At 39.4% G+C, this 144,179-nt stretch overlaps 1 protein-coding gene across 2 annotated transcripts; it reads right to left on the bottom strand.

Moving 5' to 3' along the window:
* Positions 1–36,144: 36,144 nt before the first annotated feature.
* On the bottom strand, positions 36,145–115,003 carry kdr (kinase insert domain receptor (a type III receptor tyrosine kinase)). Of its 2 annotated transcripts, none has more exons than XM_069924649.1 (30): positions 114,727–115,003; positions 109,012–109,093; positions 104,925–105,130; positions 101,304–101,425; positions 100,340–100,508; positions 96,403–96,542; positions 93,651–93,822; positions 93,055–93,172; positions 90,685–90,854; positions 89,391–89,547; positions 80,878–81,010; positions 80,492–80,600; positions 76,634–76,981; positions 75,993–76,139; positions 73,810–73,941; positions 71,530–71,636; positions 70,948–71,083; positions 70,239–70,343; positions 62,109–62,222; positions 56,466–56,554; positions 54,743–54,899; positions 54,373–54,464; positions 53,056–53,178; positions 50,527–50,638; positions 50,311–50,410; positions 49,270–49,375; positions 47,091–47,236; positions 44,275–44,368; positions 41,059–41,144; positions 36,145–38,587 (listed from the first exon to the last, which is right to left on the bottom strand). In XM_069924649.1, exons 1-30 carry the CDS (start codon positions 114,785–114,787, stop codon positions 38,401–38,403), a joined length of 4,020 nt encoding a protein of 1,339 aa, XP_069780750.1. In that variant the 5' UTR covers positions 114,788–115,003; the 3' UTR covers positions 36,145–38,400. The 2 variants fall into 2 exon arrangements, with proteins under 2 accessions (XP_069780750.1, XP_069780751.1); XM_069924650.1 differs by having other exon boundaries at positions 93,651–93,819.
* Positions 115,004–144,179: the final 29,176 nt, after the last annotated feature.

Genomic DNA, 144,179 nt, shown 5'->3' with positions numbered 1-144,179 from the left:
ACTTTAGGGTATTATACTGTTGGGTTCAGGTCTGTGAGAGTATAACTTTAGGGTATTATACTGTTGGGTTCAGGTCTGTGAGAGTATAACTTTAGGGTATTATACTAGTGGGTTCAGGTCTGTGAGAGTATAACTTTAGGGTATTATACTGTTGGGTTCAGGTCTGTGAGAGTATAACTTTAGGGTATTATACTAGTGGGTTCAGGTCTGTGAGAGTATAACTTTAGGGTATTATACTGTTGGGTTCAGGTCTGTGAGAGTATAACTTTAGGGTATTATACTGTTGGGTTCAGGTCTGTGAGAGTATAACTTTAGGGTATTATACTAGTGGGTTCAGGTCTGTGAGAGTATAACTTTAGGGTATTATACTAGTGGGTTCAGGTCTGTGAGAGTATAACTTTAGGGTATTATACTGTTGGGTTCAGGTCTGTGAGAGTATAACTTTAGGGTATTATACTGTTGGGTTCAGGTCTGTGAGAGTATAACTTTATGGTATTATACTAGTGGGTTCAGGTCTGTGAGAGTATAACTTTAGGGTATTATACTGTTGGGTTCAGGTCTGTGAGAGTATAACTTTAGGGTAATATACTAGTGGGTTCAGGTCTGTGAGAGTATAACTTTAGGGTATTATACTGTTGGGTTCAGGTCTGTGAGAGTATAACTTTAGGGTATTATACTGTTGGGTTATGGTCTGTGAGAGTATTATTTTAGGGTATTATACTGTTGGGTTCAGGTCTGTGAGAGTATAACTTTAGGGTATTATACTAGTGGGTTCAGGTCTGTGAGAGTATAACTTTAGGGTATTATACTAGTGGGTTCAGGTCTGTGAGAGTATAACTTTAGGGTATTATACTGTTGGGTTCAGGTCTGTGAGAGTATAACTTTAGGGTATTATACTGTTGGGTTCAGGTCTGTGAGAGTATAACTTTAGTGCATTATACTAGTGGGTTCAGGTCTGTGAGAGTATAACTTTAGGGTATTATACTAGTGGGTTCAGGTCTGTGAGAGTATAACTTTAGGGTATTATACTGTTGGGTTCAGGTCTGTGAGAGTATAACTTTAGGGTATTATACTGTTGGGTTCAGGTCTGTGAGAGTATAACTTTAGGGTATTATACTAGTGGGTTCAGGTCTGTGAGAGTATAACTTTAGGGTATTATACTGTTGGGTTCAGGTCTGTGAGAGTATAACTTTAGGGTATTATACTAGTGGGTTCAGGTCTGTGAGAGTATAACTTTAGGGTATTATACTGTTGGGTTCAGGTCTGTGAGAGTATAACTTTAGGGTATTATACTGTTGGGTTCAGGTCTGTGAGAGTATAACTTTAGGGTATTATACTGTTGGGTTCAGGTCTGTGAGAGTATAACTTTAGGGTATTATACTGTTGGGTTCAGGTCTGTGAGAGTATAACTTTAGGGTATTATACTAGTGGGTTCAGGTCTGTGAGAGTATAACTTTAGGGTATTATACTGTTGGGTTCAGGTCTGTGAGAGTATAACTTTAGGGTATTATACTGTTGGGTTCAGGTCTGTGAGAGTATAACTTTAGGGTATTATACTAGTGGGTTCAGGTCTGTGAGAGTATAACTTTAGGGTATTATACTAGTGGGTTCAGGTCTGTGAGAGTATAACTTTAGGGTATTATACTGTTGGGTTCAGGTCTGTGAGAGTATAACTTTAGGGTATTATACTAGTGGGTTCAGGTCTGTGAGAGTATAACTTTAGGGTATTATACTAGTGGGTTCAGGTCTGTGAGAGTATAACTTTAGGGTATTATACTGTTGGGTTCAGGTCTGTGAGAGTATAACTTTAGGGTATTATACTGTTGGGTTCAGGTCTGTGAGAGTATAACTTTAGGGTATTATACTGTTGGGTTCAGGTCTGTGAGAGTATAACTTTAGGGTATTATACTAGTGGGTTCAGGTCTGTGAGAGTATAACTTTAGGGTATTATACTGTTGGGTTCAGGTCTGTGAGAGTATAACTTTAGGGTATTATACTGTTGGGTTCAGGTCTGTGAGAGTATAACTTTAGGGTATTATACTGTTGGGTTCAGGTCTGTGAGAGTATAACTTTAGGGTATTATACTGTTGGGTTCAGGTCTGTGAGAGTATAACTTTAGGGTATTATACTAGTGGGTTCAGGTCTGTGAGAGTATAACTTTAGGGTATTATACTGTTGGGTTCAGGTCTGTGAGAGTATAACTTTAGGGTATTATACTAGTGGGTTCAGGTCTGTGAGAGTATAACTTTAGGGTATTATACTGTTGGGTTCAGGTCTGTGAGAGTATAACTTTAGGGTATTATACTGTTGGGTTCAGGTCTGTGAGAGTATAACTTTAGGGTATTATACTAGTGGGTTCAGGTCTGTGAGAGTATAACTTTAGGGTATTATACTGTTGGGTTCAGGTCTGTGAGAGTATAACTTTAGGGTATTATACTGTTGGGTTCAGGTCTGTGAGAGTATAACTTTAGGGTATTATACTGTTGGGTTCAGGTCTGTGAGAGTATAACTTTAGGGTATTATACTGTTGGGTTCAGGTCTGTGAGAGTATAACTTTAGGGTATTATACTGTTGGGTTCAGGTCTGTGAGAGTATAACTTTAGGGTATTATACTGTTGGGTTCAGGTCTGTGAGAGTATAACTTTAGGGTATTATACTGTTGGGTTCAGGTCTGTGAGAGTATAACTTTAGGGTATTATACTAGTGGGTTCAGGTCTGTGAGAGTATAACTTTAGGGTATTATACTGTTGGGTTCAGGTCTGTGAGAGTATAACTTTAGGGTATTATACTAGTGGGTTCAGGTCTCTGAGAGTATAACTTTAGGGTATTATACTAGTGGGTTCAGGTCTGTGAGAGTATAACTTTAGGGTATTATACTGTTGGGTTCAGGTCTGTGAGAGGATAACTTTAGGGTATTATACTGTTGGGTTCAGGTCTGTGAGAGTATAACTTTAGGGTATTATACTGTTGGGTTCAGGTCTGTGAGAGTATAACTTTAGGGTATTATACTAGTGGGTTCAGGTCTGTGAGAGTATAACTTTAGGGTATTATACTAGTGGGTTCAGGTCTGTGAGAGTATAACTTTAGGGTATTATACTGTTGGGTTCAGGTCTGTGAGAGTATAACTTTAGGGTATTATACTAGTGGGTTCAGGTCTGTGAGAGTATAACTTTAGGGTATTATACTGTTGGGTTCAGGTCTGTGAGAGTATAACTTTAGGGTATTATACTGTTGGGTTCAGGTCTGTGAGAGTATAACTTTAGGGTATTATACTGTTGGGTTCAGGTCTGTGAGAGTATAACTTTAGGGTATTATACTGTTGGGTTCAGGTCTGTGAGAGTATAACTTTTGGGTATTATACTAGTGGGTTCAGGTCTGTGAGAGTATAACTTTAGGGTATTATACTGTTGGGTTCAGGTCTGTGAGAGTATAACTTTAGGGTATTATACTAGTGGGTTCAGGTCTGTGAGAGTATAACTTTAGGGTATTATACTGTTGGGTTCAGGTCTGTGAGAGTATAACTTTAGGGTATTATACTGTTGGGTTCAGGTCTGTGAGAGTATAACTTTAGGGTATTATACTAGTGGGTTCAGGTCTGTGAGAGTATAACTTTAGGGTATTATACTAGTGGGTTCAGGTCTGTGAGAGTATAACTTTCGGGTATTATACTGTTGGGTTCAGGTCTGTGAGAGTATAACTTTAGGGTATTATACTGTTGGGTTCAGGTCTGTGAGAGTATAACTTTATGGTATTATACTAGTGGGTTCAGGTCTGTGAAAGTATAACTTTAGGGTATTATACTGTTGGGTTCAGGTCTGTGAGAGTATAACTTTAGGGTAATATACTAGTGGGTTCAGGTCTGTGAGAGTATAACTTTAGGGTATTATACTGTTGGGTTCAGGTCTGTGAGAGTATAACTTTAGGGTATTATACTGTTGGGTTATGGTCTGTGAGAGTATTATTTTAGGGTATTATACTGTTGGGTTCAGGTCTGTGAGAGTATAACTTTAGGGTATTATACTAGTGGGTTCAGGTCTGTGAGAGTATAACTTTAGGGTATTATACTAGTGGGTTCAGGTCTGTGAGAGTATAACTTTAGGGTATTATACTGTTGGGTTCAGGTCTGTGAGAGTATAACTTTAGGGTATTATACTGTTGGGTTCAGGTCTGTGAGAGTATAACTTTAGGGTATTATACTGTTGGGTTCAGGTCTGTGAGAGTATAACTTTAGGGTATTATACTGTTGGGTTCAGGTCTGTGAGAGTATAACTTTAGGGTATTATACTAGTGGGTTCAGGTCTGTGAGAGTATAACTTTAGGGTATTATACTGTTGGGTTCAGGTCTGTGAGAGTATAACTTTAGGGTATTATACTGTTGGGTTCAGGTCTGTGAGAGTATAACTTTAGGGTATTATACTAGTGGGTTCAGGTCTGTGAGAGTATAACTTTAGGGTATTATACTAGTGGGTTCAGGTCTGTGAGAGTATAACTTTAGGGTATTATACTGTTGGGTTCAGGTCTGTGAGAGTATAACTTTAGGGTATTATACTAGTGGGTTCAGGTCTGTGAGAGTATAACTTTAGGGTATTATACTAGTGGGTTCAGGTCTGTGAGAGTATAACTTTAGGGTATTATACTGTTGGGTTCAGGTCTGTGAGAGTATAACTTTAGGGTATTATACTGTTGGGTTCAGGTCTGTGAGAGTATAACTTTAGGGTATTATACTGTTGGGTTCAGGTCTGTGAGAGTATAACTTTAGGGTATTATACTAGTGGGTTCAGGTCTGTGAGAGTATAACTTTAGGGTATTATACTGTTGGGTTCAGGTCTGTGAGAGTATAACTTTAGGGTATTATACTGTTGGGTTCAGGTCTGTGAGAGTATAACTTTAGGGTATTATACTGTTGGGTTCAGGTCTGTGAGAGTATAACTTTAGGGTATTATACTAGTGGGTTCAGGTCTGTGAGAGTATAACTTTAGGGTATTATACTGTTGGGTTCAGGTCTGTGAGAGTATAACTTTAGGGTATTATACTAGTGGGTTCAGGTCTGTGAGAGTATAACTTTAGGGTATTATACTGTTGGGTTCAGGTCTGTGAGAGTATAACTTTAGGGTATTATACTGTTGGGTTCAGGTCTGTGAGAGTATAACTTTAGGGTATTATACTGTTGGGTTCAGGTCTGTGAGAGTATAACTTTAGGGTATTATACTAGTGGGTTCAGGTCTGTGAGAGTATAACTTTAGGGTATTATACTAGTGGGTTCAGGTCTGTGAGAGTATAACTTTAGTGTATTATACTGTTGGGTTCAGGTCTGTGAGAGTATAACTTTAGGGTATTATACTAGTGGGTTCAGGTCTGTGAGAGTATAACTTTAGGGTATTATACTGTTGGGTTCAGGTCTGTGAGAGTATAACTTTAGGGTATTATACTGTTGGGTTCAGGTCTGTGAGAGTATAACTTTAGGGTATTATACTAGTGGGTTCAGGTCTGTGAGAGTATAACTTTAGGGTATTATACTAGTGGGTTCAGGTCTGTGAGAGTATAACTTTAGGGTATTATACTGTTGGGTTCAGGTCTGTGAGAGTATAACTTTAGGGTATTATACTAGTGGGTTCAGGTCTGTGAGAGTATAACTTTAGGGTATTATACTAGTGGGTTCAGGTCTGTGAGAGTATAACTTTAGGGTATTATACTGTTGGGTTCAGGTCTGTGAGAGTATAACTTTAGGGTATTATACTGTTGGGTTCAGGTCTGTGAGAGTATAACTTTAGGGTATTATACTAGTGGGTTCAGGTCTGTGAGAGTATAACTTTAGGGTATTATACTAGTGGGTTCAGGTCTGTGAGAGTATAACTTTAGGGTATTATACTGTTGGGTTCAGGTCTGTGAGAGTATAACTTTAGGGTATTATACTGTTGGGTTCAGGTCTGTGAGAGTATAACTTTATGGTATTATACTAGTGGGTTCAGGTCTGTGAGAGTATAACTTTAGGGTATTATACTGTTGGGTTCAGGTCTGTGAGAGTATAACTTTAGGGTAATATACTAGTGGGTTCAGGTCTGTGAGAGTATAACTTTAGGGTATTATACTGTTGGGTTCAGGTCTGTGAGAGTATAACTTTAGGGTATTATACTGTTGGGTTATGGTCTGTGAGAGTATTATTTTAGGGTATTATACTGTTGGGTTCAGGTCTGTGAGAGTATAACTTTAGGGTATTATACTAGTGGGTTCAGGTCTGTGAGAGTATAACTTTAGGGTATTATACTAGTGGGTTCAGGTCTGTGAGAGTATAACTTTAGGGTATTATACTGTTGGGTTCAGGTCTGTGAGAGTATAACTTTAGGGTATTATACTGTTGGGTTCAGGTCTGTGAGAGTATAACTTTAGTGCATTATACTAGTGGGTTCAGGTCTGTGAGAGTATAACTTTAGGGTATTATACTAGTGGGTTCAGGTCTGTGAGAGTATAACTTTAGGGTATTATACTGTTGGGTTCAGGTCTGTGAGAGTATAACTTTAGGGTATTATACTGTTGGGTTCAGGTCTGTGAGAGTATAACTTTAGGGTATTATACTAGTGGGTTCAGGTCTGTGAGAGTATAACTTTAGGGTATTATACTGTTGGGTTCAGGTCTGTGAGAGTATAACTTTAGGGTATTATACTAGTGGGTTCAGGTCTGTGAGAGTATAACTTTAGGGTATTATACTGTTGGGTTCAGGTCTGTGAGAGTATAACTTTAGGGTATTATACTGTTGGGTTCAGGTCTGTGAGAGTATAACTTTAGGGTATTATACTGTTGGGTTCAGGTCTGTGAGAGTATAACTTTAGGGTATTATACTGTTGGGTTCAGGTCTGTGAGAGTATAACTTTAGGGTATTATACTAGTGGGTTCAGGTCTGTGAGAGTATAACTTTAGGGTATTATACTGTTGGGTTCAGGTCTGTGAGAGTATAACTTTAGGGTATTATACTGTTGGGTTCAGGTCTGTGAGAGTATAACTTTAGGGTATTATACTAGTGGGTTCAGGTCTGTGAGAGTATAACTTTAGGGTATTATACTAGTGGGTTCAGGTCTGTGAGAGTATAACTTTAGGGTATTATACTGTTGGGTTCAGGTCTGTGAGAGTATAACTTTAGGGTATTATACTAGTGGGTTCAGGTCTGTGAGAGTATAACTTTAGGGTATTATACTAGTGGGTTCAGGTCTGTGAGAGTATAACTTTAGGGTATTATACTGTTGGGTTCAGGTCTGTGAGAGTATAACTTTAGGGTATTATACTGTTGGGTTCAGGTCTGTGAGAGTATAACTTTAGGGTATTATACTGTTGGGTTCAGGTCTGTGAGAGTATAACTTTAGGGTATTATACTAGTGGGTTCAGGTCTGTGAGAGTATAACTTTAGGGTATTATACTGTTGGGTTCAGGTCTGTGAGAGTATAACTTTAGGGTATTATACTGTTGGGTTCAGGTCTGTGAGAGTATAACTTTAGGGTATTATACTGTTGGGTTCAGGTCTGTGAGAGTATAACTTTAGGGTATTATACTGTTGGGTTCAGGTCTGTGAGAGTATAACTTTAGGGTATTATACTAGTGGGTTCAGGTCTGTGAGAGTATAACTTTAGGGTATTATACTGTTGGGTTCAGGTCTGTGAGAGTATAACTTTAGGGTATTATACTAGTGGGTTCAGGTCTGTGAGAGTATAACTTTAGGGTATTATACTGTTGGGTTCAGGTCTGTGAGAGTATAACTTTAGGGTATTATACTGTTGGGTTCAGGTCTGTGAGAGTATAACTCTAGGGTATTATACTAGTGGGTTCAGGTCTGTGAGAGTATAACTTTAGGGTATTATACTGTTGGGTTCAGGTCTGTGAGAGTATAACTTTAGGGTATTATACTGTTGGGTTCAGGTCTGTGAGAGTATAACTTTAGGGTATTATACTGTTGGGTTCAGGTCTGTGAGAGTATAACTTTAGGGTATTATACTGTTGGGTTCAGGTCTGTGAGAGTATAACTTTAGGGTATTATACTGTTGGGTTCAGGTCTGTGAGAGTATAACTTTAGGGTATTATACTGTTGGGTTCAGGTCTGTGAGAGTATAACTTTAGGGTATTATACTGTTGGGTTCAGGTCTGTGAGAGTATAACTTTAGGGTATTATACTAGTGGGTTCAGGTCTGTGAGAGTATAACTTTAGGGTATTATACTGTTGGGTTCAGGTCTGTGAGAGTATAACTTTAGGGTATTATACTAGTGGGTTCAGGTCTCTGAGAGTATAACTTTAGGGTATTATACTAGTGGGTTCAGGTCTGTGAGAGTATAACTTTAGGGTATTATACTGTTGGGTTCAGGTCTGTGAGAGGATAACTTTAGGGTATTATACTGTTGGGTTCAGGTCTGTGAGAGTATAACTTTAGGGTATTATACTGTTGGGTTCAGGTCTGTGAGAGTATAACTTTAGGGTATTATACTAGTGGGTTCAGGTCTGTGAGAGTATAACTTTAGGGTATTATACTAGTGGGTTCAGGTCTGTGAGAGTATAACTTTAGGGTATTATACTGTTGGGTTCAGGTCTGTGAGAGTATAACTTTAGGGTATTATACTAGTGGGTTCAGGTCTGTGAGAGTATAACTTTAGGGTATTATACTGTTGGGTTCAGGTCTGTGAGAGTATAACTTTAGGGTATTATACTGTTGGGTTCAGGTCTGTGAGAGTATAACTTTAGGGTATTATACTGTTGGGTTCAGGTCTGTGAGAGTATAACTTTAGGGTATTATACTGTTGGGTTCAGGTCTGTGAGAGTATAACTTTAGGGTATTATACTAGTGGGTTCAGGTCTGTGAGAGTATAACTTTAGGGTATTATACTGTTGGGTTCAGGTCTGTGAGAGTATAACTTTAGGGTATTATACTAGTGGGTTCAGGTCTGTGAGAGTATAACTTTAGGGTATTATACTGTTGGGTTCAGGTCTGTGAGAGTATAACTTTAGGGTATTATACTGTTGGGTTCAGGTCTGTGAGAGTATAACTTTAGGGTATTATACTAGTGGGTTCAGGTCTGTGAGAGTATAACTTTAGGGTATTATACTAGTGGGTTCAGGTCTGTGAGAGTATAACTTTCGGGTATTATACTGTTGGGTTCAGGTCTGTGAGAGTATAACTTTAGGGTATTATACTGTTGGGTTCAGGTCTGTGAGAGTATAACTTTATGGTATTATACTAGTGGGTTCAGGTCTGTGAAAGTATAACTTTAGGGTATTATACTGTTGGGTTCAGGTCTGTGAGAGTATAACTTTATGGTAATATACTAGTGGGTTCAGGTCTGTGAGAGTATAACTTTAGGGTATTATACTGTTGGGTTCAGGTCTGTGAGAGTATAACTTTAGGTTATTATACTGTTGGGTTATGGTCTGTGAGAGTATTATTTTAGGGTATTATACTGTTGGGTTCAGGTCTGTGAGAGTATAACTTTAGGGTATTATACTAGTGGGTTCAGGTCTGTGAGAGTATAACTTTAGGGTATTATACTAGTGGGTTCAGGTCTGTGAGAGTATAACTTTAGGGTATTATACTGTTGGGTTCAGGTCTGTGAGAGTATAACTTTAGGGTATTATACTGTTGGGTTCAGGTCTGTGAGAGTATAACTTTAGGGTATTATACTGTTGGGTTCAGGTCTGTGAGAGTATAACTTTAGGGTATTATACTGTTGAGTTCAGGTCTGTGAGAGTATAACTTTAGGGTATTATACTAGTGGGTTCAGGTCTGTGAGAGTATAACTTTAGGGTATTATACTGTTGGGTTCAGGTCTGTGAGAGTATAACTTTAGGGTATTATACTGTTGGGTTCAGGTCTGTGAGAGTATAACTTTAGGGTATTATACTAGTGGGTTCAGGTCTGTGAGAGTATAACTTTAGGGTATTATACTAGTGGGTTCAGGTCTGTGAGAGTATAACTTTAGGGTATTATACTGTTGGGTTCAGGTCTGTGAGAGTATAACTTTAGGGTATTATACTAGTGGGTTCAGGTCTGTGAGAGTATAACTTTAGGGTATTATACTAGTGGGTTCAGGTCTGTGAGAGTATAACTTTAGGGTATTATACTGTTGGGTTCAGGTCTGTGAGAGTATAACTTTAGGGTATTATACTGTTGGGTTCAGGTCTGTGAGAGTATAACTTTAGGGTATTATACTGTTGGGTTCAGGTCTGTGAGAGTATAACTTTAGGGTATTATACTAGTGGGTTCAGGTCTGTGAGAGTATAACTTTAGGGTATTATACTGTTGGGTTCAGGTCTGTGAGAGTATAACTTTAGGGTATTATACTGTTGGGTTCAGGTCTGTGAGAGTATAACTTTAGGGTATTATACTGTTGGGTTCAGGTCTGTGAGAGTATAACTTTAGGGTATTATACTAGTGGGTTCAGGTCTGTGAGAGTATAACTTTAGGGTATTATACTGTTGGGTTCAGGTCTGTGAGAGTATAACTTTAGGGTATTATACTAGTGGGTTCAGGTCTGTGAGAGTATAACTTTAGGGTATTATACTGTTGGGTTCAGGTCTGTGAGAGTATAACTTTAGGGTATTATACTGTTGGGTTCAGGTCTGTGAGAGTATAACTTTAGGGTATTATACTGTTGGGTTCAGGTCTGTGAGAGTATAACTTTAGGGTATTATACTAGTGGGTTCAGGTCTGTGAGAGTATAACTTTAGGGTATTATACTAGTGGGTTCAGGTCTGTGAGAGTATAACTTTAGTGTATTATACTGTTGGGTTCAGGTCTGTGAGAGTATAACTTTAGGGTATTATACTAGTGGGTTCAGGTCTGTGAGAGTATAACTTTAGGGTATTATACTGTTGGGTTCAGGTCTGTGAGAGTATAACTTTAGGGTATTATACTGTTGGGTTCAGGTCTGTGAGAGTATAACTTTAGGGTATTATACTAGTGGGTTCAGGTCTGTGAGAGTATAACTTTAGGGTATTATACTAGTGGGTTCAGGTCTGTGAGAGTATAACTTTAGGGTATTATACTGTTGGGTTCAGGTCTGTGAGAGTATAACTTTAGGGTATTATACTAGTGGGTTCAGGTCTGTGAGAGTATAACTTTAGGGTATTATACTAGTGGGTTCAGGTCTGTGAGAGTATAACTTTAGGGTATTATACTGTTGGGTTCAGGTCTGTGAGAGTATAACTTTAGGGTATTATACTGTTGGGTTCAGGTCTGTGAGAGTATAACTTTAGGGTATTATACTAGTGGGTTCAGGTCTTTGAGAGTATAACTTTAGGGTATTATACTGTTGGGTTCAGGTCTGTGAGAGTATAACTTTAGGGTATTATACTGTTGGGTTCAGGTCTGTGAGAGTATAACTTTAGGGTATTATACTGTTGGGTTCAGGTCTGTGAGAATATAACTTTAGGGTATTATACTGTTGGGTTCAGGTCTGTGAGAGTATAACTTTAGGGTATTATACTGTTGGGTTCAGGTCTGTGAGAGTATAACTTTAGGGTATTATACTGTTGGGTTCAGGTCTGTGAGAGTATAACTTTAGGGTATTATACTGTTGGGTTCAGGTCTGTGAGAGTATAACTTTAGGGTATTATACTAGTGGGTTCAGGTCTGTGAGAGTATAACTTTAGGGTATTATACTGTTGGGTTCAGGTCTGTGAGAGTATAACTTTAGGGTATTATACTGTTGGGTTCAGGTCTGTGAGAGTATAACTTTAGGGTATTATACTAGTGGGTTCAGTTCTGTGAGAGTATAACTTTAGGGTATTATACTGTTGGGTTCAGGTCTGTGAGAGTATAACTTTAGGGTATTATACTGTTGGGTTCAGGTCTGTGAGAGTATAACTTTAGGGTATTATACTAGTGGGTTCAGGTCTGTGAGAGTATAACTTTAGGGTATTATACTGTTGGGTTCAGGTCTGTGAGAGTATAACTTTAGGGTATTATACTAGTGGGTACATAGCTGTAGCTATAGCATACAGTACAGTTGGGGATACAGATCTATGACTGTCATATTCTGTTACTCTATTGCTGTCCAAGTTAGTCAATGTTTAACACTGGGGTACAGTAGAGCTGGGTACAGGTCTGTCTTTGAACAACATTGAAGGACTGTACTAGTGCGCACAGGTCTTTTACTGTATAACACTGCGGTACAGTTTTAACAGGTAAAAGTCAGTCAAGGTACAGCAATTCATGTATAGGTTAAGCCCTCTGCTTCATATTCTTCTGGAAGAAATATCCTACAAGAACCATAGTTGCAATTTCAAATAGATGTCCAGTGTGATAATTTGAACATTCCTCTCCAACCAAATTCACAAAATACAAATAATCAGTGCTTCCATTTATTTGTGGTTAATGAGAACTTTCATTTATCTAAATAACATGCTATTGAGTAAAGAAAATCATCTTACTGTGGAGTGCTTCAGGAAAACATAAGAATGTGAAAGATGTCACATGAATGTTGTTGATTTTACTTATTTATTGTAATAAACAATTTTAAAACTGGAATAAATTTGAATTGTTGCACCTTAAAATTATCCTTATTTATCATTTATGGGGAGCAGCTTCTTCCCAAGGGCAGTGAGAATGCTGAATGACCAAAGGAATTGCTCACACGAACAATCCAAGACTCTCATTTATACAACATGATATTTACTTATTTATTTGCATAGATGAAATACTTATCCTGCATATGTATGTGTGTTATGTCAGTTTGTATTTCTGCATGGTTTGCACCGAGGACCAGAGAATGTTGTTTTGTCAGGTTATTCTTGTACAATTAGATGATAATAAACTTGACTTATTTTTAAATGTCAGTAACAGCTTTGTTATATTTCAGTGAGTTTAAACCAACACTAACCAAGGTTATTTATTTTTATTTTCAACACCTATCTTTAGTAGCCTCCGCTTTATGATTTGTTGACTGAAAGAACACATGGGGTTTTTATTGGGTTTGTCAGTGTCCGAGGGCAGCACGTTGCAGATCCTTTATGTACGCATTTTAAAATATCCCCTCATGAAAATGATAAGGTGTTTACACAACCCTATCTTAAACATGCCAAGAAGCACTTAGTGGCCTTTACAGCTCATTAACATTGTTCCCACTGAAAAGCTGAAGGAAAAACTTATACTCCTGCTCTGTGTCAAGTGCAATCAAATAAGTGGATTATTGTATATAGAAAAGTGTAAATAATTGCCAATTAGCCCTTTTGTTGCTCACACAGGTAATAACATTCTCAGCTTTAAACTCTCAATGTAGAAGACATCTGGAATGTGGTGTACGGTGTAGCTAAATATTGAATTTATTCAAATCCATTTCCCGAGCAAGTAAAAACATTTACTTCAATGTGGATTTTACAATATCTTGAATGGATAATACCACTGGACAAAACTTCCTTAGTAGACAGAGTCTCCTGGAGAGGAAATGTCAAATGTCAAATACTAGAGGGTATACTTTAAGGTGAGAGGGGAAGGTTTAAAGAGATTTGTAAGGAACTTATTTGCATAGAAAGTAGGCAGGGGATGGAGGATACAGACCATTTGCAGGGAGATAAAATTAGCTTATTTGGGCATCCTAAGGGGCACAGACATCATGGGCCAAAGGACCTGTTCCTGTTCTGTACGGTTATGTCTCTGTGTTCCAACTCAATGAGAGCCATTAATCAGAATATATGATCAGCTGGAAAATGGAGGAACAACTCTTGATTTTCCATCTGGGCACTCTTCAACCAAATGGTATTGACATCGACTTCTGCTAGCCTACTCTCCATTCTCCCTCCCTTCCCTTTCCCCTTGTCTTCTTTCCTTCAGCTCTCCACTCCTTCCCTCTTTATTCACAAGGCCATCCCTCCTCCCCCTACTTGCTGGTGTGCCCTCCACCTATTACCTCCAGTCTTTGGGACCTTGCTCCTTCCCTTACCCCTCTCCCCCAACCATTTTGATCAGACACCTGCCAACACTTTTTCAGACCTTGATGAAACGTTGGATATGTATCTTTATCCTTGCTGTACAAAGGGCACTGTTTGATCCGCTGAGTTTCTCCAGCACTGTGTTTTTACTTCAATCATGGTGTCCGCAGACTTCCATGTTTTACTATTGATCAAATATCCTGATTTTCATAAAACACATCCATAAACCACAGAGACCCACTGAAAGACTTTTATAATATATACATTTCCAATGTACAGAAAAACAAAAGCAGTTGACCATGTCCTGCCTCAATGACTACAGCCCCTTCACGCTCACATCCATCGTCATGAAGTACTTTGAGAGAGACTCATCATGGGGGACATCAAGCTCCTGCTGTCCCTGTCAATGGACTACCTGCAGTTCTCATACATATTCAACTGATCTATGGATGATGCCATCATCAACACCCTCCATCTAGCTCTCACCCACCTGGAAAATAAGGACTTGTATGTTCGATTGCTGTTTATCAACTTCAGTTTGGCATTCAACAGTCATACCTCAGTACTTGATATGGAAGTTGAGTCTGTTGGGTCTAAACATCACCCTCTGCAATTGGATTCTTGATTTCCTGTCAGGGAGACCTCAAGCAGTCTGGATCGGTAATAGCACTTCCAAGACCATCACACTGAACACGGGGGCCCCCCAGGGCTATGTGCTTAGTCCACTGCTGCTCACTCTGTTGACCCATGACTGTGCAGCTAAATATAACTTGAAACACATCAACAAGTTCACTGACAACACCACCATGATGGGCCTTATTAGAAAGAACGAGGAGTCAACATACAGAAATGAGGTGTAGTTGCAAAACTGGTGCAAAGCCAACAACATGTATCTGAACATTAATAAAACAAAAGAGATGGTTTTCAACTTCAGGAGGTCCCTGAAATTGGACCCATTGAGATGGCTTGACCATTGAGATTGTCAAGAGCATCAAGTTCCTTGGAGTGCACTTGGCAGAAAATCTCATCAGATCTATAGCCAAGAAAGCCAAGCTGAGCCTCTACTTCCTGCAAAGGCTAAGGAAGGCTGTGGTTTATGGATGTGTTCATCTCCCACATTCTATAGAAGATGTATTGAGAGCATCCTGTGCTACTGCATCAGTGCCTGGTTTGGAACCTGTATTAGCTCCGACTGCAATACCCTGCAGAGGGTAGGGAAGTCGGCGGAAAAGATCAATGGAGGCAGTCTTCCTACCATAAAGGACATCTACAACAATCAATGCAGACAAAAGGCAATAAACATTGTGAAGGACTCCACACACCCCTCACGTAAACTGTTCTCTCTTCTGTCATCTGGTACGAGGCACCGTAGCACTCGGGTCCTTACATCCAGATTGGGCAACAGTTTTTTTACCACAAGCCAAAAGACTCTTGAATTCCAAGAACATATATGGATAGAGGCTAGTACTATGTATTTTTATTGCATACATCTTAATATTTCAATATGTTTAACTTCTATTCTAATTTATATTTATGTAAATATGCTCCATGGTCCTGGAGAAATGCTATTTTGTCTTTTCTGTGTGACCATGATATGAACAATAAATAAAGGTGCCTTGACCTGACTTGACTTGAGAATATTCAGGGATGTCCCAGACAATACAAAGTAGGACCAAGAATAGGCTAGTTGTCCACTTGTCCCTGCTCTGCCATTCAGTCTTGGCCACACACCACTTTCCTGTTCTCTCCCCACATCCGTAGATTCCTTTGCATTTGAAATGTATGCCAGTCTCTGCTTTGAAGATCCTCAATGATCCTGCCTCCGAGCTCTCTGGGCTAAAGAATGCCAAAGATTAATGATGTGCTGTAAGATCTTCCTCTTCATCCCATCTACAATGAGTAGACCATACTTCTAGATACCTCAGGAATGGGACAATCCTCTCAGAGTGCATCTCAGAAACATATGTTTCCAAAAGATCAACTCCATTCCTTTTATACTTTGATGAATATAGGCTCAAACTGCTAAGCCTTTCTTCAGCACCAACTGCAATGCAAATACAGATGAAGCAATGAAGCAGACATTAAGGCCATCAAGTCTGCATCGACTATCAGTCACCAATTTATATTAATCATATTTTCTACTCTCTCAACATTCTTTTCAACTCCCATCAGATTCTACCACCCGGGGTCAATTTACTGTGTCCAGTTAGCCTATCGTCTCAGCTGAGATGTAAGACAAATCAGAGCACCCATGCTGCCACAGGGAGAGTGTGCAAACTACATATTGACAGCACTCAGGCTCAGGATTGAACCCCGCATTTGGATGTGTGAGGCAGTGGCTCCACTAAATGCATCACTCTGTTATCTTATTGAAATCAAATGCACACAATTACCCTACAACCGCAGATGTTTTGGAGGATGGGATGAAATCAGAGAAAGCCCACACAGGTCTCAGGGAGAATGTACAGACTCTTTACTGACAATGCCGGACTCAAACCCAAGTTCCTGGCGCTGTCATAGTGTTGCATTAACCGCTTCACTAAATGTGCAAGCTGATAGAATGCCAAATTATGTAAAAATATCTTGTGTGTTTTGCAGGAGTCCAGCAAAAATCAAACCACCTCAAAGCAAACAAACTGCTTCAAGGAAATAGTTTCTTGAGAAAAGCTATTTTTAATCAGACATTAATTCAAAACTTCCTCTGGCTTCTTCGTGACTGGATTGACTGTGTGAAAGATCATTCTATAGGAAGTCACAATCTGGAAAAGGAAGGTAAACTGGGGATGAAAAATACAGCACCTCTAGTTCAGAGTTATTTATATAAAATTTTTGCCTGTTCACACGGATATCTAATTAAATTGCTAATCTTGCCAATCCAAGAAAGCATAAGATCTACAATACTGGTTGAATCAATTCATGGAATGTGACTGAAATCGACGTGTTCCTATCGATTTATACATTATTTACTGCTCAGAATCAGTTTGCGTTGTTTTTCATGCTCAACATAATCTCTTTTTCACCTATGTACACCTCAAAAATATTATAACATTTCAATATATTCAAAATCTCAACCAGGACACAAATATAGATACATAGATAGTGGATGAGCTTTGCAGATATTTTATTTCTTTCTAAATTTAGACATACAACATGGTACCAGGGCTTACTGGCCCATGTGCCTGCACCTCTCAAATAGGCTTAGGTGACTAATTAATCTTTCAACTTCATATATCTTTGGAATGTAGGAAGAAACCAGAGCACCCAGAGGAAACCCATGTGAACACTATGAGAATGTACAGACTCCTTACAGACATTGCCAGGTTGTTGGCACTATTATAACATTGCGCTTACAACAACTACCTTCATCAATTTCACTGCCATGGCTCGTGCACAGCATACCGACCCATCTGATATTGCCAGATCAACTCTGGTCTCCTTCTTCAAGATGAGACCCTGGATGAATCGGGTGAAAAGTTAGCCTGCGATTTTTCCATAGGAAGGCATGAGATTTTTGAGTCTCTTCACAATCATTTGCATCCTAGTAGAAGAGCATCAATCAAACTAGCTACGGAACGTTTTACCTGGCCTCATGTTAAACAGCATGTTGGATTATGGACAAGGATCTGCTTGCCGTGTCAACTCTTTAAAGTCTTCAGACACGCAAAATCCAAGTTGGAGGATTTTGTTGTTCCAGATTCCCGTTTCCAGCATGTGCATCTAGAGTTGGTAGTCCCACTTCTGCCATCTCAGGGATATACTTATCTGCTCACATGTGAAGATCAGACTACCAGGTGGCAGGAGGCCATTCCTATCACTGACATCTCTGCAGAGATAGCCGCTAGAGCTTTCATGGACCATTAGATACCATCTTTCAGTGTTCCAGTCACTATTACAATGGATAGATGGTCTCAATTCGAGTTGGCTTTGTTCCAAGCTCTCACTGATCTTCTGGCCACTACCTGTGTTTGCACTACAGCTTGCTATCTGCTAGCCAATGGCCTCATTGAGGGTTTCCATCAACAATTGAAGGCAGCAGGTGGTGAAGCATCTATGTGGAGGGAACGTTTATCCATGGTTCTCCTTGGAGTGCATACTGCTGTTAAGACAGATCTTGGATGACACTAGTTAACCTTGCCAGGTGAGTTTGTAAATACAAGTCCAAGCACATGATCCAGCTAGTTATGTTGATCGTCTTCGGGAAAGCATGAGATTACTCCAACCTTCTCCTATGTGGTAGGCCTCACCTGTAGTGTATTTGCCGAATGATTTACAATGCTGTACTTGTGTTCCTTTGGCATGATACTGTTCACAAACCACTTCAGCCTGTTTACGACCGTCCTTCTCAAGTCTTACGATGCTACTCAAAGACTTTTGTGATCAGCAGGAATGGAAAAATGGTACAGTTTCAAGCAATTGGTTGAAGCCGGCATATATTGATGGTCCATGTTCTACGTCAGAGCCAGAATCAGAGGACCAGTCACATCCTTTCCAGTCGGACCCCACATACCTGTCTTACACGAGGTCAGGCCAAACTGTCAGCCCTCCAGACCATTAAGTAGTGGGATAGTTCCAATCAGTCACCACTTTGCATGACTCAGAGACTGGGGGGTGTGAGGGGGGGGCCTTTCACAGTCATATACTTACCTTCGCCGGGAGCTGTGCCATTGCGATGCGACGCGCGAGTAATAGCTCACATATGTGGGTGTGTTAAGCATCAGTATACGAGTGCTGGATCTCAGATGCAAGAGAAGGAGAGTGAAAGTGTCAGGGTCACCTGTGGCAGTGAGCCAATGAGAAGTTTAGAGGGATTTGACTGGGTGGTGTTTGGGGAATTGAAGAAAGCAATGTTGTGCCTCCGGAATAATAAAGAAAGTTGATTTCCTGGTATGCTGAAAGAAATGAGTGAGTGTATTCTTTATTTGTTTATAAACTGGGTTAAATCAGAGCTGTTACCATCATCACTTACCTAACTTTGGCCTCAGCCCCATTCTCCTGCCCAATATTTATGATTATTGATTGCCCAGTAGGCCAAAAATCTACTTCAAACTTGAATGATCTCACTCGTCTTGCTATCTTGTCTTTACTGTGTAATGTATGGTATGAACAACAAATAAAGGTGATTTAACTTGACTTGAATGACTGGGTATCTATAGGCCTCTGGAGGAGAGAATCCCAAAGATTTATAGTCCACTGAGAAAAGAAATTCTTTCTCATCTCAGCCAGAAATAATCAACAGCTTCATCTGAGATTACATAAACAGATGCCATGCTTAAGCTCAAGCAAGGGGCATACATTATTGGTAGAATTGTGATATATACTTTTATAAAAGGTCAATGAAGTGGGGTGGAATGCACCCTCAGGGTCCTCTATCTTTGCACCCTCATGGTTGTTGATATCAATCAGGTCCCAAGAAATCTTTGATTTGGCACGACTGCAGATTATAGGCTCATAAGCTTAGAGGGACTGATGAAAATATTAAATACAACAACAGTTGTTGAAATACCAGACTTGAAAAAAATTGCAGATCACTGATATTGACCACATGTTCAGTAAAATGTACAAGTTGAGAGCTTTATGATAACTTAGATTTTAAAAATCAAAGGTATTGACCATTGTACTCCAATTCAATTAGAAAATGGGTTTATATACAGATATTAGTCATTTTAAACAGTTTTAACTCAGATCATTCACAGATGGCACATGAACTATAATTTATAATTTACTATAATTTATAATTATTATTTACTATAATTTTGGTGTAAATTAACTTTCAGTTATTTTCATTGAACTTTAGTGACGATTGTAAATATTTCATGATGTTTATATAGCATTTTAAGTGTTATCACCAGAAGCACCAGACATTTGCAAAATTTCATGTAATATTTTGCTTTGGTGATATACAGATAAACTTAAAAAATGGAATTTTGTGGAAATTAAGGCAGGTTTAATTTTGGACACAATTTGCCACAATATTTTGAATTCCTGCCAAAATACCACTGACTAAGCACTTTGCTGGTGACAAATTTTATACTTTTCATGATGGAAAATGGTATATACATTTTAACTATATTATTTAAATGGAATGAAACATTAAAAAATGCATAAAGAAATTACTGAAGTCACAGTCTCCTGTTCAGCCTGGTACCACACAACTCATGTGGCCATTAAAAATATATGAAGAGTCTCTTCAATCATTGAGAAAATGGAGAGTCTGCTTAGCTGGCAAATGAGGAAGTGGCTCGGACTACCCAGATATCTCAGTAGAGTAGAGGTTTATGGAGATAGAATCCTCTAATTGCCATTGTCTAGCTTTGTGGAGGAATACAAAAGGCTAGAGATGACGCTCACAGAATCATGGGACCATAGTGCGCTATGTACAAGAAGGTAAAGGGGGCTTTGGCTTAGAAAAAAAACAACCCAGCTGGCAAACAGCAATTCCATCTGAACATTGGCAACTGGTGGTGGAGGAAGTGTGCCAACAGGAAGAAGCAGCCAGGTTGGGCAAAGCCACATCTCAACCAAAACAAGGTCAATTGACAAGATGGGAGTGCATTGAGGGGAGGAGACTAACCGGAAGGACCTGTGGAATAAGGAGTTAACTAGAACAAGCTTCATCATCAGGGCCACATATGATGTCCTGCCCTCTCCCACAAACCTAAATCTGTGGATGGGAGATGATCCAGCATGTCCCCTTTGTGTAGCTCCTGCTACCCTCAGGCATATTTTGGTTGGGTACAAATGTTACGAGCCCAGAGGACCTCAAAACCCAGAAGCAATAGATATTCACCAAGACAAATTGTTAATTAAACAAAAGTGGCTTTTAATTATCTTTAAACATGAAAATAAAATCAAACTTTAACATCACTATTAACTTACTTAACCTAACTTAACCCCTTTCTAATTCTAAGCACACATGTATTTAATGTGTGTGTAAGTTCAGAAAGGTTCTTTGGTTCACAGTCCAATCTCGCTTCTCATTTTTACAAGTTCACTGGTTGCAGGCAATTCTTATACTGTGGACAGAATTTAACATTTATAAAGTTCAGCAGGCTTTGGTGCTTGAAAAGTAAATGGTTACCACTCAGGAAGGTTCTTGTTGGTTTTCAGAGATTTGTTATTCCAGGACATCCACAACTGATGTACTTCCATCAGCCACTTCAGTGTCTTGCTGACGAAACTTGCCCCTTCAGGGTTCTCCAGATGATAACCTCTTTCTTTCAGGTCACCACATAGATCCTTTTTGTTTTGCTCATTCCAAGTGAAACATTAGGCAGCCAGTCCTCTCCTCTTGCATGAACCACAAGGGCTTTGACCAGGCCGTCTTCCAAAATGGGCCATTCTACGTTTCTTGCAATGGCTGTGGAGCCGATATGTCTAGCATGAGGCAGAGCTCCAGTATTTTCAATAAGATCTGTTTTAAAGTTTTTGTATGTAACTACTCTAACAAACCTTTCCTAATTTATCTCCCAAAAACATTTCTATATATTCTGTCACACAATGTCAGTCTAACCCCAGGTCTATATACCTGACGACACAATCAAGTGCTGAGATGCCTAGCAGCTGAACTTGAAGAAAAGAGAACATCAAATGTCCTTCCACCAAACACCCATGCCTATCACCTTTCATCCACAAAGGAACAAGCCACAGGGCCCACTCCTCCTCATTCCCAGATATAGGCTCACTGAACATGACCAAGGACAGGAAACTGCTTGTAAACCTTGCCCAGCAACTCATTTTTCTACTGAAAATTGTCAGCATCAATCTGAGACCAGATTTCATCTTCAGTTTATCCATCAAATTCGTGTTGTAATGCAAATCCATCACTGAGCTTACAGTCCCTTGGGAGGGTGCTATGGATGAGTCAGAAGAGCTCTAATCTTGCCACAGAAACAGAAGAGTGACTTTGGAAAGTGAGGGTGTGCCCGGCTGAAGTTGGATGTAGAGGATTTGTTGCCAACTCCATGACTTAGCATCTGAGGGAAGAAGGAATCACAGGGCAGGCCCTCAGAAAGGCAATAAAATCATTCTCTGACTAAGCCAAAATGAGCAGTCACTGGCTCTGATTGAACAGGAGGGATCCTATCTGGGCTCCAAAATGACAACAAAGAGAAATAGATATGGGATACACACTTATGCCTGATCAGTCTGAGGTGGGCCTCCCTTGGCAGAGGGTGCCTTGTGTTTAAAAGGACAAAACACCCAATGATGCTAGGGAATGCAACTGAGGAGGTGTCCCACTCAGGATAACATCTCCAAGAGCTCATACTCCATCATTGTAATTGTGACAACCAACTCTGCTACCTCTCTAAGAGAGGATCAATCTAAACAATACTGAAATGTCAGAGATTGTAACACCTGGTTCTACAAATCATCCTTAGGAGGACAAGGGAAAAGATTGCATTTTTTACCAACTGCAAGACAAAATCCATTAATGCCATGACTATTTAAATTATTTCTAATAAGTTACATTAAACTTACTGCTGTTCTATGACAAATCAATAACAATTAATGTACTAAATCCAGCAAATATAGATATTTATTGGACTAAATATGATATTTTAAAAACCAAGAGCTCACTACACATTATCTAAAATTTCCTGTTGATGACATAACTAAGACCAGGAATAATGGGATTTCTGTACCATTGTGTGCAATAAATGCTACAAACTTTGTGAATTTTAGTAGATAAGATATAGCTACTGTCACATTTGTGGCCCGAAATGTGAAGTTAATAAAACATCAAACACAAGTTTTATCAGGTAAACTTCTCCGAGTCTTTATTCTCGTTTCCTTTGTTCTCCTGCTTGTGCTTTTATCTCTCTCTCATACCACGTGACTTCCGGTCCATCTCATACATATTCATTATCATGACATCCCTCCTTTAATCAGAAATAAACTTTACCTTCACTTACCAATATCCCTCGGAAACATACAAACATCGTAACTAATGGTAATACTATAACTCAACTACATAAAATTTACTTCCTACAGCACTCATACATGCACTTTATGATATAAGATTAAATACTGTCCCAAAGTTCTTATTAAAACTATGGCACAAAGTCTTCGTATCGTTTGGGCACTTTCCGGTTTCGTTTCGGCCTGCCTGCGATATTGTCGTAGCTTCTCGGTTGTTCACTCTCAGCGTCGGAAATACTGCTCGCAACGGCTTCGGGTGTTTCTGGCGCTCTAGTCACTTCATCAGGAGTGCTGGTAACTGCCTCTGGAACATCATCAGGTCTCTCAGTTTCAGCATCTCGTATTGGCCTTTCAACCTCTTCGCTTGATGTATATCTGGACTGGTACCTTTTTACACCTGATACATTTCTCTTATACAGGACTCCAGTCGGAGACTTGACTGTCACCATACTGCCACTTCTGGATACGACAGTATAGGGTTGATGGTAATAAGGTGCGTCTAGCTTACCACCAGTTTCATGCCTCACTAGAACATTATCTCCTGGCATGATGTCTGAGTACTTGGCTCCACGTTTCGAATCTGTGTACAGCTTTGCTGCACCTTTCTTTTCAGCATCGTGGTCCGTCATCTCCTGGTCGTCTCGGATTTCCTTTATTTCTGGCATTTTTGTGCGGATTTTTCTCCCAAAAAATGCTTCTGCAGGACTTTTTCAGTGGTTGCATGAGGCGTTGCTCGATAGACAGCCACATAAGATAGCAATGCTTCTCGGCAATTTTGTCCTTCTGCATGTGCAATCCTCAATCGTTTTTCAATGGACTGATTTTGTCTCTCTACTTCTCCGTTGGCTTGCGGCCATTTCGGAGTTACTTTATGATGGTGGATACCTGTGGTCCTCATGTATTCTGCAAATGTATCTGAAATGAATTGTGGACAATTGTCAGAGTATAATGTAACAGGTAATCCATATCTTGCGAATATCTCTGCTAATGCTTGTATTGTTTTTTCAGTGGTTGTGGACTTCAACACCACGTACTCATAGTATCTGCTGTAGTAATCTATCACTACCATAATTGATTCACCCATCGGTAAAGGTCCAAGAAAATCAACAGCTACGTCGATCCATGGTCCTGTCGGGAGTTGCGTACTCCGGATCGGTTCTGGCGGATTACTCCTACTTGTGATTTGACATCCGTGACAAGTTTTAACAAATTTCTCTGCGTCTTTATCACAACCTGGCCACCATACCTTGGTCCTGAGGTTTTGCTTGGTACCAACAATACCTAGGTGTCCTTCATGCGCTAAGGATACGATCTTCGGTCTCAATCTTTGCGGTATCACCAATCTGCAACCTCTTAATACACACTGTCCGATGCAACAAAGTTAATCTCTAATGGGAATGTAAGCCTTGTGAGTACACTTGTCCCATTGTCCACTCTGTATGCATTCTCTTACTTCCATGAGTTCTGGATCATGTTCGGATTCTCTCTCGACTTCTTTCGTAGTCACAGCTTTTGGTGTCGACTGAATAGCTACAAAGCTCTCTGTTTCTGTTCCCAATTCTGACTTGGATTGTGGACCACCATCCTTTACCAATCTGGACAGCGGATCTGCAATGTTTGTTTTCCCTGCAATGTGGATTTGTAGGGATGTAGTCTGAGTACCCATCTCTCTATTCTGGCACATGGTTTGGATCTAGGTGCATAGATCACCTCTAATGGCTTATGATCTGTGATGAGTTCAAATTCAATGCCTTATAAATATGTATGGAACCTCTCACAGGCCCATACAAGTCCGAGTGCTTCTTTCTCTGTCTGAGAGTATCTTCTTTCCACATCTGATAATGATCTGCTGGCATAGGCAATGATTCTTGGTCCTCCATCATGCATCTGGACCAACACGGCTCCTAAACCAACTGGGCTGACATCCACTATGTCTTTGGTTGATGCCGCCGGATCGTAATATCCAAGAGTTTTTGCATCTGTCAGGCTTTGCTTCAGCGCTGTGAACGCTTTCTTCTGCTCAGATCCAAAATGAAATGGTACACCTTTCTTGGTTAGTTTCCATAGTGGTTCTGCCACTGTAGTGAAATTAGGAATGAACTTTGCACAAAAATTGACCAATCCCAGGAAACTCCTCACCTCTGTTGCGTTCTGAGGTGCACGTGCCTCTTCAATAGCTTTCACCTTGGCCTCTGCAGGGTTTAGTCCTTCCAGTGTAAGTCTGTGTCCCATGAAGTCCATTTCTGACACACCGAACTGGCACTTGTTTCCATTCACAGTAAGGCTTGCCTCCTGTAGTCTAGATAGTACTCGCCTCAACCATTTGTCATGCTCTTCCTTCGTTGGTGCATGGACTATGATGTCGTCAGAAATGTTGGCAACTCCAGGAATCCCTTGAATCACTCGATGGATTTCATACTGGTAGATCTCCGAAGCTGCATTAATTCCAAATGATAGTCTCTTGTAACGATACAATCCACAGTGAGTCACAAATGTTGTTACATCTCGGGAACCTGGATCCAGCTCTAATTGATGATAGCCCCATTTCAGATCAATTTTTGAGAATACCTTGCTGGTAGTTAGTTCTTGAAGTATTTCCTCCACTGTTGGTATAGGGTGTCGTTCTCTAATTACAGCTTCATTGGCCATTCTCATGTCAACACATAGTCTTATGTCACCCTTTGGTTTGGGCACAATCACTATGGGACTGACCCATTGTGTCGAATGTTCCACCGGTTCAATAATGTCTTGTTCGATCAATTCTTTAATTTTGGCTTCGACTTTTCCACGAAGTCCAAACGGAGTTCGGCGCATTGGTTGTGCCTTGGGTTTGACCGTTTCATCTACCGCTAGCTTCAATTGTCGACCTTTCAGCTTTCCTACTCCTTGGAAGACTGCGGGGAATTCTTGCTTCATATCCTCGTATGACTGAATTGAATTGACACAAGCTCCAATATGAAGTATTGCCAGGTCTTGCGCTGTGCTTCTACTCAGCAATGGTTCTCCCTTCTCTTCTATGACCATAAACTCTGCTTCGGTGTACTTATCTCCAGCTTCAACAGTTGCAGTAAAACATCCAATGGTCTGCAATGGCTTGGTTGCTGTGTATGGATACAGTTTCTTGGAACACTTCTTTGAGGTACAGATGATCTTTTTCCTTTTCAACTTCTCCCATAAATCTCGATCAATCACATTACTGTCACTGCCTGAGTCTACAATGACCTGCACTGTCACTCCACCAATGATCACTGGGACCTTCTCATGATGTACATCATTCAACGTAAATTGGTAACAACTCTGTTCCTCCTGGGTATCATCATTGTCACCGTCTATCTGGCGAATGGTGTCTTTCTTTCCAGGATACTTTCCTTTCCCCCAGGCTTTGCCTTTGGAAGTTGTACTCTTCCACTTCTGGTCTGCATTGAACTTGCTTTTGCCCTTCTTTGCAAAGTGGTCCTTACCTCCACACTTTCTGCAAACTTTGCCTTTGGCCAGGCAATATGGGTCTTTTCCAAAGTGACCTCGGTTTCCACATCGATAACACTCCACGTCCTGTGTCGACATATATCTTGGCTGGTTATGGCGATGTGAGAGCCTCTTAATTTGCTGGCTTGAGTTGTCTTTTAGGGTCATGGTATGAAATTGCTCCTCAACAGCCTCTAATGCAGCAGCAATGGTTAAAGCATCGGTGAGTTCCAACTCACTCCCTCTTTCCAGTAGACGTCTTCTGAGTTTATCTGATCTGCAGTGCTGTACGACTTGATCCAATAATTGGTTGTCCAAATCAGCTGGCATGTAATTGCATCCAACAGCTAGCTGGCGTAGTCTCGTCACGTACTGAGTAATTGTCTGGCCATCTTCTTGTCTCGTTCTCCGAAACAAATGGCGTTGAAATGTAGCATTCGGTGTCACTACATAGTGTGCATTTAATGCATCTACCGCTTTCCGGTACTCATCCTTTCTTCCAGTATTCAAAAGTGTCTTAAATGTTTCCCGAACAGCAGGTCCAGCCGTGAAAAGAAGTAACGCCCTTCTCTGCACTTTTTGTACAACTGTAACGGTATCTAGAAATAGGCCACGACTGTCGGCGTAGGATTCAAATTCTTTCAGCCATGCCTTGCACTTCACACTTACAGTGCTTGCATCACCCGTTGGGTCAAAATGAGCAATTCCACTATGTGTTAGAAAGTCACCGTCTGCCCCAGCCATAAGGAAATATTCCAGCCCCAAAAGTACTGAAGCAAAGAGAAAATTCTTATCACTTTGAAGTTGTCTGTAATCCTCTGTAATCTTGCTTAGTCTTTAATTTTCTTCAAGCTTCTTTCATCCTCGTCACCAATGTCACATTTGTGGCCCAAAATGTGAAGTTAATAAAACATCAAACACAAGTTTTATCAGGTAAACTTCTCCGAGTCTTTATTCTCCAGTTTCCTTTGTTCTTCTGCTTGTGCTCTTATCTCTCTCTCATACCACGTGACTTCCGGTCCATCTCATACATATTCATTATCATGACAGCTACCACAGTCAAATGCAGGAGAATTCATTTTAGCAATTAGTGGTGGTAGCATTAGTGGCAAGAATTCTATCTCCAAATCTTATCCAACACACCAATACCCCTCAGGCATTTTGGAACCATTTCTCAGTTCTTCTAATCACTGATCAGGAAAGCAATCACTTAGATAGATATGAATGTTAATAAATTATTAAAGAAGCACTCAGGTCAAAGCTGAAAGACAGGAACGCTAGGGTGGTGATCTTGGGATTACTACCTGTTCCAAATGCAAGTGATGAAAAGAATGTAAGGATAAGGAAAATGAACGTGTGGCTGAGGGGCTGGTGTACAAGGCAAGGATTTGGCTTCTTGGATCATTGGGATCTCTTTTGGGGAAGGCATGATCTTTACAAGAGGGACGCGTTGCACCTAAATTCAAAAGGTGTCAACATTTTGGCAAGTATGTTTGGTACAGCAGTGGGGCAAGGTTTAAACTAATTTGGCAGGGGTATGGGAACCAAAGTGATAGGGAAAAGGGTAGGGAAGATAAAGTAATGGCCAGGAAAAGTAAAATAGGAAAAGTAATGTTGGGAGGAGAAAGTAAAAAATCAGATGGTGCAGTGAGTTTTCGAGTCAATGATAGTGTTAAGAAAATTACAAAGAAAAATAGTGGGCAGAAAAATCAAAAGAAAAGGTTACAGAAGTCACTCGATATTAAAAGGACAAAGAGCATAAGGGCACTTTATCTGAATGCCCGCAGTATTAGAAATAAGGTTAGTGAACTTGAGGCGCAAATCGGTACCCATGCCTATGATTTGGTAGCCATCACAGAAACATGGCTACAAGGTGACGCTAAATGGAATTAAACTTTCAAGGGTATCAGGTGGTGCAAAGAGATAGACAGCATGGTAAGGGAGGTGGAGTTGCACTCTTAATCAAAGATGAGATCCAAGCAGTAGTGAGGAATGATATAAGATCTAAAGAGCATAATGTTGAGTCCATTTGGGTAGAGATAAAGAATAACAAAGGGAAAAAAATTATTGGTGGGTGTTATCTATCGCCCACCAAATAACAGTAGTTTAGTGGCACAGGAAATAAATAGAGAGATAAGTGAGGTTGAGAATGGAAAACTGGTAGCAAAAAATGAGGAAATGGCCGAGGCATTAAACAAACATTTTGTGTCAGTCTTCATGGTGGAAGACACGTCCAGCATGCCCAAGTGCAGAGTTAAGGATGCGAATGTTGGGGAGGGCTTTGATTACATAGTTGTTACAAAGGAAGTAGTGATGGAGAAACTAATGGGACTAAAGCCAGACAAATCACCTGGTCCTGATGATATGCATCCAAGGGTTCTGAAGGAAATGGCAGAAGTTATAGTTGATGCATTGGTGGTCATATACCAAAATTCCTTGGATTCTGGGCAGGTCCCGGCGGACTGGAAGACAGCAAATGTCACGCCATTTTTTAAGAAGGGATGTAGGCAGAAGACTGGAAATTATCAGGCAATTAGCTTGACGTCTGTAGTTGGAAAAATGCTTGAAGCCGTCATTAAAGATGAAATAGTGAAACTTTTGGAACGTAAGGGTTCAATCAGGCAGATCCAGCATAGTTTTAGAAAGGGAAGATCTTGTTTGACAAACTTGTTAGGATTCTTTGAGAATATAATGGGTGCGGTGGATAGAGGGGAACAGATTGATGTTGTATATTTGGATTTCCAGAAAGGATTTGATAAGGTGCTGCTCAAGAGACTTATCAGTAAGTTACAGGAAAGTGGAGTCCGGGGAAGTATATTGGCCTGGATTGAAAATTGATTGTCTGACAGGAGGCAGAGAGTTGGGATAAATGGGAGTTTTTCAGGTTGGCAGAGAGTGGTAAGTGGGGTGCCGCAGGGGTCAGTGTTAGGCCCACAACTCTTCATCATTTACATTGATGACTTGGAGGAGGGGACAAAATATGGTGTAGCCAAGTTTGTGGATGACACCAAATTGAGTGGAAGAGCAAATTGTAATGAGGATGTGGAGAGTCTGCAGAGGGATATAGTTAAGCTGGATGAGTGGGTAAAGGTCTGGCAGATGGAGTACACTACTCCATTTAAGACACTTTTGAATACTGGAAGAAAGGATGAGTACCGGAAAGCGGTAGATGCATTAAATGCACACTATATGTTAGTAAGTGTGAGGTGATCCACTTTGGTAAGAAAAATAAAAGAGCTGAATATTATTTAAAGGGTGAAAAACTACAGCATGCTGTAGTGCAGAGGGACTTGGGAGTGCTTGTGCATGAATCGCAAAAGGTTAGGTTGCAGGTGCAGCAGGTTATTAAGAAGGCAAATGGAATGTTGGCCTTCATCGCTAGAGGAATTGAATTCAGGAGTAGGGAGGTAATGTTGCAACTGTATAAGGTACTGGTGAGACCGCACCTGGAGTACTGTGTCCAGTTCTGGTCTCCATATTTGAGGAAGGATATACTGGCTTTGGAGACAGTCCAGAGGAGGTTTACTAGGTTGATCCCTGGGATGAAGGGGTTGACTTATGATGAAAGATTAAATCGTCTAGGATTGTATTCGCTCGAGTTCAGAAGAATGAGAGGAGATCTTATAGAAACATATAGGATTATGAAGGGCATGGATTGGAGCTGGCCGGGGAAACTAAAACGAGAGGACACAGTCTCAAGATTCGGGGGAGTAGATTTAGGACAGAGATGAGGAAAAATAGTTTTTCCCAGAGAGTAGTGAATGTTTGGAATTCTCTAACCGGGAAAGTGGTTGAGGCTGCCTCATTAAACATATTTAAAATTCGGTTAGATAAATTTTTACATGATAGAGGAATTAGGGGATATGGGGAGAAGGCAGGTAGGTGGAGTTAGGTCATAAATTAGATCAGCCATGATCGTATTGAATGGCGGAGCAGGCTCAATGGGCCATTTTTGGCCTACTCCTGTTCCTACTTCCTATGTTCCTATGTCAACACACTCCCATCAAATCGACAAAATAAAATTTGTGAGCAGTGTGAGATATGATGAAGGTATGATATTATTCAGCTAAGCTTCCACCTCCATAAGTGCAGAAGGTGTTTAAATCACCAATGCTTCAACTGCCCCTGGGCCTAGATTTTCCTGAGAAACCATTTTCGGGCTTTATTAAATTGGGTTAATAGTTCAAAATGTTGAAGCAGGCACTTTGCTGCTGTCAATAAGCCTGCTCCCATGCCACATTGATGCTCTGCAAGGGTATCATTGCTGGAGAAGGCCCAGTCAAGGGTCATGCCTGTAGAGTAAATGCAAATGCAGCTGGTTCAGAAAACATCACCAAAGCAGGTGTGTCCAGTCAACAGCAGCAGGAGATGTGGCAAAATCCATTGCCAATTTGTCTCTTGGGAAAACCCCAAGGGACTAAATGACTCACAAAATCCCACAGCCAGCTAAAGCACTTATTCCACTCACAGACAGAGCTCTTCAAAAAATTCATAGGTCAGAGGTTGGATGGTGCAGCAAATCCATCGCTCCTGAAATGTAGAGCTGGGTAAATGGAACTTCATGCAGAGTCTAGAAATTGCAGGATCAAAGAAGACTGATTTTAACATCCTCGAGATGATATCATTCCCAATGGAATGACCCTTGAAAAGTGTGTGGAGAAAAGCATTAGAATCTGTTCTCATTCGTGCTCAGCAATTGAAGTTCACAGCACCTGTATTTTATGTACCATTCTCAGATGCCATATCAAGGCAGCCAACAGCTATTGCTGGAGAACTATTCTTTTAATGAGAATGTTTCTAGACTGCATTAAAAGCCATCTGGTTTACAGCAAAAGAAATATCCATGACTTAGTGTTGCAAATTAGTACATCTTATTGTTCAGGCACATGAATTATATATATGAGAGAGACCAAAGTTCAGATTTCAGATTTATTGACAGAGTACAAACATGACATCACATGCAACCCTAAGATTCTTATTCCTGCTAGTGAGGCAGAATTATCACTAATTAGTAATGCAAAAAATAACTGTACACAACATACACATGTAAACAAGTAAAGAAATGTAAACAAACTGACTGTGCAATACAGGGAGGAAAAAAATCAATGAAGTGTAAAAATAAGCATCATTAAACGAGTCCCTGATTTAATTTGTTGTTGAGGAGTCTGATGGTGGAGGGGCAGCAGCTGTCCTTGAATCTGGAGGTATGAGTCTTGTGGCACCTACACCTCTTTCCTGATGGCAGCAGCGAGAACAGAAAGTGTGGTGGGTGGTGTGAATTCTTGATTATTGCTGCTACTCTCTGATGACAGCATTCACTGTAGATGTGCTTGATGGTGAAGAGGGTTTGCCTGCCATGATCCAGGCTATGTCCACTACCTTTTACGGGGCTTTATGCTCAGGACCATTGGTGTCCCCATACCAGACCATGATGCAGCTCGTCAACACACTTTCCACTATATATCTGTAGAAATTTGCCTGGGTTTCCAATGTCATACTAAACCTCCACAAACTCCTGAGGAAGTAGAGGCACTGATGTGCTTTCTTCACAATGCCATGAGTGTGTTGGTCCAGGAAAGATTCTCAGAGATAGTGACTCCCAAAAACTTAAATTTGCTCACCCTCTCCATCACTGATCGCTGGATCATACTGGTTTTCCCTTCCTGAAGTCAAAAATCAGCTCCTTGGTTTTGGTGTCATTGGGTGTGAGGTCGTTGCTGGTGTTTTCAGCCAAGTTTTCAATCTCCTTCCTGCGTGCTGACTCTCATCCCTTTGTATACAACCCACTCCTGTGCTATTGTCAGATGGTGTTGTTGTCATACCAAGCCGCACAGTCATAGGTGTAAAATTTGTAGACTAGGTTGCTAAGAATGCAGCGCAGTGGTGCTCCGGTATGATGGAGATGTTCTTCACTGGTTGTGTTCTGGAGGTGAGGAAATCAAGAATCCAATTACCCAGAGGGATGTTGAGTCCCAGGTCATGGAGTTTGCTTATCTTTTTTGAGGGGATGATGGTGTTATATGCCGAAGTGTAATTGATAAAGAACATCATGATGTTTTCATCTTTACTGTCTAAATGTTCCAAGGCTTCGTGTAGAACCAGTGAGATGGCATTTGCCATAGGCCTGTTGCTATAATAGGTGAATTGGAACAGATCCATGTTGCTACTCAGACGGGAGTTGATATACTTCAGTACCAGCCTTTCAAAACACTTCATCACAGTTTGATGTGAGTGCCATTGGTCGATTGTCATTTAGGCAGGTTACCACACTTCCTCCACACAGAGGCTAGTGTGGAATACCACCTCCAAGAGCTCCCATTTATACAACATGAGAGAGACCAAAGTTCAGCTGATGAGACAACCAATGTATCAATGTAACAACAGTGTAAAAATACATTTTATTTGCTGTGGAAATATTGTCCTTGAAATAAAGTATTGCTTCTTGAAATATGCCGAAATGCTGATACCCACCATAGATGCAGTCCACTTAAAACCTATTCCTGCCATAACCTTAAGCTTTTACTGTTTTTTATTTATTTTCAACTATTTATCCAATTCCCCCTTTCAATAATGAGATCAGGTAAGGGGGAAGTTTGATTGCTCTTAAGTGAGTTTGAAATTTTGCTCAGGCTTTTTGAGACTAGCTTTACCAAAGGCTTGGGATATTTACTCTCACTGATTCCAGTCGGGGTCATGTCCTTCTGTGGATGATGATATCCCTAGATTGTTCCTACTTTCAAGGGCAAAGATCATCGTGGTGCTGGAATAGAGATGCTTGTAGGCAATAAATACCAAACGAGTACTTATGAATGTAAGTCATAAATCTTGAAGCTCCTACTCCTAGTTCTAAAGTGAAAATTTAGGCAGGTAAGGGAGGGATAGTGGGTAAACAAGGACAGTGGGGGGGGGGGGTTGGGGGTGATCAGTGAGTTCAGTGGGTAAAGCATTTGGATGATGGGCAGATGGAACCAAATGGGGGAGGGTGAAAAAAACTGGATATCAGGCAGCAGCTGGTGGAGCCTGGAAAAAGAGATGTGAAAGGGAGCCTGGGTGGGTCAAAAAGTAAAATGAAAGAACACAGCGGGTGCAAATTACCTGAAATAGGAGAATTCAATGCTCACACCATGGGGTTGTAGACTAACCAGGTGGAGCATGAGATGCTGGCCCTAAAGTTTGCATTTAGCCGCATCCTGGGAGTGGATAGACAATAATGTCAGGGTCAGTCCTTAGTGAGCAGAGTGCTGCAAGCTCAAAGTGGGCTTGGATTGAATGAGAAAAGGGAGTGAAAATATTCATAGTTGATGTCACATTAGCAATTAGTGATGAATAGATATCGAGAGGGCGAAGGACAAGGGAAGGAATCCATTTGGATTAGGAATTCTGGAGAAAGGATAAAGATCTATAGTCCTGCATAAGAACTCCTGGTGAAGTAAATAGGTATGGAATGATAACAGCAGAAGAGCTCAATAGTGTGCAGACTTAGAACCCATTAAGTAGCTATAAAGAGTGAAACTAAGCCCTTGTGTCCAATTAGTTATCCCTGAAATTTGATACATTTTTAGCTGAAATCTATTATGTAAGTTTTCAATCAGTAATGATTTATTGGATAACATCTCCTTTTCCATCTGACAGCTGGCCAAAAGATCATTACTAATTTGTATCAACAGTGTCTTAAGAGAATACACATTTGTGTTTAATTATCTTTTCTATTTTAAACAGCTATCTGTAGTTGTATTTTTTTCCTATGCCAATGAAGACAGCATTTTTGCCATTTCAGAAGAAACATACATTTATTTTGAAAATTTAAAACATTTCTTTTGCAAATTGGTGGTGGTTGGATGTACAGTATATCGACAGTGAGCATAAACAGCTATATAAAATTACATTCACAGGGAAGCTGCATATGAGGGAGACTATTTGGCTTATCTTAACTTATCCATCCAGAATTTAAAAATAACATGCCCACCTTCTGCCTCTAGAATGAGTCTAAAAGCTAAGGGTAAAAAAAGGCTAAGACATTATTCTCTGAGCTGAGTGTAGTTTCAATGAGAATATATCTGTAGTTCCCCAGGAAAGTACTAGCAAACATTCAAGCTAAAATGAAGCTAGGATTAAAGCATTGGCTGATGCAGTACTCATGACTATATTCCCAGTCAACCTCTGGCTCCTCCTCACCTCCCTATGGTATATCAATAATATCATTCAACTTATGGTCCAGGTGCAATCAATTGATTCTTTGTTTGGGAAATTGATTTCCCCCTTCTTCATATGGAAACAAGAAATAAAAGGCCCCATTCCTCATGGATTGAAGGATTACCAAAGTTCTTCAGGCCAATATCTTCACGCAGATTATATGACCACCACAGTGGCTTTGTGACGGTCAGATACACACCAATCATATATGCCTACTTCAAAATACAAGGGATACCAGAACTATCTTATTTATGGACCTAAGACTCTGTTCCTCCCTCTGCAACTGGATTCTTAACTTTTCCATCGGAGAACCCAATCAGTAATGATTAAGATCTCCTTGTCCTTGTTGATCACCACCTCATGACTGCATGTTTAATCCTCTGCTATATTCCCTCTTCATCCATGACTGCACTCCTGAATTCATCTCCAACAAAATACATAAATTTTCTGATGACCCCACCATTTTTGGCTGAATAATGGGTAATGCTACCCCGACAGCTGTGAGGACACAGGACCTGGCGCGTGCCAGAGACACCCACCCTCCCTAATCCCAACCACCACATGCACACACATTGGCCCCTACAGGGACTTGGTGCAGGCTAGCAATGCCCCCCGGGCACCCAAACCACATGCCCAGGACTCTCACCCAGCTGAGCTGATCACCGCCACCATGGCAAACATCATGGCTTTAGTGATATCTCCTTTGATTTGATTGAATGCCGACAAGGGGAAACTTGTGGACTTTACTAAGGGGTAGGCTTTATCGGCATATTTGGACACCCAAAGACAACCTAACCCCATCCCCTTTGGCGATAGCTTTGCCCCCACCACCCCGCCTCAAGACACCCGACCAGCAATGAAGCCGACCAGTACATCACCGGTCACAGAGGCAGAGGAAGCCACCTGACTGGCTGAACCTTTAGGACTGGGTTTTTTTTTAAAGAGGGGGTTAATGTGGTGACATGTATATACTGTATAAATAGCTGGCCTGCCCACTGATGACTTGAGCCCCTGTAACCCCACCCCATGTGATCTGCCCCCCTCCATTCATTTGAGCACATGGAGTTGGGCCAGCTGAAATCTAATGTGTATTAAAGCCCATCATTCCTCACTCAGTCTTTGGAGTCATTGATAGTGTGTAACACTGGATCCATCACAGCGTGGAATGGAAGCTGCTCTGCCCCAGATGGGAAGAAGCTACAGAAGGTAGCGAATGCTGCTCATAACATAACACATACTCTCCTCCCTTCCATGGACTCCATTTACATTTCCTGCTGCTAAGCAAAGGCAGGCAGCATACTGAAGAATCCATCATATCCCAGATGCACTCTCTTGTCCCTCCTCCCATTAGGGAAAAGGCATAAAAGTATGAAATCACACACCAAAAGGCATAAACACAATATTTTTCTTGCAGCCAACGGGCTCCTGCATGAACCCCACAAGAGTACTATCATGCTGCCTTTGCTTGTTATTAATTAATCTTCCTTTTTATTATAATGCTATACTCTGTAAATTATCTCTTTAAATAGTTGTATGAATGGTAGAGATAATCTGTTGGTCTGTCCACAGCAGAATTTTTCTCACTGTACAAGATATTTTGCTGGAAATAAACTGTAACTTAAAAACAAATGCAAAAGCCAGAAAGGAGACCCTAACCATAAAAAAGATACATGAAAAACATTTATTAAAAATGAAGTGAAGATGTAATACATGGTCATTTCTAAGAACTCTAAAATGGATCAGATATAGATTCTTTTACATTCAACATTCATTCATTTTGGAAATTTTAGTTGTAATTATTTTGAAAACATTGATCTTTCCAAGATGAACTCATCAAATTATCATGGACCAGAAAACACAAGCATTAAACATGGCAATTAACCTCAGAAATTTTAATGGCATACTGAAAATTGGAGAGAGTGGATTAACTGCCCCTTGTGCACTTGCCAGTGTTTCTTTTCCACTGATATCAATGTGCAGTGTCCAACTGTGGAATGTGGGATTCATTATTTAGACTGAAAAACTGAAAGAATGTAATAATTAAGTGTCAGATGTCAATAGATAGGCATAAATGATGGTTTATTTTGCATGCATGGCATGTTTTTTAAAGAGGGGGTTAATGTGGTGACATGTATATACTGTTCTGTGTATAAGTGGCTGTCCTGCCCACTGATGACTTAAGCCCCTGTAACCCCTCTTAATGATAAATTTATTTGAGGATGCTAAAGGTGCTTTCTTCAAATACAGTGGAATTAATCCAATTTTGGGGGAAATCTTCATTGAAATTAAATGGATTTGCATTACAACACGAATTTGATGGATAACACTCATTAATTAGTTAATTGTGTCTGTACATGTCACTTTATAACAATGCGTCCTACATTATCACATCTGTTTGACAATAGAACCATTGTCTTACAACCTTGGGTAAAGGAAATGTAAGAATTCCAAATTCTAAGTTAATTGATGACAAGAAAGTCAAGGCAGCTATAATAATAACTGACTAAATAACAAATGAGGAAGTTAGGTTTTTGCAAACAACGCTGTGTTCCATCTGAAAATGCATTATCTAACATGCTGTCTGGAAGAGGGGCACAGCTGGTGATCTGAATTGCTTGGTACTCCAAATTTAAAGGCCTGGCCAGCAAGCAAGTTTTCTTTAATTATGTAAAATTTCTCCATGACAAAAATATTGATGATTTTAATAAAATTATTCTTGACAAACTGGATACAAATCAAAGAAAGTACAAAATCTTTGTAGATTATATATACAGCATTATTTGTGATGACGCTAAATAATCCATAATCACGTCTTTTGAAATAATTGATTTTTGGAAGACAAAAAACAGAATCAGAGAATTAAAATGAATAGCTCAAATATTCTCTTCTAAACAATGAAACTTTTCAATAAAGTATTTCACTTTCATTTATGAAATAATACATTAATCACTTTGAGGTCTTTTTTATGTGATTGTATAAACTACAACTAACTTCACAAATTCACATTCAAAAATACTAAAGAGAAGGCACTTGATCTATATATTATATACAATGTTTAGAAACTTCCAGTTAGATGCTTGCATACATTTGTTTGGAAGTGTTTTATTGTTGCTCAATGGAAAGAGTGTATGTACCAGCAGATAAAACGTTCAATCGGCATTCCTTCAACCATGGCCGTGAAAGTTGTACACCATTTACAGAATGCTCATTCATTCTTTATCTCTGTGTTCAATATATTACATTTATTTGTGAATCTGCAGACATTTATCATTCGGGTGCTATAAATAGGTGCCTGCCTATATATCCTTTTTTCACACTGTCTGCACACACTCAAATGTCCAACTGCAGAGATATCCATCTAAGAGCGATGAAGTGTCCTTTTCAATATGGAATATATACATAAGATATAGATGGTTTTGTTCTGTGTTGGAAATCCAGTGTTAGTTGCCAAGTAATTTTAATTGTGCAGTATTTTATTCAGCATTTCCTCAGCCTGGAGGTATTTGAAGTAGGCAACATGATACAGTCCCTTGATGTGAAGTAATGTTGGCCACCTACATCATGTAAGCCATTATTTTTCCAGGCAACTGTTCTGACAGCTTTGTCCTTTCTCGCCACATGACAGAACTTGTGTTGGACAATCAAGACCACCGCAGCTGAAGTCACAAGTGTGGAAGACAGGAATCAGTCCAAGCTTGACAAATTGTTTATCAGTAACCTGAACAGCAGATAAGGTGTTGACTGTGAATATTCCAGGGTGATCTTCAGCTATATAATGGTATCCAGTATTAATATAATAATAGTTCTATTAGCTCGAACAGTAAAAGTTTGTACTTTTTGAAAATATATGTAGTAACTTTATACAATTAGTGGCTTGGGTGAATTTGTTACAAGGTGGCAGCCCCTGAGTTCTGTTTAAATTCTTAAACAGGTGGTGCAGTGTAACGACTCACAAGGTTATAATCAGCAGGTGATTTGCTGTAATTTTCCTTTGTTTGTGCTTCTTCATTGGAGTAAGGAGTTGTGTCTGTGTCATCAGAATGGTAGCCACTTGTCTGGTTAGATACTTCAGACGTCACAGATTCTTTGCTCTTGCTTGGAATTAATGCACTGTTGGTAAGAGATTCATTGTTTATATTGATGTACCCTGTACAACATTTAGAAATCTCATGAGACTGCAATTAAGCTCATTGTCACAATGGCAACTTTCAATGGTTTTCAATGCAGACCACGGAATTGAATTTAAAATGTTTTCCATTGGTCATAGAAGCCATGCGAGAAATGGGTTTGGTGAATATCTGATCCTAAATGTGGTTATCTTTAAATTAATTCAACAATTAATAAAATTCATATTCGTGATGATAGTTGCTCTGCCAAACACACAGAAATTGTCTTGAGCTGGGAGGAGTTGAATTCCCACTGCCTAAAGTTGTTCCTCTTGTGTATTGTGTTAGTGATCAGATGTCTGCCAGACCTTTAGTGATATCCTTTTAACCAAAGAGCCTGGTGGCCATGCCAAATGTATGCTACCAAAGGAGCTTAGATAAAGGTGCACCATCTTTGATAAACTGAATCAGTGTTGCCTGGGAAGGGTAGCTGCAAAGATACCGTTCCTGTGGCTTAATAACTAAATAGGTCAATTTGGATAATCAAAAGGACATTTGAGTCCTTCTACAATCCACCAGCATCTACCTCTGGTTTCTGAACTTTTTTATTTGTTTAATTTAAATTAATTTTTAAAAAGAATTTAGACATACAGCACAGTAACAGGTCATTTCGGCCCACATGTCCCTGCCACCCAATTTACCCCCATTAACCTAGACTCCCTGTACGTTTCAAATGGTAGGAGGAAACCGGAGCCCCCTGGGCAAACCCATGCAGACACGGGGAGAACCTCCTTACAGGCAGTGTGAGATTTTAACCCCGGTCCAGATCGCTTGCGCTGCACTAACCACTAAGCCAAATGTGCCATCCATTCATTTTCACAAGGGCAAAAAAAGGACACCTTTGTCAATTTTAGACTTAAATTTAAATTGCACCAAAAGAACAAGTTCAAAAAAATATTGGATAGATTCAACAATATACATCAATAAAATCTTCAAAATTATGAGCAATGCAACTTGAATAGTAAACATGCCACGAGAGGTGATAAAAATATAATCTCGAAACTTAATCAATAATTGAGACTATTGAATGCAATATGTCATGGGAAGGGACACATACAATGTTATCCCTTTATGATACATATCTGAAATATAAAATAAATTATAACTTCTGACATCTAATTTATCAGCTATAAATTGTCACTGTTGTTCTCATTTGTAACTTCAAGATCCATTTATTACAAACCAACAAAAAGTGACACTGATTCAAAACCCTGTCCTTTTCAATTCTTTGGGAGGTATATCAGACATTAAAGATTATTGTCTGCACACAAAACAATTTCCTGAATATGAAACCAATGCCATAACTCCATTATTAATTATATTAGTTGTTTAAAAATAACATCTTTTTTTAAACTGAATATTTATTTTCTACATACAGAGTTTGTGTGCATTTCTTTCTTTGTTTACATTTGTGTTTTTTTGTATATCTATCTTTACTTGCGTATGCTGTTAAGTAGAAATTCAGCCTGGCCCACAGGAAAAAGAATCTCAGGGTTGTATGTGATGCCTGACAATAAATCTGAACTTTGATTATTATGTAGCAACAAGACTATATTTTAAATTCTGTTTGTTGCGTAAACTCAAAGAAACAAAATTAATGAAGGAATATTCCCCAGGTATGAAATTACTGAACACCTTCATGCAGGGCTATAAGTGTCCCAAATAATTTTACAATGATAGAAAAGGTGAGAGAGCCTTTGAAATTTATCAATGCCTCCCTGAAATCTATGAGAGGTATTGGTGAGTTACACCAGAGACTATAGAATTGTATGTAACAAACTTTTCCCCCATAGTATGTGAAGCATTTAGAATCCTGTTTGTACAAAAACACATGCTCAACCAAACTGATGTAAGGTGGAGAGTTTGTTTTCATGAATTATTTTCAGTGTCAGAAGATACCTGCATTTAGTCTGAATAGTTCATTTGAGGCTAGGGTTAGTCAGTCATAGCAGTAGATGCACATACTAAAAGTTATCTGCACTGTTGATTTGTTTTCACCTGATAGTTCCCTTATGAAAAATATTAGGGATAGAAATGAACAGAACTGACGATTTTTAAAATTATATTAAGGGATCCATAATCATGGAATACCTGCTCCTCACTTTGATACTCAAGCAGTGGAAGTGAAAATTATCCCACTTTACCTTGATCTAGAAAACTATATCACCAGTTGCAACTAAAAATAAATCGGGCATGTAAAAGCTCAAACCAGAGTCATTATTAGTATCCATGAGAAAGAGCATGATGAAATGAAGAGCCATTTAGGACTTCAATGTGTGTAGTCTGTATGCAAATTAAAACTATCAATTTCAAGTGCACAATTCCAGTGGCAAAAATTATCAACTGTTCCTCAAAGTATCTTCTCCCTTCCTAAAGATCACATGTTAGAATTGCCTTAGGTAATCTTGAACTTACCTAAATGCCAATGACTGACTTTGTCTGGAATCCAATGTCTTAAGTTCTTCTGATGCAAGTATCACACCACTGTCAGTTTGGTTATCCTAATAAAGGAAAGAACTCGGTGAAGAAAAGTAACACATTCTTCTGAAGTTCTTGAGCAAAGAATGAGCTGCTAAAAGTCGAAACACAGAAATCTTGGTCAAACTCAGATAGTCTCGCAGTATCCATAGCAGGTAAAGATGTATTGCCGGCATTTCAGGCCTGAGCCCCTTCCTCAAGGTATGAGTGAATAAACACAAGCATCTGAATTATAGGCTGGGCAAAGAAAGGGAGAAGAATGGGAGGGAGAAGAGTAGAGACCAACAGACAAAATATGTTATTTGGATATGATGAGAGGAAAGCTGAAAATTGATTTTAGCTTTGTGAAAGGAGATAGAGGGAAAAGAGAAATGAAGAGAGAGAGAGAGAGAAAGTGTCTCCACGCCCACTTCTACAACCAGGATTCTCTAACCCCCCACTACAAACCTCCTGCCCGACACCTCATTCTTTTTTTCTGCCTGCTTTGGACCTTTATATTTTCAACTGCCACCAAGACATCTCCCTTGACTCATTCCAAACTCATCCCCTTGGAATGCCTGGCCATCCACTCTCTCCACACTAATCCCAACATCACTATCAAACCCACAGATAAGGGTGGCATTGCTGTGATCTGGTGTACTGACCTCTATCTGGCTGAAACCAGATGACAACTGCCAGACAACTCCTCGTATTTACCCCTTCAAAAGGACCCCACCAAAAATCATTAAACCACTGTATCGTGCACTATCTCTGAACTCATCCTTTTGGGCTATCTCTCTAGCATGGCCTCCAACCTCATTATTTCTTAACCCCACACTAGCCATTTCTTCCACCTACCCAAGAACCACAAATCCAATTGTCCTGGCACTCCGATCATATTTGTGCGCCCCTGCCCCATTGAACTGGTATTCGCTTACTTTGACTCTGTTCCCTCTGGTCTAGTCCATTCACATCTACATCTGGGACACATCACATTGCCATCCATCACTCCAACAACTCCCAGTTCCCAGAACTCAACTGCCTCATCTTTACCATGGACATCCAATTACTATATATGTCCATTCCCCATACCGAAGGCCATAAAACCCTTAGTTTCTTTCTCGACAATAAACCCGACCAGGCCCTCTCCACCACCACACTCCTCTGGCTGGAAGAACATATCCTCACCTCAATAATTTCTCTTTTGATTCATCCCACTTTCTCCAAGTCAAAGGGGTAACATGGGGCCCCAGCTATGCCTGCCTTTTTGTGGGCTATGCAGAGCAATTCATGCTACAAACCTACCCAGGCAAGGCCCCTTAATTCTTCCTCCACTACATTGATGACTACTTTTGTACTGCCTCATGCACCCATGAAATGCTTCATCTACTTTGCTGCCATCTTACACCCTGACCTCAAATTCACTTGATACACATGTAGTAACTCTTTTCTCAATCTCACTGTCTCCATCTTGGGAGACAAACTCTTAACAGACATCATCTACAAATCCACCAACTCCCACATTACCTCAACTGCACCACTTCACACCCTATCCCCTGAAAGGATTCCATTCCTTTCTCTCAGATCCTCTGTCTCAGTCACATCTATTCCCAGAACAAGGTCTTCCATGCCAGATCATTAGAGATGCCCTCCTTCTTCCAACAATGTGGCTTCCCCTCGACTACCATAATCTCAGTCCACATATTCTCCATTACTCACACATCTACCCAGGTCCCCTCTGTCCCAACATGCAACAAGTCATGATTTTCATACCACCTCACTAGCCTCTCCATCCAACATATCCTCCTCCACCATTACCACCACCTACTATGTGATACGTATTCCCTTCTCCTCCCCTCTCCACATTCTGTAGGGACAGCTCCCTCCATGACTCCCTCATAACTTCCTCCTCCCCACCAATTGCCCTATGCCTGTGACTGCAGGAGATATCCCAACTGTGCACCCTCCAGTGGGATGGCATTAACATTGACTTTCTGGTTTCTGTGAGACAACCTTCCCATGTCTTCTTTGATTTTGCTCTCTCTCTCTCTTGCTCTCTCTCTTCACTTTTCCCTCGGTCTCCTTTAACCCAGCTCTTCATTCACAGAACCAGCCCTCATTCCCTTCCCCTATCAATTCTCATATTTCCTTTTTTCTGGCCTCTTCTCCATATACAATTCTAACCTTTTGTCTGTTGTTTTGCACTCCTTCCTCTGTCATTTCTTTTTCTCATACCTTGAAGAAGGGCTCAGGTCTTAAAGATCATATACCTTTACCTTCTACTGATGCTGTGAGACCTGCTGAGTTCCTCCAGCATTTATGAGTTTTTACTTCAATCACAGCATCTGCAGACTTTTGTGTTTTAGTCTGTTTCGCACCCACATGCATGCCACTCTGCTTAATGCAACTTGTTCTCATTGAACTCTTGGAGCGCTTTTGCTCAAGCAAATTAATTTTGAAAATGTCTCCCATTTCACTGTTCAAAATTCCAATTCAAAATGTCTGTTTAGCTCTGCATGAATTCTGTCTTGCTTTTTAATTCAGACAATTAAAACAATTATGGCCTGGAATTTGCAGCTACAGTTTGTGACTGATCTGTAAATTGAATTCAGATTACCCTAAGCAACAGGGGCCTCTGTCACATTGGGTAAGACATGTCAAACCCTGCTCACAAGGCCACAGAAACAATTGGTGAAAGCCAAGATACCCAGCTGAGGTACTTCTTAAAGCTCTCAAAATACTTCAAATATTTCTCAATATTTCTGATAATCATAAACTTACAGAAAATAAAATCAAATTAATCAAATTATGACATTTTTAAAAATGTTAAAAAGTGTTACAAAGTAGCCAAAATATTTAAGAAAACATAAAAATGGTGGGTCTTAATCCCTTGTAGGCTATCCCCTTCATTAAAGTTAATGATGAAATTCGTCTTGTAACATGAACAAGGGTAGGTGGCTGAGCAAATTTTCCCTTGTAAGTCACATGCTTGATGTTGGTCCCCATGAGGAATGCTGGGATATCCACATTTGCACAATGATTCATGGGAGTCCTAAACTTCCTCGCTTCTCTGCAGGGAATTCCCTATATTCACATGTGAAATTGCTGGCAGTTCCCTCAATTTTGCCTGACTCTGCATTCTCCATGGGAAAGTATTTCTTCATCTATACTGACCTCTTGCACAATGAGAGTTGCTTTTTTAACTGGTTCTTCATCAAATGTCTTCACACTTTCTGGCCTGCTGTATTTCATACTGCCATTAAGGTATCTAGAGAGAAAAAAAAAACAGGAATGTTATGCAGCATTGTATAACATTCTCAGAAGAGCAAGAAAGAATAAATATGATCAAATGAGATTGTATTTAGGAATGTCTTTGAAGTGTAGGCAATGTTGTGTCATAATTTTGTTCATGAAAGCTATGATTTGGAATCCAGTTGAACAACAAGATTTGGCTCTCAGTTGAGATTTCGTTTTTTACTACTTCCAATTTTCAAACTAAAGGGCTTCAAACATCCCAAGATTCTGTCCTGATAACATTTGGCATCCATGCAAACAATGATCCATCAAATCAGCAATGAATTGAGTAAATTTCACCAATATATTTGCATAGTTATGGATATTAGTAATGAGTGGAATACTCATAGAAGAAATCAAACCAAAAGGAAAGTTACTTATAATGACCAACATGCAAAACTTTTATTTAATTTTTTTGGAGAAATCTTTGTTGAATACTTGTCCTCTTTTTACAATGTGAGTTGGATAAAACAGAAAAAAATTCCCTCAGCCACTTTGTTTTTTAGGATGGTTAATTTTTCAAGGAATAGCTACTAAATCTGTATTCCCTTTTTTCAGTATTTCTCCTTTTTTTCAGGGATGTCTTTTCCAGTACGATTTCACAAATGTATGTAGATAATAGTTACATGTAACAGAATAACTTATCCTTACCTGTAGAATCTATTTATTGCAGCATTCAATAGAACTGTGTCAAAACCTGTTTGAATCAAATTAATCTTTGCCATATGTACAGTGCACATCACAATTCTGGGACTGGCATTTCATGGAATGAGTGAATACAGCATGCATTTAACTGACTACCTCCTCATAATATTGATAAAACCCCTCGCATTGTCCATGTAAGTCCAGCAGGAATTCCTCAGGTATAAACTTACTTAGTTTTAGGCCCAGCATCCATAGCATGGAATACCAGAGAGGGATGTTGACCCTGGCCTGCTGATTGGCTCACTGTTGAAAGTAGGATCCATACTCATTTTTTTAGATATTTGCAAGCCAGGCATTTTCTTCAATCTCAAATATTTGGTTTTCCTAGGGTATCAGATGTGAATGTCGTAGATACATTTTTTTTAGTTTACAACCTTCATGTAAAGGTTTAATATCCCTTATTCATCCTTTATGAAATGGCTGACATAAGGCATGCCCCGATACTTAAAATTAAAAATTCTTGAGAACAGGATTTAAATTTGTTCATATTGGAAGAGATCTGGGATTCAATTTTGAGGTTAGTCAATACTACGTTGTTATGTGCCCGCCATAGTTTATTACAACTTAAAGTTGGTTACAGAGCCCATATTTCCAAAGCCAAATGATCTTGTATCTATTCAGAGGTAAATTTGTGCTGTGATAAATACAAGAGAGATGAGGCCTCTTTAATTCACATGTTTTGGTCCTGTCCTAGTCTTGAAAAGTACTGGAAGAGCTTTTTCCAAACTTTATATTTTTAACCTTTGATATAAAGTTGGAACGGAATTATTTGGTAGCTCTTTTTGGCAAAACGGGAGAAGATGATGTTTTATTGACTCCGAATAAATGTTGCATCTTGTCTTTTACTTTTGGCCAGATATGCTGTACTACTCAGGTGGAAGGGCACTACCCTACCTACTCATGCTGAGTGGCTGAAAGATATTATTGTTTAGAAAAGATTCAATATTCAATTAATAATTCTAGCAGAAGATTCCAACCATAGTGGGAACCATTTTTGAATTATTATCACAATCTTTAGATATAATTACAATCTGAGTTTTGTTGGCTTTTATCATTTCAATTTTAGGAGTGAAGTTTATTGCTGTTTCTTTCTGCAACATTGTTAGGAGGAATGGGGCTTTGATTAACATGATTTTTGATTTTTGTTTTTGTCTTTTATCTTTTGATTTTTTTTGTTTTTTGTATATTATAATTAATTTTGTTATGTTATTAGAGATTCAATGTAATTTGTTGATTTGTGTAATTTCTTACTTACATTTTGCATTCCATATGAACTATGTACTGCCTTGGGTTTTTTTAAATGTATAAAATAAATAAAAATATTTTAAAAAGAAAATAAGATCCATCAGAGATGGAAAACTAGTGGAACTCTACTTGTACAGGAAGACTTCATTATTTCCCCCACCCCCACCCTCAATGGGTGGATCCAGTTTATGCTGTTCATTGAGTGTCACCCAAAGCATCAAAGGCACCCATAAGTTGCATCCAAAATAAACATCTCCACTTTGAATCCTCTGCCAGTTCAGGAGCTGAAACAGTTCTGTGTCCCTGTAACTGGTGAAAGGCTGAAGATTTTCATGACCAGATATTTTAAGGTAAATGCACCAAATATTATCTATGCTAGTTTGACTAGTCATCTCATGGTTCCAAAATTATTAATTTTAAGTTATTATTATTATTCATTCTAAACCTGTTTTATTAGCTATACCCAACATTGATTTTATTATTTATCATCAAATATAGTAACTATGTTGTCATGTGGTATATAATTTTACCTCTGATACTTTCAATAGTTTGAATTATATCCACTGTTGGAATTTTTCAGTAATTTATCCATTCAATGTCACAAGTTTTAAATCTCATCTTCAATTAAAACTGAAAGACCACATAAAACAGCTGAGTGATATTTCCTCTTATTCCGCTCTCTTCATTTGTCTCTTATTTCCTACTCTTAGCTTGAGGAATAGAAGGATGTACAGTAAATTAATTACCGTATTCCAGCTGTATTGTCGCAATGGAATTTTGGATCACATCCTTCCTTTTCCTCCACACAGGAAGTGGGAGAATTTGGCGGAGAAAGCCCAGAATCATCATCCATAGTCAATGACATATTGAGTGGAATATAATCCTTGCCATCCTAAAAAAAAAATAATATTTATACATTTATTACATCATCTTCCCTGCGGGGACAAATGACAATTTGATATGGTCCTATTCATCAGGCATCTGGGTACAAAGCTAAAACATCTGGATACAAACTTGAACAAATTGCATTCTAGAGATGCACAGGAGATTGCAGATGCTGGAATCTGAACATAAACTGGAGGAACTCAATGGGTTGACCAGGGTCCATGGGAGCAAAAGAATGGTCATTCTTTCAGGCCAGAACAATGTACAGAAGAGAACTAGTGTAAAGATGACAGTGTGGGAGGGGTCCATTGGGATTGGTGAAGAGGGATAAGTGAAGCATTACAGACAGAAGTAGTAGATTGGCAAATGCTCGTCAAAGAGAGGGAGAGTCAAGAAAAGCAAAGGGATGAGGTGGAGAAAGTAGAATCATGCAGGTGGAGTGAGTGTTTAGAAGACAAAGGCTGGAATTCAATAAGAAGGGGACAATGGCGGCACAAAGGGAGACCTGATGGAACCAAAGTTGAAGGGAAGGGGTGGGTGAGGAGAGAAGGGGATTAAACCAAAAAATGAGGGTGGATGTGAATGGGTGGGGGCGGGGGAGCTGGGTGAGGGTGGGGGGGGGAAGGGGACAAAAAAATATTCTCACTTGATGTATAGCTCCTTTACTTGTTTTAAATTGGAATCTCACCGAATTTTGAATTTTGTAAATTTTAAATGATAAGTGAAAAGGGACAAAGAAACATATCACAGTTTCACACTGTCTTATTTAGAACTGGGATGGTAATACAGTCTAAGAAGTTCAAAGTCTTGGAGATGATCAAATGACAAAATTCAAATCTCACATCAAAGAACTAATGCAGTTAATTAAGTGAGTTTAATTTGGATCACAAAGTTAGCAATGTTTTTGGTTAACAACCCATTGAAATCAATGAATCAGCCATTCTGTTCTACAAAACCACTTTAAAAAAAAACTGAACAAAGCAGTGAACATCAGACTTAAACAAGACAAAGGCATTTCTGGTCCTCCTTAATAACACCTGGCAGCTCTGCTCAAAGTTTGATCTGATGGTCAGTGGGGTGTACAGCAGGACTGCTGGGGACTGCCAAAATGCACATATGGGGGATGCAACTAATGGGTTAGTGGTGGGTCAGTGCCTGTATAACGGCTTGACATCTAGTCATTATCTTAAAACATTTTAAGCTGAAAAAAATTCTTCCTCCTTCCTGGTTTTGATAAAAGGTCTCAAACTTGAAATGTTAATTCTGTGTCTCTTTACATAGATGTTGATTGAGAAGCATGCCGAGTAGTCCAGCATTTTTTTATTTCAGATTTTCAGCACCTGCAGTATTTTGGATTTTCAATTTTGTTTATATTAATTTAATCAAGATTTTTAGAAGTTGTTACTTCTCCTCATTTCATAACATATATGGCACAACTTTACCAAAAACCAGAGAATAGATTACTTGATTAGAGCTTTCAGAGGCTTTATGGCAATGTCATAGGGGATAAGTGGGAAACCATTCATGGAAGTAGCCTCTTTCAGTGCCCAGTTCACAACCATCAATAATCTTTCAATTGTGAAGGTTATCTTTTGCAAAACTCTATGTGCTTAGAGGTATGTCCCTGTGATTAGTTTACTGCCAGATCCTATTGATGATATAATTGGAAATATTATGTGTAATTATATTACAGTAAAAGTCTGAAAATCTGGATGCCAGAAATCAAGACCAGCCAAGAATCCAGACTTCTCGAAAACTCTCATCTGAAATCCAGACCATCTGATAATCCAGACTTGTTGAAGATGTTCAGCTTTTGTGTGGATGCGTGCATGCATTGCGCGCATATTTTGTCCATTTGTGGGAGCATTGAAGAAGCACCAGAGATGTACTGCCCATGAATTCAGAAAATCTGAAAATCATTGAGCAGTCCAGATTTTACGAAATTTATTGCATTTGAGTAATCAGTTGCTCCATCGTAACAAAAGAAAATAGATTGGAAGTACTTATATTAATGCGTATTTTAATTATGGACAAGCTTACCTGATGTGCATTTGTTTGGAGTAAGTTCCCGAGGTGTTCTACTAATTCAGAAAAGAGTGGCCTCATTTTGTAGTCTCCGTGCCAACAATCCAACATTGTATGATAGCTGACAAGATAAAACAATTGTCATGCTCAAAGATTAAAGATATCTTGAAGTAATTAATTTGAAGAAGACTTTTAATTTCATATGTATTGGCTACGTGTGCATAAATTGATACATGTGTGTATGTTTAAAAAAAAGCTAAGAAAATTAAAAAAAAATGAATAGAAGTTGATGAGGTGTCAACCTCATTCTGTTATTGTATAACAAAATGTGGGTTCATGTAACCTTAATTGATCATTCGATTTATAACTGAGGGAATGCGAGCTTTTTGGATGAAATTGAACATTTTGTATCAGGCTAGTTATGTAATGGTGCAGGTTTAAACTTAATCAATATAAATGTCATTAATTAAGTCTGATATCTATTCATTTATTGCCATCTACTAGTATTCAGTGTTCCACATCGTTCTTATCAAGGATTTTCTTAAACACTCAGTGGTTTCAATTATTTCTTGAGAAGGATCATACTGTTAGTCTGAATAAGCGAGAGACTCCAAAACACCTCACTGGGACAACAACACGCTGAAAATTAAATATTGATATTAAGTACCACAAAATTTCACAATATTAACATATTTCATTAATAGAACAATGTATGAATTTATTTTAACATAGCAGATAGTTGCAATCTGGAAGGCTTTGTCTGGAATGATAGCGAAGACTGATTCAGTGACAACTTACAAAACGGAATTACATGTGTATATAAAAAGGAAGAGTCTGCAAGGTTGGAATCGAAAAGTCAACACAATTGACTTCCTTCTGTCTTCATGAATGTTGTGGAAAGAATGCCACTTTGGGAAAATAAGCAACCCTTGCAGTATTCTTATCTATGGACATTTCTGAAATGCTGACTCAATGGATTTTTGACAAATGCATTTAAAGTGCTATATTTCTAACAGTGAGATTCTATGGAGAAAACAGACGTGGAAACAGAATTACATTTCTGCAGTTGCATATTGAGGACATCGCATTCGAGTTCCTTTCTTGAGTTGCTGACAAAACTCTTCATCAATCTGAACGCCAGGATATGGAGAGGCACCTGGGTAGCGATCAGAAAGAGGAAAAGGTCATTTCACTTGTGTGAGAGATTCACTTATCCTTTTATCCCATTTACTGCCAAACAATCCTCTTACCGAGGTAGCTGAAGGCACTCACCCAATGAGAATATTTCCCACAGTAGAATTCCAAAAGACCAGACATCACTCTGAGTTGTATAAACTTTATCGAAGATGGTCTCTGGTGCCATCCATTTAAGAGGAAGAAGTGCCTAGAAAAGAAAATGTTCTTAATTTCTTCTCTTCCTTCCTTTTCTTTTCCCTTTCTTTAATCCCCCTCCCACCTGCATTCGCCTGTCACCTGAAAGCCTGTGGTCCTCATACACCCTCCCATCCCATCTTCTTATTCGGAAATTTGCCTGATCATTGATCATTGATCATTTAGGCTTCAGGCCTAAAATGGTGACTGTTGCTTTCCATGGATGCTGTGTGACCAGCTGAGTTCCTCCAGTACTTCCATGTATTGTTTAACTTTCTTAATTTACAATTAAATTTTTTAGTTAAATATTTCATTGAGTGACACAAGAATGTATTCTTTCACATCACAAGAGTTAGAAATAGATATGTTGGTCATGGCATATATAGAGAAATGAATAAATAAATGCTATCTGACCTGTTGAGTCCCTCCATCTCCTCACTGTTTGCTCATATTCTACCATCTTCACTCTTAATGTGCCGGTATTTATTCTCTCATTGACCTATGTGATTTAGAAGCTCTTTATTAGAACTTCCAAGATCAATCTCAACACCTGATACTTCTCTTATCTAGGGAGGATACATTGTAAGTTCACAAGCTCCCCTGTACCAAATTTAGAATTGAAAGTACATAAACCATTACAAATGATTTGTTTGTTTTAAATATTCTCCTGGGTTTGACAGTGCTGGTTGCTGTCTTCAGACACAGGAGAGTATAGATCCTGGAGTCGAGAGCAAAAATAAAACAATCTGCGGGAGTAAGTCAGGGGGTTAAAGCAGCATCAGTGGAACAAAAAACAATTGCTTTTTTAAAAATATTTTATTTACAATTTTAAATCATATGACATTAGTTATAATATATCGATACAAACATTATATAATTAAATGAACCCCCAACCTCCCTCATCCAACCCACTAACAGCCTCCCTCCTCCCCTACCCACCTACAAAGAAAGAAAGAAGGAGGTCATCACTAAAAACAGTCATAACTTTTTAGCTGTGGAAACTGAGATTCCCACCGGAGCAGATTGGGAGACTACATTTTAATACAGGTACACATTCCTTTATCCGGAACCCTTGGAGGACAGTGCGTTCTGAATTTCGGAAACCTGATTTAAGCCCACCCAAAGTGTGCTGCTGTGTCCACCCCCACCCCCTTCCAGTCACGCTGCCATCTCCCCCACTCCTTGCCCACTCGACTCATGCTGCCAGTCTTCCCCCCTCGTCCGCCCGACTTGCGCTGCTGGTCTCTTGCCCTCGCCTGCCCGATTCGCGCTGCTAGTCTCTCCCCCTTGCCCGCCCGACTCACACTGCTGGTCTCTCACCCTTGACCGCCTGACTCGTGCTGCCGCTCTCTCGCCCACCTGACTCACACTGTTGGTCTCTCTCCCTCGCCCGCCTGACTCACGCTGTTGTCTCTCTCCCCATTTGCCGGATTTTTGGAGCTTTCTGGATTTTAGATGTCCAGATAAAGGATTATGTACCTGTACCAAGAGTTTTTAAATATGGGCTCCATACTTTTACAAAAAAATGATATTTATCCCTCAAATTATACATTATCTTTTCTAAAGGAATACAGGATTTCATTTCAATATGCCATCTTTGCATTCCTAAAAGTAGATCAAATTTCCATGTAATAGCCAAACATTTTTTAGAAACAGCCAAAGCCAAACGTAAAAATTCGATTTGGTACATAATCAATCACAACCCTAAAGCAATCGATTTTAGAATTATTGCTTACTAAGAAAGAATCAAATAAATTTATCTCTGGGAGATATAAGTTATTACAAAATAAAATGCCTAAATTGAAAACAATTGTTGATGCTTCAGGATTGAATCCTTTATCAAGTTCCAACCTGAAACACCCACAAATCTTTTTCTCCAAATGATGCTACTTCACCTACTAAGTTCCTTTAACAGATTGGGGTTTTTTTCTGCTTATTGTCTTAGTGTGCTCAGCGGGATAAATTGTAGTGAAATACAAGAACTGCAGATACTAGAAATCTTAAGCAAATAAAGAGAAGCTAGAGAAACCCAGCAGGTCAGACAGCATCCACAAGAAATGGGAAATCAATATTTTGGGTGAGGACCATTTCTCTAGACTCAGGTGGGAAGGGAAGATAGTAAGCATATAAAGGAAGTAGGAGAAGGGTTGGGGAAGGGAGGGGCAGTAGGAGGCAATAGGATGGAGCCAGAGAGCAGTAATTCTCAGCACACAATTGGTAATTGAGGAATCATTTACCATGATAGATTTTCCTCCATTTATTTCAGTGGATTTGATTTTCCTCCATTTATTTCAGTGGAATTGAACTCAAGCTGGCTTTATCATGTATCAATGATTCATTTCAACAAGCTCAATCACCATTTTCATTTTGAAATATGTGGCCATTTTTACTGAGTAGTAGCTTAAAGCAATTGCATGTTAATATACTTACATCTCCTTTCCTAACATAATCTGGGTCCTTGTAAACATCTCGTGCCAAACCAAAGTCACATATCTTCACCACATTGTTTTCTGACAAGAGTACATTACGTGCAGCCAGATCTCTATGGATACACTGAAAACAGAAAATTGGGTAAAATATGAAAGTCTGCAGATGCTGTGATTGTAATAAAATCCTCCAGTAATTTTCTTTGTGTTTTTATGAAAATAATTCTACATCTTCCTCTCAAGAGGCAGCATGGAGGATGTCGCATCTTTACAACTGGCAGCACCTTGCGATCTTTTTATGTGGGAATGGGAACATATCCACAGGATCATCGTGGAAGTGACTTTAATTGGAAACTGAAATGCAATTTTGTGCAATTATATACCCGTTTTATTAAATGGTAATAAAACAATCTTGAATCTTGAACCCAAATGACCTGACAATAGGTAGAATGGGATGATTTTGTGCAGTGGGTGATAGTAAATCTGCAGATCACCTTAATTCTTTCTCCATCTGTATTCCTCATTGTTGTGTAGGAAGGGAAAAGTTGGGTGGGCTCAAAGACTAATGGGTCTGAACTCAGGCTGAATACAGAAATAATCTACATTGAAACTCATGTAAGAGGATCACAACAGGAATATCATCCGCAAGTATTCTCAATCACACAACACTGTATAATCAGTCACGTCGGACTTAACACTACTGATGCTAGCAACTGCTTTACTCTTACAAGCACAGTACAACCCAGTCACATTGGACTTAACTCTACCAATACCAGCAATTGTTTATACAGGATTATCACAACCAAGGACTACAATATGCTACCCACCATTCCTTGTCTTACATGGACATGGCTCGAATGCAATCGACAACACTAATGCACAACAGACCCAATGCCTATATAGTGTGCACCTTACCAACAACTCCTCCAGCATTGTCCACAGCAAGGTTTGTTTCAGGGCCGAAGAGCTACTGCACATGGTGGGTTTTTAAAGTGCTGTAAGATGGAGAGACTAGCCCAGGTAATCACTAGGGGATTAAAGGGGCCACTGGTCATGTATGCATTTATAGGTGGCAGAGTCCAACTTCCGACGCAACCTCTGACTAGGTTCCAGATGGAGAGGTCACATGACCCTCCACAATCCACACTGCACACATGAAGTCAAAATAGGCCTGCTCTTCACTCACATCCATTGTCCGAGCCAAGATGTATTCCAGTAGACAGAGTACGTGGTTCAGAAATCATGCTGTTATTCGGAGATTTGAGACCATTGTGACTCAGGGAGAGAATTGCAAAGATTAGAACCAGTTACACTTTGTTACCTTGCGTGAGGCTAGAAATTCCATTCCCCTGGCAGTCTGAAAGCTGTAGGAGATAAGGTCCTCCAATGTCAGACAGTTCTTGTAGATGATCTCTGCCAATGAAGGAAAGCAGTGAGAGTGAGAAGGCAGAGCTTGGCAAAAGGAATTGTCATCAGTATTAAAAGGTACATTTAACAATATAATTTATTACCAATTGCAAATATTATCCTGTATTAGTCTCCATAACAATCAATCTATCCAAAACTACAGCAAGAAACAATTAAATCTAGAATGAAAACAGTTTCATGTATGGGGTTTTGAAATCAAAATTGTTGGATTCACCACCAAAGAGAGCTGTGGAAAATTAGAGAGAAGAATATCATTATTTTACCTTCCTCCTCCTCAACATCACTCAATGATTTGTCTTCAGCAAATCCAGAACTGGTGGAGCTCTCACTACTTGCAATGCTGTCCAGGCGTCGTTTAAACTCACCCTCCATCTCAGCAGGATCCTTCTCCTTGGTCTGTTTTAACCTCATTGCTTTATTCTACAGTAAGGGAACAACAAAAATGTAAGTAATATTTACTGACTTGATCTACATAAAAATATTATGAACAGCAAAATAATATAATACTTCAGAACTCTGATAAACATTATCAGTGTAGGTGCATTCCCAGCAGAAGTGATGAGCTCTAATGAACCTATCTCAATTCCTTGATCATATGAAGAAGCATGAGGGTGGCAGTTGGTGCCAGTAGTGGGGGGAAGGGGGCATGGAGAGGATGTGGGTCATGGATGAGGAAAAATAACAGGACATGTTATTGGAAAATGTAAATGAATTCTGGTCAGATAGGGCTGGTTTGCTGTCCTAAATATCACACAAATGGGGAATACGGATAGCAAATTCAGCATTTGAAATCTACTTTGTATTGTAATAACTAACAGTTAGAAACTTTCCATCATTGATTTGTATGTATTCAAAGACAATTTAAATTCCATAATCTAAAATGACTCAACCACATAGGAAATCTATTAGCAGGCATTTCATTCCACCAAAGACAAAAAGGTTCAAAAGAGGGCATAAAACGAGACCTGTGTGGATACATTTTCCTGTTATATTTTGACCCATTGTTTTCAATGGAGTACTGCCGTTTGTGTTGTTTTAAATCTAAATTAACAGTTTGTGAGATTGGGTTTTAATAAAAAGAATATCTCCATTCAAAGTTTACACATTTTATCCATTTTAATTGTGACATAATGTAATATGAGCTTTGGTTTTTCAATAGATTACATTTATATTCCACTTTTAATTTTGTAAAACCAAGTCAAAGAGACAAGGTTTCGACAAAAAAAAATGTCTTTGAACATGAAATGTTGATACTGTTCTTCTCTCCGAGAATGTTGCTGAGTCGGCTGAGTACTTCCACAATTTTCTCTTTTATTTCAGAGATAGGTTTCAGGTATCATCAGAAAGCAGGAAAAAGAGTTGAAGAGAAGAACTTGTTCAGACCCTTGGACGTGGGGTCTGGGCACCTGACCCAATGATGTTTGTCGTGGATAGACAAGTATGCAAGAAATGTACAGAAAGACATTGAATTGGATGAGAATTTTAAATTCAATGTCCCATTCAAAAGCAAAATCAAATGTCATATATAATTATAAACTAATTAAGCACTTTCATTATTTAGATCATTATTTGATGGATGGCGCATCATCTACCTAAATGTAAGATAGCAGGCAGGCATTTTGGGCATTGCTTTTATTCATCTTCAGGGTTACAAACATAGCCACTGCTTCAGATTTGCTTTACATGCATAAATTCAATCTGCCACAGACATGGTGTGTCAAACAGTATCTCTGTGATTTTATGGCTGGATCACGAGAGAAAACTGGTTATAATCTCACGTGAATTTTTCTGCTGTTTCCCTCCATCACAACAATAATACACTGTAAATGTTATTTATTGGCTGTGAGGCATGAGAAGCCATTCTGAGGCCATTAAAAAAAAGCACAAATGTTTTCATTCAATTAATCTTGTTCAAGGACTTTCATGAATAAATTAATTGATTTTTTATGGGAAACCTCATAGTAATAGACGGTGATATAGATTTACCTTGTAAGGAATGTAGTAATTTCTCTTGCTTCTCAAGTAATTTGACAAGTTGCCATGCTTGCAGTATTCAACAATTACCATCAGTGGACCTGTAGATAGAATAGCAGGATTAATATTATGTATTACCATATAACCATATAACCACTTACAGCACAGAACAGGCCAGTTCGGCCCTACTAGTCCATGCCGTAACAAATCCCCACCCTCCTAGTCCCACTGACCAGCGCCCGGTCCATACCCCTCCAGTCCTCTCCTATCCATGTAACTATCTATTCTTTCCTTAAATGTAACCAATGATCCCACCTCGACCACGTCTGTCGGAAGCTCATTCCACAAATTACAGGAGAATTACAGGACAGAAATGCATAATTACAATGGACAAAACTAATTACTCTATTCTATTGGGAAAATTGGGAAATCCAATATATATGAATCCCTGAAATTCATATATTTTAATGCCAGGAGTATTGTAAAAAAGGTGGATGAGCTGAAGGTGTGGATTGATACTTGGAAGTATGATGTAGTAGCGATTAGTGAGACATGGTTGCAGGAGGGATGTGATTGGCAACTGAATATCCCTGGGTTTCGTTGTTTTAGGTGTGATAGAGTCGGAGGGGCAAGAGGAGGTGGGGTTGCATTGCTTGTCAGGGAAAATATTACAGCGGTGCCTAGGAAGGATAGATTAGAGGGCACATCCACGGAGGCTATTTGGGTGGAACTGAGGAGTAGGAAAGGAGAGGTTACACTTGTAGGGGTGTATTATAGACCACCCGGAGGGGACCGAGACCTAGAGGAGCAAATCTGTAGGGAGATAGTAGATATTTGTGATAAGCACAGGGTTGTAATTATGGGAGATTTTAATTTTCCACATATAGATTGGGAAACACATTCTGTGAAAGGACTGGATGGGTTAGAGTTTGTGAAATGTGTGCAAGATAGTTTTTCACAACAATATGTAGAGGTGCCGACCAGAGAAGGAGCAGTGTTAGATCTACTGTTGGCAAATGGAATGGGTCAAGTGACGGAGGTTAGTGTTGGCGAGCACTTCGGGTCCAGTGATCATAATGCCATCAGCTTCAATGTCATTATGGAAAGAGAGAAATCAGGGCCAAGGATTGAGGTTTTTGATTGGGGAAAATCTAGATTTGAGGAGATGCGAAAGGACTTGCAGGGTGTGCATTGGGACAATTTGTTTTATGGGCAGGATGTAGTAGAGAGATGGAAGTCTTTTAAAGATCAGATTTTGAGAGTGCAAAAGCTTTATGTTCCTGTTAGGTTAAAAGGAGGGGCAAAAGGTTTGAGAGAGCCGTGGTTTTCAAGGAATATTGGAAACTTGGTTCGAAGAAAAAGGGAGGCGTACATTAGATATAAGAAGCATGGAGTTAAGGAGATGTTTGAAAGATACATTGAATGTAAGAGGAATCTTAAGAGAGGAATTAGGAAAGCTAAAAGAAGGTATGAGAAAACTATGGCAAGCAGGGTGAAAACTAATCCAAAAGAGTTCTACAAATATGTTAATGGTAAGAGGAAAGCTAGAGACAAAATTGGTCCCTTAGAAAATCAGAGTGGAAAACTGTGTGTGGAGCCTAGAGAAATGGGGGAGATATTGAACAGTTTCTTTTCTTCGGTATTCACTAAGGAGAAGGATATTGGGAGATGTGGGATAAAAAAAGCAAATTGGGTAAATATGGGGAATATAGAGATTACAAAAGGTGTAGTTTTAAGGCTTTTGAAGAATATAAAGGTGGATAAGTCTCCGGGACCAGACGGGATCTTCCCCAGGACATTGAGAGAAGTGAAGGAGGAAATAGCAGAGGCTCTGGCGGTAATTTTCCAAATGTCATTAGATATGGGGATAGTGCCGGAGGATTGGCGCATTGCGCATGTGGTTCCGTTATTTAAAAAGGGTTCAAGGAGGAAGCCTGGCAACTATCGGCCTGTAAGTTTGACGTCTGTGGTAGGTAAATTAATGGAGAAAATTCTTAGAGATAGTACTTATAAACATCTGGATAGACAGGGTCTGATCAGGAGCACTCAACATGGATTTGTGGGAGGAAGGTCATGTTTGACCAATCTGATTGAATTTTTTGAAGAGGTGACTAGGAATGTGGATGAGGGTAGCGCAGTGGATGTTGTCTATATGGACTTCAGTAAGGCCTTCGATAAGGTACCACATGGAAGGTTAGTTAGGAAGGTGCAGTCTTTAGGTATAAATTTTAAGATAGTCAAATGGATTGAACATTGGCTGAATGGGAGAGGCCAGAGAGTGGTAGTGGATAATTGTCTGTCAGGTTGGAGGCCGGTGACCAGTGGTGTGCCTCAAGGATCTGTATTGGGCCCATTGTTGTTCGTTATATACATTAATGATCTAGATGATGGGGTGGTGAATTGGATTAGTAAATATGCAGACGATACTAAGATAGGTGGAATAGTGGATAATGAAGAAGCTTTTCAAGGATTGCAGAGGGATTTGGGCTGCTTAGAAAAGTGGGCTGAAAAATGGCAGATGGAATTTAATGCTGATAAGTGTGAGGTGCTTCATTTTGGTAAGAAGAATCAGAATAGGACATATGTGGTAAATGGGAGAGCATTGAGGAATACAGAAGAGCAGAAAGATTTAGGAGTAACGGTACATCGTTCCCTGAAGGTAGAAACTCACGTGAATAGGGTGGTGAAGAAGGCTTTTAGTATGCTGGCCTTTATCAATCATTGCATGGAATATAGGAGTTGGGAGGTGATGTTGAGATTGTATAAGACCGTTGGTGCGGCCTAATTTGGAGTTCTGTGTGCAGTTCTGGTCGCCTAATTATAGGAAGGATATAAACAGAGTGGAGAGAGTGCAGAGAAGGTTTACCAGAATGTTGCCTGGGTTTAAGCATCTGGAGTATGGGAAGAGATTGGACAGATTGGGTCTTTATTCTTTGGAGCGTAGAAGGTTGAGAGGGGATTTGATAGAAGTATTTAAGATTATGAAAGGGATAGACAGAATGGATGTGGATAGACTATTTCCGTTAAGAGGAGGAAAGATTAAAACAAGAGGACATGAGTTAAGAATTAAGGGGCAGAGGTTTAGAGGTAACATGAGGGGGAACTTTTTTACTCAGAGAGTGGTAGCTGTGTGGAATCATCTTCCGGGAGAAATAGTGGCGGCGGAGTCAATTGTATTATTTAAGAAAAGGTTGGACAGATATATGGATGAGAAGAAGATGGAGGGTTATGGGCATTGTGCAGGGAGGTGGGACTAGAAAGGGGTGTTTGGTTCGGTGCGGACTAGAAGGGCCTAATGGCCTGTTTCCGTGCTGTAATTGTTATGTTATGTTATAAATGCAATAAAACACAAATACAGCAAAACAAATTTGAGGATTATAAAAGATTATTAAAATAAGCAGCAATTCATCTGAAACCATTATTGATTATTACTGATGGTTCATTTCATTAAAGCTGAAATCACAACTCTTTTTATTTCTCAATGATATTTGATCTGCTGCACAGTTCCTCTATTTTCTGTTTCCTTTAACTTCCAGTAGTAGTTTTTCTAACTTCCAAAATTGTTCATCCTCATAATTTGTGTATGTCCTATGAAGCCAATGTGAGGCTGTAAAAGAGTGTGAAATTCAACAGTGGTTCATTGAGCAGACACTGTTTGCTTATGTATAAAGTAGTCAGTGAAAATTGCTATCACATTTGTGATGGTGTGGATGAATGGGGAGTTCTTACTGATGCAAAAGAGGTTAAGAGGAAACTTCAGGACTTGTGCAGGATAAGCATAAAGAAAGTCATAGAAATAAATCAATGTATTCCATTAGAAAAAATAACATATAATTTAAGAAATAACATCACAATATTCGAACAAATATGGATACTGTACATGAAATACAATAGAGAAATCCTACCATGGACCTCCACTACCTAAAATGACAGAAGGAGAAGACAATGAAATGAACTGGCTCAGTATATAAAAGTAAAAGAGAAAAAATTCTTGTTTATTTTTATTAAGTGACGACATTGTTTTACGGGTTTAATTGAACTTTGACTAAATGGGAAGAGGGAGGGAGGGAAGGGAGGGGGGAAAAAGGGGAGAAAATGACACTATATATTCAAGAGAAAAATGTCTGTATGTATTTTGGTCAGTATGGTTTATAGTGTGAAAAATAAAAAAAAAAGAAAATAAAAATTAAAAAAAAACTCTCAGAACAGAGGAAATCAAGCTTAAAATTATAAATTATAAAGATTCAGCTAAAATATTCAGGGAGAAATTGTCCCAAATGGGAGATAGCACCACAAACAAAAGGCATAGATTCATAATATTTGGCTTAAGATCCAAGGTGGCATGGTTAGCATAGAGGGTGGCACGGTTAGTGCAGAGGGTTAATGTAACGGTCAGCACATGCTGTTATAGCATCAGCAACCAGGGTTTGAATCTAGCACTGACTATAATGAGTCTTACCAGGGAAGTAGTATGCATATTTATTTATGCATAATATGTCAAACACAGTGATGTTATCATGCATATTTATGATGCGTGTTGCTGTTAGACTAGAAAAAAGTATATACCCTTATTTTGATATTGAAAACATCACATTCTCTACTTAAAAAAAAAATGCAATGTTGTGGGGAAAGGTTGTGGTGGTGGGACTAAATGGTAAAATTTCCAGACCAAAAGTTAAACAGAAAAGTCTTCAGACTCAGTGAGTTAATGATTCCACAATTATGTATTTAAAACAACATTTGTAACCTTTGATGTGAATTTGGATAGCCTTGCTACACAGATCAGATACTCTCAGGAAACCAAATGCTGATAAGCTCAAGTAACTTGATTTGAGGTCAACAAACTGCAGCAAAAGAGTTCTAATGTGGTGATGGAGCATTTGGTACAAAAATCTCCCAGCATCTGTTATATGGCTGATTGGAAATCCAGAAGGTGCAGCATCCGGCTCACACATTGCTGCTCTGAATTTTCATTATCTGTAGACTCACTAACCCTGATTCTCACAATGATCCAGGGATAGCAGTTATTGACTGATTCTTTATTTTTATGTGTATTTCTGGGATTGTGGGCCGGGTGTGCAATCGAAGCAAGAGTCAAGGTCAAAAACAACAGGGTCCAAAATTCATTTTTCAAACTGAAGCTCCTGCACTCCCTATAAACTCTCTGGAGCTCAGTTTCTCACTCCCTTAAGACTCACTGGAAAACATATTATATCACTGTTTAATGTGTAAAATATGTAAAAGTATTTTGGGGTAATGAGTGATATCCAATAGTCCAGAAAAATAGAAAGTCCAGCACCACCAAAATCCCAAATGTGCTGAATTAAAGGCCTCCAAATACTTACAGTAACTATTTCAGAGCAGGTAGAATTAAAACAAATTATAAACTTGTTGAAATTTCAATACAGCTACAGCCTTCCCGTTTTTAAAATCCATTTTCCATTTGTTGATAGTCAAAGTAGAGACATTTAATTTTGAGTTATTTTCAGTATCATTTCCTAACAGGAAAACATTCCTTCACTACGTCAGGTGGATGTGATATAGATTTTGTTTAGATAGATAGGAATACTATTAATGATTTGTTTTATTAGCTTTTCATCATGAAATGCAGTAAAACAGTTGCTGTGCCAAAAGTCTTTGGTTGCACTGACTCACCTCCCAGTTTCGTGCAGGCTCCCAACAGATTGACCACATTGAGGTGATGACCAATATGAATAAGCATCTTCAGCTCAGACATCAATGCTCTGTGCTCACTGGATGTTGCACCTTCTGTAAAGAGCAATCAGAAAACAATGATTATGGATCTCTCTGTTGCATACAAGGCCATAAACAAGGATTGTTTGTAGAAATATATGAATACAAAATCTTTAATATTTACAAAGATATAGAGTGTTAATTTGTGTGGCAATATATTTTGCTCCTGGTTTTGAGTTTATGAAATAAAATAAATGTCATTTTAAATTTTATTAAGAAGATTCATTTCATATCTTTGAAGCAGATGTCTGTGTCTAGTTAAATGTGTTGACACACTAAAGATATAAGTAACAGATTTTGACTTCATACGAGCATTATCATTGAAAATTTAAAAAGTCAATGAACAAGAATATGACATATTTTTCAATCTCCCATTATTTGATATGTTGCTATAACAACCTCATGGTCATAAACCATAAATTTGATATTGGCACACTGTGATATTCTCCTATTTTTCAGTTCATTTTATTTGAGTGGGACTGTCCCTTTAAGAGAACAGATTTATCAAACTGCCTACAGGCTATGAAGTGACTGTGAAACTAGCAGCAAGCTTTGAATTGAATGTTCCTTTTATTGGATACATTTGCACAGTCAACACAGATGTCCTGGAGAAGTCAGTTGCATAGAACATGTGACCAGATTCTTAAAAAGACAGTGCATCGTTTGTTCAGGAGGCCATATTAAGGAAGCAGCGCAAGAGCAATGAGCTCTTCAATCTCCTCCGTGGGAATGAGAAACTCATTTAGTATAGAGAAATGAAAGACAACTTAACTGACCCATGAAAAGGGTTTTAAAGCTACAGAAGAAATATTGCACTCTACTTCGACTGACTCACCCAAAGGGTTCTCTTATTGGTACAAAAAATACTGCACTCTACAAACTGATGCATGAAAATGATTCTAACTGCAGAAGAAGGCACTCACTTCAAAACGACAATTCTCTGAAGCACCTCAACAAAGGTGTGAGTAATCAACATTCTGTCACCCCAGGCCTCTGTCACCCACTTAAGGAGCTGCTAATTTAATCCTAAAACCTGTGTGTCTCACCATTCTAAGGCCTGTGTGTCTGCGTGTTACATCATTTTCAAACCCACGTGTCATCACCGAATTTCTGAAACGGAACTTTAAACTGCCTTCCTGGTGTACTGACAATAACCACAAAAGCAGTGCGAGTATAAGACAGCTTTAATAAACTAAAATGCACACTAAGAGGTCTTGTCTCTCTGCAAGACAAACCTGGAAGGCTAGACTATAGCTCCGGACTGCTTTATATACAAGGTCACCAGGTTGACCCCTGGTGACCTAGTGGTGTAATTACATATCACCACACCTAGAAATGAGCCTTGAGCTGTTGTGGCTTGGGGCACACTCACCAAATACTTGTGCATAATTAGAGTATAAGTTAGATAATTGTATATAAATGTAGTTAAGTTTAGATAAGTTAGTTAAATTAGATTAGATGTTACATGATTGTTGATTAATAATTTAAAATATTATTTTAAATATTACATCATCTGGGCTAATTTTTATCGCTGCTGTCATGTACAAAACAACACCAAAATTATTACGTTAAAAAATAAAATTGCAAATTCAAAATATTTAAAAAAACCAGAAAATGCCAGGAATACTCAACAGAAAGTGAAGCAGTTAAGAGTTACCTTTTTAAAACCTAACCAGTTCCTCATCATGAACACATTGTTCAGCCTGTTACACTTTGACCTCACATTGAAGAATTTCTCTTTCAATTCATTTATTTTCTCAAAATCAAATGTACAGCAATGCCACTTGAATGGGTCCATTCTACATCTCATTTTTATGGATGAGTTTTTCAGTTATACTCATGCCCACTCTCTAATTCATTCTTCCTTGCATCACAAACTGCATCTCCAACTTTCCTCTATTCTTTCTGGCATCTCTCCATATCCATATCTGGGGATAGGCTAGCCACAAACAATCAATACATCCCCAAAGACTCCCATAACTATCTTGACTATAGCTCCTCTCACCCAAACTTCATTGAGTGAGTGGTCATTTTCAGAGTGGACTGAGTCAGTGTTTAATGTGAACAAGTAAGAGGTGAAGGATAGTAGGAGTTGAAGTAAGAAAGGGCCACCCTATTCAAGGATCAAAAAGGATTCAACAGGTAGGGACAGGTAACGGCTGGTTTTAGATATTTTTTCCCTCTAGTCATAAACAGTGGGAATATCAGTCAAGGCAGGGGAATGCTCCTCTTGCAGAATATGAGTCATCAGGGAAACCAGCAGTATGCTTGATGTCTGCATCTGCGAGAAGTGCATCCAGCCACAGCTCCTGACAAGCCAAGTTAAGGAATTGGAGATGGAGTTGGATGAACTCTGGATCATTTGTGAGGTGTAGGGGGTGATAGGCAGGAGGTATAGGGACCCTATCACACCTAGGAGGCAGGAGGGGTGTAGATGGGTGACAATCAGGAGAGAAAGGGAACAGGCAGGCAGTGCAGAGCACCCCTGTGGCTGTTGCCCTCAATAACATATACAATTTTGGATTCTGTTGGGGGTGATGAACAACCAGGCACAAGCCATGGCAATCAGGTCTCTGGCACAGAGTCTGGTCCTGTGGCTAAGCAGGGAAGGGAGGAGAAGAGGTAAGCTGTAATAACAGGGGATTCCATAGATAGCAGGACATATAAGTGGTTCAGGGAAGAGATCGAGTATCCAGATAGTATCTTGCTTCCCTAGTGCCAGGGTTCGAGATATCTCAGATCGAGTTCACGGCATTCTCAGGAGGGAGAATGAGCAGTCAGATGTTGTGCAATGACATGGGTAGGAAGGGTGAGGAGGTCCTGTAAGGAGCTCAAGGAGTTAGGCAGTCAGTTGAAGGACAGGACCTCCAGGGCTGAGATCTCAGAAATGCTACTCATGCCACGTGCTAGTGAGATTAGAAATAGGAGGATAATGCAGCTCAACATGTGGTTAAAGACATGGTGCAGGAGGGAGGGCTTCAGGTTTCTGGATCATTGGGCTCTCTTCCAGGCAAGGTGGGGCCTGTTCTGATGGGATAGTTTGCATCTGAACTGGAGGGTGACTAACATCTTTGTGGGAAAGTTTGCTAGAGCTGCTCTGGTAGATTTAAACTAGATTTGCAGGGGGTTGGTAACCAGAGTGCCTGAGCAGGTAGAGGAATGGAGGAGGGAAAAGATGACATGAAAATTGCATGGTGAAAATGTTCTTAGGTGGATCTATTTCAATACATTGGCATGTGGAATTATGACATTGTGGCCATAAGTGAAACTTGGTTGCAGGAGGGGCAGGACTGGCAGCTCAATGTTCCTAGCTTCCGTTGCTTTATACGTGACAGAACGGGGATGAAAGGGGGAGAAGTGGCATTGCTTGTCAGGCTAACTATCACAGCTGTGCTCAGGCAGAACAGACCAGAGGGCTAGTCTATTGATGCTGCATTGGTGGAGGTGAGGAACAGGAAAAGAATGACCTTACTCATGGAGTTGTATTATAGACCACCCAAAGACAATGAGAATTGAAGGATAAAATCTGTAGAGAGATAGCAGACAGCTGTAGAAAATAAAAGTTTCTGATAGTAGGAGATTTTAACTTTCAACATATTGACTGGGACTCCCATACAGTAAAAGGACTGGATGGCATGGACTTCGTCAAATTTGTTCAGGAACATTTTAGAAATTAATACATAGAGTTAGCAACTAGAGAAATTGCAAACTGGATCTCCTATTAGGGAATGAGACAAGACAGGTGACAGAATTATATGTAGGGGGACATTTTGTGTCCAGTGATCATAATGACATTAGTTTCAAGTTAATTATGGAGAAGGACAGGTCTAGGTCTCAGGTTGAGATTCTAAATTGGAAAAAGGCTAATTTTGAGGAAATGAGAAAGGATCTAGTATGCATGGATTGGGATAAGTTGTTTTTGGGCAAGGATGTGGGAGGGAAGTGGAAGACCTTCAAAGGTGTCATTTTGAGAGTACAGAGTTTATATGTGCCTGTCAGGATTAAAGGCAAAGTTAGCAGGTAGAGGGGATCTGGTTCAAAAGAAGAAAGACGTGTATAATAGGTATAGGCAACATGGAGCAAATGAAATGCTTAAGGACTATAAAAATGAAAGAAAAACTTCAAGAAAGAAAGAGATCAGTAAGGCTAAAAGAAGACATGAATTTGTTTTGGCAGTTAATTTGCAGGAAAATCAATAGGGTTTCCATAGAGTAAAAGGATAATATGGGATAAAAATGGTCCCCTTGAAGATCTGAGTGGTCAGCTTTGTATGGTGCAAAAAGAGATGGAGGAGATCTTAAATGTTTTTGTTTTCATCAGATTTAACTCAGGAAACAGACATAGAGTCGTGGGAAGTAAGGAAAACAAGCAGTGAGATCATGGAACAAATACAGATTAAAGAGAAGGAAGCGCTTACTGTCTTAAAGCAAATAAAAGATCGATAAATCCCCAGGACATCACAAGATATTCCCTCGGTCCTTGAGGGAGGCTCATGTAGAAATTACAGGAGATCCATTAGAAATATTTAAAATGTTGTGCCGGAGAATTGGTGGGTAACTCACATTGTTTAAAAAAGGCTCCAAAATTAACCCTGGAAATTATAGACTAGTAGCCTAATGAAAGTAGCAGGTAAATTATTGGAAGATGTTCTAAGAAATCTGACATAATTATTTGGATAGCCAGAAACTAATTAGGGATAGTCAACGTGGCTTTGTGGATGGTAGGTCGTGTTTAAGCAATCTTGTTGAGTTTACAGAGGAGGTTACCAGGAAGGTCGACGAAGGAAAGGTTGTGGATGTTGTTTACATGGACTTTAGTACGGAATTTGACAAGGACCCTCATGAGAGGTTAGTCAGAAAGGTTCATATGATAGGTATTCATGCTGAAGTAGTGAACTGGATTTGACAATGACTGGTCAGGAGAAGCCAGAAAATAGTGATGCATGATTGCTTCTCAGACTGGAGGTCTGTGACTAGTGGTGTGTCTCAGGGATCAGTCCATTGTTTTTTGTCATTTATATAAATGATCTGGATGATAATGTGGTAAATTGGTAAATTGGATCAGCAAGTTTGCAGATGACACTAAGATTGAAGGTGTTGTGGAGACGAAAGAAGGTTTTCAAAGCTTGCAGAAGGATCTGAACCAGTTGGAAAAATGGCAGATGAAGTTCAATGCAGACAAGTGTGAGGTGTTGCATTTTGGAAGCACAAACCAAGAAAGGACGTAAATGGTAGGTCACTGAGGAGTCTGGTAGACTAGAGGGTTCTGGGAATACGGATACGTAATTCCCTGAAAGTGGTGTCACAGGTGGATCGGGTTGTAAAGAGAGCTTTTGGCATATTGGTCTTCATAAATAAAAGTATTGAGTACAGGAGATGGGATGTTATGGTAAAATTGTATAAAATAATGGTGATGCCAAATTTGAGTATTTGGTCACCTAACTACAGTGAAGATATCAATAAGATGGAAAGAGTGCAGACAAGGTTTACGAGGATGTTGCTCAGACTTCAGGGACTGAGTTACAGGGACAGGTTAAACAGGTTTGGACTTTATTCCCTGGAATGTAGAGAGGTTTGATAGAGGTATTTAAAATTATGAGAGGGACAGACAGAGTAAATGTAGATAGGCTTTTTCCACTGAGGGTAGGTGAGATACAAACAAGAGGACATGGGTTAAGAGTGAAAGGGGAAAAGTTTAGTGAGAATATGAGAGGGAACTTTTTCACACAGGAGTGGTGGGAGTGTGGAATGTACTGTCAGCTGAGGTGGTGAATGCGGGCTAACTTTTAACATTTAAGAAGAATTGGACAGATACATGGATGGAAAAGGTATGGAGGCCTATGGACTGGGTGCAGGTCAGTGGGACTAGGCAAAAAAAAAAATGGTTTGGTGCAGACTAGACGGGCCTGTTTCTGTGCTATATATTCTATGATTCTCTGGTATTCTCCTAGTTCCTCTATCTCTGTCGTGTTTGCTCCATTTTACACAGATGTCTCTGAAATATATTCATTCTTTCCGAATCATTGATGGACAGAGCCTTAGATCGCACTGCATTTATTTCCTCAAGCTTTGGCCGCACCACTCTCCTCCACAAGTGTAGAGATCCCTTGGTCCTTAGCTTCTACTCCAGCAACCTTGGCATTCATCAGATCAACCGTTGCAAATTCCACCAACATGATTTCACCACTAGACACATACTTGCCTAACCCTTTCAGCATTATCCCTCATGAGTCCCTAGTCAATCTTCCATTCCCACCACTCCTGGCTTTGAGGCACTTTTCCTTGCAACTACAAGTATATCTAGAATAAGTGCCTTAGTAATTCTTAGTTGTCATATTAGGGCAGGCCACATTATTTGTTTGTCTAAAACCAGGCTTCCAAAACCATTACTCTGTTCTCAGCTCCATATGGGAGGAATTTGCCTTGTAGACAAAGGAAAAAGTTCCTGGATGTCCTTAATTCTTCGCTGGAGAAGTGCAATATTTCCACTGAATCCAGGGAGCCTCTGGCCCATGATGCTCAGTGAAGAAGAAACATTAGAACATGCTTCTGTGGCATAGTCAAACCTTGATTAAGTGGCTAAAAGAAAGCTCACCTATCCACTTGAACACCCTGAGGGGCAATTTAGCCCTCTCACATTGGCTACCTCAGCACCCATAAAATGGGAGTGGAAGCACATCCTCCATCCACAAGGGACTCCCTTAGAAGAAGAATTTAACAACAGCTGCTAAGAGATAAAAGTTATGTTTTATATCGAGAACACTGTGTACTTTTGGGTGATGTGGTGCAATAATAGATCAGATCCATGTTGATTTTTGCAATAATGTAACAGCATTGTTTGAATGAAATCCCAGAACAAATATTAACCTTAAAATAATAGCTTCCAAATATTTATGTATATTCCAGTGAACATTCACAATTTGTTCTCCATTGGAAAATCTCTAAAGCTCCATTACAAAGCCACTCTGTAGAAATGGGAGCTAGAAGAGCAGCAAAGACCTGAACGTAAAAGAAACATTGCCAAGGGAACCACTGAGAAGAGGAAAACATAAAGCATATTCCGCCCAACTTACTGGGCCTGAATGTGGTCAACAATCAACAGCCTACATCCACTAGTGCTGTCCAAAATTACACTGACAGCCCTCAAGAGCCAAATATTGTAAGGAAAAGCTGGTTCAATCCGTCACAATGGCCTTATGAAGTAAAAGGAACTTCCATGACAAAATGTGTTCATAAGGAGAGCCAATGCAATTCCTCCACATAAACAAGAATAAAAATATTCATCGCTGGATCATTCAAGACACTAATTTAGCCAGAAATATTAAATTTCAAACATCAAAAACTAGTCATACACTTAAAAAAACATTAAAAACTGAAAAATATTAAAGCAGTTAAAACATTTTAATTAATTTTAATCAAATTAGTATATCTAATTCACAAATATTGACTATAATTTTTTGCAACTGACTCCTTCCAATGAAAAGAATAGACAAGCACTCCCAGATACAGGATGTTCGTGTTCATTTCCCCTGCAAGTGGTGAACAATCTTCGAAACCTTATGATCAAAAGTTAATCTTTAAGAGGGCTCTGCTGCTGGAATGCAGCCCTCAAAATAGTTGCAAGTCACAATTTATAACATCAGAACCTCGATGTGTACACACATGCCGGCAATTACTGGGAAAATAGCAGCAATTTGCCGACAATTTCCCATAAAATTAAAGTCAGTACTGTTTGCTGCTTTAATTTTCACCACCTCCTTAATGTTTTGAACTACATTTTATGAATTCTCACGTTCAGTGATGAACTTTAGGGTCATGGAATATACAATTCAGATGCAAGGTACCAAAAGGCATGTTAATGGGTTAAAAAAAATCCTAATTTCTCCACTGATGTTGCATGAAGGATTTTCCTTAATTCAGAAATAATTTGCTTTAATACGTCAATTTAATATTAATCAAAACAGCCATAAGAGAACAAAATAGCCTTAAAAATGTACAACTTGGAAAGAAATGTTTCCAATTTTAATTTTACCTTTCAACATTTTGACAGCAACAATTTTGCATGTAGAGTATTTCTCGATATTAAAGGCAGCTGCTTCAACCACTTTACCAAAAGCTCCATGACCCAATGGTTTTCCTAATAAAAGAATGAAAATTATATGAAACAATTAATTAGGTTCTTGAATGTTCCTGGTCAACACTATTTTTTTCCAGACAATGATGTCCAGCATTAAGAAAGGATTTATTGTTTTTGTAATGGGAGTTGCCATTGACTGAAGAATGATATCATTTTAACATCACTTCAGCAGTAAATAATACATCTGACCAAATTAATATGACTGCATTGTGATTTCTGTCCTCAAAGTTTGGTGCAAAATGTATGATTTTATTCCAATCATGTATTTTGAAGCTTTCTTAATTATCAATTGGAACACCTTAAACTTTGCCCCCATATCCATACTAGCAGCAGGTGCTGTATGTGTTCATGGTCAATTCAGGAATTTGTGCGCAAATTTGATGTCAGAAGGAAATACTATAGCACCAGGGTTCGAATCCCATCCCATCTATAAGGGGCTTCAGTTTCCTCCCACCCTTCAAAACGTACCGGGGTAATTGGACACCATAGGCTCGTGGACTGAAAGGGCCTGTTACCTTGCTCTATGTCTAAATTTTAAAAAGATATCATTATCTTTAAATTTAGAAATGAAAATGACAGCCACATGGGAATGGGAGGATCTCACCTAATTTAAGTCGGTCCCGAGGAAACTCCCACTTGCTTGCATCATATGACAGCTGCTTGTATTGTTTATCCATGGATACTTCGTCGGGGTCCATGATGATTGACAAGTAACCTGTTTTCAGTTCCAAATCACTGGGCTGGAAAAGAACCACAAGTCGAAGTTACTTAACAGTTCTTTCTGTGCTGACAGAAAGAGCGTGTTCATTTTAGAGTTTTTAGAGAAACAACACAGAACAGTCAATGATCCAGAATTAAATGTTGCCAGACAAACAAAAGCACACAGCACAGAGCTCAAGTGAACTTGCTCGTCTCGCATGCATTTACTTGAGATTTGATTGTAATCCATTTTGTCAGGTCTGAGCATGCAGGAAAGGCTGCAAGGCTCTTTCTTTCCCTGAACAGCAATTCTAATTAACACGTTAGTCTTTACTTTGTTAAATCATGCAACAGCATTATGGGAAAAAGAAAAATATGTGCACGTTGTTTTAAACACAAAGAAAATACCAACATGAAAGCAGCAGTCTGTTTTCATTTGTCAGATAGTATAAGTTTTCTCAGGACAATGATGGGATTGTTTTATTACCCGCTTTATTTTTCGAATGACGATTATTAGAAGGAGCCAGAAGAACATGGCAATCACTCCAGTGCCAATCAAGATAATCATCTCAACATTGGTCTTTTCATCAACTCCTAGTAGAAATGAAAAATTCTCCAGTTTTATGTTGGTGCAGTGATCACAGAAATAGATAACAATACACAGAAGAATCTTACACTTGGGAAGTAGGTGAAGCAAAATGGGATTGTATGGGCCAGGAGTCCAAGTGAAAAAAATAATTTTATCTAATGATATATTATTATTATTTATTATGAAATTACAACCACTTCTTATAATACAAAAAACATTATATATTTATTATATGAAATATTTTATCGATTCATCAATGAATTGATTTAAAATACATCATGTCCCCTGCAAGGAGTCCATGCCCCTTCTCTCAATTTCTCCGACTCTTCCGCATCTGTTCCAAAGATGAGGTCTTTCAGTCTAGATCTTCCAAAACGTCTGCCTTCTTCCACGAACGTGGCTTCCCCTCCACCACTATCAATCTGCCTTCACCTGTATCTCCTCCATATCCTGCATATCTGCCCTGGCCCTCTTCTGCCCCCAGACGCAACAAGCATAGAATCCTCCTCATCCTCACCTACCGCTCCACCAGCCTCTGCATCCAACACATTATTCCCCCTGCATTTCCAGCACTTACTACAGAATCCCAACACCATTTTTCCTTCTGTTCCCCTCTCAGCCATCTGCAGGGACGGCTACTTCCCTGATTCCCTTGTCTACTTATCCCTCCCCACCTATCGCATCCCTGGCACCTTCCTTTGTGCCCACAGGAGGTGCATCACTTGCGCTCACACCTCCTCCATCACCATGGTCCAGGACCCCCACAGATCTTTCAACTGAAGCAACACTTCGTCTTCATCCAGACGACTTACTTACTCCATCTGGTGCACCCTTTGAGGCCTTCTCTACAATGGAGAGATCAGTCACGGACTGGGAGATTGCTTCCCTCAGCACCTCCTCTCTGTTCACAACCCCAGAGACCTCCCAGTGGTCAACCATTTCAATTTCAAGCCACACTCCCACACTCATATGTCTGTCCATGGCCTTGTCTATTATCCCACCCACAATTGGAGGAACAACACCTTATTTTCTTTCTGGGCACTCTGCAGCCAGATGGCATGAACATTGCTGCTTTCCCCCATCCCCTTTCCTGTCTTTCCAGTTTTTCCACCCACCCAGCCATCCCTCCCCCTCCCCCTTCATTGCTATTGTCTCCTCACTCCTTTCTCCACCTATCATTTCCTGCCTTTGTCACCCCCGTTTCCCCCCTCCCCCCAGCTCTTTTGTTTGGATGCTTTCTGGCATTTTCTTATACCTTGAAGAAGGGTTCAAGCCCGAAACGTCAGTTATGTATCTTTACATTTGCGTTCATATCAAGAGGATTCGAGTTCAGGAGCAGAGAGGTATTTATGCAGTTGTATAGGGCCTTGGTGAGACCTCACCTGGAGTATTGTGTTCAGTTTCCTTATCTGAGGAAGGACATCATTGCCATGGAGAGAGTGCAGGAAAGGTTTACCAGATTGATACCAGGGATGACGGGACTTGCATATGAAGAAAGGCTAGAACGACTGGGTTTGTACTCGCTGGAGTTTAGACAATTAAGAGGAGATTTAATAGAAATGTTCAAAATTCTTAAGGGATTTGACAGGCTAGATGCAGGAAGATTGTTCCCAATGTTGAGCAAGTCTAGAACCAGGGGTCACAGTTTAAGGATAAAGGGGAAGTCCTTTAGGACTGAGATGAGGAAGAATTTTTTCACTCAGAGGGTGGTGAATTTATGGAATTCTCTGCCACAGGAAGTGATTGAGGCCGGTTCCATAGCTATATTGAGAGAGTTAGATTTAGTACTTGTGACTAGGGGGATTAGGGAGCATGGAGAGAGAGATGGAACAGGGTACTGAGTGAATGATCAGCCATGATCAAATTAAATGGCAGTGTAGGCTTGAAGGGCCAAATGCCTACTCCTACACCTATTTTCTATGTTTTCTATAAAGGACATTGTTTGACCTGCTAAGCTTCTACAGAATTTTGTGATTTACTATAAAATACATTTAATGTTGTTACAAATTAACAATGATTACATTTTAATTATAATGACAGATAGGTTTGCAATCTGATAACATGGCGCAACTGCTGCATTCAACATAAAGTACATGTTGCATGAAAGATTATACATATATTAACAGTGTGGTGCTAATATACCACACTGGGAGATTGTTTCCTTTGTCCACTTCTAACCTTCTACAGCGATTGCTGCAAATGTCTCTGCACAGCCCTGCACATTACAAGCCTCACACTTGTAAGTCCCTTCATCTTCCTTCTTCAACCTCTGGATGGTCAAGGTACTGTTCTGCTCGCCAATAATAATGCCTGGTAAAGCAAGTGACATGGTGTTCAGTGAATAACAACTCACAATGTCACAATAAAGGCTTTACACAAAATTGAAAGGAAATGTGGTGAATAATAAGGCACAATAAGACAACAAATATGGTCACATTCCCCAGTGTTAATTTTTTTAAAAAACTTATACTTTTTGTACATTATTTCATAAATGCTACAAGTGTATATTGAAGCTGTATGAATTGTGACCAGATACTTGGAATTTGTGAAAATCAAGAAAACCACAGATGCAGGACCACAGACAAAAAATAGAAAAACGTTTTTTTAAATTTAAATTTAGACATATTGCACAGTAACAGGCCATTTTGGCTCACGAGCCTGTGCCAGCCAAAATGCTGGAAGCACACTGCAAGTCGAGGATTTTTCCTGATACGTCAATGGTAGCATTGATGCTGCTTCTTGCATTGATATAGAACATGAACACATTACTTTTGCTGCCATTTTCTTTGCTCTCACCCTCACATGGTCCCTCTTTGGCTTTTTCCTTCCCTGTCCATTTCCCAAGCCTGAAAACACCCACAGTTTTTTCAACAATACATTCTTCTGCTCGTCCTCGTCTTAGCATATGGAAGGTTTAGAGAGATATGGAACTACCTCAGTTAGAAAACCTGGTCAGCATGAACATGTTGGGCTGAAGGACCTGTTTCTAGTTTTGTATATTGCCTTGAGGACTCCATTCCATTCTCTCAGTTCTTTGGTATCTGTTATATCTGTTCTTCCACGTGAAGCAGTGATACACTTGTCCTTTCAACCTAATGTACAGCAGTTAGTGCTCACAATTCTACCTCCTCTACATTTTGGAAAGCAAGCATGGATTGAAAGATTGCATCTTTCAGGGCACCTGCATTCACTCTGAATGATGATGCTGTTCTTCCAATTGTTTGTCACCATACTTCTCTACCCTATTCTGAGCCCTATTATAACATTATAATACTGCCCAATGCAAATTAAAAGAACAGCATGTTATTTGTGCAAGTTGCACCCTTTTAGACACCATAGCAAATTCATCAATCTCAGATATTTTGCATTATCTGCTTATATCAAAACTGGCCATTCTCTGCAGCATTAATGGACCTGCTAGGAAATTCCCACAGCTCTGCCATTCACAATTTTTACATGGACATTCATTTGCATGCTTTCCTTCAAGCTGTTCTCATTAACTATCAACCACATGATGTCACCCAAGGAACCCTGGCTTTATGCTCACAGAAATTTTCCCTTTGTCATCCCTCTCTGATCATCCCTGAACTTAAAATTAATTGGATTTCTCACTTTCCTCGTTTAAAAAGTGTGTTTTTTTTTTGTCCTGAAACAATCACCCTGCTTCTCTTTCTGCAAATGCTGAATGTTTCCAGCATTTTATTTTTTCACCTGTTCTCAGATTCAATCACAGTCTATTAATTTTTAAATGTTTCTCCACATAAATTTACATTCCAGCCATCTTTTCATAAGGTAATGCACCTCCGTAGACGTCTTCCACTGTCAGATGGTAAGCCAAGTGACTTGGTTGCACGTGAAGAGCCAAGTACAGCCATAAGCAACTAAGCCAAGGTAGCTCAGCAGGTCAGGCAACATCTACAGAAAAGTAAAGCATGAAAGTCCATGGAAAGAAGTAGTCAGTCAACATTTTGGGTCAGGATCCTTGTTGGAGACTCATCTGAGATTTTAACTGAGTCTCGACAAAGGGCCCAGACCCAAAATGCTTTCTAACAATTTCTCCCTATAGATGTTGCCTGATCTGTTGAGTTCTCATTGTTTGCTCAAGGTTCTATCATCTGCAGTTTTTATGTTTCCCTTCGGCCAAGTATTATTCCTGGCCAATGCTATATGCATTTCAACAATCAGTAATCAAAAGCAAAAAGTGATTTTTTTCCCCCCTGTTAGGTGGAAGGTGAATTCATTGCATTACTTCGTCAGAGGTGTCACCTTGAGAAAATGATCACAAAAATAATGGTAGTAATTTTGACTTTAACTACAACATTACAAAGAAGAATCATATTGAATAACCATTAACATCCTACCTGATGCCTCCAGGATTTTCTTCTTGTTCTTATACCATACAATGTGTGGTCTTGGCACCCCAATTACATCACATTTCATCTCAATAGAAGAGCTCATGTTCACAGTTTGGTTAGTAAGATTTTGAATCACCAGCGGAGCCTTCTGAGCTGCAGTCAAGGCCAGAACAAATATGAGTCAACCAAAGATATGATATCATAACTCCAATTGCATTTTGAACCGAATAAAGTGTGGTGAAACCACTATTGTACATATTCATTATATGTAAATTACAAGACCTTTCCTAGTTGACCCTGCTCTCACTGGCCAGCTCACGACTCCTTCTCCTTTCTTCCCCATAAAGGCTTTCATGCCACTAGCCTGGCCCCAGTTCGAGTCCGGGTCAGTGTAAGAAACCAACACAGAGATGCTTTCCATCTCTTGCATATAAAAACCTTCAATGTCAGCAACTTCAGTCTTTATGTGATTGATCATACATCATAAAGCTAAACTGATACTTCCTGACTGAAACTCGTATCTGAACAAGGCCACAATTATTATCACATTCTCAGATGTTAATAGTGGATGCCCAAAATGAAAAGTTTATGTCAAGATTAGGGTTAGGAGAGAGACAAAAAATCTTCTGATACAATACTTCTCTCACCTTCAATAGTGAGAGTCTTTATCACACAGTGCTTTGCACCTGTATTTTTATTCTGGGCTTCACAAAGATAAATGCCTTGATCTTGAAGAGATGCATCAATGAAGCTCATTTCGATGGTGATATTCTCAGTCTTGTGGCCAGATATCTTTGAGGCCACCTCCTGCTCACCATGTTTGAGATGCTCACAAGAGAAGATGGCTAGACTGCTGCGGTAGCTTTGAAATGTTGATGGATGAAGCTTATACCACTTTAAGTTCTCGTATGTAAATCGGTCAGCTCTGCACTGAAGAATGACATCGTCCTTTTCGACAGGGTGATCAGAAGGGAGCAACTTCACTTCAAGGCCCTCTGTAAAAAAAAGTACCAAAACAATTGCTTTTGTTCTTTTTATTTGTTATGCAAAAAAAAGCCCTAAAATATTGCGCAATCTCTTTCAAAGATCTGTAGTTTTAGACGAATACATAAACTGATAAGTATGTGAATAAGATTTTTTTTCTTTTGAACTGCACATTATTTAATGCTGAAAGACAGAAGGCAGAATTCTGATGTATTCTAAAGTTTTAATTTTACATTTATCTTCCTTTGTTTGAATATGATCATTTTATTTTAAAATGAAGTGCATGAAATTAAATAGCTGCAATTTAAATTGGTTAATACAGGTGACTAACCTTTTATCTGGAATCGCTGGGACTGGACACATGCCATTATTCAGAATCTCCAGATTTCAGAATCATATCGATTTCAGTCCCTTAAGACTGCCCGTCCAAGCCATGCTGCCATCTCTCTCCAACCCCCCTTGCCCACCTGAGTCACGCAGCTGTCTCTTACCCCCCACGCCCACCCAAATAGCGCTGCCACCTCTCCCCCTCGCCCGCCCAAGTCATGATGCCATCTCTCCTCCTCCGCCTCATCCGCCTGCCCAAATCATGCTACCATCCTTGCTTCTCCCCTACCCCCCACTGCTGTACCAGCACCAGGCAAATGGTACCCTTCTCGCTTCCTCCCTGTGCTGGCGCTGGTACAGCGGTTTCAGATGTGTGGGGGATTATGGGTAGCAACAACAGCCATTGAGACACCACTGTGAAGTTGACTGAAAGTGCTACAATACTGGAGGTGCTTATAAAGTAGTGGAACAACATGGGACACTTCAAAGCGAGTTGAACGAGGGTCATGCTCGATGGGTAGGGTACTTATAAAGTAACGGTACCTCTAATTTGCGAAGCTGAACATGACAAGATACACGGGAGTTGAGCAAGGGTCGCATTGGGTCATGTTTGGTGCCAAACTCCCTTTGATGAGCAGCTGTCATCTACCAAAAATTGTGTAAATTTTTGGAGGTTGTCTGTTTTCAGAATCCCAGATAAAAGGTTAGGCTCCGGTATTCCAAAACTATTTGTGGGTAAATATTATGGTTAGTAACATGATTAATATGTAGAACTCCAGCAAATGGAGGAAATTAATATACAATATCTGGTGCTGGAGTTGGAGTTTAAGAAGTAATGGATCTTTCCTGCCTTTACTTAAATTAATATTCAGTTAGCTTTAATTTAAAAAATCAAAAGGAATAATTTTTTTTTCCTTACTATTTTCAGAATTTAATGTGAATTTCTATTCAGAATTTATGAATTCAGGGCTTGTAAGATGATTTTCCATTAAGAAAATATCAGGAAGCGATCTTATATTAACTGCTCCATACTCATACGTAATTTTCTTGAAAGATTGATGAAATTTCATTCAACTAAACTTTCATAAAACAGAACTGGCTAGTTCCTGAAGCCTACTGAGGCAACCTAAAATTATTTTTTAAGCAGGAAATAAAAGCTTCCAAACTGCTCACACTTTGGATTTTGATGGAACAATTAACTCAAATCCAGTGAGACTATGAAAAGAATTAAGCGATTAGTCAGAATCATTTTACGAGAAAAGAATAACAGTGATGAAATACCACAAGTTCAGTGTGTCATGAAAACCTATTGGTATGACTTCTACTAAGCTACATACATTTGCATCTATAGGTTTTAAATAAATTGTTTGACCAGATCATCTTGCTAACGCAATTCCTCCATCCCGAATCTCTGGATACTCCCCCCACAACCTCACACCTGGGTTATCTGGTTTAAAATCAGTCAAGGTATTCTAAAGTCCAAGCTCCAGGGCCTCTAGTACTACAATGCCTTGAAAAGTTTGACATTTGACAAGCCCAACACTCAACTATTCTGGTATTAGGAGCACCTAATAACTTTGTTTTAATGTTGTAAATTAAATTTAAAGAAATTTAAGACCTAAAATTGAAGTAAATAATTGTTTTTAATGAAAACATTAAATAAACAATCCTTATAAATATTTCTCAGTACTGAACTGCTATGAAGTACTTACAAAGGAATAATTTACCTTCTCTTTTGTTTCCTAATCCACAGCTCTCTAGTCCCCATTGAAATTAATAGGTCTTTCATCCTCTGATAACTCTTATATGATATAGGATTCAAGAGTATTAAAGCATGCATTCTCTGCTGCAGGACTCCTGAATATGTCAGTGAGAGAAAAAAAAAATCCTGCTTTTGGCAGTGAACAAATGGCTTCTAGAATTAAGATGTTTAAGTGGCTAATTACTGAAAGGAACAATTAGTATTGTTCAGGTCAGACCATGACACAAACAGCCCAGCCCCCTGCCGCCCCTAACTCCACTCATCAACAGTTTCTGTTGCCTTGAAAATGCAGCCAACATATTAAAGGATTCAGCCCTCCCTAGCCACAATATTTTCACCCCTTTCCTTCGGGACAAAGAATCATGAATGTAAAATCATTCACCACCAGAATCGAGGACAGTTTTTTTTCCTGTGATATGAACCTCATACTAGTAAAATAATGTTGCTCTTGTTTCATTCTAACTGATCTCTCTCTCTCTCTCTCTCTCTCTCTTGCTCTCTCTCTCTCTTGCTCTCTAACTCTGCATTTGGTACTGTGTTTTATTTGTTGTACTTATCTGTGGGTTAACTTGCTGGATAGTACACCCAATGTACATTTTCACTGTACTTTAGTGTATGTGACAATAAACTTGAACATAACTGAGCTAAAAAGAACAAAAATGAGACACTGCTTATAATTTAACTCTCAATCATTTCAAAAACATAATGGCAAGAAAGCAAATTGTGACAATTTACACAGCCATTACAGGTTTCACATTGTGCGGGTGGATGAATGGATAATGCCTTGCTTTCTGCTCACCAATAACCAGGACAAACTTTCCCAGATGGTAGCTGAGGAAATAAAAAAACTTCATTCAATTCCTCCTGCAATGTGCCTCATCAATAAGAATAAAACAATTCAAATTTTAAGAAAATGACAAAAAAATATTTTTCTGTATTTTTAAAATAAAAATAATTAGTAATATCTATTGAATTTTTACCATCATCCAATTTTGTTTAAAGATAGGGCTGATGACCATTCAGCCACACTCCATGTTCTTTAAAGCTTTAATTTTCCTCTTATGGATTGGAACTTTAATTTCCAGAGTGTTAGATTTGGAAACCCGTACAACCACATGATCTTTCACTATTAAATGCTGGCCTCTACCCATGCAATATCTGAGGCTCTCATGACAGCAGGGCTAATGCAGCACTCTTCAATTCTTTGACTTAGCTGTCACATTGTTTGCAAACTAAAATTTGTCCTTTGTAGTAAGTATTATTTGGGATAAAGTACTTGCTTATCATAATACTTGATTTTCAAGAAGTAACTGCCTCAAGGGATGGAAAGTATCTTTGTTGCTGTCCAAGGTCACTGTTTATATTGATCTCAACCTCAAATCCTCCATTGATTTGTCTTAATGAGTTGCTGCAGCAGATATGATATACTTACTGGTTACTGGAAAAAAGATAACCATCTGATCCTCTCCCACTTTGTTAACAGCTCGACATCTGTACATGGCGCAGACTTTTGCTGCTTGAATCACAATTGTGCTGACCATCTAGAAGATCACAAAAGGAGAACCATATATGTAACAGGTACAAATAGAAATGCTTAAATATTGACTTCCAAAGAAGTCCAGACAGAAAGGAAAACTTGTAAGTAATGAAATAAAAATAACATTCAAGACCTCAGTTCAATCTCAACTATAATTAATGTCACACAAATTCGAAGACTAGTGAGATATTCTCATTGTCCAATTTAATTTATATATTTTTTGTTATTCTGATTAAATTGTTTGTAAAATGTATAGCCAAGGTTTTCCATAGTTAATTCACCTTATGCTTCCCTTCGAGGAACATAGTACGAGGCTCTGAGCTTTCTATCTTGTTGCCGCCAGCATTGTCTGTGATGTTCCTCCAATTTTTATTTTCATTCAGTTTATTGGGATCATCCAATTCTCTTTCATAACTATTGGAAAAAAAATTGGCATCATCAAATCACTTCTCCAAAATAAAATGTCATGTGTGTTTCCAGCAAATAATAAGTGTTATCTTTCATTTCCTTGATGGGAAATGAATCTAAATTATACAGTTCACTGAAGCACTTTGAGATGTCAACATCTCTTCTAAAGGGAAGGAAAGCTAATTGTCTGACTAGCTTGGAAACAAACTGACTAGAATTATTCTCCTGGGAATCATAAATAAATTACAGTCTAAATGATTAGACTGCCCTTAATTGATTAGGAGTAACTCCACTATTTTCACAGCTGCCCATCCTGTTCACGCTCACCTATCGTGTCTAAAAGAGGTGGAAATTCATCCTTAGTCATGATCTTAAATGCAAAATATGGCAAGAACTGTGCACCAAACTCTCTCTCTAAGCTGAGTTACATTGACACATCTGCAATCCATGCCAAAGCAGTAAGACTCATCAATGACCTCGAGGGAAGTACTCCATAAAGACCTAACCATCTCTGTGGTGAGAATGTTCACTTACTGATGTCTACCCACTGCCAGAAAAACAATTCATAATGCTTCAAAATACATTAGCATCATCAATATGGCAGGCATAAATCTAATATATGTTTGAAAAATTATACCAATGCTAAATAAAAGTAAAAAAAAATGCTTTTAATTATAGCAGGTGAAATATCACAAGTAACCTTTTAATAAAATATATTTATTGTGATATCTATGTATTGAGCAACACCATCTACAAATTCATTGACAGTACCATGTTAGTAGTTTTTATAAAAAGGGATGATGTGTCAGCATACAGGAGGAAGGTAGAAAACTTGGCTGAATGGTACCCCAACAACCACCTTGCTTCAATGTCACCAAAACTTCAGGATAATTATGGGATCAGAGGTGGAGTGGGTTACAAAATTTATGTTATTGTGAGACACTACCTGAGAGAATCTTTCTTGGATCCAACACACAAATGGCATTGTGAAGAAGCATCTCAGGACCTCTACTTCTTCAGGAGTTTGTGGAGGGTTGGTATGACATGAGAAACCTTGGGAAATTTCGACAGATGTGTTGTGGAAAGTGTGCTGACCAGCTCCATCATGGTCTGATGTGAGGATACTAATGCCACTAGTGTAAAGCTCTCAAAATGTAGTGGGCACTGTCCAGGACATCATGGGTAAAATGTCCCCCACCATCGAGAGAGCATCTACAGGGAATGCTGCAGTTGGAGAGCAACAGCAATCATCAAGGATCCACACCACGCAACACACACTCTGCTCTCACTGCTACCATCAGGAAAGAGATATAGGTGCCACAAATTCACACCACCAGTTTCAGGAATAGCTGCTACCCCTCCACCCATCAGACTCCTCAACAACAATAAGGGCCTTATTTAAGGACTCTTACTTTTGCATTTTATTGATATTTTTCTCGCTGTATTGCAGAGTCAGTTTGTTTACATTTATTTGTTGACATGTATATCATTTTCTGCACTGCCAATAACTGCCAATTCTGCCTCACTCGCAGAAAAAAAGAATCCCAGGATTGTATGTGATGTCATGTATATGCTCTGACAATAAATCTGAAATCTAATTGTCAGATATTTTACATTAACCTAGTTCATAATTACCCAAAATCAACATTAACCTATTTCTGGTGGAATTACATAAGAAAATGAAAGAATATGGAGAAATATTGGGGTACAAGATCAATGCAAATAAAAGTGAAGCGATGCCAATGAATAATGCAGCTTTCACAAAGTTTAAGAAAGAATCACCATTTAAATGGCAAACACAAGAAATCTGATACCTAGGTATTAGACTAGATAATAATCTAGGCCATCTATACAAATTAAATTATCAGCCATTAATGAAGAAATTACAAAATGACTTAGAACATTTGAAAGATTTACCACTAACACTGATAGGAAGGGTAAATTGCATTAAAATGAATATCTTCCCAAGGATACAGTACCTATTTCAATTGTTACCAAATCCCTTAACAGAGAAATTCTTCAATGAGCTAAAGAAAATAATAAGGAAATTCTTATGGAAAGGGGGGATAGCGCTAGATAAATTAACAGAATGGTACAAACAAGGGGGCTTACAGCTACCAAACTTTAAGAATTATTATAGAGCAGCACAATTAAGATATCTATCAGATTTTTAACAAACAAGGGAAAACCAGATTGGACCAGGTTAGAGCTAGATAAAATAGGGGAGAAGGTACCAGAACATATACTTTATAAGTGGGATGAAAAACTGGTGCAATATAGAAGTTCACCAGTACTGCAGCATCTGCTCAACATTTGAAAGATTCACGTAGAAAGGAAAAAACAAATTACCAACTACCAAAATTATTATTGACGCAAAACCAACTAATCCCTTTCACAATAGATAAACTTTCCTTTAGAGAATGAGAGAGAAAATGGATCAAAAGAATAGAAAATTGTTTTTTTTGGGAAATAATTTATTTTCTTTTGAACAAATGAAGTACAAATGTGGAATAACTCACGGTACAATGTTTGCATACCACCAATTGAAATCCTACTTAAAGGACAAATTGGGAAGCAGGCTGAGGTTACCAGAAGGAAGCAGCTTTGAATATGTGATTACAGACACAATGATAATTAAAAGATTTATAACAAACATGTACATCAAGTTGCAAGAGAAAGAAAATGATGAAATAAGCTGTAAACCCAAACAAAAGTGGGAACAAGATCTAAACATAAAGATAAAAAATGAAAAATGGGAAAAGCTATGCTCCGGAACTATGAGAAATACAATAAACACGAGGTTACGCATGATACAATATAATTGGTTACACAGGCTACACACCACGCCCCCAAAAGTTAAATAAATGGGACCCAACAGTATCAGATATCAGTTTTCGCTGTAAGAAGGAAACGGGAACAGCACATGCAATTTGGGCATGTGAGAAAGTGAAAAAGTTTTGGGAAGATCTAAGTCAAATATTAAATAAAATCACAAAAAGCAACATACCAAAAAATCCAGAGATCTCTCTTCTAAGTAATATAAGAAGTAAAGAATTAGGCCTCAAACTGGATGAAGCACAAAAAATATTTATTATGATAGCCTTAGCTGTAGCAAAAAAATGTATAATGTCAACTTGGAAATCAAAAGAGAGCCTGAGAGTACAGCATGGTATATAGAAATTAATAAATGTATTCCATTTGAAAAATAACATATAATTTAAAAACTAAAGTCACATTATTTGAACAAATTTGGGAACCGAACATGGAACACAACAGAGAGGGCCTACTGCGGACCTCCACCCCCTGAAATGATAGAATGAGAAGAAGACGAAATGAACTGACCCAGTGTGTAAAAGTAGATGACACAATTTTCTTGCTTATTTTCATTGTGTGATGACATTGTTTAATGGGTTTATTGTAATGTATAGGTTGAATGTTTAGTGGGTAGGGAGGGGGGGTGGGAAGGAAGGAGGGAAGGGAGGGGGGAAAAAGGGGAGAAAATGACATTGTGTATATTCAAGAGGGAAATGTTTGTTTGTATTTTGGTTAATATGGTTCACAGTGAGAAAAATAATTTAAAAAAACCTGTTTCTGGTGGAGAAATTTGCAAAGACTGCTACCTATAGATCTACAGAATCAATATTCATAACTTCAAGATTTCTGCTCACACACAGGATCTTGAACGATCAGATTCACAAACTAATGGTGCTGAAAGGCAATAGTTCAACCACCATTACTCTTGTGAAATTTGAGCCATTAACATAACGTTCAGTGCAGCACACGTCAATGAAACCACATTTTGGAACCTGGAGAGAGCATTGAGCTGCTGCTACTATATTGCATGTTAAGCACTAACAACTAAGCAAAAATTTTTACTCCACAACTGATGTGTTAGGATTCATGGAATCATATTTCAAACAGACTACAGATGCAAAAACTGAAATGAAAGAAGTAGTATTTGAATATTTTGTACAATTAAAGGAGGGCTAAAATATAAAACAGAAAATATTGTTATTTTTCACATTTGTTGACGTAAGGATTTTTTCCCTTCTTGTCTTCTTGATTTATATAATAATGAATTTGGAGAAAGTTTTCAATGTTGAGTTTGCGACTATGTAATTGTTATTTCTGTATTTAGAATATCTCCTTCACATGGAGGTGATCAGTGCAGACCATTGATTCTAATAAGGTGCTGTTGAAAGGCACCATCTTCATGAAATAGGTTGCTGGAAAATGGAGTCACGCAGTCTCAGCCAGAATCCATCACTTAAATCGGTGCGGACTAGAGGGGCCGAGATGCCCTGTTTCTGTACTGTAATTGTTATATGGTTATATAGTATCACTCAAAGTAATATTATTGTAATAAAAGGCAAAATTAGATTTTCTTTTCTGAATGAAAATGAAATACTTTGCACATTTTTTGTCATAAAGAGAATGAACAAAAAGAGATATTTGTGTAAATATTTTGTGGATAGCCTTAATGTATAATGTATGTATAGAAAAAAATCAAAATTCAAAATATTATTCAAGCTTCTTAAGTGATTTCAATGAGGATGCATTGAAGGATGTAACTATTTTTGGAAGCAAGGCTTTGATAAATGAGTTTTGTTGCCAGAGAGAAGTCAAGTTTTAAGGAAGATGAGGAGACAGAGAAACCACTGGAGTCCTCAAAAAGATTCTTGCTTCCGTAATTGGAAAGGGAAAACAATAGGGGTGGTGGAGGAAATACCTAGTGGAAGTGAATGGCCAAACAAACAACAGGAAAGCAGATTGCCCAGGATTGTCATGCAGGAAAAATACCGGATCTTCTGCTACGCCAAGATAAGAAAAGTCTCTGGGGCTAGTGTGGGAGGCTGTCACTCAATCTGAACATCAATCAGTACACTTCCTCTGGAATGAATACATCTTGAACAGACACACATGGTCAGTCTTTGTCTCCATTATTCATTACACAAATACCAGAGGACATCTGTTTAAGGTGAGTGGGGGAAAGTTTAGGGGATATGCCAGAGATAAGTTGCCTCAGACAGTGCCTGGAATGCATTATTGGGAGTGGTGGTGGCATTTTGTACAGTAGCGACATTCAGGAGACTCTTGGATATGCACATGGATGTAAGAAAAATAAAGGGTTCTGGGTGTGAGGAAGGGAAAAATTGGATTGTTGTGGAGTAGGCTTATTTTGATCAGTGCAACATCATGGGCCAAAGGGCCTGTACAGTGTTCGATGTTCTATTCTCTATCTACAAGTTACTGTTTTACAAATGGCTATGCATTGAAATGCTTGCTGTATTCCCAGTTAGGTACTGTTAGTTCTCAGATCCCTTTAGTAAATCTGTTTTTTTGAAAGATGTTGCTTGTAACATAGTAAGTAGTAAGTTGTTTTCAGGCAAGGATATGTGAGGTAAGTGGGGGACCTTCAAAGGTGAAATTGTGAGAGTACAGAGTTTGTATGTTCCTGTCAAGATCAAAGGCCAGTTTAGAAGGTATAGGGAACCTTGGTTTTCAAGGGATATTGAGGATCTGATTCAGAGGATCAGAGAAGTGTATAACAGGTATAGGCAACATGAGGTACTTGAGCAGTGTAAAAAATGAACGAAAACCCTCATGAAAGAAATCAAGAAGGCTAAAAGAAGGCAATGAGTTTGCTTAGGCAGACAATATAAAGGAAAATCCTAAGGGTTTCTACATATATATTACGAGCAAAAGGATAGTAAGGGACAAAGCTGGTCCCTTTGAGACCAGAGTGGGTGGCTTTGTATTGAGTCAAAAGAGATGGGGGAGATCTTAATTTTTTTAAATTCATCAGTATTCAGTCAGGAAATGGGCACAGAGTTGTGAGAAATAAACAAAACAAGCAATGTGGTCATGAAAACCATACAGATTAAAGAGGAGGAAGCGCTTTTTGTCTTAAAGCAAATAAGGGTGGATAAATCTCCAGGGCCTGACAAGATATTCCCTCAGAGGGAAGTTAGTGTAGAAATTGCAGGGGCTCTAGCAGAAATATTTAAAATGTCCTTAGCCATGATTATTGTCTGAAGGATTAGAGGGTGGCTCATGTTGTTCCATTATTTAAAAAAGACTCCAAAAGTAACCCTGAAAATTATAGGGCAGTGAGCCTGATGTCAGTAGTAGGTAAATTAATGGAAGGTGTTCAAAGAGATTAGATGCATAATTATTTGGGTAGATGGGGACAGATTAGGTATAATCAACTTAGTTTTGTGCAAGGTAGGTCATGTTTAACCAATCTTATCGATTTTTTTGAAGAAGTTACCAGGAAAGATGACAAAGTAGATGTTGTCTACATGGACCTTATTAAGATCTTTGACAAGGTCCAACATGGGAGGTTAGTCAGTAGGTTTAGACTCTAGGTATCCATGGTGAAGTAGTGAACTGGATTTGACAATGGCTGGATAGGAGAAGCCATAGAGCAGTAGTGCAAGATTGCCTCTCAGATTGGATGCCAGTAAAGAGTGGTGTGCCTCAGGGAATGGTACTTAGAGCATTTGGCACCTATATCAATGATCTGGATGATAATGTAGTAAATTGGATCAGCAGGTTTGCAAATGACACTAAGATTGAAGGTGTTGTGGAGAGCAAAGAAGGTTTTCAAAGCTTGCAGATGGATCTGAACCAGCTGATAAAAATGGGATGAAAAATGGCAGAGTTTAATGCAGGCAAATGTGAGGTGTTGCATTTTGGAAATGCAAACCAAGAAAGGACATACAAGGTAAATGGTACGGCACTGAGGAGTCTGGTAGAACAGAGGGATCTGGGAATACAGATACGCAAGTGCCTGAAAGTGGTATCTCAGGTGGATTGGTTGTAAAGAGAGCTTTTGGCATATTGGCCTTCATAAATCAAAGTACTGAGTACAGGAGTTGGGATGTTATGTCAAAGTTGTATAAGACATTTGTGAGGCCAAATTTAGAGTATTGTGTGCATTTCTGGTCACCTGACTACAGTAAAAATATCAACAAGATGAAAAGAGTGCAGACTGTTGCTCAGACTTCAGGAACTGAGTTACAGGGACAGGTTAAACAGGTATGGACTTTATTCCCTGGAACGTAGAAGAATGAAGGGAGGTTTGATAGAGGTATTTAAAATTATGAGAGTGATAGACAGAATAAATGTAGGTAGGCTTTTTCCACTGAGGGTAGGAGAGATACAAACCAGAGGACATGGATCAAGGGTGAAAGGGGAGAAGTTTAGGGGAACATGAGGGGGAACTTCTTCACACAGAGAGTGGTTGGAGTGCAGAACAGCTTTCTTTTGAAGTGGTAAATGTGGGCTCAATTTTAACATTTAAGAAGAAAATTTGGACAGGTACATGGATGGGAGAGGTATGGATGGCTAAGGGCTGTGTACAAGTAAAGGGACTAGGCAAAAAAATGGTTTAGCATAGACTAGAGGGGCCAAGGTGGCCTGCTTCTGTGCTGTAATTGTTCTATTGTTCTATGTTAAATAAAATATCTGATGCACTAAAAATTAATGTTTCACATCAGTAATTATTCTTCAGTTTCACAAGAAAGAAAAATGGACAACAGTTGTAGAACAGGATTAAGCTATCTGACATTGCTACAGTTCAATTAGATCCTCCTCTATCTTTTACCTCAATGCAACATATCTAGAATAGCCCCTTATGCTGACCCTTAGTATCAAAAAATGTATTGATCTCTGTCTAAAATATACTGAGTGCCTTCAGGAAGAGAAGTTTAAAGATTCATTGAAATTTCTTCTCATGCCTGCCCTGACTGGCTAAGGAGTATTCTGTGACTGATCTCAGGTCTGGATGCCACTACCACAGAAAAATCAAATTTCCATTTACCTCATAAAATTCTGTAAAGGGTTTATATGTTTTAATCATATTACTCCTTTTCCTAAATGAAAGCGAATATATGCCCAGTCTAATTAATGTCTTTGTACCATAGACTTACTATACCTAGAATAACTCTTCTTAACTTTCTTTGTGCTCCAAAATTGGGAGACCAAATCTGTATACAGTATTCCAAATGTACTCTTATCATAGCCCTAAATAATTGGTGCCAAACATTACCATCCTGTACTCAAATTCTCTTGCAATAAAGACCAACCTGACATTTGCTTTCTTAGCTCCTTGTTGGATCTGAATGTTAACTTTCAGCGATCCCTGAACAAAGATAACTGGGTCTGTCTGAAAACCAACATCTTTCATTGTATCCCTATCTAAAATTACCCTGTTCTTTCGAAATGCATTCCAATTCCAAGATGTATGCATGTAAAACTTGGAAGAAGTGAAAAACAAATCATTTGCATCAGAACCATAATGAATTAAGTACTGTCATTTATATAGAATACAGAATCAAATATGCATTTTAATACTAATGATATTATATTGTTTCATTCTTACTTGTAGGAGAAGCTACAGTTCTTAACAGGCTGCCATTCCCAGATAATGCTCCTAGGAGCAGGAATGCCATAGACAGTGCAGGTTAATGGCTGTTTGCTTCCGTAGCTGTGAAAGTCAGTATGTGTAGCCACTTCTTTCTCATGAATCTCTGGAGGAACTGCAAAATATTGAATCACATTTTCATAAGTGCTGGGGAATAAATATCTAGACTGCTAAACAGTGAAACGAGATGCATTTATCAGGGGAATTGCAAAGTAACCCAGAGATTCCAAGTGCAAGTTCTTTCTAACCTCCAAAGTAAATGAAATGTGGTTAGGGTTAATTTGTAGTATATTTTAAATTATGGACAAACATTATAGTATGTTTAATGTGCTGAGAGATTATATCAAACTAATTTCAGAGTGAACTCAAAAATGGGTGACAGCAGATCACCCACTTTGCATATTCCCAAATTATTGCTCTCACCGAAATTTCAAACCTGAAATTTTGTGGAAGAAAATAAGTTTTCATTCCAAGCAAAGATTCAAGCCAGTCAATAAATTTACATTGAATGATGCAAATGCCATTATTGGAATAGAAGCAAAAGCAATTGGAGACACAAAGGAAGTTTTTACACCTGTCATTGTCTCATAAAAATAAAAGCGATTCAACTTAAGCTATTTTCTAACACTAATTGGGTCCAGAGACCTGCAAGTCATGAACCTTCAAATATACATTCAAGAACATCTTAAACATGGTGAGCGCTTCTTGCCTCCACTGCCCCCATTTAGCTAGTGAATTCTCTGAGCCCTCTGAATAAAGACATTCTTGCTTATCTCCAGTAGAGTGGGAAGAAGGCAGGTTAATGTTTTAATTTTTTAATGCCATTTTTTGGATCTGAACTCAATACATTTGTTAACCTGCCTTCTTCCCACTCTACTGCAATGCATGGTTGCATTCAGTAGACAAACTTGATTGTACGTACAGACATTGTTGTGGTGAAACATTTGCTCCAAATTGATTCAGGATGATGAAATCTCAAAGGAAGATTTTTGCTTTATGAATTATAATGCTTGCTGAAATAGTTCAGTGCATCTTGTTCAAACAAACGATCTTACGCCCTAATTGATATCAAAATCTTGGAGCTCCAAAATTCTGTCTTCCTTATTTTAGTCTATATTTCATCTGTGGCCTAATTTCTGGAGAACTGCATCTTTTTTTCCTCTAAGCGCAGTAATGTCTTGTTCTAATTACCTTCACAAATTCACTTGAATTCTTCAATTAAAAAACTGTCTGTGATTGCCGAATTTCTTACCATTTACTCTGAGTTGAACTGTGTGATGCTGAACTTCTTTTAACATTGGATTTCTAAGTATAATCGTGTAATTCCCAGCATCCTTTTCTGTCACACCACTTATCATCAACATATATCCAACTTGCTTTAGTCGGTAGTTATCCTTAGTAATTGGCCTTCCGTTCTTGTTCCTATAAAAATAGGCAATTGAAAATTGTCCACAAGCATTTTAGGATTTTGTTAGCTTGTACTTCAAGCACTAATAACCTTTTAATCCTTTCAAGAATTTTGTTTTAATGTGCAATCTTAATAAGATTCCCAATAACATGTGAATACCAAAATATTACATTCAGCAAAGAGTTTTGATGAAATGAACTTGTATTTATAGATTCCTTTGCAACAATCATCAAATTTGAAAATATTTGCTTTTAAATCTGTGCAAAAATGTTGTAGCTGAAATATCACATCAACAATATTCATATTGGTTGCCTGAGGAAAATCTAGTTTTTGAGATTTAAGAAAGTGTCTTTTTGCAAGTATATGAAAAAAAAATGAGTATTTGGTAAATTGAATTTTTAGAAAGCTGTTCAATTGATGCAAAACTATTATCAATGAAAAGATCTTGGAAACATTCAATACCTAATCTAAACCAATCATGAAAAACAGAATCTTACAAAAGATGATTGGATAAAATAGGGCTTGAAAGAGAAAAATCATAAAATCCAAAATGTTTTCTAAACTGCACCTAAGCTCTCACAGCATGCCTAACAACAGGATTATCAATTGGTTTATTTAAAGAGAAGGGAAGTGAGGATCAAAGAATTGTTGGAAAGGAAATATTTTTAGAAGAATTCAATTCCATTGCTACTCATCTGGACAGTCAACTCGATTAGAAAAATGTAACCAAAACATAAAGTTACGTATGCTGACTGCCAAGTTTAAAAAAAATCTGAAATTAGGAAGAGCCATGTCTCCATTCCTTTTTGGCTTTTGAAGATTAACTTTGTTTAGACGAGGGTGCTTACCCTTCCATATATAAGATGATATAATGGAATCAAGTAAATCAAAAAAGGATTTAGGAATAAATATTGGTATAGACTGAAAAAGGTATAAAAATTTAAGGAAGATATTTATTTTAATAGAATTAATACAGCCAAAAAGGCATAGACAGAAGGACAACTATTGTGTTAAAGACTGTTTCACTTGTTTTAATAATGTGATAAATTTTTCTTTAAAAAGGTGTTTATGATAAGCTGTGGGTTTCAGACATGCCCCTCGAGCTAAAAAATTAAAAATGCCTAGGAACATGATTTTAATCGCACATTATCAGATGAAGTTTGGGGTCTAATGTTTAAGCTGGTTAATACTACACCCTTATATGCCCATCATTGCTTATTATAATTTAAAGTTGCTCATAGGGCACATATGTCTAAAGTTAAATTATCTCATATCTATTCAGATACAAATTCTTACTGTGATAAATGTAAGAAGAAGAGGCTTTTTTAATTCATATGCTTTGAACATGTCGTAACCTTGAAAAATACTGGAGGGAGAGATTTCAAACTCTATCCTTAATTTTAAATGTAAATTTAGAGTTTAATCCCTCTGATTTCTCTTTTTGGCACAACTGGAGAAGATGATATTCCTCTAACTCCAATTCTGCCTTTTGCATTTCCCCTGGATGGACACACAATACTGTTTAGATGGAATGATACTGCCCCACCCACTCATGCTCATTGACTCAGGGACATCATATCCTGTTTAAATTTAGAAAAAGTATGTTATTCAATTAATAATTCAAACATAAAGTTTCAAATGTTGTGAGGACCATACTTGAATTATTTTCATAACCTCTAGACAATTATTTTAAAAATTTTTATATTTTCCATTTTATTCTATGAATGAAGTACATCATTTCTTTAGTTAGGGAATAGGGTTTAGAATGACACTGTACATATAAAAAAAGTTGTTATTATCAATTCAAATTATGATTATATGTGCTTTATAGTTTTTTGAGTTATCAAATATGTCATTTGTATTCCATATTATGTTTTGTATATGCATGCTTGTATTTGAAATTAATAAAAATATTTGCTTTTAACATGTCTTAAGCTTTAGCTGACCAGATTATTTGATCAATTCAAACTACACAGAACAGAAAAAACACTGCATGTTTACATTATATTCAGAAAATACAATATAATAGTTAATCCTAAAACTTGGATTCTTGAAAAATATATTATTGATTATTTTACCCATTTTTGGTGGATTGTAACAGAAATATTTTACATCTTGCAAACAAGACATTCAACTTAATGCACTAAAGTTAAATTTAATCAACTTGCTCAAAGACATTCATTTTTACTTGTAAACATTTCAAAATTAATTTACCACTTCACTTCTAGTTGGGGATAGCCTCTGACGTTCACAGAAATATTGACATTCCCTTCTTTCAACATTGCTTCAATTATTGGTTTGGTTTTGTGATCGATGAAGATGAAGGGTTTCTCTAAAAGCAAAATTGAAAAAAAAGTCAGATCCACAAAGCTAATGGGCAATGAAAACCTTGGGCTTGGGAATTTCTGGGTACCAGAAGAACTGACATTGTTTATCTAAGACAACTTCATTATATTTGTGTGACCAAGTTGGGAGAATAAATCTGAACATTCAACAAAAGCAGATGTAGATTAGGCTTCTAGGCCTGTAAACCTCATTGAGAAAGGTGACATTTATTTTTGCAGGAATGCCATTCTCCAAACAGGCCCCAGGTGTCTTACCTGATGGCACAAAGGCTCATTTTTCAGCTAACATTAGAGCAGTGTTAGCTCTTTCTTTTCATTGACCCACAGACTTCCAGATTATGGTGTTTTGAAGAAATTCTGGGCTCATTCATGGTCTTTTAATTGTTAATAATGTTGTAGTTTAAAATCATTTAAAAAGCATTTCCATATTACATTTCAAAGCATATGATGCAGAACATATCTTACCATACACGATAACATCAATGCTCCTCTCCATTGCCATCCTTCCACTGGAAGCTTTGCATAAATATTTGCCTTCATCTCTTTTTGTCACATTATCTATAATCAGACTCTTTGAGACTTCCAGGCTATGCGATAATTTTTGCTTCAGAGATTTGAAGGCTATGTGTGAATCCTGCTATAATTTAGAGAAATCATGTTTATGAAAGGTCCAATACAATATTGTTAAAGATTTACTGAATAAATTCTACTTTACATGGATAAACGATCTTCCTGTTCAGATTTGTACCTTGGTTCACACTTTGTTGCATTCTTACATATGAAAGTTTTGAATTTTAGTGCCTTTTTTGGACTTGAACTGCATAACTAATATTCTTTTATAAGGGTTGTTATTATCTCATATATTACCTTGTTTATTTGGATATTAAATTAAGTGTATATCCATGTGTTAAGTTGAATATAAATGTTTCATTGTCAAAGAAATGACTGGTCTCTTCACCAATATTTTCTTGTATAATCAAAGGTATTTAGCCATTTGTTTTACTTATCATTTAGAACCATAGAACACTACAGCACAGATATAGTCTCTTTGAGCCATCTAATCCATGGTGATGTATTATTCCACCTTGTCCCATTGACCTGCACCCAGACCATAGCTCTCTATACGCCTTCCAGCCATGTACCTATCCAATCTTCTCTTAAATGTTAAAATCATACCTGCATCAACCTCCTCCCTCGGCAGTTCATTCCTCACTCTCACTGCCCAATTGAGTGAAGAAGTTCCCCATAATGTACTGCTTAAAAATTTCACATTTCACCCTTAACCCATGTTCTCTAGTTTTTGTCTCACCCAACTATAGTGGAAAAAACCTGCTTGTGTTTATCTATACCAATCATAATTTTGTATACCTCTTTTGAAGCTCCCTTCATTCTCTGGTGCTCCAGGGAATAAAGTCCTAACCTATTCAACCTTTCTCTATAGATTATAACCGTAAGATCATAAGACATAGGAGCAGAAATAAGCTATTCTGTCCTTCGAGTCTGCTCTGCCATTTACTCATTAGCTGGTCCATTTTTCCACTCAGCTCCACAGCTCAGGCTTCTCCTCATTACCTATGAAGCCCTGACTAATCAAGAAACTATCAATCTCTGCCTTTAATACACCCATTGACTTGGCCTCCAAAACTGCCTGTGACAACAAATTCCACAGATTTAGCATCCCCTGGCTAAAGAAATTCCTATGCATCTGTTCTCTGTGGATGCCCTTCACTCCTGAAATTGTGCCTTCTTGTCCTCGACTCTCCCATCATGGGAAACAATCTTTCTACATTTACTCTGACCATGCCTTTCAGCATTCAAAATGTTTCATTAAGATCCTCCTCTTTACTCCTAAATTCCTACAAGCCTGCTCTTCAAGTCCCAGCAACATCTTGTAAATGTTCTGTGTACTCTTTTAATCATATTGATATCTTTCCTGTAGTTAGGTGACCAAAATGCACACATGGCTCCAAATTTGGTCTTATACAACTTCATCATAACATCCCAACTCCTGTAATCGATACTTTGATTTACAAAGGCCTATGTGCCAAAAGCTCTCTTTACGACGCTCTCTATCAATGACGCGACTTTCAAGGAATTTTGTATCTGTATCCCAGATACTACTGCACTCTGCAGTTCTCTGCCATTTATCATGCAAATCCTACTCTGGAATGTCCTCCCAAATTTCAACACCTCACACTTGTTTGCATTGAATGCCATCAGCCATTTTGCAGCTGGTCCAGATCCTGCTCCAAGCTCTGAAAGCCTTCTTCACTATCCACTATGCTCTTAATTATACTGTCAGCTGCAAATTTACTGATGAAAATTATTACCTTATCATGCATATTGATGATATAGATGTCAAATAACAGTGGACCCTGAACCACTAGTCACAGGCTATTTTGAGGAACACTATTTTATAGAAATACAAACAGTATTACTTTAATAATGATGTTTGCTCTCCTAAAGTAATTCTAAGTAGATGAAGTTCTTTTTGGGAAATTCTAAGCCCATACATAATTCTTACATAATGGTAAATAATTTATTTATAGATAACAATAGAGCAATCATTTATAAGGTCTTATATTTTGTTTATTTAACCAGCAGCTGATTTCAATTGACAATTCATACGATATCTCTCCCTTTTCAAAAATCATTGATATTCTCTGCATTAATAACGGCATGCTTTCATTAAGATCATTAAGATCAGGTCTATCATATCTCAAATGCCCATTAGTCATCACTTTAATCTCAGTCTAAAGTTTTCCCTATAATACAAAATACACATTGTTTCCTTTGTGATTTGGCCCTAAAATGTGTCATAAAAATATTTTACTGTTTTCAACTTCTTATGATGAGAAGGAAGAGACTGGATGTGGTGTCGGTGCTTGCAGTAAGTGTCCGTAGAGGCTGTGGAGCCACCACCTTATATAATTACTTTTATTAATCCATCTATTGGGATAATATTATTTCTTTCAATAGTTGTATTCACCTGTTCACTACACAGAAAAAGAGTGCTGCTCAGTAAACTAATAAAATTTGTGTATTTACAATCACTTGTTCCAATACAATTTTCTTAATTTCTTTCCCCTCCCAAATAAAGACAATTAATCCAGGCTTGAAGTAAGAGGCACTTAACAAATGAACCTTCTGCTTCAATAGAAACATCTCTATTGCCTTTTTGAACCAATAAAAGCAGAAATATTTTCATATGATGTACCTTCTCTCCTGGATACTCCCAATTAAAGTCCAGTGGTACATTGAGCTCCGTTCTGGCAGTGCAGTTCAGTATCAGGTGTTCCCCCACTAACAATTCCACTGGGTATGGTACGTTTATTGTGAGGTCATAAATCCTGAATCCTGCAGAAAGGATAATAAATAAAGTCTATTGATGTAGTATTTGAAAACTACTCTTTTCAGATTGAGGGATACAACTGTATTACAAATCAAATGTGTTGAGGCTTGCAGCCAAAATTAATTTTGCCTTTTGCCCAGTGCAATAAGAACATATTTGCATTCACATAAAAACACAAAACTCTGGAAGCAATCAGTAGATCAGATTGTATTTGTGGAAAGAGAAACAGAATTAATGTTGTAGGTCAATGATCTCTCTTCAAAACAGCTGAGTATTTTCAGAAAGTCATGATTTTATTTCTGATTTCCAACAGCTGCAATATTTCATACTTGGACATTTGTAATTTTGCTACACAAGAGGAAATCTACATGTATTATCAGGTGCCATTGCTATCTCTGTCACACCATTGAACATTAACCGAGGACTGTGTCGACTAGAAATTTAGCATGCTCAATGCCACAGCTGCAATGGCAGTGCAAGCAATAACTGTTTCAACCCTAAACTACTGCTGCCAATTTCAAGTAAAGCCCAGCTACCTTCTTTGCCTTCTTCTCTTTCTGCCAATCACTTGTCAGCTTATTTCTCTTCTATCCTCCTCTCCCCTCCTCTCCTCATCCCTCTTCTTCTCTCCCCCCCCCCCCTGTCCTCTCCTCTCCTACCTAACCTTTTTAATTTAGGCATCTATCTGTTTTTCCACTTCCTCAAAAGAAGGGTTCACGCCTGAAACCAAATGACTTTTACTTCCTATGGATGCTGCTGTGACCTGCTGAGTTTCTCCCAGCACTTTTGTGTCATGCACAAAAATAAGCCACCCAGGACCATTGAAATAACGTCACTGCAAATGAAATATTGAGAAGCACTTTCAAAACCCAGCAAACCAAGAGGCAACAAACACAAGGTTGAGGCTGAAACATTACGAAAACCTTTTATACTTTATATTAAAATCAATGTGAGTACTCATGTTAAATGTTATAACTTTGAACATTTTTTACTTCATTACATAAATTTAAAGTAAGGATTTAAGGACATTTTTTGCTAGTAGAATCTAAATCTTTACATGTGGATTGTGATTCCTGCAAATGATTATAATTTAAAATTTAATACACTTATTTAAAGGATTTTCATGGTGTTTTGGCTTCAATCTTAAACTTGATGTGCTTGTTGCATCTTGGTTGGCTGTCTGTGGAGGTTCTTCATTGTCACTCCTTGTTGCTAAACTGCAAGGAAAAATCTGCCCGAAGTGACAACTGGCAACAACAAATGAAGCTGGAAAATGGGAAAATTCATGCCTCAACCACTGCTAAGTATCTGGGTGCAGCTTTCCACAAGGTCCATGGAAATCAGCATTACTTAACCACTGATCACAAATTCCAGATGATCCCCTTTTGGGTAGCATGCAATGTAACTATGAGATGAAAACAACTTGTATGTTGCTCATCCTGGTTACTCCACCATCATCTAACAAAGAAATGATATCTTCTTTAAAGATGTAAATGCAGTCGATGGATTTTGTAAAGTGCCCATTCCACCAGGTGGTTAGCTGCATTTAGTAATCTGTCTAAGTGAAGATGTCATGTATGTCTTTGAGCAAAAAAGTCAGCTGTTAACTTACAGAGAGCAGAGATGGGTTAACCCTATTGCTTCTTTTAAGTTTAAAAATTTCAAAGTTCAGATTTGTTGTCAGAGTACATACATGACATCACATACAAGGCTGAGATTCTTTTTTTTAACCAATTACATTCTTATGACACAGCTCTATTTTCTTCAGCAATTATTATTTTTTGTTCTACCCAGCAAGAACCAGCAGCAGAATTTATGAGGCAGGAACTTTGAGTGCACAATAAATGGATCCTCAGCTACACGTTAGAGTTTCAGAAGAAAATGTGAATGCTGGCTCCTTGGTGTCCCTTTTATGGCCAGCTGCTTGTGTATTGTGAGTCTTAAATATTTCCGCTATTAATGCAGACAATAAAAAAAATTAGAAAACGGGAGTAGGAATAAGGCACCCAAGCCTTCCCCTCCATTCACTATGATAATGGCTTATGGTATATAAAATTATGAGGGGTATAGATAGCATAAATGCAAGTAGGCTTTTTCTATTGTGTTCGGTGAATACAAACCAGAGGACATGGGTTAAAGGAGAAGTTTAGGGAGAACATCAGGGGAAACTTCTTCATGCAGAGAGTGGTGGGAGTGTGAAGCAATCTACCAGTGGAAATGTTGAGTGAGGGCTCAATTTTACTATTTAAGAAATATTTGGACAGGTATATGGATGAATGAGAATGGAGAGTAGTAGGCTGATGTAGAATAATAGTTTGGCATGGACAAGAAGGGTCAAAGGGCCTGTTTCTGTGCTGCAATGTTCTATGGTTCTATGGCTGATCTCTGCTGGCCTCAACTTCGGTGCCAGTTCCCAGTCACCTTCAATTCTTTGATCTTTAAAATATAGCTGATAATGTCACACAGGTAACAATCCTGAGATCACAACCCTGGAGGTCCTGTCCTTCAACCAGGCACCTAACTCCCTGAACTCTCCTTGCAGGACCTCCTCACCATTCCTACCCATGTCGTTGATCCCTATATGGACCACAACATCAGGTTTCTCACCCTCCCTCCTGAGAATGCCATGAACTCGATCTGCAATATCTCGGGCCCTGGCACCAAGGAAACAACATGCCATCCAGGATACTTGCTTGCTTCCACAGAACCTCTTATCTGTCCCCCTAACTATAAACCCCATGGTACTCTTCCACTCATCTCTCTCTGGCCAGCATGGAGCCCATTTATTCTATGTGACAGTCAGTTTTAACTTCATGACAATAACTTTCTCCAAAACCTCAGGTTCTTAATTATACACCATACTCTTTTGTGGCATTAAGTCAAATGCATTTTGGAAATCTAAATACGTTACATCAGTAAGTCTCCTCTTTCAACCCTTCCTGTCTTATCTGCAAAATAATTCAAGCAGATTTATCTAACAAGATATAATTTTCACAAAATGGTAACTAATTTTGATGATATTATCTTTCCTTAATGATTATTTATTTCCTCTTTAATTATTGACTCTACTAACTTGCCAACAAATAATGTAGACTGAACGGCCTATGGATCCCCATCTTGTCTCATCCTCACTTTTTTAACTGTTTTGCAATTGATATCCTCATAGGATTAGGAGAGATTTGGAAAGTTTCAACCATTGCATCCACTATCTCTGTAACCACTCCTGTTCCAGTCATTGGGTCCTGCAGTTTTGCTTGCTTTTAGCCTATTGATCTTAAATTGAGATACATATGAGCTGTGTGTCAGCTCCAACACATGCTGCATGAATTCTGACTGCTGTTCAATTATGGTTTCTTCATGGGATTCCTGACACTTTTTGGCATTCCCTTTAAGGTGCTGCCACTATTGTTTGAAAACTAAATATCATACTACCATTTTATCAAGTTGAAGGCAGGAAGCATGTTGCATGCTGACAACAGAATGCATAACAGCTGAGCAGAAGACAGACAGCACAACCCTCATGACAACTTCATGCACACACAGTATATGTTGAAAATCAAATCATATTTCCATGCATTTTGGAAGGGAAGGAGGAGAATTAGAAAGGGGAAGGGAAGGAGAGAGGTGGAAGAGGAGAGCAGATTAACAGAAACCAGAAAAGTCAATGTTAATGCCATCTTGTTGGAGAGTGCGCAGATGAAAAATCAGGTGTCGTTCATCCAATTTGCGGGTGGTCTTGGTGGGATAGTGCATAAGGCCATGGACATGCGTGTAAGTTTGGGTGTGTACAAAATGTTCTTACCTACAACCACCAACACATACACCGTGGATTTATAAACTCTTCCATTCAATGTTGTCTCACACTGGACTAGTCCTGAATCTTTGATCTTCTGACTCAAAATAGTGAAACCATTCTTATTATCCCACAGAGATGTTGTTCCATCAGGAATGATGTATTTCTCTGGATATTTCTGTTTAATTACCAGAGAAAAAAAACATTAAAATGAAAGTTGTCACTTTTAACAAAGCTATGTGCAATAATTACTTAACAAATATGTTCTAATGCTTTGTGATATAGGAGCTATTGGTCAATATGATCAAGTGGTAGATTTACATTTTTTTTTAAATTAGACATACAGCAGGGTGACAGGCCCTTCCATCCTATGAGCCCGTGCTTCATAAATACACCAATCAACCTACACTCCCTGTATGTTTTGACGGATAATAGGAAACAAGAGCACCCAGGGAAAACCCACACAGACAGACACAGGAAGGACATACAAACTCCTTACAGACAGTGCTGGATTCTAATCCAAGTTGCCAGCATTGGAATAACATTGTGATAACTACACTGCCCGAGAATTAAGTTTTTTCAAATTCACAGAATTGGAAAATATTTTTTGACAATGTTTTTTGTTTGAGGGTTCGAATATCGACAAGCTGTTTACATATTGGATGTAGATTTATGACTTTAAAAGTACAGCTATTATGAAGTTATCTATAGGTATACCCCACATTATGAAACAAGAGCATTCCTATGAAACCTTTCATAACCTGAAATGGCATAAAGCAAATACCCATTCACTAAATTTGGAGGCTACTTTTATAAAAGCAAAAACCCATTTAAAACCCATTCATAAAAGTGAACACTGCTTTCTTCATAAAAGCAAATTTTCATAATTTGTGTATTTTAGAGCAGGATATACCTGTGTATAATAATTAAACACTGTGAATGTTGCAGTAACTGGGAAAATCATAGTACGCACCGCATGTAAGGTCACATTAAGATCTGGAATAGAAACTTTGCATGGAATGACAAACTTCTCAGTCCCAGTTAGGACCACAACTTCTGGGATGTCACAGTGATTCACAAAAGGTGTTTGTTCATCTAAAATGGAACAAGATATCAGCTTGTAAATCAATGTATCTGATTGTTATAATTTCAAATTCTAACATCATGTGATATCAATGGCAGCTGGTGAGCTGGATTACTTCTTCACAACAATATGTTTGAAATGTCCTTTGAATTTAGATTTCATTCAATTACTCTTTTGAAATGATTTCTGGAGAGGGTTTATTTGACCATGATGTGAAGACCAAATGTCTATGTGCTAGGTAATTTTTTTTGCTACTCTGCTGGTTGAGAACTGGTTTCCCATTCTGGAGATTAAGCATTGAATGCCAGCGTTTTCAACTTTGGAAACATCCTGTGTTGGTTTTCATTTGCACAAGCTTGTACCTCACTTTAATTCAGGGGGAAATAGTTCTGTCCTTGTATAGCAGGCACGGCTTGTGTGGAAGTTCACTGTGGATTAGAGATTCATTGCTAGGATATCAGTTCACCACCCCATCCCTTTCATTTGAAGGAAGGCGCCATAAAGATGCAATACTTAAGAAGCTGTCAATGTACGCTAGGATTACAGTGATCATTCAGAATTAATCAAAATCCACTTGCTCAACCAGAAAGTGCAATTACCAGTGCATAACATGACCTGATGGTTTCACCCTACAAACATTGTCTTGCATCATCTTTGGGAAATGGTTGGCATTAGTTCAGACCTCCATGACCTTACTCCATAACATCTCATTCTCATCTTTGTTACATTTCTCATTTTTGTTTCTTCATATGTTCTGGTTTCTTCTCTGATGAGGGACCACGCTATGGGTCTCCCTTCAGCATATCTGGAAACCAATCCCTTTTGGCCTCTGGTCTTATTCCTCCTCTGAACTGAGGCACCAAATCAGAAATCTTTGGGCCAAGGGACTCTCACCCTTTCACATCATGCCACCTTCAGCCAACATAGGTTTTGCAAAAGGGACAATCCTTGCATACCTTACAAAGCCATCAGGAAAAAAAATCAAGGGAGGGGAGAAAGCCAAAATAACAAAGTGATTTGCCACATTCTTTCAGAGGTTATGGTGGGCTGCAGAAATTTTGGCCCTATTTTTAAAATGTATTTATTTTAATTTTAATTAAGACTTTTAATGAAATAATGAAGTTATTTGAATTTTACTTTGAGCTCAGTAAAATTATCAGTTTCCTCTACTTGACACATATTTTCTTGTCTCCTTCAATATTAATAGAGATTCAATTTCCAGTACAGATACATTGGTAATGTGGAAAACATTCCCGAATGTCTGTGCCAGACTGGAATCAAATGAATCAGTTACACAGCAAAATTCCACAAACGTCTCTGGGGTATGTTAGTGACAACTTGAACACCAACAACCACATTTTATTTCTATTCCTGGAATTCTATTGAGACACTAATGGTTCATAGGGCTTGAGACACTCAGAAATTGCTCCAGTGTGGGAATTTGGCCCATCAATATCTGTGGCATCACATCAACTGCATTAGAGCAGTTGGTCACATCTCAAAGATTTAAGGTGAAGGCACATCAAGTTAATCTGCAAAACCATGTTATAGTGACACACTGTCAATATTCAATAAAGATAGAATGTGCAAAGGTTTTCATTGCTGTTTTATTACCTGTTTTGTATTATAATAGGTGAACTTGCTAAAAAAAAATATAGTGGCAATAATGGTTGCATCAGGAATGAGTAGGATCCTCTTGGTAGCTCGCTGTAAATGAAGCATCTAGCCATTTTGTCCATACGTTTCTGATGAATTCCTCGTGAATATGTAAGCTTGTTAAATAATACAATTTTAGAAGACTGAAAATCATCCATTATGAAAGTTATGTTTTGAGGTTGATTTCCAATTACCCAAAGTTGAATTGCACAAAATAAATTAAAGGCATAATAATTAAAGGTAATCTCAATCAGGAAATTGGTTTGTAATCTTATAATAGTCCTTTCTGATCAGTAAAACAGAAGGAAGTTCTGCAAGCAGTCTGCTTTTAACCACATTGCATTGGAAATCAGTAAACAGGAACCCTATGGAAGTTAACCCCAGCAGGTGGTGGACTTTAATGTGGGTACACTGGCTGGTGTTAAACCAAAGTTGATCATTTGAAAGGCCTCTGATAAGAATCTGCATCTACTACAATAAAAGAAGCATTGCAGTTAGATCAAAGAGTAAAAAAGAATGTGTGCCCGATGGAGATGTGGGGGGGCTGGTAGTCATGGTGGGGAGCTGGCTGATGGAGGACCTCAGTTTTCTTCAGGCTGACTTCCAGGCCAAACATTTTGGCAGTTTCCGCAAAACAGGACGTCAAGCGCTGAAGAGCTGGCTCTGAATGGGCAACTAAAGCGGCATCATCTGCAAAGAGTAGTTCACGGACAAGTTTCTCTTGTGTCTTGGTGTGAGCTTGCAGGCGCCTCAGATTGAAGAGACTGCCATCCGTGCGGTACCGGATGTAAACAGCGTCTTCATTGTTGGGGTCTTTCATGGCTTGGTTCAGCATCATGCTGAAGAAGATTGAAAAGAGGGTTGGTGCGAGAACACAGCCTTGCTTCACGCCATTGTTAATGGAGAAGGGTCAAAACTCAAAACGGTCAACCAGTTTACCTATCTCGGCTGCACCATTTCATCAGATGCAAGGATCGACAATGAGATAGACAACAGACTCGCCAAGGCAAATAGCGCCTTTGGAAGACTACACAAAAGAGTCTGGAAAAACAACCAACTGAAAAACCTCACAAAGATAAGCGTATACAGAGCCGTTGTCATACCCACACTCCTGTTCGGCTCCGAATCATGGGTCCTCTACCGGCACCACCTACGGCTCCTAGAACGCTTCCACCAGCGTTGTCTCCGCTCCATCCTCAACATCCATTGGAGCGCTCACACCCCTAACGTCGAGGTACTCGAGATGGCAGAGGTCGACAGCATCGAGTCCACGCTGCTGAAGATCCAGCTGCGCTGGATGGGTCACGTCTCCAGAATGGAGGACCATCGCCTTCCCAAGATCGTATTATATGGCGAGCTCTCCACTGGCCACCGTGACAGAGGTGCACCAAAGAAAAGGTACAAGGACTGCCTAAAGAAATCTCTTGGTGCCTGCCACATTGACCACCGCCAGTGGGCTGATAACGCCTCAAACCGTGCATCTTGGCGCCTCACAGTTTGGCGGGCAGCAGCCTCCTTTGAAGAAGACCGCAGAGCCCACCTCACTGACAAAAGGCAAAGGAGGAAAAACCCAACACCCAACCCCAACCAACCAATTTTCCCTTGCAACCGCTGCAATCGTGTCTGCCTGTCCCGCATCGGACTGGTCAGCCACAAACGAGCCTGCAGCTGACGTGGACTTTTTTACCCCGTCCATAAATCTTCGTCCGCGAAGCCAAGCCAAAGAAAAAAGAATGAATACACATGCTGCAGGAAATACATGCTTAAAAGTGAAATGTTTGCCATTGTTCTGTGTGTACACACAAAAAGTCTCACTGAACAGTAAATTTTAAAAACTTTTAAAAGTTTTCTTACCCTGAACAAAGACATAGATACTTGCGGCTGCATGAATTGGGGAGGACTTATGGAAACATCGGTACATTCCAGTATCATTTGCATTGGTTTTTGTCAGAATAAGAGTTTTGCAAAACCAATTCATTTTGCTGCAGTCAGTCAGTGATATCCTCTGCTCCATGCTGCTGAGATTTCTGGGCCAAGACCATTCCAGTGGTTCATGTCCTCTGCAGCAAACGTTCAAAAGCAATATGTTCTCAGTTAGAAATGTTTAAAACAGTTAAAACAATTTAAGTGAATCTATTTTTAGTCTTAAGCACGATCTATTTTACTAATTTGCATTGCTTTTATTTCTTCAAATATTTTGTGGAGCTGTTTTGAATTCATGAAATGATATTAAAGTTAAAATCTATTCTCAGTGAGAAAAGTAACAGGTAATGATTTGTATTTATATACCTCCATTAATATAATCCATTGCGGTACCGGACTGCCATCCGCAGAGACTGCAGTCCGGTACCGCGGATGGCAGTAATCCATTACAGAAGTAATCACTTAAAATTTGATACCATTGCACAGGGTTTTAAAGAGGAGAGTGGCAGGGATTAAGGCAGTGACAGATTAACCAGTAAGATTAAGCTTAGGGGCCCAGAAGGGAGGGGACCCCAAGAGCAAAAAAAAAGTGGTTTAATTGAGTGTACACGAGAGTATTTTGGATGATATTTCAGTACTTTTGCATATTTTTTCATGTCTGGAATATTACAAATACCATTTTGTCTTCTAAATTAGGCTCCAAACATACAAACATCTAAAAGTAATGCTTTTAGGACTTAGTTCTGCAGTCACAAGATTGTGCTTACCACGACGACGTTATTACATCACAAGTTGGCGTTAACATGCATGAATACTGGTTAAAGACAGGGAGCAAAGCCTGTAGGAACTAAATGCTAGTATTGTGAAATCTATAAAATATTTCGTAAACAGAAACATTACTTTAGTAAGTCCATGTTTTACTGCTCCTTTACAAGTGGCGAGAAAATCAGAAGTTGGCTGTGCTACTCTCCAAGCACAAGTAAAGCGTTCTGTTTTAACTGCAAACTGTTTTCAAATGAAGATCATGCTTGATTACTCGACAATACCAGTCAGAATGTGATTACATTAAAGCACTTCTGGAAAGGGTTGTTGCTACAATTAAATTTCTTGCTTATAGATGTAGTACATTATACATAGTACAACGATATGTTATTTAACGTAACGTAATGTAACATTACTTCATTCTATTCAATGAAGGGTGGGGCAGAGGGGAAAGATCAGGGGGACTTTACTAAAACTCAGCATAGGGGTCTGGGTGGTAGTTAATCCACCAATGGATTAAGGGAGAGAATTACCAAGCTGAGGGTCATGAAGGAAAAAATTGAAAGGGTTCAGCAATATTGTATAACTGGAAGTGATAACAGGACAGTAATATGGTAGAAACTGGGGATACTGAGGGCAAGGATGAGATAGTAAAATTCAGGACCTGTTCAATGAGCAAAAGTCAGTGACAACAAGTTTGATGAGTGAATAAGACTTGGCCAGGACAAGCACCACAGAGTTGGATGACCTCAGGTTTATAAAGACTAGATTAGTCCTAAGAAGTCTAGATTTACCTTTTTTGACAGCAGATAACCTGAAGAATGGGGAGAGTCAGGTGACAGAAATAAGAAATTGTAGCAAAACTGTGCAGCCAATCTAAAGCTCTTCTTGGCTCAAATATATTATGAAGGGAGTGAATACTTGGACAGATTCATACAGTTCCCATTATGGGACTGATGAGAGAACTGAGAATGAGGACAGAATCAAAGTCAATGGCTTGGGGCTTTCCTATTTTGAGGAAATGTATGCTTATCTAGTATTCAGAATATATTCTGCTTGTGATATACCTCTGTTTCAGAAATATTAATACATAATCAGATATTCATTTCTATGAGTGAATTTTTTTGAAACTAGTATGAAAGAGAAATTCAAGGAAGATGGTGTAAAATTCTGCACATCTCATTTTTGTTGTCAAGACTCCATGATGATTGCATGGATTATAAATTCTATCCTTCATTTCATTAAAGTGAAAAATTAAAAGTTATGAGCGATTACAGCTTCGTAGTTGCTCAAGTTTATTCAAAAATTGTTGAACTAATCAATTAAGACATTGAGTGCAGAAGCGAAGCAGGGTCATTATGTTGTTGGTGAGACTACACTTGGAGCATTGTGCACATTGCTGTTCACCCAGCTATAGGAAAGACATCAATAAGATGGACTGGATCAGGAAAGATTCATGTGAATGGAACTGGAATTTGAATGAAAGGGTTAAGCTGGATAGACTAGGAATTTCCTCCCTGAAATATGGGAGATTGAGATGGGACCTTGTAGATATATAGTAAATCATGAGGAGAATAAATAAAAAGTTGATAGTTATGGTCTTTTAAGAGAATCTAAACCTAGAGGGCAGAGATTTAAGGAGAGGGGGGAAAAGATTTAATATGGACCTGACACCACATTTATCAAACAGAGGAAGTGTAGAAGCAGATGAAATTGTAACATTTATCAAATGGATGCATGGATAGATAAGCTTTAGAGGAAAGTAGCCAATTGCAGGAAAATGGGACTAGTTTGATCAGCATGGGCAAATTACTTTAGACATATCACACCAAAACAGGCCACTTCGGCCCATGAGTCTGTGCCACCCAATTTACATACAATTAACCTACACCACCAGTATTTTTTTTAAGAGTGGGAGGCAATCAGAGCCCCCAGGGGAAATCCCATGCAGATAGGGGGAGAACGTACAAACTCCTTACAGACAGCGTGGGATTCGAACTCCAGTCCCAATTGCTGGTGCTGTAAAGCCATTGCACTAACTGCGACGTCAACCTTTCTGCCCAACCGTGCCGCCAAATTACGAGACTAATTTGTTTTCGTGCAGAACAATTTAAAATGGCAGCTTCAATTTTGACTCAAGAGTCATGGATACCTTTTCTAATACTTAAGAGTTGTTGCCATATGAGTAGATGGATGATTATGATGTTTAGATTACATATTTTAATGTATTTTTTGATCCATAATAACTTAGAGTCAAACAGCACAAATGTACACCCTGTAGCCTGCTCTACCTATGCTGACAATCAAGGACTATCTCTAACTAATCCCATTTTGACCAGCAGTTGGTCTGGGACCACTATGCCTTGAGTGATACAAATGATCATCCAGATACCTCTTAAATTTTGTGAGAGTACCTGGTTCATCAGCTTCAGTGGCAGTGTATTGCAGACTATTGTTACCTTCAGGGTGAAAAATTCCTCCTCAAATCTTCTCTAGTCCTTTTATACCTCACCTTAACCCCATGCACTCTGGCATCGGACACCTCTGCTCTGGGCAAGTTTCTTACTATCTAGCTTACTTACTGTCTATGCCTCTAACAAATCTGTGCACAATGAAAGGAACAATCAGCCTCCTCTGTTCCAAAAAAAAACAAACTGAACCAATCCAATTTCTCTTCATAACTGGTGTTCCATCCCCGGTAACATCCTGGCAAATCTCCTCTGCATCCTCTCCAGTGTAATCACATCCTTCCTGAAGTGTGGCAACCAGAAATGCTCACAATAAACCATTTGTGGCCTAATTAATGTTTTATAAAGTTGAATCAAGGTGCTCCTACTCTTGTACTTCATGTCCCAGCTAATGAACGCCCTATTTACTTGTACTTATCCCTTCAAGGGTCATTGGACATGTACACTGAGTTCCCTTTGTTTCTCAATACTCCCTACCACTCATGGGGTATGTCTTACCCTTATTTGATCCAACAAAATGATTCACCTCAAACTTGTCAGGATAAATTCCAGTTTATTTTTAATGATTTGAACTTCTAAGTGAAATGGAATGCAATAAATGCTTATTAACTGCATGGTCAGAATTTTAATCCATTGTTCCTTTAGATAAAGTTAACAGAGATTTATATATAGACAGAAAGAAAATATATTTAAAACATAACTATTTGGAACTCACAAAGCAAGTTTGTTTACCTGCTGTTAATACTTTTAACAGTAATATTTCATAAAAAAATAGAAACAGCTCTTACCGACAAGTAATTTTTAAAGTGTCGTTAGCGTTAATTACATGTTCTTTATTCTGGATGCTAAGGTGTGGCAAAGAGTAGAAACCTGAAAATTAAAACATTAGATGTATTTTAAGTATTTTAGGTAAAATCATTGACACTGATTAGAATAAATATATCAGGGCTTGGTTTAATAACTAAAGATTTATTGTATTGAGCTTCAGCACTGTAAGGTTAAAAATAACAAGAAACCAATGTGGGATAGGTTTTTGACAAAATCACTTGTAATCCACGTTTACCACATCACTGTTTTATTAGTTGTATTCAATTGAAATTGTCAAGAATACCTTGGACATATTAATCCACATCACTTAATGTGTAATACACATGGGCATAAACAGGTCCAGAATAAGTATAACAAATGTTTTATGGAGAAAGGAAGGAAATTCTGCTTGGGTGGATCCAAGGACAGTTTCCTCTGAGGAACTTTGTAAAATTATACTTTAAAATACATGAATACATTTTCCTGTATTTTGTATACTGCAATATTTTAACATTTTGAATAAAATCTGATTTTATATAATTTAAATATAATAAAAATTATAAAGTAAATTATCAACTTAATGAAAGTGTTCTAACTCATTTTGTTTGACCAAAAACAGACTTTATTCACAATAAATTATTTACAAAAGGAAAACTGTTCAAAATCTCTTCCCACCCTTTGTTTCATATCCGTCCATTTTCATCACTATGTTGTTACAGTTTGTGCACAACTTTAGCTGAAAATATTCTTTACCTGTTTTAGCTCTAGACGTATTGAACAGCGAACATATGTCAACGGCTGGTGAGGTTAAATAAAGAAGGTTTTCAAAGAATTATGTTTTAGTTATCATGATGGATCAGGCTTGCACAATATTTCCATCTTCACATTAATTAGCTGCTTCATTCATACATTTATAATATAATTTAATAAAAGGTTCCTCATTAACATAATTTCATTTGTGTATGAATTGGAGTGATATTCAGATAATCTTGCCAGAGCTTTTAATTCCATATGGTGAGCTCATGAGATATAAAGAGTGGTCAAACTCTTTACCCAAACCATAACCCACTAAGCAAAGAGAGTCAATAAATGATAAACTCGACTGATGAAAGCTTACTGAATCTTTCAGAACAATGTCACTCCTTCAGGTTGAATTTGTATTAATCAAGCTGAGGGTAAGTAAGTCCTTAGCTAAGTCAAACCTGGGATTCTGGATAGCACATATTGAGAATGATTTTTGTGAAACCTATTGCTCAGAAGGAAGGGAATCCTTTCAAGAGAACACTACACATCCATGAAAAATGCATGGGAATGGCTTCATGGAGAGGGCATAATGTTTGAAAGCTCTTTCAACTGTGATGAATGATGAAAACATTGAACTCTACAGCACAGCACAGGCCCTTCCACCCAGTGTTGTGCCAACCTAATAACCTGCTCTAATAATTGCCTAGAAGCAACTTGATGCTCTTTCAAAGTTTGCCAGCTGCTTACTTTCAGAGCATTGTCCAGTAATGGATCTTGATATTGTTAAGCTGGGGATGCTCAGAAGGAGAAAACACAATATAATCTCTCGCTTTGTTTCCTACTACACAAGCATGCATGTTTTTACTACTGCATAATCTTTGGATATGTTTACACTGAAGCCAGTGGAAAGTCAAGGTATAATCATTGAGCACATAGAATGATCCTTGCTTCTGATTGAGGAGTTTCTTCTGCAACATTTCCACTAACAAGGTTTCTTTATCATGACCAAGGTAAACTGCAGAAACATTATCAATATATTGATAAGAAGATTTAATGTATAGGACAATGACAAAATGCTTGTTTAAAAATAATAGTGTGTATATTTCAGAAGAAAAGAGACAAAGCAGCAAAGAAGATAAGGGAAAGTACAAGAGCTCATCACCTTGCCAGCTGAGAGTAAGTGAATACTTTTAGGCTTGATAAAAAATTCAGAACTTGAGTATTCCAATGTATGTAGATGTATGGTAGAATCAGAGTTAGTTGATGGAAATACAGGGTAAATAAAATTGGATTAGGGTAGGATTAGAGTAAATGGATGCTAGATTGTTACAATGGATGAAGTCATCTAAGAGGTCCATTTCCATGCTGTGTGACTCTATCATGCCATGCCTCAAAGGAGATTGCCAATCATGGTGGAATTCATGGTAAAGTTGAGCCTGTTCAAGTTAAGTTGTGACTTCAGTAAGCACAAAATCATGCAGAATAAGATTTTATGCCATTTAGGACAAAGGCAGCAAATTCAGGTGACTTTTGATCTTTCATTCTGATTTACTTGAAAGGTGTGGTTGTAAAAGGCCCACTTAGTTTCAATCTTCCACAAGATCAATGCCTATACCTATATTTACAGAAGACCTCTGATTCTGTCCTTTCTCCCATGGAACTAGGAGTGCTTGAGATGTAAAAGACTCACAGAGTGTAATAAATTTAATCTGAATTTCAAGCATAAGGAACAGCAAACATGAAACCCTAGCAGACAAGTTCCAATTTTTTTCTGCTATGAACACCATTCAAGAACAATTGTAATTCACGGTTCTGATGTTGAACTCCAGCAGTCTATCAATTTCAAAACATGTTTGAAGCATCAATAACCAGGTGCAAGTCAGGTGCACTCACCTGTAATACCTTTGCTGATGCCCCACTACAGTATATGCAGCAAGTACACCATGGCCACAAATTCCTCAGCAAAATGACCACAGACCTCATCTCCATTCATGCACATGGACAATGACTGTATTAAGTCAATATTAGATTTACATTTGAAATTAACTCTGATTATTTCACTTTAGTATTTCTTCTTTCTTCTTCTTTGGCTTGGCTTCGCGGATGAAGATTTATGGAGGGGTAAAGTCCACATCAGCTGCTGGCTCGTTGGTGGCTGACAAGTCCGATGCGGGACAGGCAGACACAGTTGCAAGGGAAAATTGGTGGGTTGGGGTTGGGTGTTGGGTTTTTCCTCCTTTGGCATTTCCATCTCAGTTTTGCAATTTGTATTTTATTCAAAGACCAAAAGATCCATGTTTTTATAGATGTATTACATCCAGAGTTGTGCTTTAAAATGATGGACATACCCTAACAAATTACAATAATACCCTAATAAGTTACAATAAGTAGTTGATATTTGCCACAGTGAAGGCGCTTGAAGCCATGGGGAGGGTCAAAGAGGTTATTAATTTAATAAATTAATTAAAAATTTATTTAAACTAATTCACAAATTTATTAAGGCATGTTAACTATTTTCTGTTCTGCAAGTTTTTCAAATGCATGTATCAGAAAATTCTCCAGTTCGTTTACTGGTTATATTGGGGAGGAGGTGCACTTTCCCCGATCCACAGAAACTGCTTTCAAATGTTTCAATAGCAGGGAAGGCCCCAGTGATCGAAAAGTTCTAAGGGAACAGCCAGATTTTGTTCTTGTTGCTGCTGTGGAAAGTGTAGCTCAGAAATATTTGCCGAAAAAGACAATGTTGCCTCTTCAAATGTCAGTGGTTGATTCTCCACCCTCTGTCATAACAGGATGAAGGGCAGATAGCTCAGCGTGAGAGAGCTGATTGAGGCTTCACAAACTCCTGGCAGGATTCCGATGTTCTCATGTTCACGCATTCACCAAAAGCGTGAAATATTAAAACAATCAACAAGGCATCTCATCCTTTGCGGAGCTTTCGAGTTTATTCCTGTTTCTCTTTAAAATGTAATATCAAAAGAAAAGCAATAATCTATTGATAATTGTCCATTAGAAGGGGACCTAATGCCTTTAACTGGCTTCATTCGATTCATTTTAGTGCAAGCTGCTTCGGACTTATACGTTTAATCAGGCATTTTAAACAAAATCGTAATAACTGCTTCAACATGAGCACAATAGCCAAAAGAGTACAGAAGGCAATAATACAAATAATCTACTCATACAGCTCCCCCCCCCCCCCCCTGTTTTGGAGAGATATAGGAAAAGGAACTGATCCTGAATGTAACTGGAGGGACTAACTGTGCAGATTCACCTTATTAGAACAGCCACGAATTGTTTTGCGGTTACGACCACTAATTGTGCAACAGATTTCCTCTGATCAACAAGAAGTCCCACGCCTCCTGTTCGTCTGTCAGGGTCTCCTTCAACGGAACAATCCCCGTTGACAGCAGACTTCAGCAACTCGATTGCCCCAAATGATTATCCACTCGCCTTTAATCAGCTACTGGATAATTGCAGTGCATTAAAAAAAGAACGATCGCACAGACTGTACCAAAGTCTTTTTTTGTTTGGCACCGAGCGTCTTTTTTGTTCAGTTTCCCTTTTCGAGAAGTGTATGGGCAGTTCAGTGGTTTTAGCAGCATATTTTGTTCTGGACTATTTCCCTCCGGGAAAGGGCAGGAAGGGAGATAATCATTTTTTTTTGGTGCTTTGCTGTGAGTCAAAAACCCACTCACGCGATGGAATCGAAATGTAGGCGCAATATTCCGAAAACCGTATGGTGCGCTACTGGATAAAGGTTGTGCGCATCTCAGGGCGGTCACGAGCAATGGCTCTGCGATCTATTGCAGACTTGGAGCGGTTGAAGGAATGTTGCTTCTGGCATCGATGAACCCGGTCCTCTGCTTTAGTTCCAAACATCGAACTTCTAGACCCAAATTGGTTATGTTTAGAGATTTTGGCATAAAGTACAACGCTTGCACGAGAAAGGACCCAAAACTGTATCATCTCTTCAGATCCAAAATAATATTCACAATTTACGATCCACTGATTGGGAAATATGTTGGGCCGGTGCAGGTGCGAAGAAAAGATAGACGAAAGAGTATTTGTACTTCAGTCCCGAGTCCGAGATTGCAGTGAGCTGGAAACACCAGTCAATGAGCCCACCTGAATCTGAGGCGTCGTGTTATTGACTCAACAGCATTACCCAAACTTCGCACCCCGCAGTCCAACTAACTGAATGCGGTTCATTGTGCTTTCGGGAAAGCATGTGGGAGAGCCAAAGATCTCCCGATCATGAACCGAGCACACTGACGGTTCCCTGTTCATCTCTCCGCAATAAGTGACAAATAATTCCACCGCTGCTGGAAATCGGAAACTGAAAATGTGAGAAACACTCGGGCATCAGCTCGCATTTTCTGAGTGTTTCCAGCATTTCTTGGTCTTGGTTAGATTTTATACACCCTACTACCGACCGTACGACCCCGAGGAACACCAGGGGCATACTTTAACATAAAAGATCAAAAACCTCTTTAAATTCTCAATGGTAAAGGTCAATTCTCCATTTACAATGTACCAGTGTTTTCCTGTCTATGTAATCTAAATAATAGCGTGTTTACCATTATTGAGAAAATATTTATTTCTAAGGCTCTCATACTTGTTTTCGGATGAATTAGTCGTCATTATAAATCATTTAAAGAAGCGGTCACGGAGGTCAGCTTCTCTCCTGCAAGAATCGAGACGCTTTCCATCTTCAATTTAATAATCTAAAAAAAAATCGCCTAGCACTTTGTTTAATTTGCAGAGTAAACGTGTGGTTTAAGTTACGATGCAAATCAAAAATCGAATTGTGTACCATTAACTTAAATTTTCATCACGAAACAATGTCTACTTTTTCCTATTATATTTGAATCGTATGTTCATTTGTTACAGAGTGGGGGCCTTTTAAAGATCATAAAAGAACATTTCTACGTGTGCTTGAAGAAAACCCTCACCAGCTGAATCAGAAATCCGCATCCCGAGCCACAGAAGCGCGTAAACCCGTTTCCACGACATGTCACGATGAGTAGAATCCAGAACAAGATGATTTCTGATCCAGTGCGGCTATTTTCTCAATAAATGTTGAATGATTTCCAACCTCGTAGCTACATTCTTTTGTCCCCGATACAATCGTTTAATGTCACCCTTGAGTCAGAGGTTGACTGAAGTCTGCAAAGAATCCAGGAATAAAATCTTGTATCAAGATCGTCCTCTAGAGGAACGCCAGGTTCAACTAGATGAGAATGAACAATTGAGTGGACATGGCAATTTACTGGTTATATTGGGGAGGAGGTCCCAAGCCACGAAAATTGATCCATGCGTCACGTGTCTTGTGGATGCAGCTAATTACATTTAAAAAATGACAAAACAACCACGAACTGGAATGAACGTGGCCCTGATCTTAAAAGCAAAAACTGGGATAAATCTATACAGACGATGCCTATATTAATTCTGTATTGAAAGCACTAATTTAAAATATGTATAGAAACAGCATTAAGTGCATATAATCGATCCAGATATTAACACGCTCATTATAAAACGTTCAAGTCAGAAGTTCTGTGTTGTAAATTTGGAGCAAATGTTCCAACTTCCATGTGTTTTTGGCTCTCGAGCAGTCACGCATATATTGTTAATAAAAGAAATCTTGTTTTTCTCTCAGAAGTGGGAAGTTTAAAAATAATAATTTGCCACAAATCGAACAATGAAGTGTCAAGAGAGCATTTCGCCAATGGTGTTACAATATCATACCCTCCGTGAGTTGGATTCAATGCCTGTATTGCACGCGCAAGTTTCTTTATCGAGAGCAGACTGGTCTCAGCTACCAGTTGTTACGTTCGCAGTGACTTTAAGTCGAAAGTAACCCGATGATTTTACCTCGTTCTTTAGCACAATTCTCACCAGCCGTCGTCACACATCGTTTTCAGCCGGATGTGAACCAGCAACACAAAGCAGCAATAAAATTGGCATCACCCTGGAGTTCTCAAAGGGCACAGAACATTGGAAATGGAAATGGATGTAATTTAGGTTTAGCTTTGGGGAGGAGAGGAAAATTTGCTCCCTATTTTTCTGTACTAGCAGGTTTACAATTTACTTATGGAGAGGAACAAAAATGGGATTATTCCTGCTGTCCTATCCAGAACCAATGCAGTGGGTCCATGTGTGGGCATCTGCTGTGCAGAGATTAACTGTATTACCTGTACGTAATTAGCTGTGAAGTGGATTTGAACAACGTATGCCGGCCAAAGGTGCTCCCCCCCCCCCTTTTCTTTAATCATTAAGAACTTGACATTTATTAGCAAAGAAACTATCGAATTCCACTACAAACATTAAATCCACCCTCTTTTATCAAACGCTATATTTTAAAAGTTAAACATTTAACATTTTAATTTCAAGGATACTGATGAACTTGTATAGTCTATCAAAGCCTTTCCTTCACATTTCACAATTAGTTTTGCACAATGATGTCTATGTTTCCTCCCCTCTGACTTTCCTGTGTAAATCCATTGCACCTTCTAATCAAGATATGAAGATGATGGCTGGAAGCCCATTCAAAACGACCTTCTCACTCCTAACCAATCACTCCCAAGTCAAATGTCCAATGACTGTCATAATACCATGTGAATAGGCAAAGGGAGTCATTTTGTTGGTGCATTGCTTTACACAAATGTGCTTTTGCTTGGACATTAATTGCCGATCTCATTCATTCTAACCAGTGGGGTAAAACAGGAAAAGAAAATGAGTGTGGGAAAACGAGAGTGACAAATTGGGATCTTACCTGACCTGAGAGTATTAATGCTGATACTGGGTGTCTTAGATCAGTATGGTACTTGATCTATTCTCAATCATCAAATCACTGCCCCACCCTCTGGAAAATTTTCTTACCAGGTGCCATTACAACATCAGAAAGACAAGTCCTAGCTTACGTTTACCATTCCCTGCAAAATGGAGCTTCTGATCTCAGTTATTCAGAAGTGATTTTTTTTGTTATGAACAATGAGATGCTGGAGGAACTCAGTGGGCAAAGGCAGCATACTGGGGTAGAAATGATCAGTGCACATTTTAGGTCTTAATCTTTAAAAAGAAAAATTTATAAGTGGGTGATATTACTACATAAAGGGGAAAGAAGCTGGGGAGAGGCCAAAAGGTGATAAGAGCAGAAGAGGTGAAGAATCAGGTATAAGGAAGGACCACTGGGAAGGAGGATTTAGAGGGAAAAGTAAGTACAGGAGTAGGTAGAGATGGAAACAGTGGAACCTGATGGAGGTGGAATTACCTAAAATAAGGAAAAAAAAATCAATGTTCATGCTGTTAGGGAGGAATAAGATGTGTTGTATCCCAAGTTCATTGTTTGGCCTCACCCTGACAATTAATGAAGCCAAGAGCAGATTGTGGAGGGGGAAGGATTTTAAATAGTTGACTGGAGGAAGTTCACGACTGCTCCTAAAGGGGTGAGGAAGATATGGAAGATATGTGCTGAAGTTGGCAGAAGTGTCAAAGGATAATATATCAAGTTCAGAGGCTCACACCGTGGCATGGTAAAAAGTAAGGGCCTAAGGGATTCTGTATTTGCTTTGACTCATGGTAGGTGGGGTGAGGGCAGAAGCATGAGAAACAGAGGTGAAACTGGTAGGGATTTTTATCAATGACAGTAGGGAGAATGCATATTTATTAAGAAAAGAGAACATTTTAGATATCCATCAGTGGGGGCCTCATCCTGTTTAGTAATTTGTTTAGTAATAATGTAGATCATGTTATCTTGGGCTTTGGCTGTGTCAGCTGTGCTTCAGAGGTAATATTCTGCTCTCAGAATTTTCCAGCTTCAACAGGGTTCAACAGTACTAAAATCTTGGCTAATATTTCAGTGCAGCACTGAGAGAGTAAAGCATTGTTAGAGGTGCTATGACTTTTTGGGTCCACAGCATTTTATGACAAAGTATTTCTCCTAGCAGTGGACAAAATGTATCTATTGTTAAAAAAATACTTTAAAAAAAGATATTATCACTGTTGTTTATTGGAGATTATTGTCCTCAAATCAGGGGCCACATTTCCTGCTTTGCAACAACTGTAATATTCTGAAATGTGCCCACTTTCTCTCTCCATTGATACTGCCTGACCAGTGGAGTTCTTCCAACATTTCTTATACTTACCATCTTGTATCTGCAGTTTGTTGCTCAAATACAAATAAAAGCCTTTGTTTGAATTATTTCATTTTTTAACAAAAAAAAACCCCACAAAAGTATATACTGGAAAATCTGTATTTTTATTATCCATCTTTTAAATATAAAATTTCATGAAATGTGTAATATTGTAATCCTTTTAAAATGGTACTTATTTGGATACAGAACATTTGAATTTCAGTGCATGTGTACATTGTACCATGTGTATGACAATAAATTCGTTAACCTGATAGGTCAGACAGTGTATGGAAAAAGAAATAGTTTCAGGTCTTCAGGGTGACAGACTGGAAACGTTGATTGGTTCTCTTTTCCATTGATGCTATTGGAACTGCTGAGATTTTCAACATTTACTTGTTTTGTTGCAGAAATCAAGCCTTTGTCGTTTTTTTTAAAAAAATCAGTCACATTTTAAATTGTTTTAAAATATCTGAACATGCAGATTTAATTCTTATGGATAGAGTGCCTGCTTGTGAAACGACTCGATTTATTTAGTTGTGACGAAAGGTTTCGACCCGAAACCGACAATTTCCACGCTCACCCCCATGTTTCTCGACCCGCTCAGTTCCGTCAGCAGATGGTTTCATGCCTCAGATCCCAGCGGCTGCCGTCTCCAGCATTTCGATCTATTTTGGAGACTGTAACGCGGGCTAATAGATTTGCTTGAAGTGTTCTCATTTCCAGCATAATTCTTGAGATTGTTTGCAGCCATTAAGGACCTTTTGGAAGTTTCAGAAATAATATCCTTGATCACAAAATTTCATTTCACTGTGATGTTGAATGCGTAGACACTGCCAAGAGTTATGGCAAATTTATATTTTGTTTCGGTGTTAACATTATGCCTAAAATCACAACGGGCCACTTGAAGAATCTGCTGCAGCCGAGCTTCTTCTACATTCAGGTGAAGCATGAGAAGAAAATCAGGTAGAATAAAAAGGGGCACAACCACGTCAAAAGAACCTAAATGCAAAGAAAGTTGCGAAGGAAGTAAGCACTGTTGATGGTTTGTGATTTGAATGCAGAATACAAGAACTAGATTGGGGAAAAAAATAAAGCAGTATAGTTTAGGAAAAGAAATCCACGTGTGGTGAGATTTCCCTCGTTAAGGTCACTTTACTGGTTATTGTGAAAGATCAACTGTTTACCCTCAATTGCCGCTGCCCTGGTAAACGTTGACTGCCTTTGCCAGAGAACTTGGTTTGAAGGACTGGGCATTTTGAACGTGCTGTTCGATTCAGCACTCGTTTTCGTTTGCACTAAGATCCACATGTTTGAAGATGCTGCAGTGATCACTAGGGAAGGGTTTTAATTAACCATATAACTGTTTACGGCGTGCAAACAGGCCATGTCGCCCCTTCAAGTCCACGCCGGATCACTTGAACAACTCCAGTAGCTTCCCCCTCCTGCTCTCCGCCCATAACCCTCCAACCCCTCACATCCTTGATATACATTTAAATCTAGAGCACGGTAGAAGCCGATTCCAGCCATTTAAACCCGCGCCGCCCATTTAGACCCAAATTAACCTGCAAACCCTTTACGTTTTGGAAGGAAAGGTGGGAGCAACCGGAGATACGGGGAGAATGTACCAACTCGTTACAGCCAACATCCGATTTGAACGCGCGTCGCTGGCGCTGCAATCGCGTCGTGCTCAACGTTATCTATCAAATCAATGAAGTGGTTGAGATGAGGCAGTGCTTGTCCGGCGCTTATCTATAAAACACGCCAGTATTAACTCCCAACGACTATTATAGCGGAAGTTATTTCTGGCTGATACGGGCAAATGCGAAAGAATAATTCCAACAGAAGTGTGGTGTGCTTTCCTTTGGCCGGGATTCATACCAATGGACTGAAATAGCAAACTACCGCAGGCATGACTCAAATCGACGCGCATCCATCAGTGCATGAGCTCCTCCAGCATTGCGTTTTTACAGTTTAGTTGCAATGACTGTGTCATGAGTTTTCCTTAAAAAGAAGAGAACGGGATGTCCCTCCAATTTGTTCTCCATTCTAAAATGTCCTAAAAATTAACGAGTCATTCGTTTCCCCAATGGACTTGTTGGTCAAGCTGGTTAGTAAATTTGGTTATTGAATGGATCTAGTGAGAACTCCATGATTTGAGAATGACCATAACAACGGGAGAATTTTATGGACACACGTTGTAATCTGATTCGCATCGGGCCAGCTTCATGGCATTCGCAACCCATCGGGGGGGAAAAAAAACCCCCGCGCTCTCTGAAGTGCTTTCTTTCCACAAGGGGAGAAGATTTCCTGTTGGATGGAATGTTTTGATTTCCTTTCAGACGGTCCCCTGCAGTCACGCCTGATGAGTTTCTGTCACGATCTCTAGTTTAGAAGCAGTTTGTTGAGGGTCTGACTCTCTCTGAGATAAGCATTGAAGGCTGCTGTGTATTGTCTGTGCAGCTTTCGCGCTTTGGCCTGGATCTTATCAATGGAAAAAAAAAACTTTTAGTTCACTTGAAGGTCAAGGTGGCAGTATTCTAACAGTACAGACAGTCCAGCAGTTAGTCAAGTGCCAGCCCAAACTCACAAGGGAGTAAGTACATTTTCTGCCTCCACTGTCCAATTGAATTTCACATTGGATATTGCAACAGACTCTGTAAGCTTTATTTTCTTCAGTTGAACTCGTCAGAACTCGAGCAGCTGAAGTTGAAATGTTTAAACCTCCGGTTGTTTGCAATTTCATCGTGGTCGTATGTGAAGACGGGAGGTTTCCAAAATTCCTGGTGCAGATCCTCGGCTGTGGATATTTCGTGGCTCCCTGGCCGAGCCAAGGATTCCATACAGAGATCCTTTATTCCTACCACCTTTTCCACTGGCATCCCAGCTAATTGGCTGTGCAGTGTCCCGGAATAGGAAACCCAATATGCCGTTTCCACTGGGCCACCCTTAACTGGGACACTAATTGCTTTTCCACTAAACACATCCTGGAGGATCAGAATGTTCTATCTTCAACTGGAAACGGGTGACTTTCTGCTGTCCCTTTTCCATGGGTTTTATCAGCACACTGGGGATATGAGTAGAGGCAGAGGTGGTTAATCCCCAGCGTGAAATGACAGTCCCAGTACTTTCCCAGTTAATTCCTGGGACAGGGTGCCAGTGGAAAAGGGGCTACAGTCTCTACTGATGTTGATGGGTTAGGCTATTTGTTTCACAATGGACATGCTACAATCAACAAGGATACAGTGAGGCAGGATGGTAATGGGAGCCACAGCTGGGAGATTGTAAAACCAAAAGTAGGGGACCGCCTGGTATTATAAATGTTCCATTATTTTCACGCAATAGTACATTTAGAATGTTACATACATGAAATTCTTTAACTTTGTCTGCTGTAAGGAAGACAGGAAGTCACCACTTTGTCAAGCACCCCTCATAGAAATGAGGCCTCAGCGAGAAACAAACTTGCAATCCCCTGGTTTATAAGACCAGTGCTCTAACCACTGAGCTATTGGAGCCTCATTATCATTACACTAAGAGATAACCCACAGGAAAGCAAAACGGGGTAAATGTACCCTTTTATTGGAAAAGTGTATATTTATGGGACCTCTGCATCCATGATGCTGTCTTCAGGACAGGGGATAGGATAGCACTAAGATCAACCAGGGCTGGACTATCCTTTGCAATCTGGAAGGGAAAGTGAGGGTACACACAGAGGATCCACAGATAGCTGTGCGACACCGGCAACTCAAGGCACATCTGGCAAGGGATCAAGACTATTACGGATCACGTTAATCTTATGGATTAAGGACAATAATGCCTCCCTTCTAAACAGACTGAACATCTTCTATGCACGGTTTGATGAGAAGAACAGAATGATGCCAAAGAAAGCTTCTTGTCCCCCTGAAGAATGACCCCCGCATATCTGTGGCCGAAGTGAGGAGAACCCTATTCAAGGTGAACCATACAAGGCAGCAGGACCAGACAAGATATCTGGTCAGGTACTGAAGGACTGCACAGATAGAGGTCTTCATAGAGATTTTCAACACCTCACTGCAGCACTCCATCATTCTCACAGGGTTCAAGACAGCTACCATTATTACAGTACACAAGAGGACGACAACAACAGGCCTCACTGACAACTGCCCCTGTGTCATTGACCTCCACCATTATGAAAAGCTTCAAGCATCTGAATGCATCAAAGCACACCTCCCAACAATACTAACCAATTTCAATTCACCTATGGCAAAAAACTGTTCTACAGATGATGATATAGCTTGTCAACTCACTCCGTCCTGGCCCACCTGGAAAATGATGCCAGACTGCTGTTCATCAAGTTCAACTCAGCATTTAATACAATCACTCCCCAGAGGCTGGTGGAGAAGTTGTCCTCAATGGGACTCAATGCCCTTCTCTGTAATTGTTGTTTGAAGAGGGCACGTAAAATTATTGAGGACCCCCTTACACTGCACACAGCATCTTTCCGCTGTTCCCATCAGAGAAGAGATACAGGAGTATCAGCCAGCAGCACCAGACTGAAGACCAACTTCATCCCAGGGGCAGTGAGAATGCTGAACAACCAAACAAACTGCTCACAGTAATAATCTGAGATGCTCATTTGTAAAAAAAACTATTTATTTTTATAGATATAATACTTGTCCTGTATATGTATTTTTTGTCTGTATGTATGTTACATCTGGTTGTGTGTCTGCATGTTTTGCACCAAGAACTGGAGAACTCTGTTTCATTGGTTTGTACTTGTTCAATCAGATAACAATAAACCTGACTTGACAACTTTTAGAATCAATTTTTGAAGTGTGCATTCATCCTGATAAACTTGGCATGACTCTATTGCATTGGATCAAGTGATTCAGTTAACTATGGCCATTAGTGAAATCCCAGAGACTGCAAATATTGAAATTTGGAAAAAAATCTTTTGGAGCTGGCTTCGGTGAAAGAAAAAGAATAGTCAAGGTTTCAGATCCGAACCCTTCTTGAAGACTCAAAACATTGACCATTCTTGTTTTCCCACTGATACTAATTAATTTGCTGAGTTTCTCCAGGAGAATATCATTCCACCACCACATCACAATTTTCCCAAAGATGTTCCCTGGCAGTATTGGAACCCATTGGATGTGCTGTGAAAATCTGGGGATATGTGTGACTTCCTGACTTGGCATAAAATATACCAAGCCAGAAGCAGACATTTCTGCAATTTCCCTGTATTCATATGTGGAAGCCAAAAGAAAATCACCAGCTGCACCAAAACAAAATGGTTGCTTAGAGGACCATATAAGACATGTGTTGTACAAAATGTTGAGTTTACACAGTTTCTTTAGTTCATTTACAATATCTCATAATAAACTAGAAAATACATTTTGTTTATCCAAAATGAATAAGAAATTTGCTAAATTTTACTGAAAGAACTGAATTCCCAGTGATTAAAAATACCAGTGAAAAATAACAGGTAAATCTGGTCATTGCATTGTAGGAAAGATGTGAAGGCTTTGGAGGAGGTTCAAATGAATTTCACCCAATGTTGCCTGGATTAGAGAGCTGTAAAGAGAGTTTGGACAAATTTGGATTGTTTCCTCTGGAGTGGTGCATAAAATTATAATGGACATAGGTAGGGTTAATTTTTTTAAATTTAAATTTAAATATAAAAATGAGATATACAGCACAGGCCGTTTCAGCCCATGAGTTCATGCCACCCAATTTACCCCCAATTAACCTACACCTCAATATGTTTTGAATAGTGGGAGGAAACCGGAGCCCCTGGGGAAAATACATGCAGACACAGAGAGAACATACCAACTCCTTACAGACAGCATGGGATTTGAACCCCTGTCTCAATCACTAGCACTGTAAAGGCTTTGCCCTAACCACTATGCCAACTGTGCCACCCTTTTTGATCATGCCTTTATCCCCATGGTGATATGATTAACACTAGAGGGCATGGATTTAAGATGAGAAGGGAGAAAGTTTAAAGGGAATTTGCCAGGAATTTTTTTACAGGGAGGCTGGCATAAGCTGGCACAATAGTAACATTTAAGAGGTATTTAGATGGGCACATGAACACGCAGAAGATGGAGAGCTATAGAGTTTTTGTTAGCAGATCGTATTAGTTTACATTTACATCATGATTGGCACAGACATTGTGGTCAAAGGGCTTGCTCCTGTGCTGTATTGTCTATCTTCTTCTAACAAAAAAAAAGTGGAGTAATCTCACCACCTCCCTCCCTACTTTCTCTAAGCTATGAGGAACAGTTTTTAGTTATCAACTTGAAATGAACAGAAATTGGGTCACACAATCCTCTCAATGCCCAATGAATATCAATCATATTTAAGCCTTTGGCATGACTGTCAGTCTGGTACAATATATCACAGGTCTACATTATCTTAAATTCCTCCCCACAGTCTATCCTTCCTACCCCATCCATCCATGCCATATTATCTTACCTTTATTCTACTTCTTTCCCTTTTTTTTGCTGACTTTTCACTCCCTTTGTTTTTCTCTTGTCCTGTTAACTTTTCTTCCACCATCTGACCAAAGTACCCTCTCCATTCTATTAGTTGCTGGAACAGTAATGACTCAAGTAAAATGCATCAAAATATACCCTTGGTAGAAATTAGGTCCTTAAATAGAAGCAATGCAGAGTTTTGATTGTAAAGTAGTTATTACTTTATACTTTATTTTGTATATCATATGAAAGCAGTCCAGTCATTCAGTGGATTTTGCTAATGTAGAAAATCATGTTCAGTTTAAGTTTTAGTTCAGTTTCACCTGGCCATGAAATTTACAAATAAATCATTTTTTTTTAATATGGTCAGGACAACCCTGTAACGTATTCAGTCTCCTTGAGTGTCAGCAAATTATAGTTTCTGAAAAGTAATTGTTTTATCCTAAACTTAGCATGCAAACTTTAAAAAGATTTCATCTATATGGTTGATTCTTTAACCTTTTGTGAACTTATTCCAAATTTTTATTTAGGTAAATTTCAATAGCTTGCTTATACATCTGGCATTTGCAGATAACCTGACAATAAACCCATTTTAATAACATGTTGCCAAATTTCCTGGAATTTTCCATTTTAGGGAACTAAGCCATTGTAACTGATTCTAAGTCGGGTAAAATGCTCACAGCTCAGTACATAAACACCCCTGTCCGTCTGGCTCGTTAAATTTTGTTAGCCTTGCCCTCCTTACTTAGAACATACACAACTTTTGGAACATCTGTAAGGTTTTCCTTGTTTAGCATTACATTGGTTGTAAACTAAATCCCAACAATCAACATCCAGCATGAATTGAAACATGAAAGTCTGCAGACACTGTAATTGTATCAAAAACACAAGTATGCTAGACTCACAGGTCTCACAATGTCATAGGAGGTAAATACACATAACCAGTGTTTCAGACCTGCATCCTTCTCGAAGGTATGACCAAAAAGCAGGCAGTCGCCTGAATAAAAACGTTAGAGAAAAGGGAGGAAAGGGGTGGGGGGACTGGACAGGAGAGGAAAGGAGAGAATTGATTGGAGGAAGAGTGGCTCTGTCAATGCAGAGCTGAAGGAAAGGAGACAAAGACAGAGCTAGAAGAAAATGAGATAGGGGTGAAGGCACTCAGAAACCAGAGAAGTCGATGTTAATACCAGCCGGTTGGCGGGTGCCCAAACGGAATTTGAGGTGGGTTTTTTAAGACATACAGCACAGAAACAGACCCTTCTGGCCTATGAGCCTGCGCTGCCCAATTAGACCCAGTTAACCTACAAATCCCATATGTTTTGAAGGGTGGGAGAAAGGAGGTGGCGTAGATAAAAACTTACACTCGACTGGAGGGAGAACAAATGCTTTTATTAGCTTACAACACAGGTAGGGTTCATGAACGGGCTTCAGAACGGTTCTGGGTTTCGGCGGGAAACATACAGGCCCAAGGGGGAGGAGCTGGGAGGCAGGACCAGTCATCAGTACAGCACACTTCTGGAAAATCCCAGTTCATTACATTCACCCCTTCCTTCAGAATTAAGGGTCTGTGGATGAAAAGAACAAGGATCAGAAGCCGGTAATAGACACAGAAGATAAATATTTACAACATTATTTACAGATTCAGGCAACCCGGGGGCCTGGAGATCCTAGTGGAGTGCCTTAGCACTGGGGAACATAGGGCTCTTTGATTCTCCTGTTCTGCCTGTGATGCAGGGGCTTAGATTCAATGATAGAGGGGGGCTCACTCTCCTCCTGAACTGGGTCCCCTGAGGTCCTGAGTTGGGATGGGGAGAAAGAGCTCGGTAGCTCGTGGGGCACCTGAGGCAATGGATCCTCTGTTCCAGTGAGTGCCAGGCCCCTGATGGAGACGGTGTCTTCTCTAATATCTGTGTACTCCATGAAGGTGTACGTGAGTTGGCATGGAGCAATTTCACCCTTTCCACCAGGGGGTCAGTCTTGCTTCACCTCACATGCTTCTTGAGAAGGACCAGACCAGGACTAGTGCGCCAGGCTGCGAGTGTAGTCCCTGATGTTGACCTTCTGCCGAATGTAAACATGAGTTCATGAGGTGTAGCATTGGTCACAGTGCAGAGTAGTGACCGAATTGAGTGGAGAACGATGGGGAGGACATCCTGCCAGTGAGAGTCTGGAAGGCCTTTTTGCTTCAAGGCAAATTTTACAGCCTTCCAGATCATGGCATTCTCTTTTTCAACTTGCCCATTCCCCCTAGTGTTGTAACTGGTAGTCCTGCTGGATTTGATGCCCCTAACCAGCAGGTACTGAAGCAGCTCATCGCTCATGAAGGCTGAGCCCCGGTCACTATGAATATAGCTGGGATACTCAAACAGGGTGAAAATAGAGTCTAGGGCCTTCATAACAGACAAGGCAGACATGTCTGAGCACAGGATGGCAAACGGAAAGTGGGAGTACTCATCGATGACTGAAAGTAGATGTTCCCATTTGTGGAGGAGAGAGGTCACATAAAATTGAAGCGGAGCCATTCGAAGGGCCTGGATGACTTAATCAGGTGCGCTATCATGGGGCTACAAAAGTGTGGATTGCACTTAGCAGAGACCTGGCATGACCTGGTCATTTCCCTGACATCTTCTATAGAGTAGGGCAAGTTGTGGGTCTTGACGAAATGAGCCATGTGGGTAACCCCTGGATGGCAGAGCTCATTGTGTATGGTCCACAGTTGACCGGTGTGTGTGCAGGCACAACATCCCCTGGACAAGTCATCTGGAAGGTCATTAAGGGCCCCTGGCCGGTAGGTGATGTCAAAATTGTAGGTGGAGTAGATGAGTTTGATCATCCATCTAGCAATTTTGTCATTTTTGATTTGGTCCTTTTTGGAATTCCTGAACATGAATGCGACAGAGAGCTGGTGGTCCATGAGGAGCTTAAATTTTCTACCAGCCAGGTAGTGCTTCCATTGCCTTACGGCTTCCACAATGGCCTGAGCCTCCTTTCCGCAGACGGGTGCCAGAGCTCATGACATTGAAACGTCCATGAGAAACGTCCAGCCTGCCCACCTGATTGAGAGTAGCGGCCAGGGCTACGTCCGAAGCGTCACTTGGAAAGGTACATTCTCATCTACTGCATACATGGCAATTTTTGCAATGTAACTTTGGAGGTAATTAAAAGCTGTCTGGGCTTCGGCCAAAAGGGGGAAAGTGGTCTCCTTTAAGAGGGGATGAACCTTGTCGGCATATTGAGGACCCACTGGGCGTAATGTGAGAAAAACCGCAGGCATGTCCTTAAAGCCTTTGTGGTCCTGGGGAGAGGAAGCGTCCTATCGGGATTGGGGCTAATGATGCCATTCTCCACGTCGTAGCCAAGGATAACCAGTCATGTAGTCCTGAATACAAGATTTAGGCCTCTCATGGCGTGGAGAAAACTCTAGAGATTGGCATCCTAGTCTTCGACAGTGTGACATTGTCGAGGTGGGGAAAGTAGTCTTCAACCAATACTCGTCCACCATCCTGTCCATCTGCCACTGGAAAATAGACACCCCATTGGTAATACTGAAAGGGACCCTCCGGAACCAATAGAGTTGACCGTTAGCCTCAAATGGCATGCACAGGCAGTCCTCGGAATGGTTCGGCAGCTTGTGATAGGCAGCTTTCAGGTCGATGGTTGAATACATCTGATACTGCGCGATATCGTTCACCATATCCGAAATGCAAGAGAGGGGGTATGCATCCAGGAGTGTGTATCTATTAATTGTTTGGCTATAGTCAATCACTAACCTGGACTTCTTTCCCCCTTTACTACCACCACTTGCAATCTTCACACGCTGGTGCTTGGTTAAATAATCCCCTCCTCCAGCAGGTGCTGGGTCTCCATCTTTATAAACTTCCTGCCTGCCGCACTTTACTTTCTGCTCTTAGTGGCAATGGGCTTACAGTTAGCATGGAGAGGCTGCAAGTAGGTCCTGGTTTTGAGGGCTCTCTGTTCCGAACCATTACCGGGGGAAGAGGACCAGAAAACTCCAAGGTTACACTTTTAAGGTGACACAGGAAGTCCAGACCCATCAATACTGGAGCACATAATTCATCTAAAATGTACATGCAAAATTCACAAAATTTCCCTCTCCCCCAATGACAGATGAACTATACAATGCCTCTGAACAAATGCTAAATGGGATTGGGACACGAGGAGGATTCGGTAATTAGACAGGAACATTTTTAAGTTATATTTTTGCACAGTCCATGAATCTATTAAACTTTCCAAGGAGCTTGTATCAATCAGGCACTTGGTTGAATGTCCATTTACCTTCACGATTACCATCGAGTTGCTGAGCTAGTGAGGTCTATTCTGGTCAAGGATGCCAGGGACGCCATGCTCTTGCCTCAAATGGTCCCCTCCGTCCTGAGTTGACCTGCGCAAGTAAAATGGTGCTGACGTCGTGGCGCAGAAAGATGGCCATCCTCCTTCCTCCTCTAATAATGATGGTGCCGAATTCAAAATTGGGCCACTGCAGAATGGCTGCTGAGTCTTTTCTCACCATTTCCGTATGCGGCGGATTGCACATCAGGTGATCTTGGGTGAGTCCAGGGCAGACACTTTGGGGCTGGAATTGGATCCAGGAGTGGTACAGGCTTCCCCGGACCTCCCTTCGCATGGCAACCCTCGCCCAATGTCCCTTCTTCCCGCTGCTGGAGCAGGCTGAGTATTTGACTGAGCAGCAGGCATGGGGGTGCTGTCTCTTGCCGCAGAAAAATGACTCCAGGTCTTGGGAAGCAGCAGCCATTGGAGTGGGGAGTCGCCGGTCCTTGGAGGTGCTCATGTGAGAGCATGAGTTCGCTGGCCTTGAGGTCATCGTTCTTAAGTCTGGCCAGTTCCAGCGATTTGGCAAGCTCGACGAGGCTAGCAAGGTCCTTCCTTCCCAACTCGAGCAGTCTGTGCCTCACATACCTCAAGCAGATACCTGTGACTAGGGTGTCCCAGATCTGTTCATCTTCTGGTCGCGGCCTGAAGTGGCCTCATACCTACACTTCTTAGCCAGCATCCGCAGATCCAGCAGGTAGTCATCAATTGACTCTCCAGGCTGTTGGTGGCAAGCTGGTGCCTCACAAGGACCTCGTTCAGGGCCTTCATGTAGCAGGCCTTCAGTGCCTCAATGGTGGCTTCATTCATCGGGCAGTCTCGGATGACTGCGTACCCCTTCATCCCTACGTTTGAGATGAGCACTGACCTCCGGAGTTCGTCTGTTTAAAAAAAAAATCCTTGGTCGCATTCAGGTAGGCCTGGAAGCAGACTAGCCAATATGCGAACTCTGGGAGTCTGTTAACAGCATACTGGGCTTGAGTAACACCTCCATCCTTGTTTGTTAAGGTAATAAAATTGTGGCATAGATAAAAGCTCACGCTCAACTGGAGGGAGAACTAAAGCTTTAATTAGCTTACAACTCAGGTAGAGTTCACAAACAGGCTTCAGAGGTGTTCTAGGTCTAGGCGGGAAACCCGGGTTATATAGGGCCCCCAAGAGGGAGGAGCTGGGAGGTCGTCAGTACAGCACACTTCTAGTGAATCCCAGTTCACTACACAGGAACACCCGGAGGAAATCCACGCGAGCTCCGGGAGAGTGTAAAAACTCCTAACTGACAGCGCTGGATTCGAACCTGTGTCGCCGGTGCTGAAACAGTGTTGCGCTAACTGCTACACTAACCATGCTGCCTTTGTTGTTTTTCTACCACATTGTGGGTGGTCTCAGTCTGGTCAGCATGGGTGTTTGGCAGGGAATTGAAATGGCTTGGTACTGTGAGATGATTGCTATTGCCACGAACAAAACGAAGGTGCAAAAATAAATGATCCACCAGTCTGTGTCCAGTCTCTTTGATATAGAGGACCAGAACAGGAGCATCAAATGCAGTAGATGACCCTTCCACATACACAAGTGAAGTGTTGCTTCACTTGAAAGGACTGTTTGGGGCCCCAAGTGATGGTGAAGGAAGAGGTGTGGGGTCAAGTGGATCTCCTTTGGTTGCAGGGATAGGTGGCAAGGGATCTCTTGGTGGGAAAGGAGAAGCAGTCCCTGCAGAAGGGAAAATGTAGGATCACATGGTAGTTGCTGGAAATGGTGGTGGATGATATTTGGATGGAGAGGCTGTTGGGTTAGTAGGTAAGGACAAGGGGAATCCTGTCTTTGTTGCATTTGGGGGAGGGGACCAGAGCAGGTAATGGAGGATAGGTGGATGAGGGCCGGGTTATTGGAATTAGAGGAGAAGCCATGTGTTTTGAAGAAGGAAGACTCTTCAGATGATCCTGCATGAAAGACCTTGCCCTGGGAGCAGCTGAGACAGAGATGAAGAAATTGCTAGAATGGAATGGAATCCTTACTGGGGAAGGTGTTGAAGAGGTGTTGTCAAGGTAGCTGTGGAAATTGGTGGGTTTGTAAATAATTCACAAACACTTAACTATGCAGCGACCAGTATTAATACCAGGAGTAAAATGAAACTGATACACCATCAATTACCACAAAAGACTGAGGTTGTGAAACTGATAGACTTTTATGGTCTATAGACTGGAGCAGCAAACAACCTCATCGACTAATCATGGGAGGAAGAATGGGGAGCATGCAAAGAAGTAATGGGTTGGATCGGTCTCAGGAGGCATGTCCAGATGGCAGTAGCCAATCACAGTATAACAGTGGTTTACCACAGAAACCAAATAACAACGCTAAATAAATGAAAACCGAAAATGTAAGAATAATAAGGATGGATACCGCCTATGTTTGTATTTGTCTATAAATATTGAGACCTTTTCAGTAGTAGGAGACATGAAGCTCAAATAATGCTTCTGTAACTGGTTGAACTGGTTGGATATATTCAAGAAAACATTACAGATATTTTGGTATAAGATGCATCTTTCTGTGCAGTTGGTTCTTTGTCTTTTTTGTTTGCTTTTTGTAGCATCATCTTTCTCCACTCACTGAGGCCATTCAGCCTTTCAATGCTATCCCACATTGGGTGTCATGTTCGCCCTTGTACCTGTTTCCATATCCACCCCATTTCTTTATTTTTCTTTATGATTTTGTTTCACAAACATCTCATGGTGTTTGATCTAGCATTTGTCTTGTATGAGAATATTTTTGGAATTGACGAATGATTCAATTATTCATAACTTGATGGACAAACATCACAGACATGTAAATCTTTGTAAAACAATAATATATTCAGTGTATTAATATTTGTTTTGGGTGAAGACATTTTGGTATCATGGTTGAATTGTGTTGGAAAGTAAGAAATGTACTTGGTTTTTGCTTTGTAATGTAACTAATCTAACTACTATAAAACTTAAATTCAGTAAGATCTAATTTACAATTTCAGTATGTATTTCAGCTGAAGTATAGAATTATGTAATCTTAACTCATTCCACTTCCTTTCATTGAATTATATTCCCTATTTAATACTTTGCTAATTATCTTTACTTTATTCTATGCCAAGCAATGTTTTGAACTCACACCCTATATTGTGGTTTGTATCCCTGCAAAATGCAGATAAGATGGTGCAGATTTATTCTGCGATCAAAGTGCCATGGAAATAAGTTTTGACAGCTTTTAATTTTTGTTTGCCTGTTCCTAATTTCAGAAAGAGTTGCATGACTGCAATCCCCCTTTCCACATGTTTCCTGACCTTGGCATCCTCTTAAGAGAAGAATTGCCACCTGCAAGTTAGTCCCATTAACATTATGACATCCTGTTGGCTACCCTAGCAGACTGTTTTAACAATCAAAAGTTCATTTGAAAGCACGGTTCCTCATTAAGCATGAGAGTAATAACATCCTATGTCTCAAGGGATGTAGTAATTACAAAATTCTCTAATTAGTTATGACTACAAACAGGTTTTGAGATGCGTAGAAATAGCCAGACATAGTAAACATTGATCTAAGCTACATCATGTCATTGGTCAGTCATTATTGAAGTAAGTATATCACAACATGCCCTATTGTTTAACTATGATCCTGCACTTCTATCTCAGAAATTTCTCCCCTTCAAGCTTATGAAAGTGCAAGCTAACAACTGCACAGTAAAGGCAATTTAGCTTCAGAACTCAAGTGAGTAAAGAAATCAGGTCCTTAAACAAGGAGAACTTTTAGGTAATGAGATAGGCAACTAAGAAGAGTGAAGAAATGTGGGTGAATTTAATGTCAACTTAAGGTTCAAGGAGTTATCCTCAGGAAGGGCCCTTAGAACATAAAAATTGCACAAAAGAGCTCAAACAGGGCAATGGGAAAGCCAAAAGGGGTCACAAGATGTCCTTTGCATGCACGATTGAAAAAAAATACCAAGGCATTTTACACTTACATTAAAAAGAAGAAGATGACAAATCTTACAGTGTTTTCGAGGAGGTTACTAAGAAGGTTGATAAAGGGAAGGCTGTGGATGCTGTCTATGGACTTCAGTAAAGCTTTTGACTAGGTTCTGGATAAGAGGTTAGTTATAAAGGTTCAAGCATTAGGTATTACTGTTGAAGTAGTGAAATGGATTCAACAATAGTTGGATGGAAGATGTCAGACTACAGTGGTCGAAAATTGTTTGTCAAATTGGAGGCCAGTGACTAGTGGAGTGCCTCAAGGGTCAATACTGGGTCCATTGTTGTTTTTCATATATATTAATGATCTAGATGATAGGTGGTAAATTGGATTAGTAAGTATGAAGATGATACGAAGATTGGAGGTGTTGTGGACAGTGAATAATGTTATCAAAGCTTGCAGGGGATATAGGCCAGTTAGAAGAGTGGGCTGAAATATAAAAGTTGGAGTTTAATACTGATAAATGTGAGGTGCTACATTTGGTAGGACTAATCAGCAAAGGTCATACATGTTAAATGGAAGACATTTGAGGAGTGCCGTAGAACAAAAGGGTTTATGAATTGTGGTACATAATTCCCTGAAGGTGGAGTCACATGATAGGGTGGTGAAGAAAGTATTTAGTATGTTTGCCTTTATAAATCAGAGTATTGAATACAGGAGTTGGGATGTCATATTGAAGTTGTGTAAGGCATTGGTAAGGCCAATTTGGAATATTGTGTGCAGTTTTGGTCACCAAATTATAGGAAGGATATAAACAGAATAGAGAGTGCAGAGGAGGTTTACAAGAATGTTGCCTGGATTTGAGAGTTTGAGTTACAGGAAAAAGGTTGAGCAGGCTGGGTCTTTATTCCCTTGAGCGTAGACAATTGAGGGGTGATTTGATAGAGGCATTTAAAAATATATATGGAAGACAGATAGAGTAAATGTGGACAGGCTTTTTTCTATTGAGAGTGGCGGAGATTCAAACAAGAGGACATGGATTGAGATTGAAGGGGGAAAAGTTTAGGGGAAACATAAGGGGGAATTTCTTCACTTAGAGAGTAATGGGAGTATGGAATGATCTTCCCACCAAAGTGATAGATGCAGGTTCAATTTTAATATTTAAAGAAAAGTTGGATAGGTATATGGACGAGAGAGGTGTGGAGGGTTATGGGCCAGGTGTGGGTCAATGGACTAGAAGGTCGGAACTGGCCCGTTTCTGTGCTGTAATTGTTAAATGTTATATGACTAATGAACCAATTGATTTGCAGGGAAGATAGAGTTACACACAGGTTTGGAAGGAGCATATTTGGGGCTCAGCATTTCAATGGACCAATCAAATCACAATTTATTAGCAGGAAAAAAATAAAAGTAAAACAAACACATGGAGTGGCCATTGTTGGAGTGGCCAATGTATGAGTGGCCCAATATCTGAATGGTCAGTTCAAGCCTTTGGCTCAAGAAGCTTCGGCAAGCAAAGGCTGAAGACATGCTAAAAATAAGGTCAGGTAAGAACTCTTCCTAACAATCCACAATTGGTAGTGGACATGGCAGCAAGGGCAATTTCAGTATTTTGGAAATCTGGGAGAGCACAAGAGTCCCTGATGACTACACCAGCAAAAAGTGCATCCAGGCCATGTTAGGGACCTGGAGCTGGAGCTGAATGAACTCCAGATAGGAGGCAGAGGGAGTGATATCAGAAGCTGTAAGGAAGTTACAACCAAGAGGAAAAAGACAGGTGACTGGGTGATTATTAGGGGAGGGAAGGGGAATAGGCAGTCAGTGATGAGCACCAATGTGGCTGTTCCCCTCAACAATAAGTTTTGGATACTATTGAGGGAGACAATCTACCAGAGACAAGTCTCAGTTGTCAGGTCTCTGGCACAAAGTCTGGCCCTTTGGTTCAGAAGTGAAAGGAGGAGAAGAAGAGAACTATAGTAATTGGGGATTTTATGGAGGAACAGTCAGGAGGTTCTGAGAACAAGATTAAGACTCCTGGATGATATGTTGGGTTCCAGATGCCAGGAACTGGGATGTCTCAGATGAAGCCCACAGTATTCTCAAATGGGAGGGTGAGCATCCAGATGTCATGGTCCAAATCAGTACCAATGTCATAGAGAGGAATAGGGATGAGGACCTGAAGAGCTATAGGTAGTTAGGAAGGAAGCTAAAAAGCAGGAACTTAAGGGTAGTAATCTCTGGTTTGTTGTTTGTGCCTTGCGTCAGTGAGGGCAGGAATAGGAGGTTGAGGCAGATGAATGTGTGACTAGTTCAGGGGGGAAGGGGTTCAGATTCATGGATCATTGGGACCTCTTCTCGGGATAGTATGATCTGTACAAAAAGGATGAATTGCACTTGAACGCAAGGGGGACTAATAACCTGGTGGGCACGTTCGCTGGAGTTGTTGGGGAGCATTTAAATTAGTTTGGCAGGGAGATGGGATCCAGAATTACAGGGCATTGAATAAGGCAGAAGATACATAAAACATAGAACATTACAGCACAGTGCAGGCTTTTTGGCTCATGATGTTCTACTGACCTTTATATACCTCCCTGAAAAAAAAATTAACCCTCCCATCTCATAACCTTCTATATTTCTTTCATCCATGTGCCTTATCAGAGTCTCTTAAATGCCCCTATTGTTCCAGACTCCATGACCACCCTTTGCAATGCATTCCAAGCACCCACAACTCCTTGTGAAAAAACTTATCTCTGATGTCTCTTCTAAACTTTCCTCTCTTCACCTTGATTAGATGTCCTTTGGTGTTTGCTACTCCCGCCCAGGGAAAAAGGTATTAGCTGTCTATCTTATTTATATCTCTCATCATCTTGTAAACTTCTCTTAAGTCATCTCGCATCCTTTTTTACTCTAAAGAGAAAACCCCTAGCTCTGCTAACCTTGCCTCATAAGACATACTTTCCAATCCAGGTAACATTCTGGTAAATTTCCTTTGCATCCTCTCCATAGCTTCCACATTCTTCTTGTAATGAAGTAACCAGAACTGAACTCATTATTCTAAGAGTGGTCTCACCAAATATTTATTGAACTGCAACATTACCTCATGACTCCTGAACTTAATCTTCCAATTTATTGAAGCTCAGGCCTTCTTAACTATCTTATCAACTGGCGCTGCCAACGTGATTGGATTTGGATGCCAAGATCTCTCTGTTTATCCACACTGTTACATTAACTATGTACTCTGCCTTCACGTTTGACATTCAAAAATGCATCACCTCACACTTATCCAGATTGAACTACATCTGCCACTTTTTTGCCCAATTCTATTTCCTGTCGCTATCTTGTTGTAACCTACAACAACCTTCAACACTACCTACAACACCTCCAACCATTCATAAACTTAATAACCCTTCCCTCTACTTCTTTGACTAGGTTATTTTTAAAAAATCATAGAAAGTTGAGGTCCAAGAACAGATCCCTGTGGAACTCCACTTGACACTGTCCTCCAGGCACAATACTGACTGTCCACTAGTACTCTCTGCTTTCTACAGGCAAGCCAATTCTGAATCCATACAGCCAATTTTGGAATGTGTCTCCCATGGGGTCCTAGTCAAATACTTTACTAAAATCCAAACAGTCCACATCTACTGCCCTACCTTCATCAATTTATTTTGTTACCCCCTCAAAAAATGTAATTAGGTTTGCAAGGCATGACCTCACAAGGCCATGCTGACTATCCCTGAGAACCATAAAACCATAGAACACTACAGCACAGAAACAGGCCGCCATTCTCGTCGGTGCCATAACCTTTTTTCCTCATCCCACTGACCTGCACCCAGACCATAGCTCTCCATGCCTCTCCCTTTCATGTACCTGTCCAAATTCTTCCTAAATGTTAAAATTGAGCCTGCATTCACCACCTCAGCTGTAGATTGTACTTCTCCAAATGCTCATAAATCTTGCCCTTATGAATGCTCTCCAATAGTTTGCCCACCACAGATCTAAGACTCAACGGTCTATAATTCCCACGATTCTCCCTTTCAATATTTTTAAACAAAGGGACCACATTTGCCATTTTCCAATCCTCTAGCCCCCTCCTCCATGGCCAAGGAGGACAGGAAGATTATTGCCAATCCCTCAGTTATCTCTTCCCTCCCTTCCTATAGCAACGTAGGTTATATCTCATCCAGTCTGAGAGACTTAACAATCTTAAAGTTTTTAAGAGGATCCAGCTCATCTTCTTTCTTAATATCAATATGGTTTAGCACATAAGCTATTCTTTTCTGACCTCACTGTGCGCAAGGTCCTTGTCTCTGTTGAATATTGAAGCAAATTAATCCATTAGGACTTCTTCAACCACCTCTGCTTCCAGGCACGTTTCTTCCTTTATACTTCACTCTTGACATCCTTCTGTTCTTTAATTAAGCATAGAATGTCTTTGAGTTTTCCTTGATCCTACTTGCTAAATGTTAATTGTGGAAAAACATAAGGCTTCCCAACCTGTCTAGAATATTGTGGATTGTGGGTGGCCATGTGTCCTCCCTGTCTGAAACTTATTCAGAAGTCACATCATCTGTTAATCAAGGTTGGATTCCAGCCACCTAACTCTTGGCTAATTTAAATCACCTAGGGTCAATATTGGCTTGACGCCCAGATCAGAATTGTATAAAACATAGATGCATAGCACATTCTTTCTCTCAGTTTCATGGTCCAAGCCCCAGACATTGCTGCACGCCAGGTCGCTACTGTGAACATCGCTGGAAGTATCATGAGTAAAGTGTGCACTACACTTAAGCTCAGCCATAGTACTGTATTAGATCAGTACTTGTGTAATGGAGGATTAAAACCATGTACTCAGATGCTTTTTGCTTATGTGGAACTGACGACACTGGGTCCACACGCAGGTCACCTTACTTTCAGAACTAGCAGATGTAATTAAACTCAGCCATGGGGACTTATCTGAAGATACACTTTGAAATGGAATTCCACCGTGAGGCCCAGGGAAAGCAGTTGTCAAATACGACACTCTGAAATTGACGTATTGGTCACAACCTGTCTTGCTCAAGAAGTTTTAATGAGTCCTTGTATCTACGAGATAAACCAGGATATCATAGCATCCTCCTCCATAATAATTAATCTTCTAAATTGTAGAATAGTATGCTCAGCTTTGATTTTGACTGACAAATGTTAGAGGGAGTGGGTGCATGATTAATTGTTTTTGGGGTATAAAAGTCTGTGGTCCTGCTGCAAGTTTAGACTCTCCGAGGGGTGGGAACACCCCTTGTCAAGAAGGAAGAACAGCCAGAGTCCGAGCAACGTCCCGGTCAGGGGAGGTGGAGAAGCTGCTACCAGCACCCTGACAACCTACTACAAGTGTGCAGTTGTTGCCTCGCTTCAGCAGTTGGGACCAGTCCAAGCGTTGATAAGTATAGTTGGGAAGGGCTTGCATATTGTAGTGTGAAATCAGCTTTTGAATTAGTAATAAACATTTGTATAAACTGAACTGCTCTCGGTGTGTGTGTCTATTTTCTTTCGGTAGCTCAAACACTGTGACCAATCTAAAATGAACAAAATGAGAGGTATAAGTTTACCCAAGACAACTTGAAGAGAGCTGCCCCCTTCCCCCACCCATTGGTACAGGGAACTGGGAGTGAGTGTGTAAGTCCCTGTCTGTAGAATGTGTGAGCGTGTAGAGTATAGGCAGCCACTGGCATCAAAATATAACCTGGGTTTGATGTGAATGTCTATATACCGCACGGATGGCAGTCTCTTCAATCTGAGACGCCTGCAAGCTCACACCAAGACACAAGAGAAACTTGTCCGTGAACTACTCTTTGCAGATGATGCCGCTTTAGTTGCCCATACAGAGCCAGCTCTTCAGAGCTTGACGTCCTGCTTTGCGGAAACTGCCAAAATGTTTGGCCTGGAAGTCAGCCTGAAGAAAACTGAGGTCCTCCATCAGCCAACTCCCCACCATGACTACCAGCCCCCCCACATCTCCATCGGGCACACAAAACTCAAAACGGTCAACCAGTTTACCTATCTCGGCTGCACCATTTCATCAGATGCAAGGATCGACAATGAGATAGACAACAGACTCGCCAAGGCAAATAGCGCCTTTGGAAGACTACACAAAAGAGTCTGGAAAAACAACCAACTGAAAAACCTCACAAAGATAAGCGTATACAGAGCCGTTGTCATACCCACACTCCTGTTCGGCTCCGAATCATGGGTCCTCTACCGGCACCACCTACGGCTCCTAGAACGCTTCCACCAGCGTTGTCTCTGCTCCATCCTCAACATCCATTGGAGCGCTTACACCCCTAACGTCGAAGTACTCGAGATGGCAGAGGTCGACAGCATCGAGTCCACGCTGCTGAAGATCCAGCTGCGCTGGATGGGTCACGTCTCCAGAATGGAGGACCATCGCCTTCCCAAGATCGTGTTATATGGCGAGCTCTCCACTGGCCACCGTGACAGAGGTGCACCAAAGAAAAGGTACAAGGACTGCCTAAAGAAATCTCTTGGTGCCTGCCACATTGACCACCGCCAGTGGGCTGATATCGCCTCAAACCGTGCATCTTGGCGCCTCACAGTTTGGCGGGCAGCAACCTCCTTTGAAGAAGACCGCAGAGCCCACCTCACTGACAAAAGGCAAAGGAGGAAAAACCCAACACCCAACCCCAACCAACCAATTTTCCCTTGCAACCGCTGCAATCGTGTCTGCCTGTCCCGCATCGGACTTGTCAGCCACAAACGAGCCTGCAGCTGACGTGGACTTTTTACCCCCTCCATAAATCTTCGTCCGCGAAGCCAAGCCAAAGAAGAAGTAAAGTAATAGAATATTGTTTGATGTTCTCCACTATTTGTCTTCTGTATGTTAATAAAGTTAGCTGTGATTGTAATATTGTGTCCAGACTTGTCTCTCTGTGAACCAATCAAAACTGATACCCTTCCAAGCACAACACCAAAGTCTTCTCATGCTCCCTACTAGCTCTCCTAAGTTCTTTCTTAAGTTGCTTTCTGCCTATGATATAATTCTCATGAGCCCTTCTTGTTATTTGCTTCCTAAATCTAATGCCTACTTCCTTCTTCCTCTTGACTAGCTACCTAAACTGTTTTGTCAACCACAGTTCTCTTTTCCTATCATCTTTTCCCTGTCTCAATGGGATAAACTTATCCAGAACCCCATGGAAGTGGTCCCTAAACTTCCTTCTTGTTACTTCTATGCTTTCTCTCAAGAATCTGTGTTCTCAAGTTACTCTTCCTAGTTCCAGCCTCATCCCATTGTAATTAGCCCTTCCCTGATTAAACACTTTCCAATTTTGCGTGTTTTTATCCCTGCAACAGGCAATAGGAAGGAAAAGATGAAAGGAAGCCAACAAGCAATATCAAAAAGAATACTAAAAGCTTTTTTAGGTTTATTAAGAGAAAAAAAAGAGGTGAGACTAGATCTAGGAGAAATAAAAATGATGCTGGAAAAATTGTAATTGGAGACAATGAGATAGCAGAGGAAATGAATGACTAATTTGTGTCAGTTTTCACTGTGGAAGACATGAGTAGTATACCAAACTTTCAAGGATGTCAGCAAAGAGAGGTGACTGCAGTCACGATCATCAGAGAGAAGATGGGAAGTTGAATGGTCTAAGGTAGTGGTGCTCAACCTTTCTCAGACTAAGGCACATCTAGCTTCTGGCCTAAAATCCCACGGTCCACTAGTGGTAATGACTGAGCAATACTTTCAAGACAAAGGCAACTCTGTAAAAACACTTCTAAAATCTAATTTAAAATATTTTATTTAACATTTTTAATGAAAAACATGGAAAGCAATCCCTAGCCCATCAGTGGGCCATGGCCTTCTGGTTAGGAACCACTTGTCTTTCTGTAGATAATTCTCCTCAACCCGATGGAATGCACCCTCAGGTTTTGAAATAAGTAACTAAAGATATTGTGGAGGCATTGGATTCTGGCATGGTCTGGAGCACTGTAAAATTCCAATGGTCACTCTTCTATTTAAAAAGGAAGAGAGGCAGCAAAAGGAAATTATAGACCTGTGAATTTGTTGGAGTCTATTGTCGAGAATGAGGTTACGGAATCTCTGGCAAGATAGGCCAAATTCAGTATGGTTTCCTTAAGGGAAATTCTTGCCTAACAAACCTACTACAATTTTTTTGAGGAAACCTCTAGTAGGCTCGTCAAAGGAGATGCAGTGAATGTTATACATTTGGATTTCCAAAAGGCCTTTGACAAGGTGCTGGACATGAAGCTGCTTAAGAAGAAGAGAGCCCATGGAATTACAGGGAAGATACTAGCATGGGTAAAACATTGGCTGGTCAGTAGGAAACAGAGAGTGGGAATAAAGGGATATTACTCCAGCTGGCCTATCAGTTACCAGTGGTGTTCCACATGGATTAATGTTGGAACAACTTCTTTTTACATTATATGTTAATGATTTTGATTGTGGAATAAATGGCTTTGTGGCTAAATTTGCTGATGATGCAAATATAGGTGGAGGGGCAGATAGTGAGGAGGAAATGGAGAGGCTGAAAAGAGACAGATAGATTAAGAGAATGAGCAAAGAAATGGCAAATGAAATACAATTTTGAAAGTGTATGGTCATGCTCTTTGGTAGAAAGAATAAAAGATGGGAAGAAAACTCAAAATTTTGAGGTATAAAAGAACTTGGGAGTCCTTGTGTGGAATACCCTAAGGGTTAACCACTGGGTTGAGTCAATTGTGTCAAAGGTGATTGCAATGTTGGCATTCAGATCTAAAGGAACAGGATACAAGAACAGGGATATGATGTTGAGGCTTTATAAGGCACTGGCGAGTCCTCACTTGGAGTATGGGGCACAGTTTTGGACTCCTTATTTAAAAAAGGATGTGCTGGCATTGGAGTGGATTCAAAGATTCACAAGAGTGATTCCTGGAATGAAGGGGTTAGCATATGAGGAACATTTGACGGCTCTTGGACTGTACTCCTTGGAGTTCAGAAGAATGAAGGGGGACCTCAAAGAAGCATTTCAAATGTTTAAAGACCTTGGCGGAGTAGATGTGACAAAGTTGTTTCCCATGGAATGGGAGTTTAGGACAAGTTGGCACAACTTCAGGATGCAGAAGAATATTTTTAGCCAGAAAGTGGTGAACCTCTAGAATTTGCTCTCATGAGTAGCTGTGGAAGCCACCATTGGGTATATTTAAGACAGAGATTGATAGGTATCTGAATATTCAGGGTATCTTGGGAAGAAATCAGGGGAGTGGGGCTGAGTGGGAGAATGGATGAGTTCATGATGGAATAGTGAAGCAGACTTGATGGGCTGAATGGCCTGCTTCTGCACCTTTCTTATGGTATTATGACTAGGGAGAGGTTAGGACTAATCAAGGACAAATGAAGAAATTTTTTCTTGGAATCAGGAAGTGGGCAAGTTACTAAATTAGAACTTTCTATTGGTGTTTACCAAGGAGAAGGACATGGACAATGATAGGGAGCAAAATAACCATATAATCATATAGCAATTTACAGTATGGAAACAGGCCATATCGGCCCCTCTAGTCCACACCGATTTACGTGAAACTCCACTAGTTCCAACTACCCACTCCCATGCCCATAACCCTCCAACCCCCTATCATCCATGTACTCATCTAGCCTCCTCTTAAATGGCAGAATTGACCCTGCTGCAACTACTTCTTCTGGTAGATCATTCCACTCAGCCACCACTCTCTGAATGAAGAAGCATCCTCTTAAATTACTCCTAAAGTTGTGCCCCCTAACCCTTAACTTATGACCCCTTGTACCAATCTCCCCTACCCTCAGGGGAAAGAGCCTATTCACATCTACTCTATCTCTTCCCTTCATAATTTTAAATACCTTGATCAAATCCCCTCTCAACCTTCTATGCTTCAATGAATAAAGTCCAAGTCTACTCAATCTTTCTCCATATTCAAGATACTGCAAATCAGGCAACATTTTTGTAAACCTTCTTTGCACCCTCTCTACTTTATTTACATCCTTCCTTTAATTTGGAGACCAGAACTGCACACGATATTCCAAACTTGGCCTCACCAAAGCCGTAAATAGTCTCAACATGACTTCCCAGCTCCTATATTTTATGCTTTGATTTATAAAGGCCAGCATACCAAAAGCCTATGTATTAGGGCATCATCAGATCTAGACAAGACAAGGAGCATTGAGGAGGACAAGTTGCAGGGTCTGAAGGAATTTATTCCTAGTTATTTATAGAGGCAGCTGAACAGATTGCTCAGGCCTTGACAAAGATCTTTGCATCAACATTAGCAGTCCCAGAGCTCTGGAGAGTGATGAATGTTGTACATTTGTTCAAGAAGGAAAAAAGGATAATCCAGGAAATTATAGACTAGTAAGCCTCACATTGGTGGTTAAGAAACTATTGGAAAGGATATTTATGGATCGGATTTATGCATATTTGGAAAGTTGTAGTCAGAATACAGACAGTCAACATGGCTTTGTGAGATGCAGGTCACGTTAGACCCATTTGATAAGAGTTCTGAGGAGCTTGAAAATATAGTGTTGAGACTCCATGGGCTTCAGTCAGTTTGACAAAATCCCTCATTGTTGGTTGATTCAGAAGGTGCAGATGCATGGGATCTATGGCGATTTGATAGTTTGGATATGGAATTGGCTATTTAAAGATGTCTGGTAAAACCAAAGTCCTGAAACAATGGGGAAAATTTTCTGATGGCTAGAATCACACAGAAGAAGATGTGGTTATTTTGATATTGATTATCTCAACCCCGAACATTACTGTTCATTCCAGTTATATTTAGTTAATCCATGAATTAAATGTAGTAAAAACACAAAATGCTGGAGAAGCTCAGCAGGTCAAACAGTGTCCTTTATGTAGCAAAAGTTAAAAGATACATAACTGACGTTTCAGGCTTGAGTCAGTTAAATGTGGAGTGGTTTGCTGATGAATGTACCATATTAATTTCTATTCACTATTTCTCTCATAATGACATCCATGATCATTTGCAGCAAAGGGTGGGCCACATCCAAATCTGAGCTGGTTGACAAGTAACATTCATGATACACAAGCAGTAGGCAAAAAACAACTCCACCAAGAACACATCTAATGGACTCCATTTAATCTTCATGGCTTCATTATCATTTGTCATCATTCGGACACCCACCATCAACATTCTGGGGATGTCATTGAGCTGAAGTTGAAATGAACCAGCCTTATGAATGTCATGCCTATTAGACCTGGTTATTCTACAGTCAGCAACTCCTCCTTTGGCTTTTCAAAGCCTCTCCACAGCTATCAGCCTTGTTGGGGATGTAAAGAGACAAAATATTGGCAAGGCCAATTCATCCGTCCTGAGGTGCAATGTCTATAACTGAGAGACATACTTCAAAACCAGTCCCGTCAGAATTTTATGGAACTTTAGATCAGGGTTTGTTTTGAAACAACTTGAAATTAATTGCCTGGAAAATTGTCTTTGACCTATAGCTATAAATGTGGATGTTTAGTTGCAGTTGGGAATTGTTCACTGTTTCCATAATTTATTT

Source organism: Narcine bancroftii, chromosome 3, assembly GCF_036971445.1.
Source record: "Narcine bancroftii isolate sNarBan1 chromosome 3, sNarBan1.hap1, whole genome shotgun sequence".
Lineage (NCBI taxonomy): Eukaryota > Metazoa > Chordata > Chondrichthyes > Torpediniformes > Narcinidae > Narcine > Narcine bancroftii.
Note: the sequence above shows the minus strand (reverse complement) of the source record. Positions and strands in the feature narration are given on the sequence as shown.

What these genes read in the sequence shown, in the direction of transcription:
- kdr (XM_069924649.1), bottom strand. Translation starts at nt 114,787, where the DNA reads ATGTCGTGGAAACGGGTTTACGCGCTTCTGTGGCTCGGGATGCGGATT. An exon ending in TGCTGTCAAAATGTTGAAAG is followed by an intron (nt 62,223 to 70,238) that starts GTAAAATTAAAA and finishes TGCTCTTTACAG; the next exon opens with AAGGTGCAACATCCAGTGAG. An exon ending in CAACTCTCATTGTGCAAGAG is followed by an intron (nt 41,145 to 44,274) that starts GTCAGTATAGAT and finishes TTCCTTTATTAG; the next exon opens with GATAACCAAACTGACAGTGG.